The sequence below is a fragment of the Rhamphochromis longiceps genome, linkage group LG7 (assembly GCF_057381845.1).
Source record: "Rhamphochromis longiceps isolate RC_006_pf linkage group LG7, R_longiceps_female_GT1.1, whole genome shotgun sequence".
In the NCBI taxonomy this organism is placed as follows: Eukaryota; Metazoa; Chordata; class Actinopteri; order Cichliformes; family Cichlidae; genus Rhamphochromis; species Rhamphochromis longiceps.
The window spans coordinates 10,077,789-10,195,268 of record NC_140563.1 but is presented as its reverse complement, the minus strand read 5'-3'; the positions used below and the strand labels follow the sequence as shown (position 1 = coordinate 10,195,268).

At 39.0% G+C, this 117,480-nt stretch overlaps 2 protein-coding genes across 5 annotated transcripts; both read left to right on the top strand.

Annotated features, from left to right (window-relative positions):
• Positions 1 to 3,266: 3,266 nt before the first annotated feature.
• On the top strand, positions 3,267 to 81,704 carry LOC146664785 (voltage-dependent calcium channel subunit alpha-2/delta-1). 4 transcript variants are annotated; one of them, XM_085412061.1, is made up of 39 exons: positions 3,267 to 3,549; positions 12,062 to 12,143; positions 12,369 to 12,485; positions 29,844 to 29,903; positions 31,600 to 31,635; positions 32,526 to 32,655; positions 39,910 to 40,041; positions 43,389 to 43,458; positions 44,080 to 44,130; positions 44,352 to 44,451; positions 47,918 to 48,076; positions 49,719 to 49,823; positions 50,771 to 50,849; positions 51,280 to 51,329; positions 51,435 to 51,524; positions 51,653 to 51,727; positions 51,806 to 51,886; positions 52,258 to 52,332; positions 57,163 to 57,234; positions 57,508 to 57,579; positions 58,117 to 58,178; positions 58,514 to 58,588; positions 61,181 to 61,264; positions 61,343 to 61,434; positions 62,441 to 62,522; positions 64,594 to 64,656; positions 65,250 to 65,353; positions 65,840 to 65,929; positions 66,017 to 66,084; positions 66,176 to 66,214; positions 66,301 to 66,372; positions 74,715 to 74,867; positions 75,052 to 75,104; positions 75,520 to 75,575; positions 75,706 to 75,832; positions 76,473 to 76,585; positions 77,499 to 77,581; positions 77,908 to 77,987; positions 79,650 to 81,704. In XM_085412061.1, exons 1-39 carry the CDS (start codon positions 3,461 to 3,463, stop codon positions 79,684 to 79,686), a joined length of 3,258 nt encoding a protein of 1,085 aa, XP_085268187.1. In that variant the 5' UTR covers positions 3,267 to 3,460; the 3' UTR covers positions 79,687 to 81,704. The 4 variants fall into 4 exon arrangements, with proteins under 4 accessions (XP_085268187.1, XP_085268189.1, XP_085268188.1 ...); XM_085412063.1 differs by having other exon boundaries at positions 58,514 to 58,590; positions 61,204 to 61,264; XM_085412062.1 differs by lacking the exon at positions 77,908 to 77,987.
• Positions 81,705 to 90,779: 9,075 nt separating this feature from the next.
• Positions 90,780 to 108,900, top strand: hgfb (hepatocyte growth factor b). Its single transcript, XM_085412060.1, has 18 exons — positions 90,780 to 90,944; positions 93,410 to 93,566; positions 93,834 to 93,946; positions 94,531 to 94,645; positions 96,317 to 96,465; positions 98,044 to 98,164; positions 99,205 to 99,323; positions 102,462 to 102,627; positions 102,724 to 102,857; positions 103,657 to 103,750; positions 104,892 to 105,022; positions 105,965 to 105,994; positions 106,486 to 106,591; positions 107,153 to 107,227; positions 107,359 to 107,508; positions 107,599 to 107,705; positions 107,865 to 108,007; positions 108,545 to 108,900. The coding sequence occupies exons 1-18, from the start codon at positions 90,893 to 90,895 to the stop codon at positions 108,716 to 108,718; spliced, it is 2,136 nt and encodes a 711-aa protein (XP_085268186.1). The 5' UTR covers positions 90,780 to 90,892; the 3' UTR covers positions 108,719 to 108,900.
• The last annotated feature ends 8,580 nt before the right edge of the window (positions 108,901 to 117,480 follow it).

The window sequence follows — 117,480 nt, the reverse complement described above, 5'->3', positions numbered from 1 at the left end:
GGAGTCTTCTCATTTGTCTCTGAACCTGGTCATGAGTGAAAGTGACAAAGGGGGGAAGGGGTGTCAGGACTTCCACAGGAGTTTGAAGAGAATGTGGGTTGCAGGCTGACTACAGGTAAGTCACTAGGGGGAGAGCATTCACTGCAGTGTCAAATCTGCTGAAAAACACATTCAACTCATTGGCTCTGTCCTCACTGCTCCCAGCTCCTCTGCTGTTGAATGGACTGAATCCAGTGATTGTCTTCATGCCACTCCACACCTCTCTCATGCTGTTCTGCTGGAGTTTCCACTCCAGCTTTCTACTGTAATTGTTCTTAGCCTCTCTGATCTTGCCCTTCAATAACACCTGAACCATTCTAAGAATGAGTCTCAGTCATGGTACAAAAGAAATATGTTCTTGGGTCATGACCATCAAGAATTTCAAAGTTGAAAGAAGACTATGAGTAAATAGGTCTTAGGAAACAAACTCCAATTTAGTTTTACTCTGCAAATAGAAATATAGAATTACTCATTTACAAAATGAAGTAAATACAATTCAGAAAGCTAGAAAAATAACCTTATATAATGTTTTTCTTATACAAGGTTATTTTTTTTATAATAATACTGAAACAGTACAGAGGAGTATATATTTTTGAGTTATTTTATTTCATTATTTTAATCATTATTTTAATTATTAGTTTAACTTATTATGAATTGTATTATTATAAATATGTCATTTAGCCGAATGAACCTGCTTTTGCTTTTTTTTTTTTATAATTTTTTTAGTGAGGTCAAAATAATTGTTTTTAAATATTTTAAATGTGTCTATTCACCCATCCACTGGCTTTCCTCATGTTTGAACAGATATTAAAACTAAGATTGCATTTATTTCACTTTATCTTTCTTCGTTATTTCTCACTAAATTACATTACATACGTAAATATTTCCATTTTGAATAGTTCATTTATCAAGATCCAGTGTATCATTTAGCTGTTCACTTAATTAAATGACGGAATGTAATTGATGAAATGCATCATAATGTTCTCCCAGGTGGTCAGATACTACATCTATGTTCAAATTTAAATGTGCATGGGTATGAACACATATATTAAACACAGCCGTTATGATATCGGCACGCTACTGCATAGATGCAGAAAAAAGAAAAGAAAGACAGGAGAGAGAAAAACAAAGACTGTATTGAAGCTGGTTTGTTCTTTAATGTTTCCAGTAATTTTTGTAGATTACCTATAGGTGGCAGTATCCTCTGTCAAATAAACCCAATACAGCTGCTCTTTAACCAGTTATGGTTCAACACATTATTCACTTATACTCATTATATAAATCTCCAGGTTGCTCTTGGATGTCAGTATTAACTTTGAGGTTAATATTCAAAATAAATATTCTGTACTCTGTGCAGATATTTTCAGTAAATTCCTCATATGGAGTAAGAAAAAGCCCATACAAAAATACATTTTAAGGCAAATTATTTATTGTATGTATTCCTGTTACGGAATATATGTTAATCAATCTAATCATCTAACTACATTATATGGAATACAGTACATTAGTACACGGATAGAGAAAAACTGACTTCTACGGCCTGTCTGACTGATGCCAGAAGATTTTATTCTGGTCTTTTTCCAATGATCATTTCTTAGACTATATGAGAAGGTATGTAGCAGTGACTCCTTTTCAGGGTGCACTGCAAGATCCTTGAAGTACTGAATGGGATTGTCTGCAGAAGAGGCCACCATCTCTCCATCTCCTTCTCCCTCTCTGTGCTCTTTTCTCCTGTCCAGTTCTCACTATTCGTTCCTATCCCATCATCAGGCACATCTGCTTCTTTTCCTCTCTTAGGAGAAATGAGGGTGGAAAAAGGTGTAGGGGGAGAATTTGGGAAAGGTGATGTCACAAGGTGTGAAGGATGAGAACAGTGGAAAAACTGAAGGGTCAGCGCAACAGTGTAGTACAGTAAGAGCAATGGATAGGTGGGGAGGGAGAAACAAAGAGAGAAAGGGGGAAATGGGAGGAGGGGAGGGTGAGAGGACAAGAGAGATGGTGTGTGGTTGCCAAGCAACAATTGATAACCAAATCCCCACGCACCGTGCTTGTGCCGCCCTGCCCTCCCTCCAGGCTTGAATTACACACACACACATGTACAAACAGACACATGCACAAGCACACACAGGCACTTTGATAGACTAGGTTTTATGGTTTTGCTTTAATTATTCAATTATTCACAGGGTGATGATACTAATAACTTAAAATATCAACAAAAACATTACTACTGCAGTTGTGCCAGACTTTGAATTTATATTGCAACTTTTAAAATTCGATGCGATGTGCAGCACATCTTTAGAAATGCAATTTTATAAAACATGATGGATAGTACTGAGATTTATTGGGCTCTAATACTGTACTTTGCTGGTAATTTCACTCGTGCACTATATGTGTGAAATCAATGCAGCTGCCAGCCTAGTATTCTCATTCATTCTCATGTGGGACAGTTAGTCTGCTTGCTGTCTAGCATAACTGGTAAAGATTGTGCAGTCAAAGGCAGTAAATTCTCCCCTATCTCCACATTGTAGGCAATGATGAGAGGTTTTGAAGTATTTTAAAGAGAAAGCCCTGAACCTGTATATATTTGACTGCATATGTTGTGTGGGTGGTATGCCAGTTAGTCCCTTCCATTGTTTTGTTTTTCTGACTGATGTTATAAAAAGAACAGAAAAATTACATATTTGCTACTTAAGCTGCCCACCTGAGAGCAAGCACACATGGTGCCTGTTTGAAGAAAAACAAAAGTTATCAAAATTTATTTCAAAAGACCACAAAAGTTATTCATTTCAGTTCAACTCAATTCAATTCACTTTATCTATATAGTGCTTTATTGTGTAAACCAGAGACCCTAATACAATAATTCAGAAAAACAGTCAAACTGAGCAAGCACTTGGCAACAGTGGTAAGGAAAAACTCCCTTTTAACAGGAAGAAACCTGTTAAAGGGGAGAAAGAGAGACAGGACAAAAACACACTGTGAAAGAGAGCCAGAGATTAACGATAACTAATGATTAAAAGCACCAATTAAAGTTGTGCTTTTTAGTAATCATTTGTGACACCATAATTATACCTTTTCCTTTTATTGCCTACACAACTACTGTTTGTCATAATTGCATCCGGTTAATTAAGGGACAGACAAAAAGAGCGGGAACAGCGAGAACGAGAGAGTGAGTGAGTGAGTGAGAGAGAGAGATAGCGATAGCGAGAGAGAGTCTGGCATCGCATTCAGATCCAGTACCTGTTAGAGCGCTGGATGGCCGAGTGATCAGATTAGAGGTGTCAGTGTTCGTTAATCTGTGAGGGAGCGACAGGCGGCTACACGCGCTGCTTTCGCCCGTCGTTTCATTCAGCGGCGGTAGAGGGGAGTGGAGCAGATTCTATATTGACGTCCATCGGGGAATTTCCCCTCTTTTTTTTTTACAATGGATTCCTGCGGGGTACGAGCCTGGGTGTTTCTGTTCCTGCTGTGGCAGGACGGTTGTTGGGCATCGCAGTTTCCGACACAGCTCATGTAAGTAGGCTACAGCTCTTGTAATCCTGTTTCGATCAATTGATGTTCTGGTTTGCAGAGACCTTGTTTCAGGGATCTTTTTTGCTTTCTCTTTTTTATTCTCTCTCTCTCTCTCTAATGAAACACTCACGAGTGTATAGGCTTCATGGTGTGCGTGGGTGTGAGAGGGTGGGCAGGTCATTTCATTCATGCGGTGGTCATTTTGATAAAGACAGCTTTTTTCAGACCTCTGCCTGCTCGCGTTGTTACGCTGATTAATGTTGGTTACCCTAATCAGCAGTTTGTCACCGGTGGCTTGGCGAGCCGTGACAGCTCTTCTATGAAGTTGTAGCCTAGAGGAGAGTGGCTTTGCTCGGTCCTGCTGCTTTAGCCAATAATAAATGATAAAAGTTGGCGTTTTTCTGGGGACCCTCATTGGCCAAGAACCAGGTGATTCTACCCTTTGAGGTTTGTTCCTCATATTGTAAACTGGAGTAAAACGCCCCTATTTTCTTTTAGAATATTTTTTGGATTATCAACATAATATGTAAAAAAAATATGCTTAAGTATCGTTTACAGGATATTTAAACTGTAATTGATAATTTATTATAAATTTATGTAAAATCTTGTAAAAGGTGCTTCTTTTCTCACAAGAGGGGAAGGCCTCTGAGAGACATTAATTTTCCTTCATATCTTAAAAATACAAACTTTCGCTTACTGCAAAATAATATTTTTGTTTGATATTAAACTAGATAGCCCCCAGGGTAACCTATTACATCAACTCAAAACTATTTTTTTCTTTTCGTTTAAAAAAAAAAGTTATATATTTGTTTCGTTATATTAAATATATTTGCGCTATTCAAACATGACCAGGCCACCATCTTCTAAGGAAAGATGAAACGTGAATGAGTCAATATATTTGTCAGAAAGGAAATTTCCGGTGGTGGGGGTGTAGAGAGGAGGGGGGATGGGGGATCTTAAACCGGTTTACCCAAGTAATAAAATAGCCAAATATGGAGAAAAAAGTATATCTCAATAATTCCAAGTCTTTTTTTCAAAAGATGTTTAAATTCAGTATTGCATTGCTGCCAGAGCATATAATACTGAACTAATAATAATCATACGCTTATCCACAACCACAAGACAAGATTCTGACTCATAGATGGAAAGGAAACATTTCTTCTTTATCAAAATGTAAACAGTATCAGAAAAGATGAAACAGTTGCTGAAATGTTCACTGGCCTAAACTGCTCTGGTCTGTTTAGATTATAGTAATACTGCACTGTTTACTTTGGAAGACTGATCAGTGCACCCACAACAAGTGCTCAGAAAATCCAGAAGCCATTTTATTTGAAACAGACTTACTGAAATGTTCTACACTTTTTTTGTGTAGCTTTAAAAAAAAGCATTTTTTTTCAAGATGCTTTCTGCATTTGATTTGCTTGTGGATAATCTCCTCGCTCTTATTTGTAAACTTCATTTACTGCTAACCCATACTCTTTCTGTCTTGTGTTCTTTAGACCTGCTGGCAAATTGGCCAGGTTTCAATTGTAGCGATCCTCAGTTTCATTCAGCTTCTTCTCTGTGACAAGCTTGTTCTTCATCTGCAGAGAAGAGCTCATCCTGTCAATAGAAAAGAAAATGAGACTCCAGCTCCACCTTCTTGAACAGCAGCAGTCCTCCTTTGGCTCAGGTGCACTGAGAGCTAGAGGGCCACTCTAACCACAATCAACAGCAGGTGAAGAACTGCTGTTGGAGATGGTGGAGCTGGAGACTGAGTGGAGATGGCATATGATTTATTTATTTGTTTGTTTGTTTCTCTCCCTCCCCACCACAAATAGATTCTCCATCTGTATTAAACTATATTAAATAATTCAGTTTCACCACCTTTGTATCTTAATGTCCCTTCCTCTTTTTTTGTATACTTGAAAAACATTTTGCTTAGAAGTGGAGGATGCTGTGGGGATTCATTTTTGAATGAAGAGCACAAACCAGATAGTCCTTGTTCTTCATACTTCTTTCTTGCCAAATGGACTAACAAACAGTAAGCATGAAAGTGATCAGTAAAAACATGACTGTCCTTGCATGCTTTTCTGCACGGCACAATACCAACAAAGATATTTGTGAGAAATAACTGATGAATGAAAATAGTTCCAGAAAGAAGAGAAACTAAAGATGTTTCTTTTTTTCCTTTAAAAAAAAAAAATTGTTATATTGTGCAAGCTAATGAGATATAATAGAATTATTAAACATAGGCATCATGAGCAAAAGAGATATTAAAATTAACTGTATTTTACACTCTGTTTTATTAAGTGCATCCTCCTGGATTACACTGATCAAATGGATGGAGAGAAAACATTTTCATTATGGATAAGCTGTTCTGGCAAACTGTAAACACCTGCTCTTCTGTCTCTTGACAATCCTAAATAGCTCTGTTGTTAAAGTAGCAACTCTGGAGACAAAACATCTTACATTACCTTAGTTCTCTTCAGCAACTATTTAAAGTTAACAGAAAATAAAACTGGGGCAAAAGCTTACTTTAAAGACATCGCATGGGAGTTTTTGAATCTATTACTGTGAACCCATGTCGGCTGTGGTAGGAATATATCACAGTTCTACTGTTTGTCCCACGGTTGTAGAAAAAAAACAACAACCCCCCCTCCCAAAAAAAACAGATTAAGGGTCATGAGGTGGTCAAGTAATTTTGATGTTCAAACCCTTAACTTCACATTAAAGCAACGTTTATTATCTAGGTCATGTTGAACAGGAACTGAATTGGCCACCTGGGTGTCAGAGGCTTCAGAGTGAGGGCAGGCACTGCAGGTTGTTTTGGTGCAGCTGGTGTTTCCATGCCTCATTCTGCTTTTCTGTCTGGACTGGACCTGCTTCAGTCTTTGCCTCTATAATGATGCGTAATTAGACTGTGGTTTAATACAGCCGCCTACCGAGATACACATCATGGGCCAGCTCATTACTCTCTCTAGTTCCAAAGTGATTGTACCACAACATCTGTCTCTCTCTTTCCTGCCTTGTTTCTCTTCCTCTCTTTCTGTTTTTTGCTCTCATTTGCTCTTCTTGTGTCTGTAAAACAATGTAGGGCAGTGCCTGACCCAGTTGCCATTGGTATATGCATTTGTGTCTGCGTATGTGTGTTTAATTATCCAGCATTGTACCACAGGCTACAGTAATCAAAGCCCAGAAACCAGAGTAGAAAAATGTTGCTACCTCAGCTTAACAACATCGACTTTATTAATGTTTATTACAGGCACCTCTGGATCACCTTTTTGATTTAGCCATTGATAACAGCCCACCTTCACCTTATGATGAGTGCTAGAGTGCTAGCGCTGTGAAAGATGATAAAATGACACAGATCAGAGTACTTTGCCTTTTTAGTCTAGAAATAGAATAGATCAAATTAAACAAGATGGATGGTGAATATGAGAAAGAAATATATATATATATATATATTTATTAGTAAGGTGCAAGGACACCATGTTCAACCACTACAGCTTCACTGTGACTCTGCACTGATTCTACAAGTGTCTGAAAGTCTACTGGATGGATGCAACACCATTATTTCAAAAGACATACCCTCATTTAATGATGGTGATGGAGAATGCTGTTGAAAACATCAATTCAAAACTTCCCATTTGGGAGACTGGATTGAAGCAGCAAAGGTAATAAAATATGATTTACACCAATTTCATAGCATTCAGTGACACCTTGTGCCCCAAGGCTGGTGCATTGTCATCTAAGACAAGATTACTTCAGTCAGGATAGATGTACTTTATCATAGGGAAAGGGTGATCAATCTGAACAACTTTGTATTGATTTGCAGTAAATCCTAATTAAAAAGAATATTTGATTTCAAATATGCATATAAACTGACAGATATGGCTTTGGGGTGTAGCATTGTTCTATACTATTTTCCTCTGCTGCAGGAGTCTAGTGAGGTCTGTACTAGTAAGACCAATTCCCTTGCATGTTGCAGTGCTTGGTTTCTGTGTATACATAAAACAAATGAGCTTTTCATATAGATTTCCAAACAAAGTGAGTAACAAAAAATTTCCACGCACCCATACTGTACTTGAAGAAGAGCACATGCACACATACCCTGGTTATCTCACAACCAGAAATTTACGCTGATAAGATTCCACAGAAGCTAAACTCAGGAAGTCAGGTGAAAGTGCCTCTGCCTTTCTGAATGCCAAATTCCAGGAAGCACACATACACTCTAAATCACAGTTGACTTGTCTGTGCTTCAGGCTTCAAGAGCTAAGGTCCACATAAACACACACAGTGTGTAAACAGTACAGTTTTGTTACACCCAGTGAACAACAGGATATTAAAAAGGGTCACAAACACTTAAAGTCATGCAAACCCTGGCCTATACTGCTAAAATTACAAGGCAGAGAAAATTATCATTCTCTTGGTAAGGTTGTCAAGTTGACAATGATTATTATGAAACAATTAACAACTTATGACAGCAATAGATCAACACAAAATATGGGTAACAGGCCCATCAGCAAAACACTTATAATCTGTATTATCCAATAGGCCATAGGTTCAGTGGAAATAAGCAGCCTACATGTGACAGGTAATAATATTTGCAGAGTTCAACTTTCCTCAAATCACTATGGAGTTTAAGAAGCTGTACTTTTTTCAAGTTGGAGATTGAGAAGCAAAGATTAAAATCTCCTGACTTACACTAGTAAAGCTTTCCCTAAACTACTGTATTTCACATTCACTATTCCCTGTGTTATTCCCTATCTTGCAAAGTGTCTCATCTTTCTCCACAAGTGTGCTTGCTTTGAATGTTCCTCATTCACTGTGGATTTTGTATCCCTGATGCATTTTTTCCTTGCTTTTTGATCTTCTGAACCTTTCTGTCTTGCCAACCCCCTCAGCTGTACTAAATGTCACGGTCGATGTTTTTCACGTAGTAAATTGAATGACTTTCAACACACCGCTGCAATGACAGTTTTTGAAAGTATTTTCTGAGTATGAATATCTGATTTTCAATGTTTGTTCCTGCGTGTGTGTGTATGTGTCTGTGTCTGTGTGCATGTTGCTTCAAGGCAGCCGAATTGTGAAATGGATGTTAATGAGAACCTCTCTATGCTATATAAACTTGTCATCATTCTCATACAGTATACATGGCAAAAAAAGTTTCTACATCATTGATCTGCAGGGTCCATGACCCCTATATGGGAAGTCTGTTTCAGCTCTCTGATTAAAAAGTCCTAAACTCTGATTCTATAAGTCTCTTACCCAGTAAGTAATGCAGAGTTCAGCTGGAGCCGATATATGTGAGGGGACTCACCCCTCTGACTGCCTTGTAATCATCCAAATGTCCTCCACTGTCGTCATCTGATAAGAAAAATGCCCGAGTAGCCTTGCAGGATCGGCCTTATCACCACCACTCATTACTAAACGGCAGCTCCCCTCTCAGGCTACGTCCACACGTACACGGGTATTTTTGAAAACGGAGATTTTCCGTTTTCGTTTTAAAAAATAATCCCATCCACACGTAAAGGCAGAAATGAAGAAAAACGCTGCTAGGAACATGCCAAAGCAACAGGTGGCGATATAATCCTAACCTGTAGAAATGTTGACCAATCAGAAGTCTAGAAGCCTCGGTGGGAAAAAGTAAACAAAGCTGGGGCATTGAAGCAGAACCGAGTCATATGTGTGGAGGGACAGTAACTGTGTATATGTAAGCATTTAAACACTGCAGAGAGTACAATTAACAGTAACAGTATTGTAGAAATTCATTTCACCGAAACAATAACGTGGCGCACAGTGTGACGTCAAAAAAGGCGCACACCTTTGACGCTGCGTTTTCTCCGTTTTTCTCGTCCACACGTAAATGCAAAAACGGAGTTTTCAAAAATATCCACCTTGGCCGGAGTTTTTAAAAATCTGCGTTTTCAGTAACCAAAAACGCCGTTTACGTGTGGACGAAAGGTGCAAACGCATAGAAAAATCTGCGTTTTCAAAAATACCCGGCTACGTGTGGACGTAGCCTCAGTTGGGCACTTGTTAATAACTGGGTTGATTTTAAAAGCCAAGACAATAGGCCCCAAGGGAGTGTTGTATTCAAATGACTAGAGTAACTTGTAAGAGTTATTTGGACTAGTAAAGAACGATACTCAGATTTTTACCAATACTGTTTCACAAAAGGTTAAAAAGTGAATGTCTACAATTTAGACAAATTGCAGGAAATGTTATTAAAGCAATTTAGCAGGAGCAAAGCAAAATCAAATAGTAATAATCACAAAACAACAATCAAATCACCTGAACTATAATTATCTTATTAACTGACTCTGAGCTAATGCTGATTTTATTCTTATCTTCCGTGAGGAGAGGTTGGAGAAAGGGTGAGCACAACCAGGCCTAAAGATGCACTTATCCCCGTGTTCTGAGTTGATGATAATCACCCAACAGGAAATGAGTATCCCTTGGGAATTTAGTGGAAGTATGTTGTACACACGCGCACACACACACACACACACACACACACACACACACACACACACACACACACACACACTGAGCAGAGAGGAAAGCCAAAAATATACAACCATTTTGCTGGTCCACAGGTCGGGCTGGGTCAGTCCCTCTAGCGTCTCTGCTGTAATTTTCAACTGTGAACATCTCAGGTCCAATCTTCTGAGCTGCTCATCTCACAGAAGACAAAGGGGAAGAACCCTATATCTCTTCTTCACTTAACTTTTCACGTTCACCCTTTCTCCCCTCTCTTACTGGATGTCACATCTTCTGAGACGACCTCTAACTGGGGACATCCAGTCACATTATTGGAGATTATGTATCGGAATTTCAGGAGCAGGACCACGCCTCCAAGCACACTCCTTCCGGTTGTCATCTATATAGGTTCCCCCAGTTCTGCAAGCTGTTCATTCTCGTTTACGTGCCCCACCCTCCCTCCCTCGTTGTTCTCAATTCTTTAACTTCTTCACTCCTATTTACTACGTGGGGATCTGCCAGGCCCGGGCGCTGCCGCCAGTCCCCTTCGAGGCCTTCCCCACACCGCAGCTCAATTCATGTCCAAGCTTTCACCTTTACCTACTAAAACGCTGTCAAACTTAAAATGAGGACGTGGGCCCAGCATTAACATCTAATCACCTGATGTCCACCCACATCTTATCTATCTCTATTTATCTATCTGACTTACGTGATTTAACGCAAAGTTTAAAGTTTAAATTTTAAAATCACTTCATTACATTTCATGTCATTGTTAACACAGAAACCCCATCACATTTAAACATTCAGTCACATATGGATATAATTCACTTCATGTTTCATTCAGTTTATGTAATTCTACTTCAGTTAGATTTGTTTTTAGCAGATTCTCAAATGAACATTTGTTGTAACATAATCCCTTTTTAATTCAAATACAGAGGAATACTTTCTTTTACTTTCTTTTAAAAACTGTGTTTGTCAATCATTTTTTAATACAACTTCTTTTTATTAAATCATACTTTTTATCAAAAAAAGTCAGACATTCATAGACTGGTGGCTCCTGTGTGTCACTTTCACCCCTACCCTGCACGACACACACATACACACACACCCACACATACCAAGGTCAGACTCTGTAGAGGTTCTCAGTGAGGTCTGTTATTAGAATCAATGCACAGGTTACATTTTCTTATTTAATATCTGGGTTACACTTACACCTACTCATTTTCAATATACCTGATGATATTCTGAACAGTATTAAGGATAATTTACTATCAGCAAATTCATTCATTCATTACAACTTCACATCACCTGACAACATGTGATTATCCTAACAAGCCACTGTCTCATATCATGCATAATGTCTTAGGTTCTACTCTTCCCAGTGATCATCCATGGCCACTTTGTTCAAGTGGTACATAGTGAGTAATGGAGGAGGATGAGACTAAGGTATAAACCAGTGTGTGGCACAGTGACTGATGTACCACGACGACACAGAAAATAAATAAATAAAAATAAAAGGCAAGCATCAGGTGAGCAATTTTCACTCAAGCGAATGGGTACCATCATTGAGTCTGTTGTTTGGTTGCTATTATTCGTACATCAATGGCACCAGCAGGCTGGAAATGATTAAAGCTCTTTGAGTTATAGAAAAGCATGTTGGTCTTAGCTACCGCCCACCTCCTGCCTGTCCACTCACATCACTGTCACTAGTCACAACAATAGCTGGCACTTATCTGATTGGTTGACTTCATGTTTGAACTCTCTGAAAGCAATTGTATTAGTTGACATGCAGTGACACAAGCTTTATTAGATGACATTGTGTTTGTTTCTGGTGATCTGGGTTTGATTGGTTGACATTTTGCCCGACCCACAAGAGTGATTCTCTTTGACCTTGTTTGTTTTTGCATCAAGTGACTTGGTTGGTCTTTTCAGATGATTGATATACGGTAGATTGAAAGACAGTTTAACTGAAATGCATGCAACGTCTCTTCTAAACTGGTTATATCTGAGCTACAGGATTGGTTGTGTGCATTTCTTTGCCCCATAGGATTAAAGAATGGGTTGATCAGATGCAGAAAGAGCTTGTTACCCTGGCAGACACAGCCGCAGCTGGGAAGAGCCTCACTCAGGTATAAACACCGGAATATACACAGACATGCATAAAATCTGAGCATAATCCTATTCCTTTCTTAAAATTTAAGTCAACCCCTTGTATATTTTCCCCTAAATGTTTAAACTCTTAATTTCCTGTGAAAATTATATTTAGTTTTAACAATAATTTAAACAAATGAATGTGTGTACAAAAAGTCTTTTTTGTATTAAAACAGCAATTACATTTGTCTTTCTCCATGTAGATTTTTCTGAGTAACCAGCACCTCTACACTGTGGAGCAAAACGATGCGGAGGAGCTAGTGGCCAGAGCAGCCAGGAACATAGAGCAGCTGCTACACAAGAGGTCTGCTGCCTTGGAGGTAAAATTCACTCCTCTCAAAGGAACCAACTGTCAGTTTGCAATTTGTTTGTAGCTTTTGATGCTGCACAGGACAAACTCTTCAAGTGCCATGACAGCGACCAGTTTTCCATCTGTTCTTCTCTAAGACTCCACCATGGATATTAAATAATCAGAGTGTGATTGTAAAAACCTAAAGATAAACTGGAGCACATTAGGTTTTGGTGACACAGGGATGTTTGTGGTATTTAGTCATTGTAAAAGTAATACAATACAAATAACAGCAGATGAACCGATTTGTCATTCAAGTGAAAATCACATCAGGAATTCACTTTGGGTACATTTAATTCATTGCAGACCAGGGATGAAAACTGCCAACACGGATAAAAGCAATTTGAAAAAGATGATAAAAATTTAAGTTGTTTTTATGTTTTTTTTTTTTTTTTGGTTTTTTTTTTTTTTTTGGCCTGTCCCGTTTGGCTCTTTTGCCATCAGAATTGTTGTCTAAAGGCAAAGAAAGATGCCCAACGGATTTACTTTACCAAACTGACCATCCCAGCCTTGCCGTAATGGTCCATTTGATTCACCTTTTATTGTTTATTTTATTTTCACTTACTGAATACGGGACAGACTTGACTGGGGGAAAGAAGGGGAGAAAGAAAGAGGGAAAGAGAAACAGCTGAGAAGAGGGACGGGGAAGAAGGGCAAAAGACAAAAAGTTGTTTTTATGTTTGATTTGTCTTGAACAAGCACGACACCCTGTGCTATGTGTAGATTTTGTGACAGTCCCAAAACTAAAAGCAATGAGATACAAAAGCCTTCTGTTTTCTGAGCTGCATCTGTCACAGACAAACTTGCAAAGTCATGATCATGTGTTATTAAAGGCAACAAAAAAGTTAAAGAAAATTCAGTCTCTATATAGCATACAAATTTAATAAAGGTAGCTGAATTATGTTTATTGATGCATATACTGTATGCATCTGACTGGAGATTTAAATCTTCACATACATTGATCTACATCCACATACAGTAAAACGAAGTTTAGTTGAATATCCAACAATCACACCTACCAGCACAGCAGTTGTAAATGGGGAGAAACTATATTTTTATGCCAAACTGAATGATTGCTTTTCCTTAAGTAGGACACAACATATAACTGTAACAGCATTATTGTGTAAAGCATGAATAGTTAAGTTGAGTAATTCACAAGTTATTGCCCAAAACGTAACACATAATTCTGCATTAACACCACCATCTGCGCATTATCTATTTGTTTGCATATTTTTCTGGCTTAGTTTTCCAAATGTGGTTGTTTTTTATTTGGTTGAAGTCCAAAGCCTTTAAATAGAGTATCATTCAAAACATTTTTAGAGTGGTTTAGTAACAGGATCTTCTAGTTGTTTTAAAGTACACAACTACCCAACAGTTGTTCAGAACAACCTTTAGGAGGTCTGTATTAGGGGTGCAACGATACACAAAATTCACGGTTCGGTTCGGTTCGATACTTTGGTGTCACGGTTCGATATTTTTTCGATACAAAAAAATGTTCATGCATTTTTAATTTGTCATTTATTAAAATTATAAATATATATTTTAACTCAAAAGTACAGTTTTTAAATTTAACCCTAACCCTTGTGCGTGTTTTTTATTTTGACAGCGAATGCGCACCTGCGGACCACTTATGTGCAGCCCTGGTTATTTAGCTCATCATATCGCAGCCACAGAAATTATTTTGTCCATGAAACCATAAAGCTGCACTTTCTTTTTGCCTTATTGTCTGATTTGTCATAACTTCTCCGTTTTGTGGTAAGCTTTTCTTTGGCTGTCACTTCTTCACCCTGACCTGTCTTATTTGGCTCAGCAGAACTGAAATGCTTTTACACATGCACTCACATAAGCTCAGCGATTCTCTGCGCGATCAACCTCTCACATGTTTAAGCTTGCTGCGGGAGATTTCACTTGTCATGTTTGCATAGTAAGCTAACGATTAATAAGACGATGTCAGAGGAATTGGTGCACAAATTATCATCACTCACAGATCAGTGCTGTCGCTCTCTATACACAGTTCGCACGATTGCAAAGTGAAAGCAAAAAAACAAGCGCAAATTCAAACGCGACTTCAATATGTCACATATTGACAGTGGCTCACCGATACCAATGACATAATTACCCAGCTACATTTCTGAAAGAATGCAAAAGCATTGACATATATTTTTCCTACAATAGCCCGACGGGCAGGGAAGAGATCGCTGATGAAAAAATCGCTAGCTCCGGGACGTCGGGCTAGCGATATTGCAAGCCCTGTATCTGATTGAGGAATCACTCATCTTTGGAAAAGAGAGTTTATTACAGAGAAATGTCTCTTTCCAAAATAAAAGCTATACTATCCGCTTCTTCTGGGCTATATTCTCAGCAGCATAAGGAGAATCATGTGCTAACAGCTGTCTAAATGACTCGGCTAAAGTTAGTAGCATGCTTGCTTTTTTTTGTCTGCTTCCACTTGTCTTTGCACTAGGATGATGTCGGCGTAAATGTGCAGTCATATTCGTTGTGTTCCCACTAGTGCTTTCAGGTTAATCTCGTTGAAATGACCTTAACGCCACAACACGGCAAATCTCCGTTAACGAGCTACCGCCGATCGCTCCGTGCATGGGGCTAGACGGCCAACACGTTAACGAGCTAACTGCGCTAACACACTAGTTCACACCAATGTAATTGAGCATTGCATGGCACATCCAACATACTGTTTTACTTTAGTCCATGACTCGCTTACCTTCAGGGTCATGCGTCACATGAAAACCAAAATAATTCCAAACGCCAGATCTGAATGAGGTTCAATTTGCCATGTTGCAAGGAGAGCTTAACTTCTGTCTCGCTAGCTTGCCCTGCGCTCTTCCTTCTGACTATGCTGTCTGTGTTGAGCGCTCAGTGGATCTGCGCTCGGCAGTGCAGCCTAGGCGGAGTAGTCGAACACAGATTCACTGAGCGCTCAACACAGACAGCATCGTCAGAAGGAAAATTGATAAAATAAATTACAAATGTTGTATTGTTCGATACATATGCGTACCGAACCGAAAGCACTGTATCGAACGGTTCAATATCGATACGAATATCGTTGCACCCCTAGTCTGTATGTTATCACAGTCTAAACCTGAGGAGTGCGTATTACTTTTGATGGACATTTTATAGCCAACTAATGTTTCTGTTATAAAGGTATGTGTGTGTGACGATTTATAAATCTAATTTGGCTCCATAGTAGAGGATAGATGCTGTATGCTAAAGGAACAGTGGGTGAAGCATATACTTAAAAGAGTAGAAAGCACGGACTGAGATCTTTCTTCTTTTGGACTGAATGTGATAATGAGAGCCTCGACCCTCGGGATGTTCTCCCCCCCAATTTCTTTCTTTCTTTTTTAGGGCAGAGATTCTCATCTCCACTAGGAGTCTGAATAGCAAATTGCCTTTTTAAGGCCTTGCAGTTGTTGTCTAATTAGTAATGGAAAGGGAGTGTTTATGAATGTCCATAAACATGTGTCCTGCCAAGTGTCTGTCTTTTGTTTGTTAAGTAAAGCCACTCATGTTCTTATCAATTTTCCGAGTGCTGGTGCCACAATTTGCATCAGCAGCAAAGTGAATATTGGCTCTACTGCATGGAAAAGCAGTAGAAGAGAGAAATGGCTGCAATACTGGGCAATGTTACGGTGTATTTTCTATGTGAAAAGTTCATAAGGGTAGGTGGTGGGTGGGACGTCAACTTTATGTTGACAGTTGATCCAACCTCCACACATCGATCACGTCTCACTCTTTATTATGCCTCATCTTCTTTTATGAGTAACCTCAAGGCACACTGATATTGGATTCTCTGTCATGAGATGTATAGATGAGAAGATAAATGATAAATGCATGCTGGGAAAGAGGCAGGTCCACATGAAAATAATGGCTATGTGGATTGATGGACAGATAGACAGTGAGCAAAGGATCATAGTGAGAGCAGCTGAGGAAATAAAGAAGGCTTTTAGCGAATAGTGCGATTGGTTTCCCTTTTGGGTATAGTCTTTCTAATACTTGCAGACCGCATACAGTAGGAGTGAGAATAAACACCAGCAAACTCAAACCAGAAGATAGTATACAGGAAGCAAACTGTCCCACTAGATTTCAGTTGTGCTTTGAGATTTTTGCTGACCAATCTTCTAAGTCAAAGGAGGGCTTTTTGCTCTAAACTTTATTAGGCAAAATGCAGGAAGCGAATCTTCATTGCAACTGGGACTTCCTTTTTTGCTCAGTGCTTTTGATATGAGGTTGGAAGTGACTCGCAATGTCAATATAATTGGAGATTGCCCAAGGCACTCAAGCCATTTTCACTTACTTGACAAGTGCTTTCAAACTTGCATCCTCCCGTTGGCTTTCGTCTTTCTCTTTCTTGTGTCTTGTCTGTCTCTCTTTATCTGATATCTAACTCCGTGTGATGGATGACCTTCCAAAGGCTGCAGCTTACCTAGCCACAGGTGTGTGAAATAAGTGTCCATTTATGTGTGCCTATTCATGCTTTCATAAATAAGTGTGAGGCAGAATGTAGCATGCATTATTAATATGTACTTGGCTGCACACTGCTAGGAGAGATCACTTTATCAAAGGTTTTACAATGGATACTGTGGCTCGAAGCCCAGTGGGGAACACTCACACATTTAAACATGGAAACATTCACCATTTGGACTGTCCACCTGCCCACTCACTGATCCACCCACTATACATCATTTGCTACATAAAAAACTCAATAGGGGATATTGGCAGACAGTTGTTTGATAGAGCTTAGGCACTGAAATGTAGCCACCTACACACGCATGAGCCAAATGGCCAAAGTACCAAAAACTCCTCTATAAATTTATAATAAATTCTAATGAATGCATATTTGTATCTTTAAATTCAGACCACTTACTGTTGATTTCCATCTTATTTTTATTCTTGTTACTTTTATTATTATTATTATAATACAGAGAGCATAGTCCATATGCTTAAACAGATTTCCATTATAATGGATTTATCTCAACCAAGAAAATTCTTGCCTCTTACGCTGAATAAATGGCTATCACACCTTCATAAAAAACAGTATGAAGCTGTGAAAGGGTCATTAGAGTAAATAATTCTGCTTAGGGTGATATCATAATGAAAATCTTGATGTCAAATACGCTTGACCACTCGGCAAAACTGTGTGAGACTCTCCTGGCTTGAGTCAACACATCTTGGAGAGATGAGTTGATTCACAACACATCTCTCCTTCCTACATATTCAGCTTGTTATCTGTTTCCCTGAATGCCTAAGTACACTGTAATTAAAGGCTCAATTATTGATACAGCTAAACTTGTGCTACAAAAGATAAACTAAATAAACACTGAAGAAAGACACTGATGCATGCTCACACATCAAACTCCCTCTTTAGTATACCTACTGCCCACACAAGTGCCCTGTGATTGTGTGGGGTCCCACAGTTTTTTTTGGACGTCCATTTGAGGTTTGCTTCATTGATAACATCACTTGAACTGAATGTAACATAAAGCAGATGTTGAGTTTTGGTGTTGCAGGCTGAGTTATCACTCTAAATAATATACTAGCATATTTTTAGACACTTGCTCTTTGAATGGGTTGTTCCCTACATCCAGAAACCACATATCAGCCGCAGTTATTTGTTTTTACTTGAACAGTCTGCATGGGGTAAATGTGTATGTCTACAGTACTGTATGTGTGTGTCTGCACAATTCCTCTTTTCTCCTGAGGTGAAGGGCTCTATCCAGTGACTAATGAGCCACTCCACAGCATTACTTAGAGTAATCCCTCAGCCTGCAGCACACAAAAAAGGAAAGAAAGTCTACAGGACACAGGTGGTGGTGTGTGAGACTCTGCGCTGTAAAATGGGGTGTGTTGGTACATGGATATTTGCAGATTAATGTGTCTTTGCTAAATAATCTTAATTTTACAATGTTGGCAACATGATCATGGAACTCTCTTACAGAATAGCATTTAGCAGTAAGTTGATAAAATACTTAATTTTTTAAATATTTATTTTATTATTTCGATTTAATGCAGTCTACAGACGGATACAAGAAAATCAAAAAGCCACAGTTTGTGGCACATACACTACTTGCTGGCCTTTTAAGGCTAAATGAAATAGAAATAACAAGAAGGAACAGAAGGAGCACTGTCAAGCCCTACAATGTGAGCTCTAGTAGGCTACTCATGTGCATGTTTCTGACCAAACTGTCAAAATCAGACTCATTGAAGGTGGTATGAGGAGCCAGCATCCTTTAATGGGACCTGTGCTCATGCAGCTCGATTGGCATGCTAGATAATATTAAAGCTTGTAGGTCCACCACTGGTCGCAGTTGCTTTTGCAGATGATAGTGCAGGCATTGCAACGTTTGCCACCACATCTCCAGACTCTTTCATGCCTGTGACATGTGCTCAGTGTGAACCTCCGCTCATGAAGAGAAAGATAAGAAACAAACCAGAGGAAGAATCAGTCATGTCTGTGACCACCACCTGCAAAACCATTCCACTTTTGGGGCTGTCTTGTTGTTGTCTTTGCAGTGCAACTGTTGTCACTCTGCATCAGATTAATTCACAATGGTTTTATGCTTTCCAACTGGAAAGATTTTAAAAAGATCTCTGAATTTTAACTGAGTTTGTGTTACACTGAAATGATCAAGTGTTCACTTGTTTTTTTTACCAGTGTTAGCTAGCTGCTAACTAGCAGCTTATGTGTAAAACTCATCTTAATAAAAAAGAAAAAGAAAATCCTGATTTTGAGGCCCAGTCGATGTGATCTAATACATTGATTAAAACTTTGCTGTTAGAATTTCCTAACACGATTAGCCCACTGTCTTTAATTATATACCTTGTTGGATATGCTAGCTGGTACAAAGTTTTTGTCTTGGTTATTTGACTGTCAGACTGACCAAAATACAAGCAAATCAATGACTCATTGACTACTTTGACATTCTGTAACTTTATCTATAGTAGACATAGAATAAACAGTAAAGTGGTAAAAATATTATATTTTTCAGGTAGTCTCCACTACCAAAAACGTGGTATTAGGTAAATCTGGATTGTGCAAGAGTTGGCAGTTCGTCTTGTAATCGGAAGGTTGCCGGTTTGAGCTCCAGCTCTGACAGTCTGGGTCGTTCTGTCCTTGGGCAAGACACTTCACCAGTTGCCTGCTGGTGGTGGTCAGAGGGCCCAGTGGCTCCAGTGTCCGGTCGCCTCGCCTCTGTCAGTGCGCCCCAGGTCAGCTGTGGCTACAGTGTAGCTTGCCATCACCAGTGTGTGAATGTGTGTGTGAATGGGTGAATGACTGAATGTAGTGTAAAGCACTTTGGGGTCCTTAGGGACTAAGTAAAGCGCTATACAAGCCATTTACCATTTTTCAGTGATTACTTCACTTAAAAGAGGGAAACAAATGCAAAGTATGGTTCAAGACAAACAACACAATATCATAACATTGGAGTGCTATTTTTATATATTTATACATATTTATATATTTTACGTATTAAGCATATACGGGGGAAAGAAATGTCCCAGCTGTCTTTCAGACATTTCCCTATAATGTAAGCATGATATGGTAATGAAAACATTTAGATTACAATCATATCAATAATGAAAAAAAATCATAGTCATATCTATAAAAGTGTCATTCTCAAGATTTCCAGGGTAATGCTGCAAAGTTCAGTTATCCAGTTCCCTCTGTTTAGAGATGTGTGTTAAGTGTTTAATGTGGTATTTGTAGATCTCTTTAATGGAGTCTTTGTACCCCAGGTGTTGGACCATATTTTTATTAATCTGCTGCCTGCTGTCACAATGTTAGAATAATGAGCAGAAGACGCATTTATGTGTGTGTGTGTGTGTGTGTGTGTGTGTGTGTGTGTGTGTGTGTGTGTGTGTGTGTGTGTGTGTGTGTCTGTGTACCAGTGTACAGCAATGAGTAGTAGCTATGACACGATCAGAGATATTCTAGTCTCCAGAACAGATGTTACTCTACATCCCATCACAACTGTGCGCTGATCATACTGTATTAAGCAGGTAAACGGTGTTTTTGTGTGTGTGTGTGTGTGTATGTGTGTGTCTTTTTCTGTGAGCATACATTTATATTTATTGTTTGTGTGATAATGAAAAGAGAAGGGGGGGAGGACTGCAAATAGGAAATTCTAACTAGACTTCTAGTAGGCCAGGGACAATAGCCTAATACGCTAATCAAGATGAAATCCAAACTGTGTTAGTGGATTACAAAATGTATTAAAGCCTTTTGTGGTCTAAAGATACTGTTCCTTCAAAATTAACACTGATCAATGCCAATTAAATGTGGCATGTAGCATTTTTCAGAATCAGCATTTCCATACTTTGTAATTATTGCAATAATTGAGATGAAACAAGGTAATTAGGATCAGCTCTTACACTAGCATGAGTGTCTCTCTGCCGTTCTGCTCTCAGCTGCGATTACTACCAAACAGTATATCTATGCTTCCTTCGCACATGTTAATTCTTTTACAGATTGTTATATATTGTCTGTAATCTAATTATAATTAACCAATAGACAGTGAAATAATAATATTTCGTAATAATAAAATGAATCAGTCTAACCAAGGATAGTAAATCCTTATCATTGTTTTTCCTCGGGAAACAAGCAGAGATAAACTGAGCAGTCAGAAAATTGCAAAGAGTAGAAAAAAAATGAAATAAATGTTTTTTTAATACTAAGATTTGTTTAATGTAGATTTGAAACATGAAAAAATTAAATACTGCAGTTATCACCACATATGATAGTGGTGTATAAAGGACAATGATGTATATTTTCCTACATATTATGGTGTTCTGTATGCTTGTGCCATAGTTTTGGACATAAGGTTTTCTCTGATTTGAATAGAAAACGTTCATAAAACCAGAAGATATAAAAGCTCAAGTTTTAATTAAATGAACATTAATAATCTAATCTTAATAATCTTTTTGTAACAGTATGGTAAGCATTGTACTCATGATTGACAAAATTGATAAGTAAATAATAGGTATATATATATATATGTATAGATCTTAACGGTAAGTAGGGATGGGTATCGTTTAGGTTTTATCCGATACCAGTACCAAACCGGTACTTCTGAAACGGTGCCGGTGCTTAAACGGTGCTCAAACCGGTGCTAAAAGAATGGAGAACACAAAATTGGTCCAAAAACCTCTCATGTTCAGCTGTTTTTCTTATAAAAAGATAACAACGTTAGCCTTTTCTGCAGCTATAGGGGATTTATGGTATCAGTCTTGGCTGGAAGCAGTGCTTAAACAATGGAAAAAACACAAACTTTGTCCAAAAATGTTTAACTGTTTTCCACTTTTTCTTTGGTCATTTTAGCCTTTTTTGCCAGGGTGAAGGGAGCATCTGCCATCAAACAAGAAGACAGCCGCATGTAACTACGATGGTGTTTGCTAGTTCACCTTACATGCATTAATGTAATAACGCGGTTAGCGTACTCAACGTAAATTACACACGAACAACATTAAGCTACTCATGCAGAGAAGCTGCTGCTGCTGCCATCATCATCCCTCATCATTTCTGCTACACTGGCAGGGCAAGGGGCCAGGACTCTCCTCTTCGGGTTTTTGGGGGATGTTGCTAACTCCGGGTCCAATAACAGGCAACCCACCTGCAGTAGATGTGCATGGTGTGAGGTCTCGCAACAAGCTATCAAATACGGCGCATTTCTCGGCTTTTAACAAAATGCTATATGTCGCCAGGTGTTTTATCAGATTCGAGGTGTTACCTCCTTTGCACAGTATCACCTTAAAGCACTTGTTGCAGGCTGCTGAGTTTGCATCTTTTGCTGTGAAGTACAGCCAGAGTTTTGACCACTTCGCCTTGGGCATTTTTAATCTGTAGCTCTGCTCTAAAACAACCTACATACCTGGGCCCGCCTACTATCCTTGGAAACGTAAAATGATTGGCTAGAATCTAAAGTGTATGACATATCAGGAAGAAAAAGCACCGAAATAAAGCACCGAAATGTGCGCTGCTTTTTGGTCTGGTTACTACCGTTTATGTCAGAACCGGTGCCATAATGGCACTGGATACCAGTACCCATCCCTAATAGTAAGCATACAGTAAGCACACCTAAATCTACAGTCTCTCCGTGTCAGAAATTCTATATTATAAGATAAAGCACATGCAATAACAGAGAGAAAACCCCAACAATTAGACACCCAATAGGAGTTTTTGATTGGTGACAGTGGGAAAGAAAAACTCCCTTTTAGACTTCAGGTAGAAGCCATCTGCCATGATTGGTTAGGGGTGAGGGGAGAGAGACAGGACAAAGTACACACTGTGGAAGAGAGCCATTCTTGTTGTGAAGTGGTAAGCATGCAAGGTTTCTTTAGATCAGAGTGTTTGTAAATCATAATAACAATTTGAGGTTGTACGAGAGGCTTTCAGGGGGACCGTCCAAACAGTTGTGACTGCATATCTTTGAACACAGCTGATATACTACAAGAACATGGCATTCTCCAAGTGTACTGGAAAGAAGTATATTAATACCAATTATCCATCCATGGTGTCCACATAGGGGATATAGCTACACTTAGCAATAGATCTCTGAGATACATGCATGACAACAAAAAAGCCAAAATACTAAATGGAATGGGGAGCAGGTGTACATTTACTGTTCCTATCAGCAAGGCTCTCCCATGGGTTCTCGCAGCTGCAGATACCTCAGGTCTGTCACTCTGTCTCATGCTTTCTTCCTCCTTTTACTATCTCACCTTCTTCTCTGTGGATACTTCCATCCCTCCCACCTTTTCTGTCAACTCTCTGTTCCAGTACACCCAGTGCTGTCTCCTCTTTGTTCAAATCCTGGCCTTTTGTCACAGTTCTCTGTCAAACTGATATTTAAAATCAACCTTTTAGCTATCTCCTCTGACATCTCTCACTGCTTTATCACTCACTCTATTCTTCTGCCATCTGTCTCTTCTTTCTCCATGCAGCTTTCATTTTAAACTACTACTGTCCTGTCTGTCTGTCCTTTGCCCTGCTCTCCATGTCTTGCCATGATATGAATTCATTTATTTTCTTACTCTTTTTGTTCTCCTTTATGTATATTCCTGCATATATGTAAAGTATTTATTTATTAGACACGGATGAAGGTGTTTTTGTTTGTCCTTTTCCAAACACGGAAACCATCCCGTTGCTCAGTAAATCATCCATAAGCCACCCAGCTATATGTTTTCCTCATTCCAGTGTTCATTCTGATGAGCTTTGTTTTAATGAGTTTACTTTGAAGGCAGTGATCATGCTGAGTCAGAGTATTGTTTTTTTTCCTCTCTCTAGACTGTCCTTTCTGCTAATACATCTGCTCGTTAATTATGTCCTTCCCTCTTCCCTTTTCAGAGTCATCTCTTTCTTTTCTATTATTTCTTTTTTCACACCTCCCCCATTTTTACTTTTTTTGCCATTTGAGACGGAGCTCATTATGGCAAGTAAAAAACACGATGTCTGGACACATCAGAACTGAGAAAGAGTAAGATAAGAGCGAATGTGGGTGTTAATGATCATTTAGACTGTTACTACTCTTGTAAGTATTGCTTTGTTGTCTGTGGGAGTTGGGCAGTGTGCACTGAACAGCCTATTGATTTCAGTGTCTGGAGCCTTTAGACACACATAAACACACACACACACACACACATATACACAGGGTGTCTGGGATGCTCTGTGAGGTTTAGCAGAGCCTGTCTCATCTTCTCTGTCTATCCTTTAAGCTGTGCTCTGCTTTCTCACTAAATGCATGGTGGGCTGCTGGGCGGCCCTGGCAGAATGACAACTAAGAGTGGTGAGAGCAGGGCAGAAATATCTCTCTGTGGGACTAGTAGGACTACCTAGCACTCAGGTCAGCTCTCAACGGCAGTAGAACAATGATCCTATACATCAGTGAGTATGAGTAGTTAAAAGCTGTATCTGCCCTATTTGGCTCTTAGAATATTAATCTGCACAGCAGTTGTTAGAGTCATCATGAGGTCATTTTTATGTTCATCTGAGAAAAAAGATAGAGCTCACTACTAACTAGCTTCAGTTGCGCTGCCTGTAGGTTTTATTGAACATTTTTGTCATAGACTGCATTATTCTTGAGAACTCTCTCTTGTTCCCCCTGTTCTCCCTGAAATCTCTAAACCGCCTCGTCCCCCAGAGAACACGACCCAACTTCAATGCCACGTTGAATGAAATGTAACTCGGTTTTTAGGTATATTTAGATGTCTTTTAAACTTTTAACCAGTAAAAATTTTTATCAGTACGAGTCTGAAAACAACTTCTCTTCCCAAGAATCATATACCCAATTCTCACTCTCCTGGTACCCATGCTACGCTCTGCTGCCAATTGCAGAGGAGTGATAGTTCTTCTCAGGTCTCCAGTGGTCATGAACTGAAAGAGTGAGCTCATCATGGTGTCCAACTTTCACAATTAGTGAAAGTGAGACTAAAAAACCATTAGGTCGGGCGTTTTGCAGAGTGTAATCCATTATAGTGCAAATTTGTGCATTTTAGTGGAGTAACAGTGGCTTCTAATCAATTGGCAGAGACAGCAGTTTTCAGCAGCTCTAATGAACTGTTGTGCTCATTCAGAGAGTTTAGCTGTCACTCACTGAGTAGCCTCTTCAAATCTAGATCCCTCAGTGCAAAGCACATTTGATTATGTTGTTGCTTTCTTTGGCTAGACTGATAACCTTTGTATGTGTTTGACATAAAAAAGAGAGAAAGAGAGAGAGGGATGCAAGCAAAATAGAAGGGTAATTAGGTATCTTTCCTCGCACACTCATTCTCACCCTCCCCCATATCTCCCAGGGGGTAGTGGAGACTCGTCAAAGCCCTGTCATGAATTTTTAACATGCCTGTTGGTCTCTTAGGAAGCGTGTGTAGATGTGTGGTATCTGCATGTGCATGTTCATATACAGTCAGGCAAAAAAAGGGATTTTCACATGTGTTTTTTTCACACAAAGTCTTATATAATTCATGAATGTCACACTAATGGCTTAAGTATGATGTACGATGTATCAGGAGTTGAACAGCTGTTGGTTATATGCATGTATCATTTCTGATACAATGTTTTGCTGAAGGAGAAACCCAAGGGAACATATGGATAATGCCTATCCATATGTTTTTAGACTACCTTGATTATGTGTTCCTGTATCTTTTTGCACTGATATTATGCAAGCTTATCATTTTATGAGCAATAGCCTGGTTTTCTGTTTATCTGATGAAGCTCAGTTAGTGCACTTGGGTTGATGTGATGCTACACTGTTGACATTTGACAACTCACAAATCTCGCCAGTAGATCAAAAATGCTCTATTTTTTGCATAGCGTATCTGCTGAAGGCATTTATGTCAAACTTAGCCGAGTCAAGTTTCTTTGATAAGTGATGGTCTCATTTTGGGATCTCCCTGTTGCTAAGCAACATTATCAGGGGCACCAATGTCACACTTATCTATGACCTCAAGATGATTTTACAAGTGCATCGGCACAGTTTAGAATCAACTTCCACTGACCGACACATACAGTGGTGTCAAAAAGTGTTTGGCCCCTTCTTGATTTACTAGTGTTTTGCATATTTGTCACACATAATGTTTCAGATCATCAAACTTATTTTGATAAGATAAGTTACAATGATGATTTCATTGATTAAGAGAGAAAAGTTATCCTCGTTCTGTTTGAAAAAGTAATTGCCCTTCTTATTAAAATAATGAATTAATTGCAAAAAACTGCATTTTTTGGAAACCTGAGCTCAGTTTCACCAAACACACTCAGCCCTGACTATTGGCAGACCTGTTGAATCAAAAAATCACTTAAATAGAACCTGTTTTATAAAGTGAAGCAGGCTAAAAGATCTCAAAAAGCAACACATTATGACAGGATTTAAAAAAACCCCCACCTGAAAACAGTAAACAGTTAAGTATGGTAGTTGTAGTGTGATGGTCTAGGGCTGTTCTGCTGCCTCAGGAAATTTAAGACTTGCTGTGGTAAATGGAACCATGAATTCTGCTGTTTACCAAAACATCCTGAAGGAGAATGTCCGGCCACCTGTTTGTGACCTCAAGCTGAAGCACACTTGGGTTCTACAGCCGGACAATGATCCAAAACAGGAAGTCCACCTCTGAATGTCTTAAGAAAAACAAAATAAAAACTTTGGCGTGTCCTGGTCAAAGTCTTGACCTGAATCCGATTGAGATGCTGTGGCATGACCTTAAAAAGCAGACTCATGCCCGAAAACCCTCCAATGTGGCTGAATTACAACATTTCAGCAAAAAACAGTGGGCCACAATTCCTCTACAAGTCTAATATTTAAATTTGTTTGGTTCATTTGAAACATTTAAGTGTGACAAACATATAGAAAAACAGGCAATCAGAAAGAGGGCAAAAACTTTTTCACACCACTGTAGAGTCAAAAAGATTCAAAGAACAAGAAATATGAAGCTGGAAATGAGCATAAGTGGCCAACTTTAACATTTTAAAATAGAGTAGAACATGCCGATCTGCAGAGTTAGGCTTCCCTAACCAAACACATGGTTTTAAAAATAGCAATGGTTTCATTACGATGTGGGAATGCTTAAAATAAATAACAAGACACCTCATGTTTGTCTGCATTGTGCAACTGCCAGTTGGACATGTTTTCATTTTACTCCAAAAACTGTAACTTTTAACAGAGCTTTTGATTTAGATATGCAGTTGGAATCACTGACAACATCTAAACGCTTTAGTGATTGGTGGTAGCAGGGAGCAGTGTCTGACTCTGTTTGACTATGATGCTTGCTACCACTAACTGGTAAATACGATTCAGCACTTGATGCATTGTTAGCACATGCAATTTTTATGTACAATGTACATCGGTCACAATGCTTGTAATCATTTCACATTTTTTTCACTGTTTTGGGTTGGTCAGTGTGTACGTGTGTATATAGCTGCAGCAGGGTGTATATTTAGCGGTTGACATCCAGTGCATGGGAGCTAGAGAGAGGTCTGGAACAGAGCCCAGGACTGGAGGCCAAAGGAATGGAACTGTTGATCAAAATGGAACGATTGCCGACAGCAGACACAGGGTCACATAAACATACTCCGTAAAAATACCAATTCAAAATAATATAAGCATCTCATCCAAAGATGTGTCCATCTAGCATGCCTGTTATATATGCTTGCACGAGCCAACAGATGGTTGTCAGACAAAGATGCAGCTATAAAAACAGTTTTTCGTAATCATATAAAAAGATTTGATTCTAACATGATTTAACTTTGGTGTTGTGAAGGAAGATTCTTTGTCCTGCTCTTTGCTTTCATTCCTTATCGCACTTTTGTTCTAACCTCTTACCTTTTCCATTTCTATGGCACTAGTTATGAAACTTGGAACAAGATGTTTTAAAAATTGATGCAGGCCTCGTGGTTAAATTAGTCCACAAATCAAAGTAAAAATGTAGAAATAAGGTATCTATCACTCTGTCCCCTTTTTGAGCCATTTTTTCCCCTTTTGTTAGCACATTTCTCAGTTCTGCCTTCCTTTCCATTAAAAAAAAAAGAATTCAGAAGATGAAATTACACTTTGCTAAATTATAATGTAAGCATCACCTGAATTGTATAGCACAACTGGAAGGTAATATCTCAAGATTTTTCAGTATCAAGACATATATATTACATTTCAACCTTGTGATCTTGGATAGATGTTTATTTCGCTGGATGCACATCAGAACTTGTTTGTTCCCAGATGGAAGACGCATTGTTATTATAGTTTGTACTTGCAAGAAGTAACAAAACAGCACGTATATGTGCAATTGCAGGAGAGATGACTAGATTAAAGGTGAGATTAATTACATTTTCAATTAAATTCAATTGCATGTATATAGTGCCAAATAACAACAGCAGTCACCTCAAGGTGCTTTACACTGTCAGGTAAACACCATATAATAATACAAGTGTGGTTAATTACATTTATATTCCTTTATATAATTCCTTTTTGATTGATAGCTTTTTCAGTGGGTAATTTATTTGTTCTTCACTTTATTCACTGATCCATCATTTCTTCCTGCACTGAACCCAACTTATTTTATTCAGTTAGCTCTATGTTTCACACTCTCTGACTCGCTCACACATTCAGCCACACACCCACCCACACACTACTTTCTTACAGTACAACCTTTTCATTTTGACATTCTGATACTCTGTGGCGTGGCCTTTAGCGGACAGTGAGTGCTGCAAGACCTTGATAGCCCTGTGGTTTGAGCTCTGCAAGTGAGATCATAATCATTTCTCTCTTGTCTCTAGGGTGGTCTCCACCGCGTTTTCTAATGTGCTCTCTTTTGCTCAGGTTTTCTCAAATGAGAGAGATGTTTTGAAGGAAGGATACCCAGTATATATTCCAGGCTAGGGCTGGGCTGTATCATACCGTTCACGGTAATACCAGTGTAATGTTATGCAACGATAGGAAAATGAAATATCGCGATAGAATATGGGTAAAACGCGCATGCGCAGTGCCTTTGTTTACATACGCACATGGCGGCGACGCAGAATGAGAATAGCAGAAGTGGATCGTTAAATGAAACAGATGAACAGAATTGGTTTGTAAAAATGCTGCAACTTCAGTGGTGTGGAACTGGTTTAGCTTTCATCCGTCAGATACACAACAAAGCACTATTTTTGGTAGAGCATGCCAGTGGGCTGTCATTATTACCGTGTTTTTTTGGAAAATATGGCACACTTAAAATCAATCCTTTGATTTTTCTGAAAATCGACAGTGCCCCTTATAATCCCGTGTGCCTTATGTATGAATTCTGGTTGTGTTTACTGACCTCGAAACGATTTTATGTGGTACACGGCACTTGAAAATTTGTCAAATGTTTCAGTACAACTTTGCTGAGCTACAAACCCGCACCGCTTGGTGGATTATCGGAGCATTACGGCTATCGTAGGCAGGCGCCTCGCGGAGTGATACGTACTGTGCTTCAACACCGTATTGTGTGTGTATAACCTCTTTTTAAGTTTTGTGAATATTATACATGGTTATGCTGAGGATATGTTGGCCAGTTTCCACTGGAAATGCCTTTTGGTTAAACTGTCAGCAAGGAATTTGCATTTTCACTGTTATTTTTTTTATATAATTTTAATGCACTTAAAAAAGCTGCTTAAGTGAAAATACATTGATGTTTTTTGGGGTTTTTTTGCACTAATAAAGTTCAGGAGTTGTAAAGTATTTTGTCTACTGTCAATTATATCGTCAGTTATATCGTTATCGCAAATTTTCAAATGTATATCGTGATAAATATTTTTGGTCATATCGCCCTGCTCTGCTCCAGCCTAAATCTTTTGTCATATTTCACTTCCCAGAAACTGGCCACAGCTGCTGAAGAGTTTCAAATGAAGCATCAGTGGAAAGATGATTTCGAGGTAACAGAGAGAGAGAAAATACAGAAAAAAAAACCACGTTTATATGTGTTTTTTATGTGCTATCTATTAGGGATGGATGAAAAAATGATACAGCATAGTACTGCTGTATTTAGGATGGGGATAATATATCGATACAGGGACACTAAATATTTATATTTGATTAAATTAATTAAAATACTCTGGGAATACTAGCTGTCTGGGAAACAAGACGACTTGTCTCATGCACTATTATCCTGAGATAACATTAGCTGAGCAAACCTACATTAACAGGTTGTGAAAAACTGTCTGGACACTGGAAACATTTAGCTCAACAAACCTACCTCCTAATTCAGAAAAGGCTAATGACTCAGCCATACAAGTAAAAATAGGGCAGGAACCAAACAAAAATTAATGGCTGCCTGGTAATTGTATGGTAATTGTTCACATTCCTTTGCCGATTTCAACTAAGGGTGACTTAATTGTTGCCCAGAGCTTGAGGGTGTGGCACAGTAATGACCATTTTTGATTGAAGCTTTTCAAATAATTCACATCTAATTTATAAATGCAGACAGATTGCCATCATATTGGCATCAGTTTGAATGAGTCTTTGTCAGTGAGCACAACTCGAGGGGACTTGACTCAACTGGCTGCCAGCTGGTTGTATTTATAGAACAGCAAGATTGCTGAGCGCAAGTGTAGTGGTTAAATGTGAATTTCTGTCTATGCAGACAACAACAGATTTTGTGATTTTCTACGATTTATCACAGTTAACTGGTGCATTACCAGAAACTGAGTGCATGTGACGTTCATGCAGCCAACATCAACCTATTCGATCTCAGACAGATAACTAACTTCATCTTATGGCAACATTTTACCGCAGGCTTTAGTGATAGTGTTGGCATGCTTTATAATCTCATTTTGCAAAAAAAAAAAAATTAAATAAATAAATTAAATTAAATTAAAAAAATATCTGAAGTGAAATCCAATTTATCTTATTGGATAAATCTGATAGTGACAAAGTTTGAGGACAAAATTTGATGTTGATTAATCACTACTGCAATACTCTACATATTGCACAATGTTAAAAATCATACTAATATTATTGTTTTGTGAGTGAATAATTGTGAAAATATCATATTGTGTTCCTACGTCTAGCAGACGCACAGATACACAAATGGTGATGCATGTAGTCTAAGTTTGCTAGACTTAGAATAATTTGATTGTGTGAATAGTTTTTACATGTTTTCAGCATCCATCATTAGCAGTGAGTACAGTTCCTTTTGTTAACTGGTTTATTGCTCATTATACACTGTGTTATGATACATGCCCCTCATTTTCAATGACAGATGCTTTGCCTTCTAACAACCCGGGTAGCAAACAATTATATAAGAGAAAAAAGCAATGCTCAGGAAAAATACTTGTCACAGAGGCAGTTATTACATTGCTATCTCAGAGGCAAAAAATGCTTACCTGGAGCATTGCAAATGGCTGCAGGGACAGAGGGACATGGTGAAATATGACCATACCTTATTTATTTAAGCAAAAACACAGACTAGTATCTTTTTTAACTAAATAATAGAATTAACAAATGGCAAAATAAAGAACTGCTTAGAAATTGATCAAATATTTAATAGTTGCATAAATGTTAGGGTTCTTTGTGCAACACCCTGAAGCATCCAAAAAGCATTTTTTGTGCTTCTTTGTCACTTGTTTACAGGATGATGAAATTGCCTACTACAACGCAAAGGACAATGTGAGTGTGCTTTTTTGCCCTCCTCTGTTAATTTATTCTCTTTCTCTTTGAGCCCCTGCAAACACATAGGTCATACATGCATCATGAATGTGCTTTTGCTACACAGCATCCCCACCCCCACCCCGCCTTCATTGCCTCATATTCCCTCATCTCCCTCATTTTACTCCTGCAAAAATCACCACATTTTCACCCCCGCTTTCTCTTATCGTCTTAGCTCTGTACTGCAGCCCCCAGTTTGCTGCTTCTTGGAGCTTTTCTTCCCATGTAGCTACCTCTCTGTCATCCCTCCTTCCAGCCTCTCTCAGGTGAAGAGGTCTCTGCCATGTTTCTCCTCTAATTGACAGATGAGATGTATGAGCTGGCTAGGCTCTTGCTTTATTAGGAAGCAACTGTTCGCACCATTTCTCCCTCCCCCTCTGCCTCTCTCACCACCTCACTACCTCGGCCCCTCTCTACCCTGCTTTCGTTCATCGGTATCTCATCTTTTCCTCCCTGTCTCTACTGCTCTCATTGATGTAAATTGGCAAATGCACGGCAGGAGTTATAAATCTCCACAAGGGGCATAAACAATCTGAGTGTCTCCGGCTCCTCCTCCCAAATGAAGATGATAAAATGAAAAAAAGCGAGACATCATCACGTAAACAGTCAGGTTTTTTTTTAAAGCATGCAGGGTGTGAAAAGTGCAGCAATGTTGTTATTATGGTAGCGATGAGCTGTTGAGAATGTGCGTTCAGGCTGTTGTAAAGTCTTTCATTTTTATGGAGACCAACAAACCATGTCATATATGTGCAATGTGCCTCATTAATTTACATAAAGATGTCTGCTATGATTTCTTAAACTATAGTGAGAACAGCCATAGATAGTGCTTTGAATCTTTTTTACCCTTTCAGCTGGATGCAAATGAGACAGAGGGAAGAAAGAACAGGATTCGACCAGACTTTCAAGAGGACCCCTCGTTTAAACGTTTGACTGACTACAACCACACGGCTGTCCACATTCCCACTGACATCTATGATGGCTGTGAGTGCATCGTCACACACACGCACACATACCAAAGTGGTTACTATGGATACGGCTGACACACCAACCCATTATGAAATGTTTTTTACAGATTGTGCCTCAAGCAAAGTTGCCCTTAGCTAAAAGATGGGTTTAACAAAAAAAGCCTCATACAAGTAATAAGCTCTCCTGTAGTAATCGGTTACTTAACAAAGCTGCCTGCCCTTGGAATGTAAAAGAACAGGAGGCACGACAACTGAAAGGATTTATGTGTTTATGTTTTCTTTTTTTGTTTAGAAATATTTTTGCTATTGGTAGTTATGCAGCTTTCAGTTTAATACTCTGTTTAACCAGAACTAGAATGATAAGTATGCATTTATTAAAATTATAAATCATAAATGTATTATTCATATGAATATTGCAGCTATTGAATGTCTTTAGGAACAGATTGATATAAATAGATAGATATAGGAGATATAATACACTTATATCTATAGACTATATTATAGATATTGACTATAATAGATATATGCATGCAATTTTTGCTTGAGTGGACACTTATATTTATTCTTGGCACAGGTATTTTATACTGTTAGCCATAAAAGAATGCAATGTGCAACTGAACTGCACTATACACTGGATTGTGTGTAAATCCTGAAACCATAATATCATCTGTTGAAATATATCAATCAGTACATTTGCATTGTCAGCATTTTTTAAGAACAGAATGGTTCATTTCACTGCACCTGCTACTTGTGAAAGGTTGGTGAATGTTCACTGAACATGTAGTCAGTTTCTCAGAATGCGAAAAAACAAAAATAGGATCATGTATACTCAAGATTATAGAGAATATTAATGATAATCTCTTAAAAACTTAAACATGTTGAATAAAAATTTGGTTGCCATGATCTGGATACAGGAAAATTAAAACCTAAGCAGCTTTATGTTATAGTCATGGCTGTTTTCATCTATTCATACCATCCCATACTCAGGCTTTACTTGATGGGGCTGTTTCAGTCACATTGGATGTTAAAAGTCTTTAGCCTGCCAGCTCATACTACAAAGCGAGTGCAATATTTACTTGAAACAGTTTTAAAATATAGCAGGTAATCATTTGACGGATTCATAGTGAATGATCGTCACATATCCTGTAAGTATGTCTTGTAGTGAGAACATGTCTGAGGAGGCTGTTGGGTATTGTTGGACAGCAATAGTCGAAGCAGGAAGAAAGCATTATCTAGTAACATGGATTGATATCCTGTTAAAGAGTATTTTTGCTCCTTTTGTTATAAAAGTACATTTCTGATCATTTCAACATCATGTGCTGACATTTACCTTGAGTGATACAGCATAATTTAAATCTCGAGAGTCTCCCTGACATTAGCACAGCTCAAATTGAATGTCAGTGACTTAAGGGTGCCTGGCTGAATAGCTTAAGTGTGGTTTGAATTATGTAATATTTTTAAGTGGCTTTTCCTTTATTCTATTTTTTAGATTTCAACTTGTGGGGTGATGTCCTTAATATAGTGTGACTTACGAGGAGAGGAATAAAGCTTTAGGTGATTTGCTCAAGTATGTGTCACCACAGTAGGCCTTGGTTCTCGAAGAACTTCAGAAAGATTCCAGTTTAATTACAATCTGGTTTTTTAAACCATCTTGCAGCAGCATTACTGAATGATGTGTGTTTGTATCTGTGTTTCTGTGAAGAAAGACATCTGTGTGTTTGTGGTAAGATGTTCAGTAATTGGTGTAGTGGAATCAGTGCAGTGGAAAGTAATGCGTCAGCAGTGACTTGGAGAGACAGCAGGATGGAATGACTTCCTCAGCATGGACCTCAGCCTGCTGGGGAACCGTCTGGCCCCAAGGTTACCTGCTTCACCTTGTTGCTGACCCCAGACACATGGGCAGAAAAGGGAAATGTAGATTGGAATGGAAAGCTGTCAGGTTTTGTTATCTGTGGGTGGAAAGTCTAGTTTATTAGCATTTCTTTTGAACTTGCTGTGAATTTGTCAATTTTTCCCTGAGATCCCTATCTGGCCTTTAATCTGGGCTGGGTGCCACAGCTACTCACGCTGCCTTTCTCTCACAAGGATGCTGTTTATTGGTAGCCTGTAATGAGTATGCATGGATACGCTGAGCTTCTGGGACCTACCCAGCGAGATGAAAGAAACTTTAGGTGTGTGTGTGTGTTTACGAGGAAGGACTCAAACCTGGCGGTACACTGTGGGCAACAATCTCAGGTATGGAAATAAAGAACCAGACCATGCAATTTTGTTTTGAGATTGAGACTTGTTTTTCAGATTTAAGTTTAAATTTCAAACTCTAGGAATATCTAGCTAAAGAAAATTATTTAAAATTAACTAATGTATTCAAAGAAGCACTGCGAATATGGAGAAAAACGTATGTCTGAGAGCATACGCAGGCTCATATATTGTGTCAGATATGGACACATGTGAAGGAGTATGTATTTGGTATTCCAGGTCAGAAGATTCATAGTTATTGAGGTTTCAACTCTCCAATTTAATCTCCACCCTATAAATGTTCCCGGAATAGCCTTTGCTCAGCTGGAGAAAATTAGATTTTCTGGGTAAAGTGGGTGACAAGTTTATGAAATCAGACTCATGTGTGTGAGGCCAGTATTGGAAAGGATACAGGCATGACAGAAAGATCACAAAAGCATAAAATGTCCATTGAAGGACATAGTACCAAAAAAAAGTATATCAGACGAAATAGAAAATAATTTAATTCAGTGGATATACAAGTGGAAGCTGAATATAAAAATGTAAAATTTAGTAGTATTTGTGCCACATTTCATGTCATCAAACTAATTTCATTATTAGACATAGATAAATGAAAATAGAAAAAAAATGATTCAAACACAATTACTCTAAACCTAAAAACTGATTGTGCCACCCTTTACGGCAAGAACTACAATCAAGTGTTTGTGACAGCTGGCAAATGGCAACGAGTAGGGATGAGTATCGAAAACCGGTTCTTGTTGAGAACCGGTTCCCACTGTTTCAATTCCTTGGAATTGTTTGCCATTTTTGCAAACGATTCCCTTATCGATTCCAGTCGCCCCGAATGATGTCACCACGTTGCGGAGTGTGTCATTTACCTGGCAGGAAACATGGCGGCTCAAACGCTCAAAGGTTTGGTTATACTTTACGAGAACGGATGACAACAGGGCAACTTGCAATACTTGAAAAGTAGATATTTCATTTAAGGGAGGAAACACTACGAATATGCAAAAGCATTTGCTCACAAAACACGGGATGACCTCAAATGAATGTCGTGTTTTTAATTCCACTCCGGACTCGTGAATCTCAACCCAGCAGCAGCGGTAACGTTTGCACGTCCTCTCCCGTTAATGCGGCAGGTAAATAATCAACTAACAGTGCATATTATGTTAGCGCGATCTGCCTTATTACAAAACCTGCCATTACTGTGCATTTAGGCGACCATGATGAGAGAGACAGAGTCTGGCTGCCTCAGATGCTGGCAGTTCTCACTGCAGTCTACCGGTAGCGTCTCCTTTCAGGCCAGGATAGACGAATGTCACCGAGCAGTGATTAAGTTTGTGGTAAAAGGCTTGCACCCATTTGCCACAGCAGATGCCCCGATTTTTGGTAAGTGAATGTGTTTAATTGTAGGCAGGGACATTACTGGATATTCTTGTGTAATTGCTACTGAATAATTTATGTTATACTTTGTTATTGCTACAGAAGAATATTTATTTTATTATTTTACATTTACAATTTTTTTTCCTGGGGACCCTGTGACACCCCATTGAAGAGCCATAGGCTGTGGATCTCTTAAGATCTCACTGTTGGGTTTGTAAGGCCATGTTACTCCTAAATTTCTATCTTGTTCAAAGAGAAGATATAAAACAAAGTTCTAAGCTAATCAACCTTAGTGTTCTCCTTTTTTAAAAAGAATCGATAAGAGAATCAATAAAGAATCGAATCGTTAAACAGAATCAAAAATGAAATTGGAATCGTGAAAATCTTATCAATACCCATCCCTAGCAACGAGTCTATCAAATTGCTTTGGACCAATTTCATCCAGCTTTTTTGCAGACTTGTTTTCATTCAGCCACACTGGAGGGTTTTTGGCAAGTTATCCATCAAAGAAGTCCCATACTGTTACATCATCATAAACATGTTTGACATTGTTTAATGTCAGATGTAATGCAATTTGCAATTGCATTGCAAAGACGAAATCAGCAAGGTGACAAAATCTTTTTTTCAGAGCACTATAGAATACAGACTGTATATGAAGGATAGACCCAGTTTCCAGCCAATGTTTAACTGTCTTCCATCTGCATTCTGCAAGGCTGGTTACAATAAGAAGTTCAGCTGCAGAAATCCATAAGAAAGTGACCCTTTGTCTAATGTGATCTCTGATCTCACTAATTATTTTCCTGATGAGTTCATGGCCTTACTGGTTTCAAGTGAAGCTGAATGTAACATAATGTTCTTTTGGTAAATTATGGTCCCTAGCCAAGGGCAGCACAGTGATGTGGTGGCTAGCACCTCACGCCTAAACAGTCCTTTCCATGTTCTACCCGTGTCTATGCAGGCTCTGTCCAGGGACAGTGCTGAATGGTGTGTGTAAATGGTTGGTTCTCTATGTTTTAGCACTGTGACAGGTTGGTGACCTGGCCAGCCTCTTGCCGTATGGCAATTGTGATGTCACCACCTGTGACCCTGAATCAAATGAGCAGAATACATTGAATGGATGGTCTCAATGTGATCGCTACAGTCTTAGGAGGGAGTGTCCCTTGGTTTCACTCTCAGATCCATGCTTGATATTTAAGTTCATTTATAAAGCACCAATATGGAAAAAAGCACTTAAAACTTTACAACAGATGCTTCACTAAGCAATGAGTGACGTGTCAGTGGCCATGTCCATCTTTTGTATTCAGTCGATTTGCTTTTATTTTAATCATATATATTAAACATGCATTTGTTTAATTTTTAAAAACACCCCAATGCCTCCTGGCTATAGGCCAGTCATATAGAAGAATTTCTTGTGAGCTCAGCACAAATGTAGCCTAAAGTAAACTTTAAATAATCCCTCAGAATCAGCGCATCACTTTCTGTTTCCAGGTGTTTCTTGTGTTAATGGTACATTTCTTTTTTTATTATATATAAGAGATCACTGCATTTGATATGATTGAAATAATAAATCCTGTTGGGTTAATTAACTTGTCCAAGACTGTGGAACGAGTTTTTTTTTTTATTATTCAACAATTTCACACACGTCTGTTTCTGCAAAAATGATTCCTAATTTACAAATTCACACATACTGTAATGTCATCTTGTGTCACAGGGAGCTCAGCAGACATCTTTCACCTTTCACACTCAGGGCAATACTGCTTGTGATTGGAATTCAAGTGCCAGATTTGTGTAGATGCAAAAATCCCTCCAGTTTGCTGCCTATCACTTCTGTCATCCAAAGGCAATTTTCACCATAGCTTTTGTATGGCATAAACAAATGTAGCAGGTGAGCAAATTTTGTGCCGCTTAGAAAAACAAAGACGGTTTTTATCTCCAATGATTAGATATTTAGCCAGCAATATTTCCATATCAGAGGTTATTTTGTGACATACATTATAGTCTTTCAAATATCCAACTATTCTTTTAATTAGTAATGATGGGAAATTTAATGTCTTGTAGTTATCTCTCTCTTATGTTAAACTAACTATAAATAACTGTTTAACTGAGCATGTTGTACTGTAGCTGTATAGAACATTTTTGCTTATTAGCTTTCACTGTTATACAGTGTGTAACTGTTGCTTCTATAAGGAAAAGACTGATAATTAAAGCAGTCAAAAAATAGGGAAAATATGCACCAATCCATATTGCATATTTTTGTGAATTATACTGCACCCACGATGTCCCAATGAGATTATGTCATCACTAGGTGTGAATTCAGTGTGGCATACATGTGTATCCAGGGAATTCATTAGTGTCATTGGCAATATGGGCAACCCGAGGATAGTCTTTCCCTTATGAAGCAGCAGTGAAGTTTAGCTTATTAAAGATTATGACTAACTCAGGGATATTCACAACCAGTGGAGACATTAAAAAGCAACAAATTACTAGTTAGAGGCTTGTGGTTGCCTTGTGCCATAATTTCGTCTTACAGTCTAGTACACGTGAGTATCATCTCGCTGTATTTAACTGTCAAGCTGTTTGGATAAAACAAGATGGCTTGTGCTATCTATCCAATGGCCTAACTTAATCAGTCTTCAATAAAAAGTATACATATAGTTTGCAGTTTTATCATTATCTAACAAGTGCAGTAGTATTTTTTTGACTCTTGCCTTAAAATTCTAAAATTCAATGATTAATGAGAGAAATATATTACTGTGTGTGCACACGCTTCATGCTCTCTCCCTTTCTATAATGAAAAACATGCACTCCTGGCAACCGAGGCTTCATTAACTCTTCACTCTAGAGACATAGATGCAAATGAACACTGTTTGCTTTGCACATCAATGAGACACGTCACGCTCAATACAGGATAGCAATATGGCTTACACACATGCACACTATACTTCTAGCCACATGTCAAGATGTACAGAGTCCCATAAAAAAATATATGCAATGCCACAAAGTACAAAAAAAGTGGAAGATGGTAAAAAAAAAAGAAGAGCGGCAGAGAGGACAGATAGAGTTGGGGGCAGCATGTGTTGTGTCTCCATCCATCATCAGTCTTAATGTGGCTCTGAGCTGTCTGGGTGCTGTGTCATTACATCCATAATGCCTGTTGCCTCTCACAGCACACACTATCTGTCAAAAGCATGCACACACACACACACACACAAAACTTCTGCACATGCAGTCATGCAGATTATTTGGTGGTTTTAGGTAAAATACTTTAATTGTGTCTGTGCAAAGCCATTACTTGTCTGAGTACTATTCCTTGATATTGATGCCTAATGCAAGCGCTTTCTGTTTGTGCTGGAAAAATATTTGGTCGTGCTCTGCTGGGCAACTGGGGTGACAGTGAGGCCTGTGTGTGAATCTTAATGAATGTGTTAAACTGTGTTGTCCATATCTCTTTGCTAAGCCTTCTAAAGATGATTGCAGAAAACCCACAAGGACATGAAAATGTTTATTTTACAGCTGCACACAAAATCAAAATGTAATTAGAGTATATAATGTATTGAATTCTGCTTATGTTGGTGGGTTCATGACGTATTTCTTTTTCATATGCATGCTTTCTTTTGATAAATGAGCTTTTCATGTGTATTTGTTCATCCAGCCACCATTGTGCTGAATGAATTAACCTGGACAGAGGAACTGAAGGAAGTGTTTAGAAAGAATAGAGAGGATGACCCAACCCTACTCTGGCAGGTGTTTGGCAGTGCCACTGGCCTGGCTCGCTATTATCCAGGTAAGGAAACAAAGGGGGGGGGACAACAACCCAAACATTGCCTTTGAATAGGTTTTTATGTGTCTGTTCATATAATTCTGAAGTTGTATGTGCTTAAATACACACTGCTTAGTAATTGAGGAGATGAGATAGCCTTTATTTGTCAGTTGCAGTTGCCCACAACCGAGATGATAGACCTTGCCGACCGTACATACAATACACAAACATCACGTTGGGGTGACAGGTCAGGCTAGGTAGCAAGGGAAAAAAAACATTGAAATGTGTAACAAAAAAGGATAATCCAGGAATGCACAGATATTAACACACCATAACACAATAAAACACAGACAAGCAACATGGGAGAATATTCCACTGTGTACAGCTGGATCTGGGACCGCTGCTATCTTCGATTGTGCCTCCAGCTGATCCACTGCCCGCATAATTAAGCTCACATTGACTTTATGTGCGTCTGCACTTGTCTATTGCTGTTCCCTCTTGTATGCGTGTTATCTTTGCCAAGCTATTTCTATTCATGAGATTCCCTGTCATCATCGACTCTATAGCTTTATGACAAAAGTTTATGTCTCATATTCATAAATTTGCATTGGCTTTGATTTATCCTTTCTTTTACTTCTTAGCATGCATGAAAGGCAGTCACTCACTCTCAGTATACTTCCTTGTTTTTATGGTGCCCTTCACTAATAGCTGTGCGTCTCCGATAAATAATTTGTGCGTGTTTTCCCTCATAAATATTTTTAGTGATTTAAAACATGTTATAATGTAGACGGTATAATAAATTGATCGATCCAATAAGCCTGTCATTATGTCACAGAATGTAGTATGTACACAACGGCTCCTGAGCAGAATATGACACTAAATACAATATGATTTTATCATATAACAATAATGGATTGGATTTATATATAGCGCTTTTCAAGGCACCCAAAGCGCTTTACAATTCCACTATTCATTCACTCTCACATTCACACACTGGTGGAGGCAGCTACAGTTGTAGCCACAGCTGCCCTGGGGCAGACTGACAGAAGAGAGGCTGCCATATCGCGCCATCGGCCCCTCTGGCCAACACCAGTAGGTGGTAGAGATGGCACGATACCACTTTTTTATGTCCGATACCGATACCGATATCATAAATTTGGATATCTGCCGATACCGATATGAATCCGATATAGTGTTTTTTAATCAACAAAACTGTTTTTTTTTAAATATCTTGCTGCATTTTGTATAAGTTCATACTCAAGTTTAAAACAACAACTACACTAAAGCTATTCTGTTATACCTATATGCAAAAAAAAAAAAATTTCATAGTTCAGCAATACTGATCAATCTAATAAACTTAAACCTACACCATCCTCCCTATTCTGGTATTTTAAAGAGTACTTAGCGTAAATATTAAGCAACCTAACTAATAGGGTTCCAACTCCCAGCAACAACAAAAATAAATAAATAAAAAATAGGGAACCACCCCTAACGCTCCACCTCATGATGCTTAATCGACGTAATCAACCTTAATTTGATGCAGTGTGAAAAAAAAAGCACAGAAATCAATTATTTTTCAAGAAATATTAAATAGATTCAACATCTTTCTTCAACAAAATTGCAGACTGCACAGATGGTACCTTCCCAAAGGTACTATAGTACTTTTTCCTTCCCAAAGGAAAAAGTACTATAGCTTACTAGGGTATATATATTAGACTTAATAGTCACTATATACAGTAATTCACTACTATTCATTTTACATCAAATTAAAACTTTGGGTGTAAGATTCGGATAATTATTTATTAAAAGCTTGACATTTTAAATGAGAATAAGAAAGAAAAGTATGTCTTTGTGCCCCCTTTTCCCTGTTAATGCCCTATCGGCATTAACTGGCTAAACTTTGCTAGATCCGCCCCTGCACAGTTACCTGTGGAAGCCCGTTTCCGCCACTAAAAAAAAAAAAAAGCTAGTATCCATAACTCGAAAGTTCGAGTTATTTTCTCGAAATTTCGAGTTATTTTCTCGAAATTTCGAGTTATTATCTCGAAATTTCGAGAAATATAACTCGAAATTTCGAGTTACTTTTCTCAAAATTTCGAGTTAGCTCTGCCAATCAAAAATATACGTGAATGAGGTCGCTTTCTTGTTACCCGGAAGCATATGGCGCAGGACCGCGCACTCAAAAACGGATCCCAACAAATTAAAGTATGTTTGCTGATAGTAACACCATGTGATTCAGCTAATAACACAGGGATTTCATCATTTGTGAAGCCAGGCTGAAAACACTCAGCAATCTGTGCATTCACGACTGGATGTAATACCGGTAGCTTAGCTGTAGCATTTGTAGCTGAGGGCTTCAGCTTCCGGGTAACATGGAAATGACGTCATTCACGTAGATTACTGATTGGCAGCGCTAACTCGAAATTTCGAGTTGCTTTTCTCGAAATTTTGAGAAAATAACTCGAAATTTCGAGATAATAACTCGAAATTTTGAGTTATGGATCCTTTTTTTTTTTTTAGTGGCGGAAACGGGCTTCCATAGTTACCAGCCGTCAGCTACGTAGAAAAAGATCCTCGAGTAGAAAGTAATAATAAATAAATTCTAACAACAGCTGATCAAGCTTAAACGTGCTGCTGTTGTTCAGCCGCTGGTTTCCTCTTTCTGGTGCAAAGTGGGCCAAAAACAAACCAGAGAGACGGACTCGCGACAGAAAAGCCGATCAGCTGATCATTAAGCAGTTTCATGATTGAAGTAGCAGCCAGAAGAGGCAGTCGCTCCATATATCGTTTGGTAAGCTTAACGCAGGAATGCTTTACAAACATTCAGAGATGGACTTACACACTTGCTTTACTTCTCTCGGGGATAACTTGAAATGCCGGGTTGCTAGCGAAGCTCCACATGCTATCCAGACCACCGACAGGTCCCGCATGCCACAGCCGCTCTATCACGTGATGCATACTGCTCCGACGTGCTAACGTTCTGAGGCGAGTTACGGCGTGTTGCAAGTTTTGTGAGGTGCTTTCGTGATATTTAATGGATCGGATTACATTTTTTATTTTTCTCCGATATCCGATCCAGTAATTTAGGTCAGTATCGGACCGATACGTAATATCGGATCGGTCCATCTCTAGTAGGCGGTAGGGTAAAGTGTCTTGCCCAAGGACAAAACGACCAGGACAGAGAGCCCGGGGATCGAACCGGCGACCTTCCGGTTACAGATGCGCTTCCCAACCCCCTGAGCCATGGTCGCCCCATATTAGTTAAATATATTAGAAATTTAGCCAAAATAGTATGTAGTGTGCTGTTTTTTGTTTGTTTTTCTGCTTTAATTGTGATGAAAACTCAGTACATCTCAAATCTCGTCTTTTAGCTTCTCCCTGGATGGACGCTCGTAAGACCCCTAGTAAAATAGATCTCTACGATGTGCGCAGGAGGCCATGGTAAGAAAACTGGCTCAAGGATAACAGTGTTAGTCAGAATACAAAACTTAAACTTTTATGTCATTATGTGTCTTTGTATATCTATTTCATTGTTTACATGTAGAGCTAATTAGACGTAAGCAGGGTTTTTTAATTCAGTCAAATAATTCAATTAAATAATGCCTATTGCATTTCAGTGGAATATTGTTATGATTATTATTACTGTGAAAATTTGGTGAATACATTTTTTTTAGTCTTTAATTGATTGTTCCGTGCAGGTTGTATAAATTTGAGTGCATTCACACAGCACACAAATTGTATTCACTACAGGAATAAAGATTTTTTTTGTGATAAAATTTTGTATTGCTCTAAAAATAATAATTTGTAAAAACAGCTAATTGTTGATTGCTTTGAATAGCTACTGATTTGACCTTTTTTCATCTTTAAATCATTACCATTGAGTTATTAACATAATGTCATCCATATCGCTCAGTCTTATATTAATATGACAATGAAAATATGACTCAAGTGTGTAAAGTTTTATTGTATTTTCTCAGCATAAATGATTATGCAAATGGTTGGCCCTCAGAGTATATGTGTCTCAGTCCAGAAATGTGTTTGCATTCATTTATGACCATCTAGGTACATTCAAGGAGCTGCCTCACCGAAAGATATGCTAATTCTCGTGGATGCGTGAGTTGTTTGATAATCTTACTGATCCATAACCTTCCTGCATCCATCATGATTTCCCCTGATTGAAATGCATGCCTTTCTAGCTTTGCCACATAGTGTAATGTATTTCCCAAGGCAGAAGCAGTTCTAATTACATCGAGTAAAATCTCACAGGACAAGAACTGAGCAGACAGATTGCTGTGAGAAGCTGTCAGGTATTTCTTTCTTGTTTTTTTTTTTAGGAGTGGGAGTGTGTCTGGCTTGACGCTAAAACTGATCAGGACCTCTGTCAGCGAGATGCTGGAGACTCTTTCTGACGATGACTATGTCAACGTAGTCAGTGTGAGTATTATTAGACTGCCCACTTGCTGAATGTTGGGTGGTCTGTTTATTGAAGGTGACGGGGGGGGGGGGGTCAGAATTTACACCCAATTCGTATCCATTCACATACATCTTTACACATACACAACAAATGCCCATACACAGACACACACATATACACACAAATAAAAGAGAGGCAGAGAGATGGATGACCAGTAACGAAATATGGATTTCTCTCTGGTCTGGCCACCATGAAACAGGCCTTTAATGAAATACCCACTGCTCTATTTGGTGTACAGGATTAAAACTCTGCAGTACATGGCCCCTCCCCACCTCTAGGCCCTCAAATGTGGCTGTGGCTGTGTATGTCCATTCCCAACGCTCCTAAAGGAATTAAAGCTGCACCTCTGAGTGGAGTGAACCCCAGGAAACATTTATCACCCTCTTGTTCTCTCCATCATTTGTTCTTTTCATCACTGAGCCATGCAATTCCTGTCAGCATTTCACCATATACCTCCATTCATCTCTTTGTGTCAATGAATGCCCTTCCTTTACACTGTATGCCTACACTTTTCTATACACAGCCAAGAAACATTCCTCTTCTCACTATTCCTTCTGTTTTTTACCTTCATTTTTACTTTTCTCGCCCACCCATCACTTCCATTACATTCTTCCTCTACAGCTTTTCATTCTCTGGCCATCTATTCTAAGCTTTCCACACTTGTGATTACACTTAAATAGAGCCAATCAGGAGATTGTGTGATGCGTAGATGGGTGCCTGTGGAGGTGTTTATTAAGACAGGTCTTTATAGAGATTGGAGCTGTCTTCGTTCTCCTTGCAAATGACAGCCATTCCGACTTTCTTTCCTCTCTCAAGGGACCTTTTGTCTTGGACGTAATGTATTCGGTTTCATGGTGGACTTTTGATTCTGCAAAGATGTGCAATTATTGGCTACTGTTGGTGTGTGTGTGTGTGTGTGTGTGTGTGTGTGTGTGTGTGTGTGTGTGTGTGTGTGTGTGTGTGTGTGTGTGTGTGTGTGTGTGTGTGTGTGTGTGCGTGCGTGTGTGTGTAAAATGAGATGGTGAGAGATTTGTAGAGACACTGAAATCCAATTCAGTTTTGACTCAGTTTTATGACTTTTGAACTTGAACCCTTTAAAAGTACAGTGCATGAGTTATGATGAATCTATAGTCCAAAGAACTTGCCTGGTTGTATCAAGGTACTAAAAACTTCATTTAGGTTTGTTGCAGTTTAGACAAGTATTAAGACTATGTGGCTCAAACAAGCCAGCAGTATACCTATTTTATATAGTCAAGAACCATAAACTAAAGTTTGGTTGATAATTTTAACAATAATTCTTAGGACTTATTTGCAACCTGTAATATCATACGGCTACCTGTTTTCATTGTTCCAGTCTGTCTTTTTTTACATTTCTATTTTTTAGCAGTTTTGTATTTTAGCTGTCAACAATATTATTTGCTAAGCATAATGTCAGTATAAGAAACAGGGAGGTTATCAAAAACAACAAGACAGCTAAAGTCAAAATGAAATGGATTTATAATATTCCTGCTGCAATATATCAGTTACATAATGGTAAGTCAGTGTCAATTTCCTCCTGTTTCAGCAAAAATCATTATTCCTTCTGTCAGTCACCATATCTATTTCTTTCTGTCATTGATTCACTCATTTATGCACACACACGGACACACACACACACATGCATACACATATCCACTGCCCGATGTCTGGTCCTCAGGGTGTTGTTACCTGTCACTAAATCATTAGTCTCTGATATTACCCACAAATCCCTCCTCATTAACAGTAGCCCAGGGACTAAGTTGGCATTTGGTCACGGAAGATGCTCGCGCTCGTTCTTCACAGCAGGTCAGGTCAGACGATTGCTGATGGCTGCCTCTCTTCCTTTCCTTTTTTGCTCTCTCTCTCTCTCTCTTTCTGTTTTTTTACCCTTGTCTTCTCTCTTTCCCACACCTCTCACACCACAAGCCTCCACCACATTTATCCAACCTGCTCAGCCATGTTTTGCTGGCATCAATCTTTTAGCCAGCGTCAGTCCAGTGAGCAAGCCTGAGTAGTAAACCAGAATAGAAGACAGTCCGCTGGGATTAGAGCTTGAAGATTAGTCTTCTCTCTTGTGTCGTCACTAATCCATTCCCAAGGCCTGGACCATCACACACACATATAAGAGCTGTTGTAATAGGATCACGGCAGAATAGTGGAATTTGCGGTAGACTGCGTTCACATTCATGTGCAGGGCCAAAAAGGCAGTCTTACAATGAAAGAATATGGCTTTTTCTTAGTCATTCCACAGGTCTCTGTATAGCAGTGTTTATTTTTTTTTAATAAAGTAATTAAATCAGATAAAACTATAATTCTCTGTCACGTACCCTTTATGAGATCATTATTCTCTAAAAGGCAAACACCTCACATTCGTGCTTAGCCCCCCACCACCCGCCACCAACACCACCACACACACACACACGCACACACACACACACGTTCTCTTCCTCTCACTTTCTGCTCCTCACCATCCCACATGCTAGACCCACCTTCTTCACTTCTGCTTTAGATAGATTATGTGATAACAGATTCCCATCTGCTCTACACAGTCAGTCATGTGAACTTCCATTGTGTGTTTTGGTGTTTTGTGTTGTGCATGTGCCATAGCCAATATTGTATTGCTTTCCGGTCCAGCAGAGATGTGTATGTCTGTTATTGTCATTCTAAAAGGAACTTCAAGGCTGCCTGGTTCCCTGGAAACGCACACAGACACACATGCACACATACTGATCAAGGCAGACATATAGTCAGGGCTCTTTTTGCCCCCCTGCTTGTCTTTGTACATCAGTGTTTCAGCCTCCCTATCGGCCATCTCGCAGAGATGCATTGATTAGTTGAGATCGATGAGGTGCAGTATTGTTTCAGAAGAGTTCTGCTACACAATAGATGTGCTGGGAATGGGACAGCTGGCTGCTCTGCTGTCCCATGCCCTTCCTGCACTATCATTAGAAGTTCTTTTTGTGTTTTTAATTTATTCTGTCTTTTTACTTATTGCCATTGGGAGTTCTTTAAAAATGCCTTTCCTCCTCACTCCTAGGCACTCCTGAAGCAAACTCAAACGTACCTCATTTTTTGGGGGGTGGAGTATTTGTGCATGTGTGCACTGTGAGGTGGAAATAAGCAAGTCTCACCTTTAAAAAAAGACGGTGAGGTTGCCTAAGCTCGTTTCTATATAACAGAATCTTGTTTCCATGGGTACCAAATCGTTGAGCTCTGAGGATGTGAAGCAATTAGTGGAGCTTGATGAATGTGTCTGTTTACCACTGCCTGATAACAGCCAAGGCCAGGTGGTAGTGTTTGTGTGTCTGTGTGCGTGTGCTGCATTTGTATGATGTGTTGAATTTGCACACATGTTATAATTGTATGAATAAATTTCAGGTCATAACTCCTGTCCTGTCTGTTACCCAGTTTAACACACTGGTGAAAAACACGGCGTGCTTCGACCGTCTGGTTCAAGCCAACGTGAGGAACAAAAAGCTGCTGAAGGATGCCGTGCAGAACATCAGCGCTAAAGGAATTACAGACTACACAAAGGGCTTTGAGTTTGCTTTTAAGCAGCTCTCTGCGGTAAGAAAAACGTGTTATTTTGTCTGACTTTGGGCTGAGAGAGTGCACAAGTTGTAAAGCAAGTTTTGAATGAGTGTTGCCTCCATTTTTGTTGACAGCCTCAGATTGTTGTGTTTTACTGCCATCTGCTGGTTAAATGTGTTGCCTCAACTCAACTGCCTGGTCAGTGAAAGAAATAATGCAATGTTACATTTGATTGACGAGAACCTCAGTAATGATGGAACATTTCCAAATAATACCTCCTACTGCTATTTCCTGAACACATTTCCTTCATCTGATAGAAAAATCCATGAGGTCAGAGAAAGGTGTGAAGGAGAATTTATAGCGACTCAGGAAAAGAGAAGCAAATGCACCTGCAATTTTGCCGACTCCTTAATAATGTCCAGAAGATGAACTACAAAATGTGCGTCTTGGTGATCCAGTGTAACTCGTTTTCACCCCCTTGTTTAGAATTTCTACTAATAAAGTAAAATTCGCTCCAACCTTAAATGCACCTCAATCAATTTTATAGCTCATAATCTCGATTTGAGTCTGTATAAATCTACATTCTTCATGCATTTTTGGCAAGAAGCAGATTTTATTGCAGCAGTGGAATGTTCATAGTCCACCTGTAGGTTTAACAGCCTGCTGTTGAAAATTCAAAACCTATCAGCAGGTTGTTGCGTGAAATAGCTTTTAAAACGCTTTTAATTAACATTTTCATGATCTGTGCCACTTTGTCAGGTTTGTTGACGCTATAAATTTTGGGATGTTATTGTCTCACTTCCTGTCATAAAGGATGGTTCAGTTTATCCGGTGCCAAAGGAGCTAATAAAGGAAGCACTGAAGCACATTTCAGTGTAATTAGACATTTCAAACCTCTTATTATAGCTAACACACAGAAACGTCCAGGACAGTTCCCTCAATTATGAACTTTCCTAATTGAAATTGACTATTCAATCCCATCCCTTACTTTTTACTGAATAATATTAATGCAGGAGGTTAGAAGTAGTGCATATTTGATAGGATTCAGAGTAAGATGCTTAGAATTTCTGCCAATGAATCTAAGCAGCTGTTCATAACCTTTTCTGCTGGACAAAGCAAAAATATATGTCACTATATGAAATGCAGGTGGATCTTCATAACAAAAGGTTTTATCTATTGGGTGAAAAACGTAGGATTTGTCTGCTCATTTTTATATATATATATATATATATATATATATATATATATATATATATATATATATATATATATATATATATATGTGTGTGTGTCATCTTCATAGATAGAAGCTGCATTGTGGTGGAATGGTTCACACTGTTGCCTCGCAAAAGAAGAAGATCCTGGGCTTAAATCTGCTGTCTGAGACTCCTACAGTACCCAGGCTTCCTAACAGTATAAAAAAATGCAGGCTTTCTCTGGGATAGAAGAAAACTGCCTTTAACAATTTTTTTTAAGTTGTGTGGAGTATTGATTATCCAAAATGGGTGTTTTTGATGAAAATGCTAGATAAAATCTTATCTAAGCAACAATGCAAAGCAAAGGCTTTAGTGAATGCCTGAATATTTTTATCCAAAAGAGTAATTGATCCATGTGCCCACAGCATATGTGGCTAAAAACATGACAAATAATTAATCTCCATGCTTATTTTCTTTGATAGACTAATGTGAGCAGAGCAAACTGCAACAAGATTATCATGCTGTTCACTGATGGAGGAGAGGAAAGAGCCCAGGCCATATTGGAGAAATATAATGCTGACAAAAAGGTATACAAAAGACACACATACACACACGTTTCTATCATTATAGAGGACAGTTAACTTGCATAAATTCCTTACTTTCTCAAACTAATTCTGCCATACTTTGAAATTTAAGGATTAACATGTTGGGGACTCGCTTTATGTTCAGCAGTGGAAGTGGGAGCAAATCGATTTACATCACATATTATGAATAATACAAAAACACACCAACAAACTTGTGTGGTGCTACCTCTTGGAACTCCCTTTGGGTTGTGTTTTCTGTGTGCACATTCTCTTTATGGAAAATTTCTTCACAAGGCAGATGAGGGTGTGAAACTAAGGCTTCACACAGTTTCCAAAATAGCTGTGATGCTGTGCAAAATATGAACAAAAGCAGAACTGAATGCCTCTGCAAAGGAACCAGGCTAAAGTATGAAATTTCCATTTCCTGCTTTATGCTTCCTAAAAAATGTAAACTCCTAGATTAACATGCGAAAGCCAGATCATTGCATTTCTGATAATAAAACTTGAAACTCAATGTTTTTTGAGCCCAAACTCATTTAAGATGGAAAACTTTCCTGTGGTCTGACAAATTATTTATCTTATTCTCTCCTGGTCCCCACATTTTCCAAAATTCTTTGAGTTTCATCATTTCACATGTTGTTTTTGTACTATTTTCAAATAAATACAGGTTCTAAATGGTCTGTAACTCATTTCATTTATTCATACAAGGAGTTACACAAGGTTGCATCACATTTCAACATGTCAAAACAGGAAAAAGATTACATATGATGCTCAAAGTCACATGATCAAAGACAGATTTCACCTTTATTTTGTGTTCAGCTTCAAATGTGTTAAATTGATTAATAATTACAAGTATTTACATTAACTTTTTGTAAAACAATTTTTCTTTGTTGGTTTTTCAACATTGTAAGAGGTAACATGGAGAGATTTTTTTTAACCTTATGCTTCAGGTTAGGATCTTCACCTTCTCAGTAGGACAACACAACTATGACAAAGGACCCATTCAGTGGATGGCCTGCTCGAACAAAGGTACAACACTGATCCCAGCATGCATCTGTGCTTAATCTGTTCTTAGTATTAGATAACATTATGTTCTACTGAAGAATTATTTCTATGATTAACTTGGAATATTTAAGGACACCATAAAACATGCTAGAAATGCTCAAAGGGCATGAGCACAGGACATCCTTGGCCAGATGACGGAAATCTTAACAGGAATGGCTGTCTTAAATGAGCCTTGTGAGACTAATCAGAAAACAATCTCATCAGTGATGCACAAGCAAGAAATCTGGATGGCAGTTATTTCATCTATTTATTTGTGTCTTGTAACTCAGCTGACACAATCAAATGTTATGATGCAGTAAATTAAACTGCAGATTTACACCCTGCATCATTTACTCCTACATGGTGTTTTATTCATACCTACACACTATCTATTGTTTCCTAATCATCTATCCAGGTTATTTCTATGAGATTCCATCCATCGGAGCCATCAGAATAAACACACAGGTGATTTTTTTATTGTGTTTAACATTAATTAATGTTAAACAATGAACAAATATGTTTTATTTGAAAGAATCTGCAGTATTAAATGATGTTATGTGTCCAATTTAGGAATATCTAGATGTCCTGGGAAGACCTATGGTTCTAGCAGACAAGCAGGCCAAACAAGTCCAGTGGACTAACGTATACCTTGATGCTCTGGTATGTATTTTGCAATTTATGTTACAAATTCTTTTTGTTTTTTTTAATGAAAAAATCACCCATTTTGCTCCCAGTCTCATTTGCTCAAGAATATTGCTAAATAGGGCTTTTGCTTTATTCTCGATCAGGAGCTTGGTCTCGTCATCACTGGAACGCTACCTGTCTTCAACAGAACCAAGACCATAGATAAAAGAAACGAGGAGGTATAGTAAATGAATGCATGAACACATCACGTGAGGGCTCGTATCTGTCCTTATCTTTTCTCTCATACTTCCCATTAGCACCAGAATCAGTTGATTCTTGGCGTAATGGCAATTGACGTGTCTCTTGATGACATCAAGAAGCTCACACCACGCTTCACAGTGAGTGTACCACCCATACCCGTGTGTGATCACATGCATGGAGACAAATGCGTTTGTTGTAAAGGAGCAACTTTACACGACTTGCTCAGTTGTAAAGCACTTGCTCGGATGTTTCCCTCTGGAGCAATTAGTGAGTGATGTGATTCATTAGATGGCTTGTTCTTTTCAAGTCTGTTTAAAAAAGGTCACGCACTGATAAGACTGCTTTTGCTATCAGTTACTGGTCCTTTTTCCATTGTGTACTCATGTTTTTGGACCAGTGGAGCTGCTCTTTTGTACAGTGCCTTGACATGTCAAAAATCTAACATAATCATGGGATTTTATGGACTCACATATTATATTCCCTTTCCTCTGTACCTCTTTTGCATCAGATTGGTCCAAATGGTTACTACTTTGCCATAGATCCCAATGGATATGTGCTGCTGCACCCCAATCTCCAGCCAAAGGTATGGCGTCTGATCTTGTACATAACTTTGTGTGGCTGAGTAGGTCCATATCTGAAAGCATTAAATTATATCTATTTATCATGGTTTCACAGTAACTGTTTGCACTCAGTAAATATTATTCTGGTTAGCATATGGTGCGGTCTTCTTTCAAACTTTCCCATGTTCACCACGTCACCTCATCAGTCTTCATAAAGAGAATCTATCCCTCTGTTAGAGTATGACTTGCTATCATCAGTCCTCAGATATTGGCTAGAAGGTCACTCTCCCCTTATGGGATTAAATAGATATATAGACTTGGCAAAGAATATTTTTTAAGAGTAGCAATTACTGCATTCAGTCTCAATAAAAAATAATTTAATGTTTTAGTTTTAAAAAATTAGATAATACATATTTAAAGCTGAAATATGGAGGAAACGCTTCCATATAAAGCAACCAGAATGCCACCGAGCATACTAACTTTCAAGCTGCTTTTTTTGACCTGTCAAAAGCTCTGATTCATCTTACAATTCCTCAAAGAAAAGCACTAGTGCTTCTTGCCACAGGCATGTATTAAGATGTGGCCCATTATGAGTTAGCAATAACCTCACAGATGGTCTCTGCCTACTTTTCAGCAAATCTCTGTGCATTTCACTACTTTCAGCCAGAGGCAAATACACACTCAGAGCCTCCATTAGGGCTTTATTCTGCCCAGAACTTTAGAAAAGCAACTCTTAAATCCTTTAAGACACACTTGCGCTATCAATCCACTGTCCACACTCAGCTCCATTAAGGCAAGGCAAGGCAAGTTTATTTGTATAGCACAATTCAACAACAAGGTGATTCAAAGTGCTTTACAGAGACATTAGAAACAAAAAACAAATAAAAAGCACGATTTAAAATGGATTAAAACAAGCAAACTAACTAACTAACTAATTAACAAACAAATAAAACAGTATATAAAATCAAAACAGATAAAATCAGAACAGTAGATAAAATCAGTAGTTAAATGTAAGTTTTGAAATTTAAGCTTAAAAGTGTGGATTTGGTGCTTTATTCAAATGCAGCTGAGAATAGGTGAGTCTTCAACCTGGATTTAAATAAACTGAGTGTTTCAGCTGATCTGAGGCTTTCTGGGAGTTTGTTCCAGATATAAGGAGCATAAAAGCTGAATGCAGCTTCTCCGTGTCCGGTTCTGACTCTGGGAACTGATAAAAGACCGGATCCAGATGACCTGAGGGATCTGGAAGGTTCATACTGGGTCAGGAGGTCACTGATGTATTTTGGTCCTAAATCATTCAGAGCTTTATAGACCAGCATCAGAACTTTAAAGTCTATCCTCTGACGGACAGGCAGCCAGTGTAAAGACCTCAGAGCTGGACTGATGTGGTCCACTTTTTTGGTCTTAGTGAGGACTCGAGCAGCAGAGTTCTGAATGAGCTGTAGTTGTCTGACTGATTTTTTAGGTAGACCTGTAAAGATGCTGTTACAGTAGTCAAGCCTACTAAAGATGAATGCATGGACTAGTTTTTCCAGGTCCTGTTGAGACATCAGATCTTTTATCCTTGAAATATTCTTGAGGTGATAGTAAGCTGATTTTGTTATTATTAAGACAAACATGTATGGAGCCACTTATTTTAAATAGTAAACATCAGAAAAATAAGGCAGCCCTGGGCTCAAAAAGGTTATACCACCTCAGCACTGAGTATTTTTATGAATCTTGATGTATTTCTGTCATTGTGTTTATTGCAAAGCTATATAGTGTTTGTTTGATCTGTTTTGCAAACTTGTGTATGTTTCTTTTTTCTTTTTAGTCTCAACAAACAAAAATAATTCCTCCATCTCAAAAAACTTCAGAGAAATCAAAGTGTATCTCTGTATCTTTTTTCATAAATTTCCTAGAAAAGAATCCGTAACAGGAAGCTCAGACTCAATAATAAGTATGCTGTCACTTTTCATGAGGTGAGATAAAGTAGATGCACTGTAGTTTGCAGAAGTAGTCATGTAGTGTTTTCTGTAGATGAAGAGATTTCAGTGATGAAGAAGCAATAACCACAGGTAAATATCACCTTTTGCAGAGGGTATTACTGCTCCTTTTAGTAGTTTGCAATTCTGTCTGAATCACCTATGCGGAAGCCATTCTACTTTATTCTGTTGCTTGTGATTATTGCTCTGCTGCTATATATATTGTTTGTTTTTGCCATTATGCACCATCCATCAGTGTGGGTTTATTCTGTCCCAAGGCTGGTTCTGACAAAAGTGAAAAATAGTTAGTCGTTTAAAACATATACTATTTTTAGTTAAACTGAAAGATGGCAGCATTACATTAATAAAAATATACAGTGAAGTTAATCCAAAAAATTAGACATATGATTTTTTTAACCTTTGTAGAGAGTGTATTTGCTGCATTTGCTATTCTCCAACATTTCCATGGCTGCTTGTACTTTCCTTGTATACGTGAGGTGAACAACTACACAGAAGCAGACACTGTTTTATCATTTTACTTGTTTTCTGCTTTTTTGTATCAGTAATGTGACAATATGAGTTTAGATTTCGTCAAATCTGTATAAAAAGGCATGGAAGCCTAAAGCAGTCTTACTGTAATAACACACATACTGTGCTCAACCATACATAAGCATCAAAGTTATTCTCTGAATGACCTCATGTTCACGTGGCATTCAAGCAAGCTATTTTCCCATCAGCCCACCACACACTTTTTAAATACAGTATGTAAGGCTTATTGTCTGAATGGGAGATTGTATGAATACTGATGGGGCCCTCTCTTTCTTTTTCTCTCTCTGTCTTTCACACTGCCTCAGCTCTCTCTGTATTTGATTATGTTTGTGCATATTTCATATTCATCACGCAGACCTACCCTGCTGCTAGAGTGTTTTCATTCTGATCTCACACCCCATCTCTGCTCACTACATTGTTGACATACAGCGCTCCCCTACTTTGTTAACCTTTCTTTTCTAACTCCTTACGTCTCATTTGATTTTTTTCTTTGCCATTCACACCATCCACCGTTCCCATTTCCCTTCTCTTCATTTTCTTTCCTGTCTAACTCGTGTTTGATGTTTCATTCTGTATCACCCAGTGTTGTACCTCTTGATCTTTTATTCTTTCTTTTCTCGTTTTCATGCTGAGATGCTTCGTCGTCGTCGTCATCTTCCTTTCTTGCTTCAATTTATTTCACTTACATGTAAGAACCTTGACTGATGCCCTTTAGTGTAAATGATTATTCTAGTTAGTTGCTTTTCTTGTCCATGTGCATTTCCCACAGTAAATCATACTTCATTTTAAAACTTAAAAAAAATCACAGTTATTCTTCTGTATCCAACATAGCCGACTTTACAGTCAAATTCTATGTGTTTTGAGCTGCAGTATGGCTTGCACAATGTATACCACCGTGCAAGAATCTATATAGAAAACATCACTTCAACACTGCTATGCTCTCACCACCCAACCCTTTATTTTGAGTGAAGAACTATGAAGGACACGCTGGTATCAGATTCCATGTACTGCTGTTTTATAGAGAAGCACAAGATTACTGCTACTATTTTATACCACCATAAAGCCACTCAGACGTATAGGGTTTTTAAGAGAGGACATTCATAGAGTTCAGTGTCACTTTGTATCAAATCTGATTTAGCTGTGTCTGATGTCAGATATGCTGTCAAACTGCTACCATATGTTAGCCTTTATTTTTTATTCCCAAGATTTAACTAGATTCATGTGTTGAGGAAAATTAATGAACTGACCCAAAAAGAACATCTCAAATAACTGATGTCTCGTTCGTATTAGTAACACCTAAATGCATATCTGCTGCCTACCTACCCAGTACTGTAGTACACCATCTGTTATACCATCTTCTTTTTCCACTTAAGGGTTTACTCCTTAACAGTTTTTTCATAAATCGTAGATCTTTAACCATGCTCTAAAAATGTTCCCAAAACTACTAAAAAGCACACTTTTGTTAATAATGTTATTAAAGTAAAAAATCCGAGGGTTGTTGTGTCATTGTTTAAGTATCTAAACACAAACACAATAATGCATATTTGCACATGTTTACATTTTTTGTTAGGGTTTTTTGTGCCGTTTATATGAACAAAACCTTTTAAAATTATGGAATAATGTGTTGTATAGCCTTTCTGACCACATCAACCCAGTCCCTTTAGACACATAAGTAGTTGTGGGAGCCAAATTCAAAAGACCAGAAGTGCTCACAACTATAAAATTAGCTTTTAAGAAAAGGAAACAAAGGGAAGTGACACAATATGAACCTATTCAGCTAAACTGCACATAAGAAAATTAACAGAAAATAATGAAGTGAAGCAGACTGTCTATGAAACTGTGCAGAATTGTTTTAGTTTGATACGTGTCACTCTTTGGGAAATTGCAGAAAGCTGTGTATAAGACAAGACAGATTTCCCTTTTTTTTTAAAGTCAGCATTAATAAAATATAATTCTTTTTGGTGACTTTACTATTCTTAGTGATACACTTTGAAAAGGTTGATGTAAATGTAGATGAAACTGTCTTACTTGTCCATCCAAGTTACAAAATGCAGAGGAATCTGTGGTAGACTGATGATGAATAACAACTGCAAAATGGTCCCCTGGAACATTTTTCTATATTAGCTCAGTAGACTTTAGATTAATTGATATGTCTGAGTGAATTTTATATTACAAAACTCATAATATATTATTTCGAGCTCAGCTAATCAAAAGTCTATAGTTAAATCAAAATTCTCTTTTGTTTTGATTACACTGATCCTGTCAGTGTGATCGATTAAGCTGTCCTTAGTTAATCTAAAACTGTGCCTCTCTCTGAGTGAAATATTATTCTTTCCACAGAATCCTAAATTTCAGGAGCCTGTTACTCTGGACTTTCTGGATGCTGAGTTGGAGAACGACATCAAAATAGAGGTGTAGTATATAGAAGCATGTCAATCCCCACCAAACAAACACTTACACAAGTCAAAGTTTGCTACACAAACATACAGATAAGTATGCTGTCATGTCATGTCCTGTCACAGGTTACTATTCCTAGTATCTGCAAGTGATTTTCCAGGTTGTCTGACTAACTTGTTTATATGAAGCCATGAGACAAACTGTTAAAATGATCTATTATTATCAGTCAATCAGATTTTTTTTTTAAAAAAAAGTCTAACTGTGGTGTTTGTTTGTCTCGATGTGTAGATCAGGAGGATGATGATTGATGGTGAAACAGGAGAGCGCACCATTAACACTCTGGTCAAAACTCAGGATGAGGTAAGGCAATATGCTGAAGGGGATTAACATATTACAGTGCAGTAACTGGTGGAAGTTTTTAAAATCGGCAAACCCAGCCACAAGCTACATTATATCTTCAATGCAAAATTATATTAACTTTATGAATGAGGCACTGAGAAATGCTACAGGTACTGTAACTGAAAATGATTGAGCCATATTGACATATTAAGTCAGCCATCGGAATAAATATGTATTTCAAGCTTTCTTAAATGTTTACATTTATTACATTTAAAGAGTTACAACTTATGTAGAAACATTTTTATCTCCTGCTACAAGAAAACAGTTTTTGTTCTTGCTTGCTATAACGAAGGTCCTTTTACGTGAGGATATTTTGGACTATTTTTGCACCACAAGTGAGGCGCTAATGATGTGACAGAGCTCCTGGTTTGGGATGAAAATAGTTTCTTTGTAACAAATTTATTTATTTTTCCACAACTAAAAGGGAGCTTGATACATAACTTTACCATTTACAGAACAATTCTGAATTCTCTTTTTTGTATGCACCATCTGTTGCAGAGGTATATAGATAGTGGAATCAGGACCTACACGTGGGCACCAGTCAATGGAACAGACTACAGGTGACACATATTACAAAAAATGTTGTATTATATATATTTTTTTAAGGATGCTCGAGCAGTTTAATGTAAGCTCAAACCCAGTTAGCACTGAGACATCAAATATTGGAAGATGCTGCTGTACCTAAGCCAACAGTGGTCACTCTCTTGTTTCTAACACCAGCCTCTGTTGAATGAGAAATACATTGAAGAGATCACACGTGTAGTCCACCATAAATGTATTCCGGAAAAACAACTCGTTGGAAAGCATCCTTTATTTTATTTTTTATATATTTAATGTATAATTTCGTACTTACTGTACAATTTTATTCAGATGTCTGTGGTCATATTTTCTGCAGCCTGGCTCTTGTGTTGCCTAAATACAGTGAACACTTCATTCAAGCTAAACTGGGGGATGATATTAAACAAGCCATGTGTAAGTATGACATATACAGCGACGATAGCCAGCATGCAAACAAATCATTACCCCCATGCATACTGTCTTTGGGTTTTTCTCTTGAGTGTCCCCACTTGCTTTGTACTGCTTGTTCATAGCTGGAACCATAGCGACTCCTTTGCATTTACTCCTCAAAACTGCCAAATCCCTACAGAGTTTCTCTTTTCTAGTGCAACCCACTGGTCAGTCACCCTTCGCTCCCACACAAACTCTTCCACATGCTTTCCCTCTCACATACCCAGCCCAAGCACTGGTTCTTTTGATCTTATCTCTTTTTTTTACTCTTCCATCCTTCTTTACTCCCTTCATTTGGGCTTCTCTCATCTCCTCATTATATCTCCATTACCAAACTGGTTGTTTTTCTTTTCCTTTTTTTTTTTTTGGACATTACACTTTTAAAAATATTTCTTTGGCCAATTATGTCTTCCTTTCTGTCGTTAAGTCCAACTTTTCTTTCCTAAATTGTTAACAGGGTGATGACCTACCTTAAGCAGACGTACCTTACCCTGGATTGTTTTCCCTGACTCTCAACCTATTTCTCTGTCTCTCTATCTTATCTATAAACCTGTCCTCACCTCACACTCTTCATTCTTCTTGACACCCCTCTCCCACCACCCCCATGTTCGTTTTTTTCTTTAGCCGATTTATTTATTTTTTCACTCTGCGCTCCAAAAGCTCTCTGTATAATGCAAACTGGCTGCTTCTTTTAACACCTCAGAACATAGCGAATGTAATAGTTGCTTATAAATCATGAAACCACAGCTCAGGCACACGCTAACATGCACACATTCTGTGTGCCACTCTTTGTACAATTGCTTGCATTTTGATTCTGATGCAGCTTTTTCTGTCTCTTCTCCTGCTTCTGAACCGGGATTTTACAGCTTCTTCTTGGGGCAAGTACTCACTGTTCTGTGTCCTCTGTTTCCTTCTTGCTGTGTGATGCTCTTCCATTGCATAAACCTTTTTGTCCTTTATTGTTTGCATTATTGCATTGAGATGTTTATTATCTTATCAAAGCACAGAGGGCCATTTTAGTCAAAGGTTAAAAGTGGCTGAAAAAAGCACTGGATTTGGCATATCTGGCTTTAGTTAATTTTTTGCTAACTTTGATGTAAACACCACAAAGCATAAGCAATGGTGTAGCTATTCCAACAGATGAGATCTTGACTGACTCTTTCAGCCTTTGTATCGCTCCCTCGGTTACCGTAACGACTTTGTCACTGTGCCATAAATGCTGTCAGAACGTTTACAGGCCTGTTAAAGAAAGTAGCATGCTGTGCCTCAGTGCCACAGTCTGCACTGATAGGAAGATTGGACTCTAAAGTTCTCCATACAGCCATATTGAGTTTCCATTTGGGGCCAGACCACCAGAACACCACCTTAATCCAGTTTATCGAGAATTTCTAATATCCTACAGAACAAGTGAGTGCAGAAACCACCTTGGTTTCTGCACTCACTTGTTCTCTAGGATATTAGAAATTGTCCTTATAGCAATGGGTAAGGTGGATGAATATATGTGGGACTTTTTCTTTATCTATATAGTGGAACTTTATATTTGTTGATGTGACCCAATACTGTGGTAGAGGAAGTGATGAGAGAAAAGTAAAGACATAAAGACACCCTTCCTAGTCTATAGAGACACAGCAACAATGAATCTGCTTGTTATGTTTTATATGTGAAGGACATTGTTTCATCCTGCACCAGATATCTATGACCCCAAAGAAACTCGGCGCTCAGTAATTGTTTTTGCAGACTGCACCGCACAAGTCAATATATTTTAAAGGCAATGTCCAAAAAACTCTTCATTTTAAGAGACTACAGAATGATGGCTATTGATGCCTGCCGTGTCATTTATACGATAAGAATTACCAGACTGTTTTTTTTTAATAAAATCCAGACTTGCAGCAAGTAACACCCTGGAAGAAAAATTTTCTCATATTGTTTTATATTTACATCTTGTTTCCTTGCATTCCCACAGTCTACCCCACCTTTCATTGTTTTATGTTCTGTTCTTTTCTACAAAGTGCAATCAATCTCTGTTATTTATATATTCAAGGTTTGTCTATTAGTCCTAATATCCTTTCAGTGCAGCATAGTATTTCATTACCTACTGTAGGGAATATACACATCTCAACATGTTTTCCCAGGTATGACATCATTCGTCAGATGACAAACTCACTTTTATCACCCTTTGTCTTTCCTGCTTTCCCCTCTCTCCTACTCTTTTTCTCTGGGGTCACAACAGGGCAAGAAGGCAAGTATTTCTCAGTCAGTTATTCTCTCATAGCTTCCCATTCTAACTCCATTCACACTCTCTACTTTAATCCATCACCTCATATCTGTCTAATTCTCTTGTGACTATGTATGGCTATGGATTTTGGAGCTTGTCATGGAATTTGGACTCCTGTGTGTGTGTATCAACCAAAATAAATTCTGTTTGTCTGCTTATCATGTCATCTCACAGTGAATACTTTCACATATAGCCATCACACAGCTGGCTCCTATTCTACTTATCTGTAAAAATATATTTTTGGATAATATAATATTTGATACTATGAGCCTAAACAAGGTTGTTTTTTTGTTTTTCAAAAGCAATGGAGACCTTGCAGCAGGAGAGATTTGAAGAATTTGGTTATACCTACATTGCTCCAAGGTGAGTGGTCCTCACATTTACTATACATCCTCTATATACTATACAGGAGATTCCAACTGACCAATGCTGTTTCTTCAGGGAGTACTGCAAAGAGCTGAAGTTGTCACTCAACAACACCCAATTTCTCCTCGACTTCAACCAGTACATTGATAGAAACACTCCAGATGCATGTGAGTCATGCATCTTTTTCAGTGTTATTTCACTGTGCACATTTGTACTTGTTTCCTGCACTGTTGGTACTCATATTGCATATACACCCAGAACAGCAGACGGTATGTTGCATTTCTATGTGTGTGTATGTATTTGTACATTGCATATTTTACAGTTTATCATGGTCTAAAAGATTTTCCACTTGCAAATCTTGATCTCAAGGTCAGAGCATGACTGTGATCATTACTATATCCTAAGCAGGATGATAACAGAATTATCGACTGAGTTTCCTACAAGTCTGATGCTGTCATGCTGCACAATGACTCATAGTGTTTGTCATCACCTAATGGATCTCACCCAGAGTATGGCTTACCACCATCATCCAGCTAATGGATCAGTGTACCATGATCCATTTTAACCCAAGGTCAAGTCATGTACTTTGGCATCAATTCTCTTTTTGCTGTTGTTTATGCAGTACGTTGAGTCATTGTGAAATGTTATGGACATGATTTAAAACAACACTCGGGAGATGTTGTGTTGAAACTCTATAGAGAAACGTGCTTGAATGATTTCATTTTGAAAAGCACGTTTTTGAGATTTAAACTTAGCATCTTGGCATCATCTCCCTCCTAAATATACAACAGTCAATCCTTCACAAAGTACACCTGCTTTCTGAATTGCAATAGCCACACAAGCCTCCCTGCTGGATGGTTTTCGGACAGCTGTCATTTTCCCTTGATTTATTTAGAGAAGAACATTGGCTGAATACACCTGCAATTTTTTTCAGACTCTGACTTTCACCTGCATGACAACTTGTTTTATTCTAACTTTTAGCAAATTAGAAGATCTGATTGGTTTCAGCTCACTGGTGCACATTCCAAAAGCATAAGTTATTAATGTTACCTGCCCAGATTTGTAAACAAGAGACTGCTTTTTGCATTACTATAATTCACCTGTCACGCACTGTTGTTGTGCTATGTTTCACTGCCTGGAATATGTAAAAAATACCTTGTCTTTAATCTATAGGTAATGTGTCCCTTGTGAGTCGACTGATCCTGGATGCAGGTTTGACAGCTGAACTGGTTAAACTTTGGAGCGAGCAGACCGTGTGAGTGCCAAAACTTTTAGGTCTTGTGTATTGAAAGCAATGCAAATAAACAAATGTGAAAATCTGCACTTCAATAAAATAGTGATAGGGAATTTAAATAAATTTTCAATATTATGTGGTGATACTCAGGCAAAAGATGATGATTAGAATACAAAATTTCAAATTTGGATTCATTACTCCATAAGACCTGTTGCAACAAATGTTCAATCCAGTTCTTGTATTATTTTCTCCCTTCTTCCCATCTTGATTTGCTTCATTCCATTGAGACCTTATCTGACGAGGCTTCGGCAAACACTAGATGTAGCAGGTGTTTGCTGGAATTGTTTCCTGTTTCCTAATTACAAGTCTTTTTTTGTCCTCAAAACATTTTTTTTTAATGAAACACTGCATATAGTGCTGGGATAAGCCATATTTTCAGCTAATAACACTTTGAAAATATTTTTGGTGCAAAAATACTATTTCATCTATGTCAAGCCATTTTTCATATTCAGCTAAAAAGGTTAAGGCAAATTATGTATTGTTTTAAATAGGCTGCTAATGATGTGCCTGAAGATACAATTTAAAATAGGTTATTTGCTAAGTTGTCTGTATAGAGATGAAACAGGTTAATCCCTTGAGTTCGGTCTGTTTTTTATGCTTGAATGAGACATATGTCAATGTAAAGGGATTTAAAAAACAAACCAAAAACACCCCTGCCGTTCATTTTAAAATGCTCAGCTACAAGGACTAGAGCAGCGGTCTCCAACTCCAAGCCTCAAGGGCTGGTGTCCTGCAGGTTTTAGATATCACCCTGGGTCAACACACCTGAATCAAATGATTAGTTCATTACCAGGCCTCGAGAACTTCAAGACATGTCGAGGAGGTAATTTAGCCATTTAAATCAGCTGTGTTGGATCCTGCAGACATTAGCTGTAGCACACCGGCCCTTGAGGTCTGGAGTCGGACACCCTGGACTAGAGGGTTAGGGTTCAGAGTTGAAAATGAGCGAAAAAGCAGCTAATGTCTAAAGAAAAACTTTGAAAGACTTTTAGAAAACCTGGGAAAGTACTGCCTAACACCATCCATTCATCCATCCACCCATCCAAATTAAGTATGAGTCACAAAACCCACCCTGGAGCCAGGCCCACGGAGACATTGCTGGCAAAAGTCTGGTGATGAATGAGCTACATCATTCCACCACCCATAGGAGGCGCTGTAGAAGTCTGGTGCAGTATGAATCAGATGGTGATTGAAGCCAGAGGCCTTGGCAGTCCGATCCCCTGAAACTGCTTTGGTTACATAGAATGCCATGGCTCTGGTGCAAAAGGAAGCTTAAGATAGTGCTAGTGATGAGGCCTAGTGATACTGGCTAAATTTAATTGGACTTTGGCCAAACGTCTGATTGAATCCAGCCAGGGGTATATTTGTACACCCTGAGTTGGGGTGCTGGAAGGTGCCCCATCTGGAGACTCCATTGTCTTGCGAAATGACAGTGTGACCTGAAGGAATGTGATTGTGATGTCTTAAAAGAATTACAAAGTCTTGTGGCTCGTTGGAAGGAAAATTTAAAGAAATGAGGGGTGACTCAAGACATTTGCACAGTACTATATACATTACAGAGTACTGTGCAGTGGAAAACTTTGTTCTATTTGTACACCACTGCTCTGAACTACCCTAGCTGATGATTACTTCATGCACAGTTTATTGGCTGAGCCAACGTTTCACTTCTTTCTTGTCCGCCATGGATGATTTGATCACAATTTATGAGTGAAATATGATGAAAGCAAAGTATAAAATGCATATCACACCCAACCACATTGTGCTTTGCCAAGACGCTGTTTTGAGGGGAAAATAAAATAATTACGTCAGTGTGTTTGCTTTTATGGTATGCCCCCTTGTCTGAAATAATCCCAGCACACATTTACACACACTGAAGGGTATCTGTTTAACATTATGACATATAGAGACAATCGAATGGGTATAAAACAGTTTGTGTCTGTAGTCTGATCTCAGTTCACAAAAGCTCTTTTTCTGTAATTGTGAGTGTGATTGACTTTGATGTTTGATTTTCTGTTGCTTTCCATGTTCTCAGGGATGGGATAGCGGCCAGGTTTGTAGCTACAGATGGAGGAATCACAAGAGTCTATCCAAGAAGGTACTCTTAGTTTTTCTTTGTATTTACATTGCTATCATTAGCATTGGGAAATATCGCTGAATTCTTTCCCCAAATACCTTGTGGTGAAAATGTGTAAAATGAAAATTGATACAGACTGTAATACTCTTAGGTTGAATGGTTTTGGCTGCTTTACTCACTTGCTTCACTGGGCTATTTTACAGAACATGGAGGATTAAACTCTTTCAGCTGAACTCCCAGGGCTTGCCAGACCAGTATAGGACAGGGGTTAAGACTACAAAAACCACAGCCAAATACAGCAGTTTTTCCTCAATTTCTCCTCAATTGCCTGAACAACATTTAGGGGCTCCACTTTTCAAATATACAGCAACATTGCAACTAAAACTGAATGCACATAGTCTTTGTTCTCACAATCAAAAACACAATATACAGTTCGTTATTGCTTTTATTATAAGGACGTCACACCCTACAAAGGGTGTGAGCCTATTTTTATGAGTTACAACTGGCTATAGATTAAAATATGAGTTGTTTAGAAAGATCAAACACATTTACTTGGTGTTTTATGGCTGTAACAGACCCCATATAATATTACACACCTTTATTAATGTTTTCAGTGCTGGGGAAGAGTGGACTGAGAATCCTGAGACATATGAGTCAAGTTTCTACAAGCGGACCCTGGACAATGAAATTTATATTTTCACAGCTCCATCTTTCAACGGCAAGTTTTCTGAAAGGTTTGGATTTGCATGCACATTTCCGTGTGTGAGGATCTTCAGTGTGGTCTGGCACTGAGCCTTTTCTGTTCTCTGCCTTTGGACGCCATCCCAACCCTACTGGCAGAGATCAGGCTCTCAGCCCTCTGATATCACTCTCTTTATCCTTCTTCTTTTCCCGCTGTGTCTTAAAGTGCTCATCCCCACCTTCCCTCCCTTCTGTCCTGTATACTTCCTGTCATCTCCGCTGATCACTCTAACAGACATCAGTGCAGTGATGAAGCCATGCTTAAAGCTCCAGTACACGTGACTAGATTAACACGTGCTGGCTTTACAGGGTCAGCTCTTGTAAATTTCGGCAGATAAAAATGTATGGAATTTTGCACTGGGAGTGGAAATTGCTCTCTGCCGCATACTTCTAAACATGATTTCAATTAAATTGCAATGATAAAAGATCATCTAACCTTCTTTCATCTTTTTCCAAATTGCAGCAGAGAGTGGGGAGTCTGTGTCTGAGTCAGGTATTCTGGTGAGCAAAGCAGTGGATCTTGTCATTAATGAAGTCACGCTCAAACCAGCAGGTCAGTCTTGCTAATACCACGCTGATTGCTTCTTGTGATGAAACACAAATAAAAAGACCTCTGCCTGTTTTGTGGTTTGTTCTGTAGTGGTGGGAGTGAAACTCAATGTCTCATTCTGGATGAACAGTTTCATGAATGCCACACTGAAACTGAATGTAAGCTGTTCATTTTATTGTTTGAAATATCTAAGAAATGTATATTTTACTGAACTTTTTTTTTTGCCTCACTCAATTTATTTCCTTTTAGTGCAAAGATGAGATTTGCGGCTGTCTAAGGAATGACAAGGTATAACAATATTTAAAAAACTACCAGTTTATTTAAATACTTTTTTTGAACGCTTTTTCAGTTGTTTAACACTTTTTATCCTCCAGCATGTGGACTGTGTGATACTGGATGATGGAGGATTTCTTCTCATGTCCAACAAGGATGAGTACATTACCCTGGTGAGTTATCATCAGCAATCTTTACATTATTGCAAACATGTAAGCTTCACTAATTTGGAACATTCCTTTTTCTCTCTACAAATTGTGATCATAAAAATGTGTGGCCACATGTTCAGAAGGGGCGACTTTTCCAGCAGTCATGTTTCTTGTCTTTTCTATTCATTTTTTACTTGTCTACAAACTCAGTTCCTCTTACCTTTGACAGAGAAATTCATCAATCATATATACGGGTCAAATAAAGGACTTATGACTCATTTACAAGAATGGCCTGTTTGCTTTTAGCTCTACTTTTCTATTACAGCAGTGCACCCATGTGTCTGGTAAAGTAGAGCACTAGACTCTGGACGAAGATCAAAGGGAAGGCTCCGATGGGTCTTAGTCAATCATGGAAGCTGTACTGAACTGTTTCCCCTGTGTATGTGAGAAGTCCGCTCAACTGTGTTAACTCCACTCTTTTAGGCTGCCTTCAGCCCCAGCCTGTCAGTTGTAGGATATACTGTGAGCTCAAAAACATCTCATGTCAGTCAAGATAGGACATCGGCTGTCTTTGATCCATTCTACCATCACAAAATCTGACACATACAGTTTACTCTCTTTGAGTATTCTTTTCCACATTGTGAAACAATTGATGTCTTCAGAGACGATGCCAAGCCTTTTGTGCTATTGAAAAAAAGTAAATGTATGCAGTGACAGTAGTTCTATGATCCAGAAAAAGGATCCCTTTATTAGGCTTAACAGTACACCTCTTCACTTAGAATCTTTTCCAATCTATAATAGAAGAAGTGGAATTCTTAAGACTAAAAATCTTGTTCTGGGCCATGGATTCAGATATATAGCATTGCCTAAGATGTGTTTCAATGACAAAGAAAAATTAACCGCTCAGTAACCTAATACACACGGTTAAGTCAACATGAAAAAGTCCTGTGACAATGACCTCAGTCGAGCATCAACATGTGTAATTGGTGACTGGAGGATTCCACCACTTTCTATCTAGCGAGATCATATGCCCTCTGTGAAAAATTTGAATGGGAAAGCAATACAGTGCATGTACTTCACAAAGTACAATCTGATTGGTCCCAAACTCATCCTTCAGCATAACAGCCACAAACATGCTTTTGTAAAGAACTCTTTTTAGCCACAAGTAAAACAAAGAGTCTCATAACAGATGGCAAAGCCCCACAGAGTGCTGATCTCAACATCACTGAGGCAGTGTGGGCTTACATGAAGAGGCAGAAGGCTGTGAGACAACCCAAATCCACAACAGAACTGCAGAGAAGCAAAGTTTATGTGGAAAGGTCTACATTTTTGTGAACGACTCACCTGCCAAGCAAAGTTATGATTTTGTACTAAGTCTACAAGAAAAGTTAAAGCTAGCTGTGGAAAAAATGTTTAATTTGGAAAAAAGAAACTAATTGAAACAATATTGCGTATTTGCATAATTAAAAAATATACAGGAAATGACGTAAGTTTATCAGTTTTGTCAAATTTGCCATCACAACAGTCATGAGGACGCTTTGTTGCACATGTGTTTATTTAGACTACGATGTTTGTATAACTGTGGCTCATCTACCTCTGCAAAGTGCTGTGTTTGTATTCTAATACCTTTTCTGAACTTGCATCTTTCCCATGGAAACTTTCTACATATTAAAGCATCAAATACTAAAAATAATACAATTTAAAATTAAAAAATTGCAATTTATAAAAAAATAGGTTACACAATAACTAACCTAAAAATAACTAACAAATCATTTAATGGGTTGTAAATTAATAGTTATTAAAACAGCAATAAATACTGCTAAATAAATATTGTCCATTGTCAGTTATTGTTAAACTAACTCACACCTGATGATGATCACTGAGCACGTGTAATATTTTAATTTAAATTTATTTTTGTTGTTGTTTCTAATTATAGAAAATTGTAATTTTATGGAATATAGATGAGGTGATAAAATTAAATTTTAATTACATCAGCACACATAATTTTTAAAGCCTTATGTAGTGTTTAATGGTATCTCTATTTGTTGACAATTCCCACGTACAGTATAATGGTCATTTTGTTATAAAGTTTTTATCACTGACCTATGAGCCTGTTCTTATTTTCAGGGTATTTAAATATTTTGGTTTTATAAAAGTTGCTGGTATCGTAATAGTAAGAGCATTCTCTTATTATTACGATATTCTCAATCCCACCTATTATATATGGAAACTTTTTTTACTTTATCATTACAGCTAACATTTTTCATCCAAAACTGCATTTGTTTTCTAAACTGTTTAAGTACTTTTGGTACCTAAAGCTAACTAGTGAACAAAACAGAACACAAATAATAGTACATGTTGCAGTTATTTGACTGACTCCAGTGCCAATCTGCCCGACTTTTATGGAAACTTAAAAAGGTATACTGTAACGTAGAAAACATTTTCAGTTTTACAATAGCTATCAAGATAATATTTCTAGATACCCAATACCATTTACAAACGTTTACTTAGGCAGTATCATTCAACAGCATAGCATGCATTTTTATTGCTATGCAGATGATATCCAGCTTTATTTATCCATAAGGCCAGATAACACACACCAATCGGCAAAACTGTAGGAAAGTCTTAAAGATGTAAAGACGTAGATGACCTTTACATTTCTGCTTCGAAATTTAAATAAAACTGAGGTTATTTACTAAAACATAGCATCTATCAAGTACTTACTCTGGATGACACTACCTTGGCCTCCAGTAACACTATGAGGAAAGTTGGAGTTGTTTTTGACCAGGATATGACCTGGTCGTTTGGAATCCTTCGCACATACAAGGTCTTGAATAATTAGGCTTCATCTTACGTTAAAGACCTCATAGTACCCTACTCCAATAAGGCAGTTTGCTCTCCAACTGCTGGGTGACTTGTGGTTCCCAAGATGTGAGGTAGAATGGGGGAAAAGTAGAATGGGAAGAAGAGCTGCCAGATTTCAGGCCAAGAAACAGCTCTCAGTTTGGATTCAGGAGACAGACACCCTCTCTGCTTTTAAGATCAGGCTGAACGCTTTCCCTTTTTGATAAAGTATGGCTGCCTCTCCCCGAGCCTGGTTCTGTCAGAAGTTTCTTCCTGCTAAAAGGAAGATTTTCCTTGTCAGTGTTTCCAAGTGCTTGTTTAAAGTGGGTTGTTTGATTGTTGGAATTTTCTCTGTATTATTGTAGGGTATTTAACTTGTAAATAAAATTAACTGAAAAAAAATCTATTAACCTCAGACAAGAGGTTCATATATATATATATATATATATATATATATATATATATATATATATATATATATATGGTATGTACCACCGGCAGATAGAGGAGGTGGCTGATATCCAGAAATCCTACCAGTGGCTGGACAAAGCTGGACTGAAAGACAGCACAGAGGCACTAATCATGGCAGCACAAGAACAAGCTCTGAGCACAAGATCCATAGAGGCTGGGGTCTATCACACCAGGCAAGACCCCAGGTGCAGGCTGTGTAAAGATGCCCCAGAGACAATCCAGCACATAACAGCAGGGTGCAAGATGCTAGCAGGCAAGGCATACATGGAACGCCATAACCAAGTGGCCGGCATAGTGTACAGGAACATCTGTGCCAAGTATAACCTGGAAGTCCCGAGGTCAAAATGGGAGATGCCCCCAAGGGTGGTGGAGAATGACCGAGCTAAGATCCTGTGGGACTTCCAGATACAGACGGACAAAATGGTGGTGGCTAACCAACCGGACATAGTGGTGGTAGACAAACAGAAGAAGACGGCCGTAGTGATCGATGTAGCGGTTCCGAATGACAGCAATATCAGGAAGAAGGAACACGAGAAGCTGGAGAAATACCAAGGGCTCAGAGAAGAGCTCAAGAGGATGTGGAGGGTGAAGGTAACGGTGGTCCCCGTGGTAATCGGAGCACTAGGTGCGGTGACTCCCAAGCTAGGCGAGTGGCTCCAGCAGATCCCAGGAATAACATCGGAGATCTCTGTCCAGAAGAGCGCAGTCCTGGGAACAGCTAAGATACTGCGCAGGACCCTCAAGCTCCCAGGCCTCTGGTAGAGGACCCGAGCTTGAAGGATAAACCGCCCGCAGGGGCGTGCTGGGTGTTTTGTTCATATATATATATATATATATATATATATATATATATATATATATATATATATATATATATATATATATATATATATATATATATATTAGGGGTGCAACGATACTCGTATCGATATTGAACCGTTCGATACAGTGCTTTCGGTTCGGTACCCATATGTATCGAACAATACAAAATAAATTTTTAATTTATTTTATCAACTTTCCTTCTGACGATGCTGTCTGTGTTGAGCGCTCAGTGGATCTGCGCTCGGCAGTGCAGCCTAGGCGGAGCAGTCGAACGCAGATTCACTGAGCGCAGGGCAAGCTAGCGAGACAGAAGTTAAGCTCTCCTTGCAACATGGCAAATTAAACCTCCCCCACCCTCATTCAGATCTGGCGTTTGGAACTATTTTGGTTTTCATGTGACATATGACCCTGAAGGTAAGCGCGTCATGGACTAAAGTAAAACAGTATGTTGGATGTGCCACGCAATGCTCAATTACATGGGTGGGAGCTAGTGTGTTAGCGCAGTTAGCTCGTTAATGTGTTGGCCATCCAGCCCCATGCACGGGCGATCCACGGTAGCTCGTTAATGGAGATTTGCCGTGTTGTGGCGTTAACGTCATTTCAACGAGATTTACGCTGACAGCACTAGTGGGAACATAACAAATATGACTGCACATTTACACTGACATCATCCTAGTGCAAAGACAAGCGGAAGCAGACAAAAACAACAAGCACGCATGCTACAAACTTTTCCCGAGTCATTTAGACAGCCGTTAGCACATGATTCTTCTTATGGGGACCTGTTATGTTTAATATGCTGCTGAGAATATAGCCCAGAAGAAGCGTATAGTATAGCTTTTATTTTGGAAAGAGACATTTCTCTGTAATAAACTCTTTTCCAAAGATGAGTGATTCCTCAATCAGATACAGGGCTCGCAAAATCGCCTGCCTGATGTCCTGGGGCTAGCGATTTTTCCAGTCGGGCTACCAAAATCTATCTCTGCCCTGCCAGTCGGGCTATTGTAGGAAGGAAAAATATATGTCAATGCTTTTGCATTCTTTCGGAAATGTAGCTGGGTAATTATGTCATTGGCATCGGTGAGCCACTGCCAATATGTGACATATTGAAATCGAGTTTGAATTTGTGCTTGTTTTTTGCTTTCACTTTGCAATCGCCTGAACTGTGTATAGAGAGCGACAGCACTGATTGGTTAGTGATGATAATTTGCGCACCAATTCCTCTGACATCGTCTTATCAATGTTAGCTTACTATGCAAACATGACAAGTGAAATCTCCCGCAGCAAGCTTAAACATGTGAGAGGTTGATCGCGCAGAGAATCGCTGAGCATTATGTGAGTGCGTGTGTAAAAGCAGCAGGATACATACTGTAGCGGGTCAGGGCTGTTCGGGGTTCTGTTTGTACAGTTAGGTTTTGTTTATGTTGCCATAGTGACGGGTGACGCCCTCTCGCTGCGACGGTGTGTTCTTCCGGGGTCAGAGGGCGCCCTGTGTGTTGTTGTTGTTGTTGCTGTGCTGTTGCCGCACTGAGCAGTTAGCTAGCGGCAGTGTTCTTCTGCAGATGTCAATAAACGGCTGTGCTCCCTGGCTAGCTCACGGGAAGCAAGACCAAACGACACCTCCGTCTCCTCCTTGTCTGAGCTCGCCACATTGGTGTCAGAAGTGGGATGATGGTGGCACCCCATGTTCTGACCCGAGTGACTTTTCCCCCGCCGGTCGTGACCGGTGTTGTGCCACGGCACATTACAATGTCACGAAACTAATATTAAATTCATCGAGTCTGCTGTTTTCCAGCTTTTACTCTTTATCGCGTCGACTGCAGATCAGTGACAACTAGCGTACAGAACGGAGCTGGGCAAGTTGCTCCTCCTACTTTGCGCGCTCCCTTGAATGGGGAAACAATTTTTGAGGGGGGTAACTACTTTGGCACAACACCGGCCGGTGCGCCAAAAGAAGGCACCTAGACATTTGCAGGACTTTGTGTGGGGTAATGGGGTCGTCGGGGACGACTGACCCCTTAGGTGGGGGCTATGTAGCGGGTCAGGGCTGTTCGGGGTTCTGTTTGTACAGTTATGTTTTGTTTATGTTGTCATAGTGACGGGTGACGCCCTCTCGCTTCGACGGTGTGTCCTTCCGGGGTCAGAGGGCGCCCTGTGTGTTGTTGTTGTTGCTGTGCTGTTGCCGCGCTGAGCAGTTAGCTAGCGGCAGTGTTCTTCTGCAGATGTCAATAAACGGCTGTGCTCCCTGGCTAGCTCACGGGAAGCAAGACCAAACGATACCTCCGTCTCCTCCTTGTCTGAGCTCGCCACATTGGTGTCAGAAGTGGAATGATGGTGGCACCCCATGTTCTGACCTGAGTGACTTTTCCCCCGCCGGTCGTGACCGGCCGGTGCGCCAAAAGAAGGCACCTGGACATTTGCAGGACTTTGTGTGGGGTAATGGGGTCGTCGAGGACGACTGACCCCTTAGGTGGGGGCTATGTAGCGGGTCAGGGCTGTTCGGGGTTCTGTTTGTACAGTTAGGTTTTGTTTATGTTGCCATAGTGACGGGTGACGCCCTCTCGCTGCGACGGTGTGTCCTTCCGGGGTCAGAGGGCGCCCCGTGTGTTGTTGTTGTTGCTGCTGCTGCTGTGCTGTTGCCGCGCTGAGCAGTTAGCTAGCGGCAGTGTTCTTCTGCAGATGTCAATAAACGGCTGTGCTCCCTGGCTAGCTCACGGGAAGCAAGACCAAACGATACCTTCGTCTCCTCCTTGTCTGAGCTCACCACAATATTTTAGTTCTGCTGAGCCAAATAAGACAGGTCAGGGTGAAGAAGTGACAGCCAAAGAAAAGCTTACCGCAAAACGGAGAAGTTATGACAAATCAGGCTATAAGGCAAAAAGAAAGTGCAGCTTTATGGTTTCATGGACAAAAGAATTTCTGTGGCTGCAATATGACAAGCGAAATAACCAGGGCTGCACATAAGTGGTCCGCAGGTGCGCATTCGCTGTCAAAATAAAAAACGGGCACAAGATAAGAAGTTGCAACGAGTGTTTGCATACATAAGATTTTCAGGAGGAGGACAGAAATTTGTTTAAAACTCTTAAAGATGTCGAAGAAGCAAGCTCCTTTAAGCAATTACTGTGATGTTCCTTCACCTCCAAAGAAATGTCAGAAGGAGTCCGAACCACAAAAGAAGCACGTATTCTCGGAAAAGTAGTTGCAGGAGGTGAGCTGGCTTCAAACAAATGATGAACGCACAGAGATGTGGTGCGGAATGTGCCGTGAAAATTTAATAAATGACAAATTAAAAAGGCATGAACGTGGGTTTTTTTTTTTTTAATCGAAAAAATATCGAACCGTGACACCAAAGTATCGAACCGAACCGTGAATTTTGTGTATTGTTGCACCCCTAATATATATATATATATATATATATATATATATATATATATATATATATATGATGGAATATATTCTACAACCCTAACTCTAATTATTACTTATTTAAGCTGGTAGAGTTATGTTGGACTAACATTTTGATGCAAAACCTCTCAAAAGTCTTCAGCTGACTTAATAACTGCTAATATCTGCTATGTGAGGGTCATACTGTAGCATATGATTTACATCATTATTTTACTCAGTTGTATATAGCATTCGTATTCTATTTTTATCTTATTGTATATTTTTATTCTATTTTATTCTACTGTATATAGTATATTATTTTATTCTATTCTGTACAGCTGTGTACTGTATTTATTCTTATTGTATTCTAATTTTTGCGTCATAACTTTTGCACTGTCCACTTCCTGCTGTGACAAAACAAATTTCCCACGTGTGGGACTAATAAAGGTTATCTTATCTTATCTTATCTTAAACCATTCGCTGACCCTTGTGCCCTATGAATAAGGCATTGTCATTCTGTAAGAATGCAGTGATATTAGAATAGAAATGTTTTCCTCACTGGATAAAGATAGATCACTTAGAACAGCAATGTAATGATTTTTTAATGACCCATACGTCTAAGGGGATAAAAAGGGTACCTCAACCCTGCAAGCAAAACACTTACCTAATAGCGCCACTGCCTTTTCTGTTAATTTACTTATACTCCAACCAATGCTACTTTAAGGTAAGTAGGACCCAACTCCGTGCTTTGTTTACAAAAAACAAAACAAAAACAAAACAAGACTTACTTTTACACTGCTCTTACTCTCTGTTATGTTTTGTGTGTGTGTATATGTGAACCTGTCTAGATAGGTCAGTTTTTTGGTGAGGTGGATCCAGTGCTGATGACCAACCTGGTCAACACCTCCCTGTACTCCTTGAACAAGACTTATGACTATCAGTCTGTCTGTGATCCAGAGAAAGACAGCAAGGCAGCAGCTGGACCCCGCTCCGTCTATGTGGTTAGAAACCTCACTGAAACCATTACTGTATATGTTATTTGGTTTCTATTTGTGCAATAGTAATATATTAACGTAAAAAAACAGAATTTATTAGTTAATTTGATTTATGAAGCCTTACTCGTTTTTTCGGAGGCTTTTTTGTGCTTGTTTTTTCACTAGCATTTCTTTTCCTGTCTTTCTACAGCCTACCATTGCAGACTTTCTCAGTATTGGCTGGTGGGCATCCACTGCTGCCTGGTGAGTGTAGAGGTTGTGTGCTTGTGCTTCTATGTTTCATTGATTTGCGTGTGCATGTTAGAGTGGGAGCACACTTGTATTTCAGGGTGGGAGTTTGTACGGGAGTGGACTTGCATGCTGTTGAAGGATAAAGTTGGCTGGGTCAGTGTAAGACAAGGGCAGTTACACAACATGATACCGCATCATTTTCTGCTTAGCTGTCCAACTGCAATATAACCAGCTTTTAAAATAGAATGCCTGATACTTCCCATGACATTTACATCACCATTTACTCTAACTTTAGACAGATGTGTTGCTTTTAGTAAACAGCTATCGGTTGAACGTAGTTTTAAAAAACAAGCTGTTCAGGCGATTTGTTGCCTCCTACATGTGACTCATTTTGTTTTTGTTTTTACTTTTTATTGTTTTTTCCTAGGTCAGTACTTCAGCAGCTCTTCTTGGGTCTCATGTTCCCCAGCCTTCTACAGGCAGGCAAGTAACATAAGCTGTGCATAACCATCAGTCTTAGTTTGATGAGACAGAGGTCTGTCACTCCAGTTTTAATCCATGTATTTCTTACTAATCCTCTTTTCTATTAAACCGTCCCTCTTATTTCTAGCAGAGTCGACAGATGACGACATATCAGATGCCATGTTTAAAGAAAGCTGTATCACAGAGCAGACTCAATATTTCTTTGACAACGACGAAAAATCCTACTCAGGTGTCCTGGATTGTGGAAACTGTTCCAGGTATGTGTATGTTAGTTCACAAGACTCCCCATATGCTTCCATCTTAGTGGCTCTTTCCACTGATGACTTTAAATGGCTGTTGTTGAAGATTTTCAGGTTCTTACTGGGCGTCCATCTGTTTAATGGCCTGTGGGGATTGATCCAGAAAAGAATTGGTTTCCTGGTTTCGTTCTGTTTTGCAGCCTGATTTCAGACAGCTGCTTTCTGATGAGTTCTGATCACACACAGATTACCTTGATCTGTCAGAGCCCGGAATTGCAGAGGAAAGCAAAAAAAGCCTTTTTTTTATCTGTTTTTCTTCCTTTACACTCTGGCAGTATGTCAAACTCACTAATACACACATTTACAGGCCGCTGCACATTTGCTTTGCTGTAACCTACGTTTGTATCACTTTGGGCTGTCTGAGGGGTTAAATATGGCTGTAATTACTGGGTGTTATGAGTCCCACGTGTCTGATGCTTTACTCCCCAAAGTTAACAACTGTAGACACAGATACTTTAATGACTACCATAAAAAGTCAATCCCGTGAGGACGGAGGTGGTATGAAGTGCACTGTTTGTGCACAACTGAACACATACCTGCATGTACATGTGTGCTGCATTGGTACCACGTTATACGTGCTTTATTTTCCTTTTTCTAGGATGTACCGTGCTGAGAAGCTGCCAAACACCAACCTTGTGTTTTTAATCACTGATGCCAAAGCAACATGTTTGTCATGTGACCCCAGACCACTGCGACAGGCTGAACAGCCCTGTATCCTTTCACTCGGCTTAAAAACTGTACTTTCTTTTGTCTCTTCAATCCTCCATAAACCACATATATAGTAGCACTTTAACCTGTCAGTACGAGGACACACACCTAATAAGTGTGCAGTGGGTCCCCACTCAGTGTTCATGTGTGAACCGTAAACCAGATGCATAGCATATGAAAGGTGGTCTCACATTACTTCTAGATTAAATTTCTATGTTTATCTTCATCTGGGCTACAGGTTGCCATCAGGTTAAATTAAGATTAAGAGAAGGGGTGTGTATGTGTTCTGGATACATGTTTGACAGATGTGTCTTTAATGTAGGTTTCTGTTGATTGGACAGTAAAGGTGTCATCACCAGAGGTCACCAGGGGGCCACTACAGAGTTGTCCATTTGGTAATAGTAGCACTAAATGTTGCTGCCAGAGCACATTAAAATATTAAACATTTTATAAACAATACTTCTAATCAATGATCAAGGCTACCTTTCGTCAGATCAATAATCAAAATTTCTCTTACAGTCTCCAGTGTTTTCATATAAAAAGCTATTTTTAAAACACATATTACTAAATGATGTTTATTAATCTCTATTAGATGTGAAAAATTAAAATTCGTAAAAATTAGTCATTCGTAATTAGGTCTTTGCAGATTGTTGCCATCCATACTTCAGCAGTTCTTTCTCTTAAAAATGTGTTTTTTCTCTCCACTGTTGCTCCAGTGCTTAGTCATAAGGGATCATTGTTGTCTGTCTAACTATAATGATGCACTGTTTGCAATATAAAGTACCTCAACATGACTGGTGGTGTCATTTGGTGCTATAAAAATGAAGTGTTTCTGAGTACATAAAGATGCATTATTGAGTTTTTATTGTTAAAATGTGCACAACAGCAATTTGAATTTTCCTGAGTGTCCTTTCAGCTGAAGGTCCAGATCCATGTGACATGGTTGATAAAGCCAGATATCGCAAAGGGCCGGACGTGTGCTTTGACAACAATGAATATGTAAGACACAGTCACATATGTGCCAGAGAATATTTTCTGGAAACAGCTCTATTAGCCAGACTAAACGGTTGGCTTCTGTCAGTTTCTGTCTGGTTTTCATCAGCAATGTGCTTTCTGCATAGATTTAAAGCAATGTCAATTACCTGCCCTTTGAGCTTCCTTCATCTTTTATTTATCTATCCAGTTTCCATGTTATTTATCAGTTTTTAATATTCATTGACAATTCACTCATTTGTTTATATTCCTTTCTGTCTTCTTGTCTCTCATCATTTTTTATTCTTCTTTTATGTTTCTGCTTCCCAATGGCTGCTGCTCTTGTCTGACAGGATGAACCTTTGTGCCCAGTCAGCAAAGGTTCTGCAATGAGCCCTACACCTTTACTGTTGTTTCTGGTTCTGGCTTCAGGGTCAGTGCCGTCTCACTGCTTCAGAAGGCTCATTCCTAACATATTAACTTCTATGATATTCAATGTTTCTTGGCGATTGCAAAGTTCTTTTTAGGGGCAGTGTAAATCAGGTAGTATGATGGACATTCAATCCTTAAAGCTGATTTATTTTTCCATTATGTTGTAATATGTAATATGTTGGTTATTACAATTTAAAAAGTTTTATAAACAGTAAAGATTTTAATTTCCATGAGGTATTATACTCACTAAAATAATTTAATAAGGAAATAGCTGATGAGAAAAAAGTAAGAAGTATAACACAGCTTAATAAATAGGTGAGATCTTTTCTTTGTTGAATAATTCCCTTACTCACAGAATGTTGCATCTATCTTATATTGTACATAATTTTGCACAATTTTGTTTAAAAAAATAATGTTTAAGGTATTGTACAAAGTTACTAGTGGACCTTTATGTATCATATCAGCTAAATCCATAAAACAAAAGAGAAAAGCAGATAAATTATATGTGAACTCGTTGAGTCACCACCCAACTGTGAACAATTTATAAGACATCTAAATATTTGGAAAAAAAATATCTGGCATATCTTTGTGAACTCTGCCTTTCATTGTGCTATAAAGGAGTAGAACATACACACAACAGGCCACCAATTCATGTGCCTTTTGGTGTTTATATTATGAAGAGGCCATGCTGGGAAGCAGAAAGGGAGGGGAGGAATAACGTAGGAAGTAGATGAACAGAGTAAATGTAGGCCGTGTCCTTTTCCTCTCCCATCTGTCCCATTACTTTTGGCTAAGCTCCTCATAGGAAGACGGTTTGTGTCCAAGCCAGTCCATTTTGTCACTGGAGTAAACAAAGGAAGCTTCACATGGCTTTCCTGCCCTTTGAAAATAGAAGACCCCCACCTCTTTCTCCTAGGCCTTTGGCATGCACGGATATCCTGAATACTCCCATTAAATTAAAAAAACAGCTACACACTGAAGCTACCAGGTGCAAGCCATTGCACAAAGATTGAGGTCTGAAAACACCTCTAAATATTTGAACAGAGCTGTTAAATTAATATTTCAGTTTCCTTGCTTTTTTGCTGACAGTTAAATAAAACATAAGTGTATATGTTGATACCGCTCTCGCTGATTATTATAACACTGGACCGCATAGCTATTTAGCCACAGCAAGAGCTAACCTTTCGCTGCACTTATCCAGGAAACACTCAAGGAGATAACACCATAAACTGTTGTTTTTACACTTCAGGTTCTGTATGGGTAAAACTAATGATATCTAAATAAATAATCTGTATGCGCTTAGTGTGCTGGGTAGATGTTTTTTGTCAACTTGGGATTAAGCCACACAGTTTTGAGTATTTCTGCTATGCTAACTATCTCCGGTTCCATCTAGTTATAACAGATATAATGTGGCAGGTATGTACGTTGTTGTTGTATCAAGGGGAAAGGGGGAAAACATGCTTCTCTAAAAACCTGTCAGTGTGAAAAGTAGACTTGATACAACACCGACAGTAGACTATAGAATGACTGAATTTGATATAGTATAATCATAAAATGCTTATTACTGTTAGTAGCAGCAATAGTGGTGGTAGCAGTTGAGATAGAGCTTTTGAATGTCAGAGAAGACTGCTTCTAATTTACTTACACTTGATCTGTCCAACAGGAAGACGATTCTGATTGTGGAGGAGGGACTTGTCTAAGACCGAGCCTTTGGCCAGTGTTCGGGTTTCAGCTGCTGCTGTTGTGGCTCAGCACATCTTTGCAACACTCATGACCCCTACACGCGATTACATACACTCATACACTGATCATCGAGTCATTTCGCTGGAGGCCAGAAGACACTCGAGTTGCACCATACAGGATGTATGCAGAATATTTGCAACAAGACATTTTTATTTTCTCAAGACCAATATCAGCATTTCCATTTGCCAATGCCAAAGGGTGCTCATTCATTACCTCCTCATTATTTTCCAAGAAGAGAGACACATTTACTGTGCTCAGCTGCACTCATTTTCATGATATACTCCTTAATATTCTCCTATGGTGCAAGAGTAAGAGCTAACCAAACCCTTTAATTCTGCCTCATTTTCTCTTGTGTGTCTGATTTATTTTGAGGAGGTTGAAAGACGTTTTCCCACTATGCCAACTAAATCTCATTCGAAGCCTGTATGTTCACTGACAGCATTGATTTGTGTGGTTGTCGGTATTGTTTGTTGCTTATTATATTCATTGTGTATGAATAAGTATGCTGTAAGGATCGTTTATTTTGGCAACCAGAGCAAGTATTAAGAGTATCCCTTTTGATTTGTTTTTAAATGTACTTTACCAACCTATCTACATTTCATTTTTGTACTCAAAATCAGTAAGCATTTTGTGTCTAGCTAGGTGTTGTATTGTAGCAGCATGTGCTCAGTACAGAGCGAAAGACAACACCGACTTTTTGACACCAAAGCTCCACACAGTACCAATGACCGCAAACCTACTAAAGAGAATCTGCACAATAGCTTAATTCGAGATATTCCTCAGATGTGGGTGTACATCAGTAAACAAGCTACATTATTAGCTAGATATTATAGATATTTCACCAAGAGATAAGTGAGGTCAGGTTGCATCCAATGTGATAATCTATTAGGATATTGCAATTTTCAAATATATTTGTACTTCAAGTGACAGCTTTGGTTGTCTTCAGTTTGATGCATCAAATTCCCAGTGCCTATGTAGTAAATCAAACTGTCTGGTATTTGAATGAAGCAACACATCAGATTTGTATTCTTACCACGTATGCTTCTATGCTAACGCTTGCTGCAGTTTAGCAGAGAGGGTATCCCTTGCAGTAATTTGTTATGAAATAGTCCAAATCTGCTGCAGTTCTTCTGCTTTTTTGGCTTACAGATAGGTGATGGAAACAACTGTTGACTTTGATGATGAGAGAGGAATATCATTCCCCTCTTTTGCCAAAACAAAGCTAAGCCAGGCTTGAGCTTGGGTTCCAACACCTCTCTTTATTAATCCTGTTTCTGTTTCCTTTCTGGATCGCCAGACTCAGGAGCCAAGATGACTTGTGAATGAGATCAGCATATCAAAATGACTGTTTCTTTGTTTTCTTGCTGTTCTCTTTATGCTTGTTTCCTCTTTGTGTTGCTCTATAAGTGCTGTGAAGCAGACGCTGAAGGCTCAGTGTCGAAATGCTGCAATGTCATGGGATGAGCTTGTTCTGTGTTTGAACTCTGTCTATGCCTACGATCAGCATCAGGGCATGCTGGAGAGAACTTTGAGAGCACTCTTTTACCAATGATAATTTTCCATTGCCTTACTTTGTCTTAGGTTTTAGTAAGTCATAAAGATCATACATAAGTTCATCTTTTCCCTGTTTCTTTTTTTTTTTTTTAAGAATAAAAGTAATGTTCTCTCCACCTCGCCTTCATGGTGATATACTGGTGTGATCAGGTTATGCTGTCTAGCAAAGTTATGTGTTGACTTGTGTTTTACCCTGAGGGTCCCCTGTCTGTGTGCAGGCATGTATGTGTCCCTCCGATATCTGATTGTGCTTTAATACCGTACATGAAATACTCTTTTGTGGATCTTCACTAGCCTGAATAAATTTTGTATACATTTGTACACTAATACTATTTACTGTAAAAAAGAGAAAATGGAAGAAATGAAAAAAATGTTTATAATATGGTGTTAGTTGTGCATATATAATAAATTCACAAAAAACGTTGTATTAGTATGACCTGAGATTCTCCTTATTGCTCACATCTGGTCAGATGCTTTGGCTCCACTGGGAGCAGACCAAACATGTCATCCTTCCTGCTGACAGAGACAGCTGCTGAAAAAGAAAGACCATCTGCATTTGTGGTTCACTGTGTCCGTGTTGGTATATGAAGGAAGGGTGTGGGTGATTTGGGATTAGTCAAGTAGCTCTTTACACTACAGTTTTCTTATTAATGCCTAATTATCAAATTACTGAATTACTGAAAGAAAGTACAACTTAACACCTAAAAAACATCATGCCTAGTTTGTGTCTGACCACACCCCAGATCTCTGATATGTGGGATTTGCGGTTGGGTGTTGTCATAGCCAATAGCCTGTCTACATCAGTACAAGAAGGTAATAGCCTAAATCATATTTCCATGGTCTTGGGTATTTATTTCCTAAATATGCTGGCGGATGCGTGCTAAAATGTGTAAATGTTTGCAGCTTTATTTCATTTTATCTTTCATTCCAAAGTAAAGTCTAAATCTTGTTATGAAAACACTTCCTTTACTTCAGCATGTTAAATACAGTAATTGTGCAGTTCAAATGACCACTCAAAGAAGTCTAAGTGCTACCTTAAAAGACATGATTTAAGACATTTTTTTCTTGTTCCACTTCCTTCATACCTCAACTACACATATAAAACCATACACATCCATTTTTACATGATTTCTGGGGTGAGGAAGGCAGTGGCTCCTCCGGGTGGAAATCTTAGCTGTATGTAAGATGTCAAACAGAATGGCAGAGAGTGCCCCACTGAGTACTGTCAGAGGCCTCAGTGTTTTTGATTTTTGTGATGCCTGTTGCAGCATTATTGACACAGACAGCTCTGCTATCCCCTGCCTAAAGCAGCAAGCAAATGTCAGATGCTAACACCAGTGAGTACTTGAGCATAATCTACACTTTACCTGTTGGGGTTTGTGTTGTTTATCTGACCATAATATAAGAATGTGTAAGGCCACAATTTGGAGTAGTAGCTATTAAAAATATTTGTTTTTCTTAGAGATGTGTCTGCCTGGGAGGTCTTTGTATGTGTGCTACTCAGCAATGATCTAGTAGGGAGGTTGTAACGGGACACCCTTGTAAATAGGCACAAGGTCATACCCTTTAACATGCCTGGCTTAAAATCCTACAGACATAGAAGAAAAGCAGGAACTAGTTAGACATCTCTGTTTAATGCTTAACAAATCAAAAACCTTCCTTCTAACCAAAAATAAAATAAACCTGTAACAATGTATTCAAAGTCAAAAAGATCCCTCATTTTACTGGTTTAACTTACTAACTGGTACACACATGTAGATTAACAACAGCATGGTATAATATAAGGAATACACCTTGAATCCATTGCTTCTAAGGATTTACATCGGGTGGCTTCAATCCAATTTAACTTTTTTGTTTTGATTTTTCTTTCATTACTCAATATTTCTGAGGAACAGTATTAATATTAGATCCCCCAAGAAAGACCATGACTCATCTGTGGTTAAGTTAAAATCTTAGAGTGGCTTTTTAGGTTTGTTCCACTAATTGCAGGAAGTGGCACACTAGACTAATGCTGCATCAACATCGTGACCCGTGACTGGATCTGCAAGGATCAGCATGTCATCAAGTACACTCCTCCAAAGTTCATTAACTCTTTTGTGAAGTAATATAACATCTATTTGTGTAGACCTTTACCGGCAAATGGTTGTTTTTTTTGGAACGGTGTTGCAACTTAATGGCACTCTAATTTTAGCTCCAACACTCTCGACAGCCTTTGGGTCATGAGGTTCCCGGGGCAGTCAACCCACGTCTGAATAAACTTCCCTGAATCTGGTTAATATAATGTGGTTTACATTAGCTACAACATTTTTAATTGGCACTGTTTGTTTTTTTTCTAACTGTTAAAAAAAGCACACTTCCTGTAAGCCGTGACATAGAGGTCACAGTTTTTCCGTCACTACAAGGCTTCAGCCGGGCAGGGGCATCGGGGTCAATAAGGTTTTGAAGTGTAGTAAGAAAAATTTTTCCAGTATCTTCTGTAAATGCTCCCTGATTGCTTGGGTATATTTATGGTGTATTTTCCTGTGAGAGACACACTCTTCCCCCCTCCAAGCTAGGATCAAACAGTATTTGTATATAAATCTTTATGTTTATGGAAGTCCAAAAGGATTTAGCACACTGGAAAAGGAAAAGAGAGAACGTGTCAAATAAGTTGTTAATCACACGAAATGATCCCAAATAGTCTTTAAACATTTTCCTGTTGCAGTTTACTTTTTTTAATCACCTGTTTTTGTGAACCCCTGCACACAGGCCGGCAGCAAAGTCAATCAAAGACAGCCTCAACAATATTTGCAACACGGTGAGAAAGATGTGTTAAACAACCTGAAGGTCGGGCAGAACACCAAACATACACTTGGCATGGACTTTCAGGAAATGCCACAGTCTTTTCCAAACCCATAAACATGACCACACACTTGTCTGTTCTTCCTACCTTGTTTTTTTTTCTCTCAGTTTGTAATCATGTTGTAGGTACAGTACATATCTGCATGTGTGTGTCCTGAATGTAATTGGTAGCCATAGCCCGGGTAAAATCTAACCAGGTGAATGGTCTTAACATAACACATTCCACTCTAGCCCCTACTGAGTCTTGATTTGTGGATTTTCTCTGTGTTTAGAGTGGGGCCTAACATATAGTATAACTGGTAACATGAGGTGTTAAGTTTGTTGGGGCCATGTGCATTCACCGAGGTTCTTTCCATGGGATCAGATATTTTTATAAGTCTCTCAACATAAAAACTTACACTTTTGTGAATGACATAGAAACTGTACAACTTTTAAAGGTATCCTGTTAAGTTTGTGGCCACTAGTAGCACAGTGTAGTAGTGTTTTTATAGGCTCATTCCTGTTTTGCTTGTACTCTGCACATTCAAAACAGATTCTGCAACTGGTTTCCCTTTATTCTACTGATCAGCAGATATGGGTACTTAGATGTAAAGCAATGTGATGTGAGGCAGGTTGCCACATAAAGGTAAAAAATAACACACTTTAAGGGGTGGTTGCAAGCAATACAGGACTAATTAAATAACACAGTCGTTTTTTCAGTCTATTTGAGTATTTGAATAAAGAATATTTTACTTATATATATAGATTGATTAGTGTGTAATTAGATCTTCAAACAAACTGATTCTCACAATCTTAGAATTAATTGATTTAAAAAATAGGGCGCCACTTTGTGGAAGGTGCCATGTTGCTCCACTATCTTGAATACAGTGGCCAAGCTGGACACCACTGTTACACCTGATTACATTTTATATATATGGCTAGAGATCATGTAGGTAATATGCCAAAGGTGGAGGAGAGTAGAACTCGTTGGTGTACGTGTGCATCTTCAGGCTCAAGATATGAAGTATCATGCCTACACTAAACTGCCAAAAGTATTCACTCAGCCGTTCAAATTATTGAATTCAGTTATTCCAATCACTTCAGTGGCCCCAGGTTTATAAAATCAAGCACCTAGGCACGCAGACTGCTTCTACAAATATTTGTGAAAAAATGAGTCACTCTCAGGAGCTCAGTGAATTCCAGCATCGTGCCATGATAGTTATGAAATTTCCTCCCTACTAATTATTCCTGTTTGGAAGGACTGGGAACGACAGCAATTCTGCCACAAAGTGGTATGCCAAGTAAAATCGCAGAGCGGGATGAGCTGATGCATAGTGTACTGCAGATTTCATGTGGCCTTCAGTTTAGCTCAAGAACAGTATGTAGAGATCTTCTTGGAATGAACTTCCTTGGCCAAGCAGCTGCATCCAAGCCTTACATCACTAAGCACAATACAAAGCTTCAAATGCAGTGGCGTATTGCACGCCACCGCTGAGCTCTAGAGCAGCCGAGAGATGTTCTCTAGAGTGATGATGAATCACATTTCTCCATCTGGAAATCTGATGGATGAGTCTGGGTTTGGAGGTTGCCAGGAGAGTGGTAGTTGTCTGACTCCACTGGGCTAATGTAAATAACAGTATTGGTTATCAAAATCATTTCTTATATTTCTGTAATATCGAAATTAATTCATTTAAACTCAATGTTATTTATATACCAAATCACAATAACCATTGCCTCAAGGTTCTTAATATTGTAAGGTAAAGACCCCATAATAATACAAAAAACCCAGAGAAAATCCCAACAATAATATGACACCTATGAGCAAGCATCATGGTGACAGTGGGGAGGAAAAACTCCCTTTTAACAGGAAGAAACCTCCAGCAGAACCAGGCTCAGGCCACATGCTGTGTTGAGGTGAAGGGAGGCAGACAAAGACAAACAAAGACACGCTGTGGAAGAGAGCCAGCGATTAATAATAACTAATCCACCAGTACACATAATCTGTTTAATTGAAATGATATTTTTAATGTCAAAATATAATTACTGCTGTTATCTGTGAATTTTCAATTTCACCGTTTAATAAAAAAGCAGAAACACAGTATCTTTTGATTTAGATGACAAGATAGATTTGCATCACTGCTTTAAACTTAAAGCATGCAGCTACAGACAGTGTTCAGCCAAAAGAAGAATGGGATTTCCTGGAATAGACTGACTGGTCCCAAAGAGCTTTGAGCTCAGCATCACAAAGACAGTTTGGCATTACACAAAAAGATAGATTACCCTGAGACAGACTACAGCCTGCAGCAGTTCCGTGATAAGTTCTCATAGACACTTGTACTACCTGACATGTATCTTTAAAACGTATGTAATGCAATGCTGCTTCAACACAGCTTGATTTAATTCATATATTTTTGCCTATATTGCTACTGCAATCATGGCAAAGGTGTCCTCCATTCAACTCGTGCCTAAAATGTGTGCACAACACTCAGAAAACTAAAAAACATATGAAAAAAAATATTAGACAGACAGGAAGGGAAAATGTCACTTGGTTCACTTGGTTGTAATTGTTGCCCCATTGACAATTTAGCAGGCCCTCTGCTAGAAACGGGGGAGCAGTAGAACTTTGGCAGGTGGTACAAAGAGACCTCACAGAGCTGGCGTGAACATTCGACTTTTTGAATTATGTTTACATCTCAAGTTACTTGTGTGTACAGCATGTGTGTTTGTGTGCAAATCACTCAGGTAGGTACTAAGAGACTTACAGATCGCTTGCAATTTCCCCTACTCTACGCCATGTTGACAGTCACAACATAGTGACTACGTGTACAGGTCGGACACAGACACATGTGGGATGAAGTGTACCTGCTGACCTGGAGACGCTTTTCTGTCTGTTCTTTAATTTAACCAATCATCTTTCCTCCTCTGTGTGTCTCCAGTTCTATACGAATCACGTGGGGGTAAATTAGCAGTGAGGAGCAGACAAGACAAGGTGACTGTTTGCAGATGTTTAAGAAAGAAGGAAGCACAGGTTTAGGCACTATTTTAGGACCTGCTTCCAAATGCCCCCTATTCTAAGTCATTAGTTTGATACTTTGACTTTCTGTTGTAGTGGTCGGAGTGGATGTTTGTGTGTTTTTTGGATAGTCTCTTGTTGTTTAACTGGAGTTAGTTTTTACTTTTTACTGTAATCACGTCATCGATCAAAGTGGATCTTGGGAATTAAATTCATTTTCTGTGGTTACTGACAAATTTCATTTTCATCTTTGTTCACTTCCGGAGTAATCTAATTAGCGAGGCTCCACTGGGAAGAAATGGATACATCTGATCAAAAGGGTTGTTTAAAAAAAATAACCATGTGTATGAAAGAACATGACAATTGTATTAAATAGCTTGACCTTTACAATAAATGCTGAGCACATAAACATGACCCATTTGTGTGTTTTTGTTCCCCCACTTTGTTTCTGTGCTGCACACATTTGAGTGATCCGCCGTCAAAGGATTGGCACAATAGACTCAGTGTGGGATGTTGATGTGTTTGTGTCACAAGCTCCTTGTGTACTATGCTAAAGGATGTGTCATTTAAACAGTTCGGGGTTTTGTGGATATACAAACTCACAAGGCCATTTTGCTTATGAATTGTTCCAAGGCTCAGTCTCAAATGTTCACATCACCACCCATAAACACAGGAGAAGTGACAGACAAAAGGCATTACAAGAATTCTGCTCTTGAACTGAGTGTGGTCTCTTGAATTGTTTAAGTAATATTTCTCAGTACAGGAATTATAGTGCAGAAATTTTTGAGTTTGAAAAATAGCTTTCTAACAAGAAACCGACTGAAGAGTCAATTTAACATCACTTTTTCCCCATAAAAGAGAGTAAAAAGTGCAATTTCCATGGTGCATCTACAGATATGAACCTCAGTGATGACTCAGCAGTTTAAGATGAGTCATATGTAAAATTTTGGTCTCTACTTTCTGTGATCAATAAGTTTCAGTATGTCCATGGCAATGACAAAAGCACTTGTTCACTGATGAATTATCTGAGAGGAAAATCAATGGCGTATTGAGTGGTTTAGAACTGTAATGGTTTTCTGATCCTCTTTAAAGCTATTTTTAGGAATATGTTGGTGACTCAGTTTGCTATTGTGCATGATAATGAACTGATGTGTTAAAACTCTAGGTTTGCATTTCTGTTAGCTGCCCACTCTGCAGCATTTCCCTTGAAATGAGAGTCAGAAATAAAAATCAAATGAAAATTTAACTTGAAGGCAGACAGCGGGGCTGGCATCACACACATTTCATCTCACACGCTGTGTTTTTATTTGTTTGTACAAGAAGTGTGTGTGCAGTTTATTTGTGCTGCCTGTAACTGTCAGTGGATCACAATTACGAGCAGTGACTATAATCGCATGCACTGACAACAGGAAATGTGTGTTTGTTTAAAGGAGGATGTCTTGACACAGTATCTGTGTTTACAGAGTCTAGCCCCAGCACTGTCATCACTAACTCCAACAGAGCTAACACAACCCCTAAATTTGACTCTTTTCTAATTAGACTGAAATACCTGAGCCACCTCCCCTCTGCACTCCCACATTTCCTCATACAGAGTCCTTTTCTGCTTTACGTCGCTCTCTGTCTTGCTCAAACTATTACCCCATTGGTACGCTATTCCCTCCTTTAATTTCTCATTCCGACTGGCTGTAATCTGGAAGAGAGGCTGGAATGATTAGAGGTCAGCTAATTTGCTGCAGATGAAAATGTCCACGTAATGGGACTTGCGGGGAAATAATAGTACACAACACAATGCACACAAAATTTCCAAACAAATCTGCAGGAAGTCTGTTAATACTCCACACACTCCGCAAATATGCACAAAGACAGCCCAGCCGTCAGTACCCTGCTCTGCATTGTACCTCCCTCATAAAGAAATTGGTTTTTATCGCATAACTCTTCATTTATACTCGTATCATATTAACTTCTTTACTCTCTATATCATCTCCATCTCTTATTGAACTTCCCCCTTCTATTGCCAGCAGGATGAAGATAGGTTTCTGCCAATAACTTGCCACAGATGTCAGGAGTCTTGCATGGTGACAGCACTCTTATGAGGAAAGTGGTGGGCTACTGGGTCTCTCTAATTTCCATCTTCTAGCAGAAGCTGTTGCTCTTGGAGTCAGTGAAAACACCCACTGGATTCTTGCTAAGAGAAGTCAGTAATGAGATTGTGGTGAAGAAGTCTTTCTGTTGGAAACTCAAACTGGTAAAGGTTATCCAGTCATCTGCTGCTCGTTATGTGTGAACATGCGTGTTTTTGAATCTGTGTGAATGTGAGTTCTGGAAAGACAAAAGAGAGAGAGAAAAAAAAGTTGGAATCAATCTCCCTCAAGCATACAGTGTGTGGTTTAGTTATATTATGTGGATGTAGATGAGATATGGTACACAAAGAAAGAGAGTAAAGAAAGGGAGCTTGAGCATTACTCCAGTGAAAGTATCTGACTCATGCCTGATTGTTTATTATTGCAAATGACTGTAGTCCTCTCAGGAAGCCACAGGAGTATTACTCATTGCACCAAAGAGAAGATAGCGATGTAGTCTGTCTCCCCTTAGACATTTATTCGTCTATTGGTCTGTTTTTGTTTTGCACACATGGTATGATTTGAAAGAAAATACCGGGAATTCCCATAATGCAGCAAGCCCCTGCCTTGTGATAACTTACATGATGTCTCTTTACTGCACTTCTCATCAGGCTCCTATCCAAGGACTGCTCTGTGACTGCTGCATTGAAGGTATTTAGAGAAAAGCCAGCTAAGTGTCATGCCTGCTGTCTTGTGCTGTCGTCACTGGAAATAGACATGTCACTCAGGAGATGGATGCAATGTCTTCATGCACCCCCACCGGTAATTTCACTACTTAGAGAAAGAAGTAAAGTAGCATAAACAACCTCCCTGTCCTTTGCATCCCCATTAGGTTTATCTTTGTTGACAAGTGCCTGCTGATATCTGTTTTGTTTTGGACTCAGTGTTCCCTGGTGAGGTTGTAAAAAAGCAGAGTGAAAAGGGTCCAAAAAGATGACTGAGTAGTAAAAGGTGAGCGAGAGTGAGATAGGTAAAGAATCCGCAGAACAAAACATTTAAAATAATGGGGTTTTTTGCAGACTTGTAGGAACGCATACTGCAGTCTGTCCAAATGTATAACTGTGGTAGCACTGCTTTTCAATTAGATTTTGAGGTCTTCGTAGTCTATGAAATTTATGGATTACAGCAGAAAATGTTTCCCAAAATTTGCCACAATAGCAGAATCATTTTTCCTTCCTTCTAGACATTAAAACTTTTTTTTAATTATAAGAAAGTAACCCTCGGTGGAGGGTGTTAAGGAAGAAAAAGAAAGAAAAAGAAAGAGAGGATGTAATATTTCCTAAACCACGGGTCTGAAGACGCAGATGCACGTTGCTCATATAAAGATCAGTTATTCAACGTTGTTACGGAAGAGATGGCAATGTGTGTGCGTGTGCTTAACTAATTGAAAATTGGTGGTGGTTAAAATAAAGGAAATGAGAGAAAAGAAAGAAAGAGAGAGAGGGGTGGAGGGATAAGCAGACTCACAGATCGAAAGAGAGAGAGAGAGAACAGAGGAGGGGAGGAGAGGGAGGGAGGGGTGACGCGGGGAAGTACTTAGAGAGAAGACGCATCATCTGTGCAGTGGTGGGAGCAACATCTCCTGGTTGCAGTCCGACAGCAACGCGAGCAGCTTTTCCGACTTGTTTCCAGAAACCGTTGTTGCGTGACGAGACCATGTGGATTTACAAGCTCGTTTTCGGATTCGTTTTCGTCGTTTCTTGCTCTGGTAAGTTTGCCGAAAACTACTCACAACTGCTCCCGTTGCTGCCCAACGTGTGACACCAGAGCCAGCGTGTGAGCGCACTGGTTTGCGCTCCCTGCACAACAAACTGTCAAGCACGAGTTAGGAGTGCCTTGAATCATCTGATTTTATTACTGTCGCTGCGATGTTCGGATAATAACACATTCGTCTTGTGTTTAACTCTGTATAGGTGTGTTATTAATGCAATCTGGTGGTGCGCGATTTATGGGTTAGCGTTACTTAGAGTCAAAACACATCCCTGGCAGTATTTTTTAAGACTGGACTTCAGTGAAAAGAGATGCTTTTGCTAAGAGCAATTACAGAGCTTTTTCATTCTAACTCACTACCAGAGCTCATTGGACTATACAGTATCGCTTTGAAATTTAGCTGAATGAACACTGGGTAAGTGATAAGAAAAAAACATCTGCTTATACGCTAACCCACTGTCACCTAAAGTGACCTGTTAAAATCCAATCAATCGTGCAGTCACCCTCTAGCTGAGTGCAACTTTCGCGGTTCATTGCTTCTTGGCACTCAGCCGGTCAACTCAAGCTGACGAGCGGACAAACACTAGGCCTCTGGTACTCTGTGCTCCCCAGCTTGCTTACCACATAGTAAACTATCCAGACACTGAATCTGAAATCAACTCTGATGTGTGACGTCTTCCCTTCAAGTGATTCAACGATTTTTGTTTGTATGTTCTCTATGTGTTTGTGTGTGTGTCAGCCTCGATTTCATTTGGGGCCAGTGACAAATGACTGTGCATCCCATTGGACGCTGTAAACCTAATGGGATGCACAGTTAAAGCAGACTTCTTCACACATAAAGTATTGTGCAAAAGGCTTGAGTCACTGCTCATTTCTTTATATTTTAGCAGGAAAATGGGGAAATAGGTGCAGTGATTTATTGAAACGTTTGCAAACATAAATGGAAATATGGTTTTTGAAAGCAAGAACAGCGTTTGCACGATTCTTAGAAACTTGAAGTCAGTATTTGGTATGAGCACCTTTATTCTTCAACGCAACCTGAACTCTTTTAGCCAAGCTGTCTTGCAATTCTGCAAGTAGTCTTCAGGAATAGTTCTCCAGGCTTCGTGTAGGTCATTCAAAGCTCTTCTATGGATGCTGCTTCAAAAATGTTGAGGTCCGGTCTCTGGGGAGGCCAATCCATGACTGATAGTGTTCCATGGTGTTTTTCTACAAGGTATACTTTTACTGCATTGGGAGTGTAGTTTTGATCATTGTCATGCTAAAAAAATGAAACTACTGTTAGTCAGATGCTTTCCATGGTGACCAAAATCTGTTGGTACTTTTATGCGTTCATTCAGCTCCAAACATTGACAGAGCATCCACTCTGTTTCACAGATGGCTGTAGACACTCACTAATGTACGTCTCTGCTGACCTCCATATTTATTTGGATCTGATTTCTCTTGTCACTCATATTCAGTCCAGTTCTTGCACATTACCTATGCATTTTCTCCTTGTTTCCCTTCCTTAAATATGGCTTTTAAAAGCCAGCCTCCCACTGAGGCTATTTCAGATGAGGCTTTGGTGAGCAGTAGAGAGAGCCGCTAAAGGGCCAAAATGCATCTCTCAGGTCCTGTGTCAGGTCTTTTTTTTTTTTTTTTTTTTCAGTTTTACAGTTGTTTTTGTTTTTTCATTCCCTAAGGCCATGGCTTTTTTAAAGACTTCTTCTTTTGTCTTCCATCTGTCCAGTTTCCTCAGTTTTTTTTAAAGTGCACATCAAGCCAGATATGCAAAAGCTTTTTGGGAATCATCTTGTTGGTGCAAAAATACTATTACAGAGTGCACAAGATGCATTTTTAAATTGTTTTGCTAAGTTGCCTGTTACATGTAGACACAATACTGTTTTATTGCTTGGTGTAAGTGCTTTTTTTTTCTAATGGTTGAATGATTCATAGTTTTTTTGTTTGTTAAGTGACTAAACACACAAAAAGAAAATATTTCTGTGAAAATGATCACAAACAAGGACTGGAGTGAAAATAACTGAAAAAGAAAAAAACTGAAAGATATGCAGAAAGTCTGAAGAATTAAGACCACTTAAAATTAAATGAAAGTCTGGCTCTTTGCAAAATAAAAAGAAATGAGGTGTTTGAGACGTTTTCTAGACAGTCTCATCAGCAGACAACAAAGAATACTTTGTTTGTGTGAATTCATTTTATTATTATTATTACTAGAAGTAGTATTTAGTATCCCTTGTGTTAATATATACAATTTAGAATGGGCAGACTAAGACTACTTTTGTCATGGATGTAGAGCCAGACAAGTCTGTAGACTGTCATAAAGCTATCTGTCCGTGTTCAACCACAACAGCATTAGGCCCTTCCTAATGATGCTCTCTCTACCTATAGTTGAGTCTCATTAATAATGTAAAATGTCAAATTAATGCTACTCAGTAATTGTGACCACATTTTGTAATTGTGTATCAGAAGGCAGAAGAAATGCTCTCCAGGACTACCAGAAAACTGACAGCATTCAACTGATGGTCCATTCTGATTCCTCCCACCTGACCAAAAGCAGGAAGCTGAGCTTATCGAAATGTGCTAAAGCCTGCAGCCGCAACAAAAGGCTCCCCTTTACCTGCAGGTTTGTCCATGCTAATGTCATTACCCTTTCAGTTTCAGGATATTACTTTGGTAACATGGGAATGGCTTTCAGTTCGTCTTACTTAATTAATGTTTGCATGATGCATGAATTTTGATGGTTAGTTTAGCAGGCCTCACCTTTGTGTACTCACAGAATCCCCATGTTACTGGTTTCCTTTTACTTCAAGATGTCATAAAACTGACCATTATTATTCTCACTCTCCCTCCTGTTTTCTCTTCCTCCTTTCCAATCCTCTTTATTCTCTAGAGCATTTGTGTATGATCATAAAAACAGGAAATGCCAGTGGCTGTCCTTCGACAGGAACTCACCAGGAGTTCAGAGCCAGCAGAACATGAACTACCAACTGTATGAGAAGAAAGGTGCTCTACATTTCCATGTTTTTGCTCACCCAGCTGATACATACACAACAAGTGTCTCTGACTCTCAGAAAAAACACATCCTTGAGGTAGCCTTTCTTTCAATAGACACCACTGCTTCTGTAGAGGTTTTGTTGATTTACATTTTTTAGAAAAAAATTATATCCATTTCATAACAATTTATGCTAGAGTGATTTTAGCTCCGTGATGATGGGAACCCTCTGGGGGGAAGACTAGGAAGGGCAAGGACTATTGGCATGTTTATTGGGTTGGGCCACATCATGGTTCATTTTCTGTCATTAAGCGGTGTTTATGTAAATATTGGAAATTCCCACCCGTTTTCAATCACACTGACCACAACTGTGAACTGTGAACATGCCGGCTGTGTAACATATTTTTTACTGAGTCCAGATTTTAAAGATGATTAGGAAAGCAGATTTGACTTTTGGCATTGTCGCATCTCCGTTAAGCTCAGTGTTTCAGATGAAAATCTCCTTCTGTCTGTTTTCTCTATTATCTGTTCTGGCTCTGTATGCAAAGCACTTATCACATTTACAAGACCATTCTCTGTGTCTGTCTTATTTCAGACTATGTTAGAGAATGCATTGTAGGAACAGGGCAGAGTTACAGGGGGCGGAGGTCAGTGACTGTGAGTGGGATCCTGTGCCAGGCCTGGGCTTCTCCTGTTCCTCATGAGCACAAGTAAGAATCTGATGTACTTTACACCACAATGTCAAACAAAATAGTGTTATAAGCTCTTTCTTACTGTTAGTTTTGGCCTGCTAGTAATGCAATTAGCTAGTAGCTAGAGGCTGGTCTGTATGTGTGCATATGTATATATGAGTATGATATATTAGGGGTTGATTAGGCTCCTGGGAGCAGTCATTCATCAGAACTGACCTCATTGTAACGCCTTACACAGTCACAGATCATTTCCTGCTGTGGACCTACTGTTTATCTAGATGTGTATGTAGTGTGAATTCAAGTGTGTGTATTTTACTTTTACTGGCATATGCCACATTTGGTTAAATCTAAGTTCTAGATATGTCCCCTAAATGTCTAAATCTATTTTTGCTGATAAGATATTTTTCAAAGTAAGAAAAAAGTTAAAATAATAAGATGCCAGTAAAAGATGACAAAAGTGAAATTTGCACTGATCTCGGTTACATTGCACAGTGCAGTTGCATAATTTTTTACCCAGTAAGCAACAATATAGTTACATTAATCTAAGCCTATATGACTAAGATCCACTGTAGACTTAATAGCGACAGAGAGAGCTATGTGCTTCCTTGAAAATCAAAGATGACTGTACTGTACACTAGCCATACTTTATCGCTGAACCCTATGCTACCTCCTCTCTCTTTTGTTTTTAAACTGTTTTCCTCTTTTTTCCACATTGTTGGAATTCTGTTCATTATTCTCTTTATCACTTTCATATTTAAAGGTAATCCAAGATTGAAAGATAGCCACCAATTTCCTGATTTCCAAAACAAAGAGCACATGAATAGTGTTGAACCTTCAGTAAAAAAGAAAAATCCCACTGCCCTTTCTCCTTAGAGATTTAAAACGACTTTGAAAGGCTTTGTAGTGTCGAATCAAAGCCGGCAGTGTACGTTTGCACCTCCAGTGAACCTGCTTTATCAGGCCGTTATTAACTTTTCTGTAAATCAGGTAATTAAACCCAGGCACTTTGTATGTTTTATCAGTTCACTTACAGACATGGGAAATTGACATACACGCAAGCACAGATTAATGCACGCACATACACACAGACACAAGTTCAAATAGCATTTTTATCAGTGTAAGGTTTCCCCCTCCATAGATTGCCCACCAAAGACTTCTCATTTTTGTACCTGTCATTACCAAATCTAGTGAAGGACTATTTCATAGCTTTATCTTTTCCCCATCATGTGGAAAAACACCGCTTGTCTAACAAGCTATGCTTTCTGTGTCCATCATCACAGCTGGTGACTACAGCCATGTGCTTCCCTGATGTAAAAGATATGAGTCATTTGTCAGTATGTTTATGTTACGTCCACCAACGCCAATCTCATGGAGAACTAACTTTGCTTTTAAGTATTAACCTGTTTTCCCTAAAAAAAGACTGCTGTGTCACTGATGATTCAGTCCTTTGGCATAGTTGTCAGTAACTTTTATTTTTGTTAATTCCCACTGGTGGTGTTTACAGAGCAGCACTCTTGTAAATGAGCAAGGAGAAGTCATTCTGTCAGAGATTAAAACCAGAGACCACAAACTGTGACCTTTTGGTGTTTTTCAAAAAGAACTTGCTCTGCATGCGAGCCGAAACGCTGTATTTGGCAGCAGGTCTTGGTACATGTGTTTGTTTTGTAACTGCAGCTCTGCTTCTGACAGATTCATGTCTAAGAGGCTCAGGAAGACGGACCTCCGGGAAAACTACTGTCGCAACCCAGACAACTCTGCTGTTGGCCCATGGTGCTTTACCACTGACCCTCGGCCACACTTCAGACATGAGGAGTGTGGCATACCACAGTGTTCAGAAGGTGGGTTTTACACACAGGCACACACGTTTGCAGAAATATATCAGTGCTTATATGAGCACATATTAATGTTAAAATAATACCCATTCTGCAATCTGCATTATCTCATCAATTGAGGCTTGATAGCCTGAAACGAGCTCCGGCAAACTAGGCAATCATATAGTTGGACTAAGCAAGTTCACCTAAACTGTGCTCTCTTGTGATATCTATCTATCTATATGTGTGTGCGTGTGTTACTTGCTGAGGCCAGCTGCAGCTGTTTCCAGGTGTGTGGTTTGGTTTACACTGTCCTCTCTCATTCCATCAGGCTCAGGGTTTGTAAAGGGTTTGAACCTGAAGAAGCGGGTGTTGGAATGTTACGGGATATTAATCCCCCTGTCGTCTACTCAACATCAATTGTTAGCCATTATATCCATCCCTGTGGCATACATGTGGTTGTGATGAAAGAAGAGGGCCTCCTCAGCATGTTTTAGCCTTTATGTTATATCGCACAATGTTACTGTCAGGCACTGAAGGAGGGGATGATAATGACCTCTGTTATCTAATCCTCGGGGATTCATGCTGTCAGAGGGGTTGTTTCCTCAGCATGCATGGCACTGGATCACTTTAATGAGGCGCCAGGTTGTGGTTGGGTAGGACAAAATGGGAATCCTTCTTGCTCTTTAACTGACACAAGTTGTACAACAAAGATAATGACATTTTATTTTGATAAAAAGCCTGTGCTCTCCCAGTAAAAAAATGACTGGGAGGGTTTCTCCTGAAATTAAGTGGTCCTAATAGGAAACATACACACAGACACGCAAACATGGCGTGTACAAGCACAAATACATGTGCAGCCTGTGGACTCACAAACATCTGTTTCCAATCTGGATCCTTGCTGTTGTTCACACTAGACAGTGTATTCTACTCACCAGGCAGAAAATGAGGCTTTGTCTTTATCCAAGAAACTTTTTAATGTTTGCATCCATATTTTAAATATCTTTGTTTATAACGAGTCTTCATTAAAGCTGAAGTATGCAAGAATAAAGTACTTTGATTGGCCAAAACTGATCATTATGATATACAGTGGAACCCCGGCTTACAAAGTCCCCATTTAACGAAACGCCACCTCTTCCTCCACCAAGAACTTCGTTTCCAGCCAGCATCGCCTCACTCAAAAGGCGATGGAAAAAGGTGCTTCGACTTACGAAAGACCCTCTGGAACGAATTATTTTCGTAAGTCGGGGTTCCACTGTAGTAGGTGTAGAAATCCAGTTCTTGCACAGCCCAGTTGAAAATCTAGTATGGTGAAAGGCTGTTAACGACTTGTTTGTCTAGTGTAACAAACAAAAAAATGTTGCTTATCCCACTTTAAGTATTATGTTATCAAAATGTTTAGTTCAAAATGTTGCTTAACAGTTTGGGAATCTAATATTAAACGCTAAAGTGTATTCAATTTGATCTTCAGCTCTATTCCTTTGTGAGCCCATGGCTATCCTACTAAAAAAAACACACCTCTCATTTATATTCTGGATATATGATTTTTCATTGATCAACTTAGCATTTTTCTAAGATATGTGCATGTGTTTTTCTGCTGTATAGTTGAGTGTATCAACTGTATTGGCGAGGATTACAGAGGACCAATGGACCACACAGAAAGTGGAAAAGAATGCCAGCGGTGGGACTTGGATGACCCACACAAACACCTGTACCACCCCAAGAGGTGATGCTCACAATTGCACACACACAGATACACACTTACCTCTGCAGCGCACAAAATTTGTGCAAGCTCAATCACATCTACTTGCATGCATGCTTATAGCATGAGAATACATTATGTTTTAAAAGGTTCATAAAGTAATTCAATGTAGTTTCGCTGCACTTACTTTGGTGATGAAGTGATTTGGATTCAGTTAGTGAAAACCTTCCCCGAAGGAATAATATTGGAATCCAGTGTGTGTTTATGTGGGTTTTTTTTGTGTGTATTTAACAATAATATGTTGGGAAAATGCTTCATTTTGACTTAATTGTCCCAAATTGCTTTAAACTCTCAGACTTGGGCCTAAGCTGTTATTCATTTATACCTGTTTTAAGGTTTCATATATTTTAATCTATATTGTTATTCGTTGCACGATCTTCAAAAAGGGTGTGTACACGTCAGCTGTGTGCATCTGTGTCAAGACAGCTAGTGGGATGGCAGGTGGTCTGGATTAGTGGGGACTCGTTAACACATCCTTAATCATCCCACTGTTTATGTAAACGAGGTCCCAGACTGCTCATAGCACTAATGTAATAAGAGGGTCCCACTGCCTGATACTTCATGCCTAGTGGCTACAGGCCTGAAGGGATGTAGGACTTTGGGATGACTTACTGTAGAACACCTGTAGTGGTGCAACTCATTATCTTCCTCACTCCCCTGAGCTCAGAAGAGTTATTAGTGTGTCGGTTACATGCAATGAATTGTCTCTCAACTATTTAAGATAAGATAAGATAAGATAGAACTTTATTAATCCCTCGGGTGGGTTCCTCTGGGAAATTCGACTTCCAAAAAGCACAGCAACGACCGAAGTTACAGTTACAGTTACACTGCTTGTGAATCAGCAGGAAAATAGAAACATGGATCTCTTGACTTTCAGAATATAGTGGCAGTTAACATTCTCATGAGTCCTCCAAGTGTGTGATAGTTGTTTTATATTTTATTTATTTGCAATGCTTTTGAGTCTTGTTTCTGCTTACATATTTTTTCTGCCTGTTTTGTATTAGGTACCCTGACAAAGGCCTGGATGATAACTATTGTAGAAACCCAGACGGACGCCAAAGACCCTGGTGCTTTACCACAGACCCAAATACACCCTGGGAGTACTGCAACATCACAGTTTGCGGTGAGCATATATTCATGTTTGTTTGTGTGTGGTTGAATCCATTACCATTTGTCATGCATGTTACGGAGCAGTCTATGCCCTTCTGTTAGTGGCAGTGTTGCTGCTCAGTGCGGGTCGACAAAGTATGACTGACTGCAGCAAAATTTACTGCTTCCTGTACCTTTCATTTTTACCATTCCTCCCCTCTTCCTGGCTAATGCTAAAGAATATACAAACACACACTCACCCACCCACACAAACAGATGCAGAGCCCCCCTCCCCTCCCTCTTAGGGTTGGCTCTCTGTTATGTCTTCTCTGATAGCCAGAATGTTTATTTTTTTCCCTGCACCACTGGCTTTCTGTTTATTGTTCTATGCCAGCTCTTATGTGTGGTAGTCAAACTGCACAGGTCTGAATTACTGCTCTACATTAACCTCGTGTTACACATGCAGACACAACACCAGGGTCACACACACTACAAGCAGATCATTTACACCTCATACACTTAGTGCAAACGGTGTGATTGATGTTTAAGAGATCGTGTGTGCGTCACATCTGGCTTTGGCTTTGTGTGTCTTTGCACTTGTAGTAAACCAGCAAACACTGCGTGCTTGGAGTTCACCCTGCAATCAGTGACAAGTCAGACACTGGATTCTTCAAGAACATAAAATAGAAACAGAGCTGGTGTTGTTGTTGGACTCTGCTTTATTCTCTTTAGTCTGCTTTCCTGCTAGAAGCATCAGCAGTCCTGGCTCCATGTTTACTAGATGGCACTCCACCATGTGGACCCAGTGATTCACTGTTCTCTCCCCCTTATTTTCTCCTCTCTAAAAATTGTCTTCTACCCAGGGCATTCAACCCTTCTCTCACTCTTTCTCTATTATGGGAGCTTTTTGGGAACAGACCAAGTTTACGACCCAGTTAGTCTTAATCAAAACAAGGCACACAGAGACAAACAGATAAAGTGTTCATTTGATAAGGCCCCTTCTTTTGTTTACTGTCAAACTAGTTCAAATCTATTTTTATGCATCTACTATGCACAGCAAATCTCTGTTTTAGAGACTTGAAGATCTGGCGCTTTGTACATTTTCGGGTACAGTCGTGTAATGCTCAGGTTAATGAACTTGTAGCACTATCTAATGAGGATCTCCGTGAAGACAAGTACAGCAGACTCAATTTCGTGCCTTGGTTATCTTTTTGAGCCTAGCTAAACTGCATTCTTTCAAAACCACAGCTATTCTGTTGATGTCAGATAGTCAGTGTACTAAGAGTATTTGGCACCATTTCAAATACACTGTCACACTGAATACATCTATAATCCTGGCTGTTTGCTACTATTGACATCACTGTGCACTAATACAAAGTGGATGTATCTTGAGATCAGGGAATGATAAAACCTGGGGATGAGGACAGTGTCATTTTTAGGCCAACTAATTTGGCTGCCATCAGAGCAAATTGTTTGTTGCAGTCTGAATTGTAGGTGTTGGCAGTTGGGAGACTGAATTCTGCACAGTGAGGGTCTAAATTTACCAGGAGGCAATTTACCCCACAACCCCCCAAAAAAGTGCCCCATTGGCAAGCTGTACTTTTCTGAACATACATACACTTTTATGGCAGAGCATGCAACATTAATCAGTGTAATTGTATCTATTATATTAATGTTTTCCACAGCAATGTTACACAAACACACTTTTTGTTTGACTTCAGTTCACAGTTACCAATTTTTTTTTGCAGAGGATGGCATTCAGACTAACATATTTTGATATATTGGTAGACTCATTTGTTTATGTTTCGTGTGAAAATGTAAATTACAACAGTGGCAGAACCTTGACCCTGTGGAAGTTCCTGAAACATCTTCCTGGAAAATCATTCATGGAGAACGATATACAAATTTCAGGCAAATAAAAAACCTCCTGGGGGTTTTTCAACTTTCTATACAGTTCAAAGTTACCATAATTTATTCAGTTTTCATCACTTTTTTTCTCTTACCGCTCTCATTTCACTGATCTGTAACTCACAGCAATTGTTTTCAAAATTTCTTCATACACCATTTAAACTAAATAAGCTTTTATCAGTTCTTCACCATCTCTGTGCACAGTGTAAATTAGGTGGCCAAACTTTTCACACTGTCTTTTTTTCTATGTTAGTGCAATCATAAATGGTAAATTTGAGCAGATTCAAACTAGCCCCATTCAGTGTTGCCAACTCCTCAGTAAGGAAAATCGCTATTGGTTGTCCTAAAAGTCGCTAGAAGTCGCTAAATGACGTTATCGCCTAATTTGCATAATTGGTCATGCTAATCTAATATTAACCTATGTCGTTGGAGAGAGAAATAACATCGTGGAAGAGACATAAAGTGAGTAAAAAACGTCCTAAATGCATTTAGAGTTTATTTAGAACTACAAATTAAATTTCTTTTAGCAATTATTGTTTTTTTTTAATGTCACAATTCCAACCCTGCTCCTTTACCCGGGCTTGGACCGGCAAAAGTGACCCGAAATAGGCACTCTGGTGGAGTTACTTTGTGTGTGTGTGTTTATAAGTAATTATATTAAACCTTGTGATCCACAAAACAGCATAAGAGTAAAAGAGTAAAATAAGAACTGACTGCGTTACAGCACCCGCTGCTTGTTGAGAGTAAAAGTGATATGCGCTTTCACGTCTTTTTTAGCGACTTTTTTTTAGAGAAAAAGTCGCTAAGGGGTCTGAAAACTCGCTAAATATAGCGACAAAGTCGCTAAGTTGGCAACACTGGCCCCATTTATACACTGTAGTTGAGGCATTTAAAATTAATTTTCATATGCATTTCATATTGCCTTATGCGTGAATTCCTTTTTTATTTCAGCATTACATATGTTGAGGGAAACAACCACGATTTTAAGAGTTGGGTTAGCCCTCAGTTGTGGTTGGTAGTGTTTAATTCTCCTCATATACCAGAGATAATCCTCATATCGAAGAGGATTTGTTTATCTAACATATGTAAATAAAGATTGACTTTTGGGGGTTATGCTGAAACATCTTTAGTTGCAAGAGCACAAGATCTTGAGCCTAAATTACTAAGCTTTCTGTATACTATACTGTCCTTGCTATATTTTGGTTTGCCTTTTGGTTTGTTTAAGAACATGTGTTATTATTAATTTTTTGTCTATATTTGTTAGAAACCCCTCCTAAAAGTAATGTGGTGGAAACAACTGAGTGTTACCAGGGCAGAGGAGAGGGTTACAGGGGAGCAGTAGATATGACGCCCACTGGACTTACCTGCCAGCGCTGGGACTCTCAGTATCCCCATAACCATACATTCCTGCCTGAAGCATACCCCTGCAAGTGAGTCAGAAACTTACATGATACAACCATCCACTCACTCACCCTTGCACTTACATTTTAGCAGATTACAGCATGACTTTCTCTTGTGTTTTCCAGGGACCTGAGAGAGAACTTCTGTCGAAATCCAGATGGCCAAGAATTCCCCTGGTGCTTCACTACAGACCCAAGAGTCCGCACAATGTCCTGCATTAATATCCCTCAGTGTGGCACCCAAAACAGGCTTGTCAGCGGTGAGAGACTCAACGGATTTATTTGGCTTTGACAGGAGCAAGGGAAAAGACAATTTTCTCTCCATCGGAAGCAGATAAATGCGCATATTCTGAGAGAGATCTTGTAACCACACACATCCCAGCGGAAAGCTGTTGCCCTGTAAGAGTGTGGGAAGGACTGACCACCATGTATCACACAAATAAAATCTGACAGCAACTCAGGATGGTCAGTTCTTACTGGTCACTAAAAAAAGATCGAAAGATTAGTGCCATTTGAGATTCTTTTCGAGGTAGATTTAGAAGTTCTACATGCAGATCTATAGCTGAGTAGGCAAATTCAGATTCCCTAAGGGATTTTAACGGATATTCTTTCGAGACTGAGTGGGCTTGAATTGGAATTATAAAACCACTCTGAGGCTATCTTGTGGTTTACGCTTGAGAATTCAATACATTCCCATATACAAAATACTGTAAATTAAATGAAGGGTAACAAACAGCTAAAAAAAATTATGAACGGCAGTATTTTTCTCATTTATCATTGTCAAGGATTACTTTTGTGTTTCCAGCCAAGCATAAAGTAGGACCACTACAACAACTACGATAGCTCAGCTAAGGGTTGTGTATTCTTTTGCTCATATTTGAACACAATTCACAGTTTTTTTTTTACTCTAGCTTTTCAGTTGAACAGCACCACATGCATAATTGTACATTTATAGAGACTGTTTTGCATGTTTTTGTTTAAAGCCCTTATTTGTTTGCACACGCAGTATGTGTCCAGACAGCCTATCTAATTCTTCTATCTCATTTTGTCCAAATCCAGACTGCTATGAAAGATTTGGAGAAAATTACCAAGGACAGCAGTCAAGGACTAGATCAAACCTGCCCTGTGCTCCCTGGAGAGACCACAGCAACAGGTCGGCCCACTGGATCTCTGCTACTTCCTAATCACTTTCCCAAACTTCACTATGATGTAGAAAACAGACTTGCACCATTAATAAAACTGTAGACAAGCACTACTGGCTAAAATAGACATTTAAATTGTCACACCGGTCCACAACATGTTAACCCACAGACCCCAACAAAGTGTAAGAGATTTTAAGGCACTCAGTGAGACAAGAGGAAGAAAGAAAACACAAATTTTGAACAGAAGACGACCTTGTGCACGACAGTCCTGCTATGCAAGTGTATCTGAGTTTTCTAGAACCATGTGTGCAAATCTGAAACATGGTGTTGTTTTAGGGAGGCACTTTGTAAGTGACCTCTACTTAAGTCTCGCTGTTGTTAGTCAGTCAAGGCAAGCCACTTGTTCTCAGAGGAGAAAACAACTCCTAGCCTCCCCTACAGCTTTTTTATGGCTTGAGAAGCGTTTTCCTGAAAATGACCCAGCTGAGCAAGAAAGACTCCCAGAGATAACTTGGCTGGGCGATGCACTCTTTACAACTCACCCTTGACCCTAAATTCGCTCCTTTACAGGAACACTTCAAAGCCACTCAACCCCACTGTATGGCTCCTTCTAATGGGTCAAAAGCTGGGGTTAGGAAGTCAGAGAGAGAGCTGGCTACACCAGAAGGATAATATAAATAAACATGAATTTTAAACCCTTGATTGCTATGATTTCACCACCTTATTAGTTAAGGAATTTGGTGTGAGAAGGGATTTAGTTTGTGGTTTTAAAATTGTAGCGAGAATGCTTCATGTGTGGGATACGTCTGCACGAGTATTAGATATGTGAATGTAGGTGGGAGCATACTGTCTAAGTGAGTAATTCCTTTGCAAATCACCTCATTATCTTGTCTGGAGGGAGAGAGCCTACACAGCTGTGTATTTAACGGTCCAAATCCTATCTGGCTAAATTCATTCAGCTTTTTACACATAGTTATAAATCAGTAGAAATCCTTTTTTTAACTGTCAAAACAAGACAAATTATCTGCTTAAACTAAAAGAAAGAACGAAAGCAAAGGAGATGTTTCTTTTGTTTTCACATTGTCTTTGGGGCTTAATAAATGTTGATGAAAGATTTGTTAAGGGATCATTCGGGTTTCTGTGTTTGCTCAGTGGTGAGAGGGGCATGCCAACGGCTGGCCTGGAAGGAAACTACTGTCGAAATCCTGATAAAGACAAACATGGTCCCTGGTGTTACACCAACAATTCTGCCATACCCTGGGACTACTGCAATGTGAAACCATGTGAGTGTCAATCCATACAATATGAGCACTGACACACACACAGAAACATAAAAGTCACTTAGATAATGTGTAATTGAAGCTTTATCATAGTCCTAGAGAAAAGACTGAGCTAGTGTTTTTTGTTTTCACTTCTGTTTCTTTCTCTCTCACTCTAACACACACACACACACACACACACACACACACACACACACACACACACACACACACACACACACACACACACACACACACAGAGAGAGAGAGAGAGAGAGAGGGAGAATAATTTGGAGTGGGTAAGTCTGTCTATACTCACAGGAGATCCATAGTCATCAGGAAGCCTGAGGGTTTTTGTATGGAGCCAGAGGCATCATGCTTGCAACTAGCTTATAAAAGTTTATGAATCTTTTTCTTCTTTTTTACACTTTTTTTTAAAACTTTTAACTACAAGACCATACCCTTGTTGTATTTCACGTTTTAGGATTCCTTCTCATTTACTGTTTTGTAAATAACTGTGTTACAATTCTGATTTGTTATTTAATATATTATCCTTACCATCTGTTATCTTGCCGAGCCTCCATTAGTGGTGTGAATAATGCATCCATGTTTGATTACTTGACATGAGCAGATTATCAGAATATAAATGAATTCATGACTCCTGACCTTAAAACTATGAGAAAAGTGCTTTAAAGTATATAAATAAAACATAAGCAGTTGTGCTCTTGTGGCGTCTGTTACATCTAAAAATCTAAAAGTAGGAAGCAGCTTTAACCTACAGACACACTGCAACCCTTTTAAGGCGTGTTGCATTCAATTAAACATGACATGGAAAACAAACTCATTGGCTCTGGTAGCTGTTGCTCTATGCTCACTGTGAAATGTACACCCCTGTGTGAGGTTGGCTCTTACCTTGTATGAGTTAATGCGCCCTGATCACTTGCTTGTCTCCTTGCCTCTCTGCAGGTAATGCTTCACAGAACACCATCCAACTGGGTGAGAGTCTCTCTGTGCTCATCTGTCTGCCTGTGTGTGCGAGTGGCTCAGTTGCTGAACTGTATTTGATTGGCTACAGAACTTGATGGGGTGCTTTTTATGTCCAGCTATAATGATGCATGAGATAATGAGGTTGTGGTGGCATCTGTTTCCCTTTCTGTGTGTCTCTGTTGGTCTTTCTGTGTTACTTTGTACTCTTTTTCACATAGTAATTGAAGAACAAATGATGAATCCTCTGCTCTCTTGACATACAGAGTTCAGAATACAAATGGGTTCTGTTAACATTTTCAGTAATCACCTTAATTATCGGCCTCATCAGTTAATGTTCTTATGATGATGATTGAGCTGCGTCGTTAGGCAGCTCGAGTGCCTCTTGTATTGTGACTATGTAAACAATATATGTCCGTGTTAACTACAGTGTCATTGTGTCTGTGACCGTGTCTTTATGGCTAAAATTTAATGTATATTTTATTTGCGCTCTCACTTTCCAGGTGAGGAGGCTTCTGTGAGCTGTTTTGTCCATAAGACAACGAGGATCGTAGGAGGAAGTCCAATGAGCATATCAGAAGGCAGCTGGATGGTCAGCATACAGAAAGGGTATGGGATTTAGCGTTCGACACATTTTCCTCTACTAAAGAACAGTGGAGGATCCTGCCCAGACTATTCTTGAATTGATTAAAAAAAATCTGAAGGGTTGCTTATTCTTTTTCTTTTTATCTTGTCGACTGGGTTTTAGGATTTATGTACAACATATGTTTGTTTTTGCTTTGATCCTTGACATTTATGATCAGTCAGCATGTACATATAGAAAAGAAACAGGGTTAAGAAAACAGATTACCACTGTAAGAAGTTCACTTATAATACTCTTATTTCTCTGAACAACATAAGGATTAGCCTATTAAGCCAGATTCATTAAATACAATGACTGTCTAGAACATAATTATTAGTTGTGTGCTTATATATTGGTGAAGTTTCAGATGTATTGACGAAGAGCTTGTGATGTGATTCTATTAATTGTATTGTCAGGTTGTCATAGTATGATTACAAGCTTTTTCCCCGAGATTTTCTCCCCAAAGTGGCGCAGTTTCAGGTCATGTATGCTGTGGGATGTCATAGATTTGACCTCAATATAATATTTGTGTTTTGTGCTGTTCTCAGATCAATGCACTGGTGTGGCGGTTCACTAATACGAGACGAGTGGGTGCTTACTGACAGAGAGTGCTTCTCCTCATGGTAATGTTGTCTCCCTTTTTGGTTTTTGGAGTAGGGCGGTAAAAAGTTAAAGGATTTGAGCAGTTTTAACCCGAAGAATGATAACTGTGCAGTATTTCCAACTGTATTAACTTTTTCTTGTGCCTGTTCAGTGTTCCGAACCTCAGCGAGTATCGAGTGTGGCTGGGGGTCTCTGATATTCGAGAGGGCGCTCCTGACTGGTCTAAGAGGCAGGAAGTCAGTATAGCCCATGTAATATGTGGCCCTGAGGGCTCCAGCTTAGCCCTCCTAAGGCTCTCTAAGTGAGTGCCTGGAAAAATAATCTCAGTGATATATTGATATATTTTTCTGTACTTGTGATGCTAATCATATTTTGTAAATATGTTTTTCAGGCCTGCCCTTCCTGCAGACAATGTCCATACGATTCAGCTACCTGTGGCTGGGTGCAGCATCCCAGAAGGAACAATATGTAAAATGTATGGATGGGGAGAGACCAAAGGTACTAATATTATATATTGGATTATAGTATACATACCTATTTTCTGGTTCTTATGCTTGCAATATGTTAACCCTGGGTTCTTCTTAACATTGTGTTGCACTGTATTATATTTACTACAACAAAACACAGGCAATGAAGTGCAATTTTTAACTCTTTCAGGCACTGGCTATGAAGATATGCTAAAGGCAGTGGAACTGCCCATTGTCAGGAATAACCGGTGTAGAGAAATGCACAGAGGAAACCTTCACATCACCACCAACAAGATCTGTGCAGGAGGGAAGAGGAATGAGGGAGTGTGTGAGGTAAACTGTTGTAAACAGTTTGTATTGTTTTCCTAAAGAAGTGTTTTGGTATTTACACACAGGGCAAATAACTGTTTTAGTGATCAGAAGGAAAAGTGCTCACTAGAATTCATACAGTGCACTCAAACCGTGTTGGTAAACAAGAACAGGCTTTTACTCCTATGGATAAAGTAATTGTTCCCAGTGTGAATCTACGTGGGCATTAGCGCCTTTGTTTAACACAGTGCTTCCAAAGCCCAGTTTGATCTAAATCTCAAACAAATGTTATGTGAATCCGTGGGCTTAGTATTCAGTCAGTTGTAAATAGAGCAGCTGGAGACTGTTGCGCTAAATTTCATCAGCTATCAAAGACTTGATTTTGTGGTTTCTGGCTTTAGAAAAGAGCTGCCCATGTTTGGATATAATATCTATAACAGAACAATTTCATTTGAGTGTCAGAAACGTAAAACATTAATGTTAGCTGTTTAAAACTACGGACAAAGAAAAATGTGCTATAAATTTAATCTTCCTTCTTTTTTTTTTCTTTTTTTTTCGCAGAGGGACTATGGAGGCCCTCTGGTGTGTCAGGATGGGTATATCAGGGTTATTGTTGGAGTAAGTGTCCATGGCAGAGGCTGTGCTCGGGCCAACCAGCCTAGCATCTTCATTAACGTGCCCTTCTACACGCAATGGATCTACAAGGTTTTCAAATATTACCCCAACACCGTCTAGAAACGTAACCGAGAATGAAAAAAGTTTGGGGGACTAAATCTGACCAAGACCACCAGTGGTGCACGCAGGATGCCTGGTTTATATGTTTTGCATACTTACACAGTCCAGATCAATAGGAAATTGATCCAAGGATGTACTTACACTATGATGTAATATTTAAAGTATCAACAAGAATATTCAGATTCCAAAAGGCACTGATGGCAGTAGAGTGGATGTTTTATCTTAGACATATGGTAAGAAAGTCAAGAAACAACAAAGTATGGCTTTGACTGAGTTGGGAGCAGAACAGACAAACATACACATATATGTATATATCTTTTTTATCCAATTCACATTTTCCTTTGGGTAGCAGTTCCACCATAAATTGTGTATGTGTGTATGTAATTACTCTTGATTCCTGGCATTACTTGAATATTTTAAATACCAAATTCGGTGGTTCAGCAGCTGCTTTTGTAGAGTACGTCAATGGGCCACTTAGAAAACTATCCAGTGGTAGGGCAACGTTAAGGACACTATGACGAGCTTTGATAAAGTGGTCCTTACTGTACATACTATTTTAATGAGTGTGTTTGTGACACTCTTAATTCATTTAGGTCTTATAGATCTATTATAAGGGAACTCAGATGTTGGGGTGGATATAAAGTGTGCTATCTCCGTGTTTTAGCTTTTAGCCACATTTCTGTTTCATTGTGGTGTCAAATAAACAGAAATACCTAAATAAACTGCATCTTCTCCTAACACAATACACCTGACTGAAAGATGCTCTTTGCTTTCTGTGTAAAAAAAAAATGAGTGTATGGTTACCCAGTCTTCACAGGATTTGAAAAACATGTATTTTTTTTCCTTTTATGTGTGCACAAAAGTTCTTTCTGTACAGAATATAATATTTCGTTTAAAAAAAAAAGTTGAATAGTCATTGGTATGTCTGTTTTTTATGTTTGTTTTTTATGTCTGTGTATGTGCAGAGGGAGAGTGAGTTTTGCCTGTGAGCCTGTGCACGTTTAAACCAGAACTGAATCCACTCTCATACCTTGGCAGACCCTTATTTTAATTCCTAGATATTAGCGTGTCAGAGTCTGCTGTTTCCAACTCTTGTGGATGGGATGTGGTCTTTGTAACATTACTGTCTGTGATGGGTTTCACTGTGATGACTGAACAGCCCTTGAAACAACTTGACACACTTCTTTTTCCAGTGTCAGTGATTGAGATGGCTTTACAGCTACATTATTTTTGCATGAGTGAGAAAAATGGTCTGTGTGTGAATGTGTGCACACTAAAAGATTCTGCAAGCTGCTATATTCCACAGACTGTACAGTAATGCCTTATAATATAAAATGTGTATTGTATTGAGTGCACTTACTATGAGCGTGAAATGTTAAACCCAGTTTCAGCATTATTTTCAAATGATGCCTGTCATTATATTAAACTCTTTTTCTACTTATCTGTGAATTGAATTTTAATTTCATGTTTTAAATGTTGCATTCTTTGCATTCTGAGTACAAACATGCATAACTGCAGTCAGTTTGCTGCATAATTAATAGAACAGAGGTTGGTTGTTGTATTTCACTACCAGAAGATGGCACCATGGTAGCATAGAGACTATGAGGACGAATTTGTAATCTTGCTAATCTCTCTTTCTCCCTCTTTCTCACACACACACACAGACACACACAATCCATACAGCCACATTCACTTTCAATTGCACACACAAAGTGGCATATACTCACACACACCACTGGTTCCAGCCATGTAGCTGTTCCTGATAAAAACACTACACCAAAATAGCCGAATTTTGGTGTCACCACATTCAGAGTTTAATAGAGTGGGAGTGTGAGATAAATATGAGGGGGCACGAGAGTATATGTGTGAATGCGAGTGTTAGAAATAGAACGCATTAAGGTGAAAGAGAGCAGCTACTGCGAGCTGGAGATTAAACGCTGAATCCATTGCTGCTGTATTAAGAAACTTATGGAGCAAGCAGAAAATGCTCTGGGATCGACACTTTCCGTTGCAACGTGTGTGCTGCTTGCTGATGCTGAGACAACACACACAGACACGCGCGCACACACTCGTACTTATGGCTGGGACAGTACAGTATCTGTGATAATGCATACTGTAGGCATCAAAGAAATATGACGTGTAAGAAGTTTGCTTTCATGTGCAGGTCAGCAGGGTGAACGGAAAGACATGGAAATGTAGATATAAACGAGCAGATAAACACAAGGACACCGGTCCCCTCCCCGCTCACCCCCTCTGTGCTACAGCATGCAGGAGGCTAATGATCCACTGAACATGGTTTGTGTCACGGCTGTTCGCTCTGGCATGGAAGCACAGTCTACAAGACATAGGGTAAAGAAAATGATTAAGAGCAATAATCAATTTTCAAACAACGATTAGTTGTCGACAGTGCTGCGATGTGACAACTTGAGGAGTAAAATGAGACACTTTTATCTCTCTCTATCTGGCTGGCCATTGAAATTCAAACACAGTAGCAGGATAGTCTCACATGCTGCCACAGTTGGCTGACGACTCCAGGCAGAGATCTGCTTCTCAATCCCTCTGTATGTGTGTCTTACGTATGCGACTAAATGAAAGAGAGGGAGTGGCTAGAAGAGAAAGATGGAAAATGAGAGAGGGACTGATTATTCCAGAGAAAGGCTTTTATAAGCCACAAGACTCCCATTACAGATCATTATGTTTCAGATTTAGTTAAGAATATCTTTCGTAATCTAATTGGGTTGTCTTTGTAATGTCATTTAACCTCTTTTTAGGCACTTTCACTTCTCTCTGTGGAGTCGTCGGTTTTGGGCCTCTGTTATACCTGTGTGTATTCGAGTATGCTTGTGCGCGCGTGCGTGTGTGTGCCCATTTCCGATTGTCAGATTATTATTACTTCCAAGTGTAGGCTTACAAGAGTGTAGAGAGGAAATCTGATCATATCCAAGCTTTTGAAAGTATCTTTCTCCTGTCAGGATTTCACCTTGTAAAATGACACACCTTTCCATCCCAATACCAACTCTACCTGATACTTTTCATAGTATGTTCAGTTAAAAAACACACAAATGCACCCACACTGGACAGCCATACATAGCAAAGCGAATAGTAAAATAAATCTTTGTCAAATAAATTTGAATAAAGCTCATTTTTATTTAATTACTAAAACTGGAAAATTCCCATTGTTATGAGTCCCACATTAAAAAAAAAAAGATAATATAAGAAACATGGGATGCAATTGAGTTTTCCAGAAATTCTGACAGGTACAATGGTCTACAAACAATCAGCGAACACAGCAGAGCACATTGCCCATGAAATTAACTCTCCACATCAGCTCAGCTTCTGATCTTCTAGACACTGACTGAATAACTGTTTGATTCATATCTTATTGTAGAAATGTTTGAAAATGAGCGAGAAGAGGTAGTAGCAAGCAAACTACAAGAAGGCACAGATTATTTTTCAATCAATTTAGTCAAGTGTTTTCTTTCTTAAAGCAAGTACACAATCTTGTTATACTTACCACTTGTATAGTTTTGCTCATTTTTGACCTGGATTAGCATGTTTGGAATCATCTGCTGAAGGATTTTCTTTTTTAATTTTACATTTAATGCTAATTTGTTTCATTCAGTGTTTCATTAAAAGTGATGGGAATAACGGTGTTACAACTAACGGCGTTACTAACGGTGTTACTTTTTTCAGTAACGAGTAATCTCACTAATTACTATTCCTATCGTTACAACGCCGTTACCGTTACTAACAAGAAAATGCGGCGCGGTCGCATTACTATTTTTCAACAAACAGACGGCTGAAGCTGTGTTCAGCCTAATGCATCTTATATCAGTTGCACGGAAGTAGCTGTCTGCACAAGTAATCTGGGTGCAACAGCTTTAAGCTGCCGCGGACAGCAATCACGATCACTTTTTGGCACAACACCTGGAGCTAATGGGGCAAAACAATCGCATGGGTGCTGCTGTTTGACTGAGAAAGAATAAAGTAGTCGTGGTAAGCCAATCACATGACCACTTTAGGATGACAAAGCAACAATGCGATATATATACCAGTTTTTAAATTGTGTTGATAGGCCACATAAAACCAGAGTCATGATAAACAATATATACGCGGCGTTTTTTCCTCAATAGTTTCGTCACGTTTAACGTCTAAGGACAGCGCTAGCAAGCACTCGCTGCTTAAGACCAAAAAATACAAAAACAAAACAAAAAACAGCCCTTTCGTGTTGGTGGATAAATGTACCATGTCGACCAATCAAAAAATGATATGGCAACATGACATTTGGTTGTTTAGGAAGAGGGGGAAGTTTTAGGAGTGACGGCGAGATCTCCTCAGCTCTTTCTGGGACAGTGGCGCGGCTGCCCCTCTGTTGGTCTTCCTTGGTCTCTTGTGTTCTGGGGGCCTCTGGATGTCTGGAGTTTTGATCTCCTCCATACCTGCTTCATGCCCTGGAGGACGGGGCTGTGGCCCCCCACACCCTCTAGCAGATCATTACATGAAGGAACCTTTTAAATACAAGCGCGCTCATGCTCACAGGTGTACACACGGATGCTCACACACACAAACTACACCCTTTTTGGCTCCTACCTCAAAGCACACTGTGTGCTGTCGATCTTACGAGCTGCACAATAATGTTCAATATTTAGTATTTACTGTTATATTCCCATAGATCATCGTGATGTTGTTTATTATATTGCTCTTTTTTTTTCTTCTGCTTGTTTTCTCTTTTTTCTTTCTCAACAGGTGATCCAGGTGATTGATATATGTGTTTTTTGTCTGCTTAATTTGTTGGTTTTTGTTGTTTTCCCTTTATCACCTTTCCTCTTCCCTGCTGTTTTTCTTTCCCTCTTTCTTTCTCCCCGTTTCTTTTCCCCAGTCAAGTCTGTCCCGTATTTAGCAAGTGAAAATAAAATAAAATAAACAATAAAAGGTGAATCAAATAGACCATTACGGCGAGGCTGGGATGGTCCATTTGGTAAAGTAAATCCGTTGGGCATCTTTCTTCGCCTTCAGACAATAATTCTGATGGCAAAAGAGCCAAACGGGACAGGCAAACAAAAAAAAAAAAAAGAGAGACGGCGAGTGAGAGAGAGAGAGAGAGCAGAAAGAGAGAGAGCGAGAGAGAGAGAAAGACAGCAGAAAAATGTTTGTGGTTGTTACAGTAAAAATATTACTTTTTCTACTTGGATTTTATGTTTTTTTGTCTGATTTTAGATCAATTATGTTAATACAGTATGTCAAAATGAAAACATAACTTTAAATTCAGACATTTGAGGTTGTGCTGAAAAGAATGATACCAAACAAGGCAAAGTAAATAGTTTTTAAAGGTGAAATGTAGAGGTAAAATCAAAAGCAGTCAAAAATGGCCAATTATACCCTGGACCCCAGAGGGTTAAGTGTTTTTTTTAAAGTAACGCAATAGTTACTTATCAAGTAATTAATTACTTTTAGAATATTGTGACTCAGTTACTAACTCAGTTACTTTTTTGAAGAAGTAACGAGTAACTATAATTAATTACTTTTTCAAAGTAACTAGCCCAACACTGTTTATTAACAACAACATGATTATGTGTAATATGAGAGGAGTGACTTGTGGCAATGAACAGAGAACCTTAACCTGATGCTGCATTTCTTCCTAGGCTACGTCCAGGGGTATTTTTGAAAACAGAGATTTTCCGTTTTCATTTTTAAAAAAAAATCCCGTCCACACGTAAATGCAAAAACGAAGGAAAACGCTGCTAGGAACATGCCAAAGCAACAGGTGGCGATATATTCCTAACCGTGTAGAAATGTTGGCCAATCAGAAGTCTAGAAGCCTGGGCGGGAAAGAGTAAACAAGGATGGCGCGTTGAAGCAGAACTGAGTCGTATGTGTGGAGGGACAGAAACTGTGTGTGTATATGTAAGCATTTAAGCACTGCAGAGAATTTCACCGAAACAATAACATGGCGCACAGTGTGACGTCAAAAAAGGCGCACACCTTTGACGCTGCGTTTTCTCCGTTTTCCTCGCCCACACGTAAAACTGAGTTTTCGAAAATCTCCACCCTGGGAGGAGTTTTTAAAAATCTCCGTTTTCAGTGACCCAGGTACGTGTGGACGTAGCCCTGGTGTTACAGTTTCCAGCCTACCTACAGCTTTGTTTTGATTACTTCTCACCTGTGTTCAGTTTGTTTTTTTTAACAAATTAGCTCCACTCTTCCTCACCTTTCCAGTTTGACACAGTTGATAAAATTAGCATCAACCGATGAAAACAATGAGGCATTTAGCAGCTAATAGGAAGCTACCCCTCCAAAAAATTTGTGGAAACCAAAATAGACTTACAAGGAACATGGAATAATACTGCAGCGATTGTGTGCTGCTGAATGTGTAAAAAAGTCATTTTATTTATGGGTTGGTTGCTGTTTTAGTGTTTGTCTGTGTGTGCAGCTTTCCAATTGTATTGGCGTAATGATTGGATTTGTTCTAGATGGATAGTGACAGTGTTGTTGGAGAGTTTCACTACACTAAAATTAGTAGTGCCATTAGAGCCATTAAATAATGTGTTAATTATATCTGTAGAAATGAAAGCAGAGCAACAATGTCTGTATAACCAGGACCTTTAGAACCAGTTAAGCATCCATATTTTTAATAATTGTGATCACAAATGTTTTAAAACTGTACAGTGGCAAAATCAGTGTGGCAACAAAACAGTGTTTAGAAAAGTTAGCTAATATCCAGATACTGTCTTTCATATTTTTTATTGAGAAATCTGACAAAGGCTCTATTTTTGCTTAGCAACTGCTTTCTCTCTTTTTTTATAAGTCCCTCAATAAGCAAGTCTTGACACTTCCCAGTCGTCTTTGTTAAAGTCACAGGGAATTTTCTTTTTGGCCTAACAAGACCAGGCCCTAACTAAATGAATAAGAAGTTCCAGTTCAGTGGTTTAAAAAAAAAAAATTATTATATCATATCATCACATGTTTACTTGATTCTCAAAAAAAAAAAAAAAATGCAACCCTGTTAGATAACAGATTTTAAAAGTTTTGCCTTGAGCAGTGTTTTTTGTTTTGTTTTGTTTTTTGCCAGCATACACAAATTGTGAAGCTTAGATAATGTAGTTTTATAAGCCTTTCATGCCATTAATTCAGCAATTTCAGGACATCTCAAGGTTTGGATCAATGGATATGGTAAATCAGTTGCTAAGGCAGTGGATGTGCTGATATTAATCTGGGGTTGTTCAACCAGGACCACAGGAGGCAGCATGACAGACTAAGGGACAGACAAGCAAGAGGCAGGAAGGCAGACACGAAGCAGGGTGAATCATCAGAAGGGGGGAAAAGGCTGGGGGACATTAAACAGTATAGTCTGGGAGATCACAAAGTCTCAAAGTGACAACCAACTTCCAGGTTTATGCCCAGAGGTTTCACATCAAAAATGACTTTCCATATTTAAAAAACACTGTGCACTTTCTGATTTGATTATGAGATTCTCCTTGCCTGCTGCACATTGCTGAAAAACAGGGTCAAGACTCTATGTGAGGGCAACTACACAAGCAGAAAAAAAACATAAGCAACACACAGTATATGTAGAACATGTGTGTTTAAATCCTTAACCCCATGCATTTGGATTTTCTTGTATACACATACCCGGTTTAGACTTCAAATAATACACTTTAAAGTTCTGTACAACACAGCAAAAATATTTGATTTCTTCTGGGACCAGATGCTAGCAGTGCCTGCACTGTCTGTCATATAGTGTCAGTGTTGATGCAAGGATTTTTCCAAATTATATATCCAGCAGAATCTTGTCCATTATCCGGAAACGTGAATTTAAAAGAGGCAGTCTGTTACTGCACCAATCTTTAGTCTGTCAATCTGTCTGACAGTCTTTCTGTGTCTTTCCCTTTCACCTTGCCACTATCTGTCTGAGTCTTTCTATCAGCGACACAGGGATGCTTTATCTGGGTAAAGTACACCACAGTGCAGTAACATCTCCCAAGACAGCCAGGGAGCTGATAGGTATCACTCTACAAACAGGCTGTTCCTCCTAGGACTCTGCACACAGATAATGCTCTGCTTTCTCTTCCACCTTTTTCTCAGTTCTGTCTGCCTGTGTCTCTGACTCGGTCTCTCTCGGTTCCCCAACCCCCACCTACCCAGTGTGTCTGTGTCTCTCACTACATGGATCTCTTTCTATCTGCTGGTCTCCCTCGTTCTATCTTTCTCTGTCAGGATGATCTCATGGGGATAGAGGTGCATAACCTCTCCCAGTTGGAGATCCTGCAGATATTAGCCTTCTGTGTTCTCTCTAACCCAAGATGGAATTAGAAACACCACCCTCTGAGTGAGCAACATTAGTGCTGGATTAAGGTGCAGTGAAATTACACAAATGCGTTTTCATTTGCGTGCATTTGTGCTGGATGCCAGCTGTCCCGCAGTGTGAGTGTGTGTCTAGTGCGTCACCCTGCTTTCTCCGGCCCAGGTTCCCAGTGGCGTTCGGCATATGGTAACCATGGGATACAGGCCACAGATAAAACTATGTATGCTACCAGCTACCCTTTTACGTCACAGACCTCCTCTCCTCCCTTCTACTCCACACCACTTTGTGCTTATTATGCTTTATCAATAGATAGCATTGGTTAACTTGATTAAAACTACTTGCAAACAGGCAAAATACACTCACAGACAAATACTCTTAACTAAATGCTATTTTTCTCACAATGATGCAACTTATGTTTGGAGTTCTGTTTGCCTGTCCCAGCTTTATACAACTATATTAC

Coding starts and splice junctions, on each gene's coding strand:
- LOC146664785 (XM_085412061.1), top strand. CDS start 3,461: ATGGATTCCTGCGGGGTACGAGCCTGGGTGTTTCTGTTCCTGCTGTGG. Junction 12,486..29,843: donor AGAGGTCTGCTGCCTTGGAG/GTAAAATTCACT, acceptor TTCACTTCCCAG/AAACTGGCCACAGCTGCTGA. Junction 77,582..77,907: donor GCTTTGACAACAATGAATAT/GTAAGACACAGT, acceptor CTTGTCTGACAG/GATGAACCTTTGTGCCCAGT.
- hgfb (XM_085412060.1), top strand. CDS start 90,893: ATGTGGATTTACAAGCTCGTTTTCGGATTCGTTTTCGTCGTTTCTTGC. Junction 94,646..96,316: donor CCTGTTCCTCATGAGCACAA/GTAAGAATCTGA, acceptor TGCTTCTGACAG/ATTCATGTCTAAGAGGCTCA. Junction 105,995..106,485: donor ACAGAACACCATCCAACTGG/GTGAGAGTCTCT, acceptor CTCACTTTCCAG/GTGAGGAGGCTTCTGTGAGC.